Genomic DNA, 144,179 nt, shown 5'->3' with positions numbered 1-144,179 from the left:
TGATGTATATTTAGTAGTCCTACTTTAGAATAAACGGCAAACAAATTGTGACTTTCTGTGTTACAGAAGAAATCCACAATGTAGTGGATTCCATCACTCTCTTTCAAAATGTGCTGATTCCTTTCGTTGGTAAATAGACTAAGGCATCTTAAAACAGTTCATGAAGTTTTAGCATTTCTTCAACTGCTTCAACACATGGGTTCTCAGATGAAATGTATGGAATAATAATGGAATAATTAAAGGTTATTGTGACATCTTTGCTTGTGCTTTTTCTAAATTAAACTTCCATTTGAGATGATCATAGATGCATTTGTAGATGCGAGAAATCATGCAGAGATACCCCATATATCTAGTTCCAAGTTTTCCCAAAACGAACATTTTGCAAAAGCAATAGGACAATGTCACAACTGGACACTGTCATTGAAACAGGCCGGATACAAAACAGCTCTACCACAAACTACCCTCCATTGCCAATCACTTTGTTTTAGTTATTTTAGCTTCTTTCTGTACAGATTTCTGGACAGCCTTGTCTATGTCTACAAAAACCAATGCTGCTGAGATTTTTTTAAAGGAATTGTATTAAACCTATATATATCGATTTCATGAGAACTGTCATAATCATTATATTGAGTCTTCTAACCCATGAAGATGATATAGCTTTTCAATATTTAGATCATTTTATGATTTCTTTTGTCAGTATTTTATAATTTTGAGCATACAAATCTTATGTATTTTTCTGAAATTGAGACCTAAGTATTTCTTTCTCTTTGAGACAATTATGAATAGTATTAAGGTTTTTTATTATGGCTACAATATTTTCATTGTTAGCATACAGAAATATGATGGAGTGGCATGTATCCTGCAACCTTACTGGTTTTGCTAATTAGTTCCATGAGGGTTAATTTCTTTGTAGATTTCTTGGGACTTTCTGTGTAGACAACAATGTCATCTTTATGTAATATGAGTGGTATATCTTTCATTTTACTTGGAATCTTTTTTCTTGCCATTGTCTTGTTCTTGACTACTTCAGTGTCTAAATCTTCCAGGACTACAGTGCATCTTATGAGAAAGTGAATATTACGGGCTGAATTGTGCACCGCAAAATTCACATGTTGAATTTCTAATGCCTGGTACCTCAAAATTTGACAGTACTTGAAAATTGGCTTTTTAAAATAATTAGAGTAGACATACAATGTACAATAGTATATTAGTTTCAGGTGTGCAGCATAGCGAGCCATTCAACGTTTTTAAGCCTTAAGAAGTCATCACACCAATAAGACCAGCAACTGTTTGTCACTGGACATGGTTTTATGGTATTATTTGACTCTATATCCTTTGCTGCACATTACCAGCCTGACTGATTTAATAACTGGAAGTGTGTATGTCTTAGTCTCCTTTCCTGTTTCCCCACCCGACCAGCCCCCTTTTCTCTGGCAATCACGAGTGTGTCTCTGTATATATCACTTTATTTCTATTTCATTTTGGTTGTTGGTTGGTTTTGTTTTTTAGCTTCCAAATATAGGTGAGATCATATGGTGTTTGTCTTTCACTGTCAGACATATTTCACTTAAAATAATACTTTCTATGCTCACCCATGTTGTTGCAAGTGACAAAATTACAGTATTTTATGACAAATGTTCTATTGTCTATAACGTACCATGCCATTTTAAAGTATTCATCTACTGATGTACAGCCAGGTTGCTTCTCTATCTTAGCTAATGCTGGAATGAACATAGATGAGTATATATCTTTTTGAATGGTACTTTTCATTTTCTACAATAAACACCCAGGAGTGGAACTGCTGAGTTTTATGGTAGTTCTTTTTAAATTTTTTTTGAGGAATTTCCACCCTGTTTTCAATAGATGCTGTACTAATTTATAACCTCAGTAACTCTCCACAAGGGTTTCCTTTGTCCACTTCCTTACCAGCACATTTTATCAATCATTTCTTCCAACCTCTGCATTTATTATTTTTCTTTTTAAAATCTACTGGTGTGGCTCAATGGATTGAGTGCTGGTCTGTGAACCAAAGGGTCTCTGGTTTGATTCCCAGTCAGGGCACATGCCTGGGTTGTGGGCCAGGTCCCCAGTAGGGGGCCCATGAGAGGCAACTGCACATTAATGTTTCTGTCCCACTCTTTTTCCCTTCATTCCCCTCTCTAAAAAGAAACAAATTAAAAAATTTAAGTAAAATTAAAAAATCTTCGGGCCATGATGGAGGCAAAGGTAGACACCCTGTGCCTCCTCGCACAACCAAAAGGACAATGACAAATTTAAAAACAACAAAACAACCACAAGTAACAAAAAATCAAATTATGGAAGTCCAAAAACCAAGGAGTTAAAGAAGAAACACTCACCCAGACCAGTAGGAGGGGCAGAGACAGGGAGCCAGGGGTAGAGGACTCCCAGCAAGGTGGCGGCTGGTGGAGTGGGTGGTCCCACATCTGTGTGCAGATAAACTGGGAAGAACAACTGGAGAGTGTGACAGACCATGCAACCCAGGGCAGGTAAGTTAAGCCTAAAACCTCTGACTGAAAAAACCTGTGGGGGTTGAGGCAGTGGGAGAAACTCCCAGCCTCACAGAAGAGTTCATTGGAGAGACCCACAGGATTCTACAATGTACACAAACCCACTCACCTGGGAATCAGCACCAGAAGGGCCCAATTTGCTTGTGGGGATTGGGGAAAGTGAAAGCGGTAAGAACTGAACAAGCGACACTGTTCCCTCTTGGACCCCTCCCCCACATACAACGTCACCATGCAGTGACCTGGATTGCTCCACCCTGGCCAATATGTAAGGCTTTAACTCTTACTATGTAATAGGTGTGCTAAGACCAAAAAAAAATGGCCCAAATGAAAGAACAGATCAAAGCTCCAGAAAAAAATATAACCAAGTGATGAAGAGATAGCCAACATATCAGATGCACAGTTCAAAACACTGGTAATTAGGGTGCTCACAGAATTGTTGAGTATGGTTGCAAAATAGAAGAAAAAGTAAAGGCTATGCAAAGTGAAATAAAGAAAAATATGCAGGGATCCAACAGTAAAGGGAAGGAAACAGGGACTCAAATGATTGATTTGGAGCAGAAGAAAGAAATAAATAGTCAACCAGAACAGAAAGAAGAAACAAGAATTCAAAAGTATGAGGCGAGGCTTAGGTACCTCCAGGACAACCTCAAACATTCCAACATCTGAATCATGGGAGTGCCAGAAGGAGAAGAGGAAGAGCAAGAAATGAAAGACTTATTTGAAAACGTAATGAAAGAGAACTTCCCCAATATGGCAAAGGAGATAGACTTCCAGGAAGTCCAGGAAGCTCAGAGAGTTCCAAAAAAGTTGAACCCAAGGAAGCACACTCCAAAGCACAGCATAATTACATTACCCAAGATTAAAGATACAAAGATAATCTTAAAAGCAGCAAGAGAGAAGGAGACAGTTACCTACAAAGGAGTTCTCATCAGACTGTCAGCTTATTTCTCAAAAGAGACCTTGCAGGCAAGAAGGGGCTAGAAAGTATTCAAAGTGATGAAAGGCAAGGATCTACATCCAAGATGACTGTATCAGCAAAGGATCATTTAAAATGGAAGGGTAGATCAAGTGCTTCCCAGATAAGGTCAAATTAAGGGAGTTCATCATCACCAAGCCCTTATTATATAAAATGTTAAAGAAATTTATCTAAGAAAAAGAAGATAAAAAATATGAACAGCAAAATGACAACAAACTCACAACTATCAACCACTGAACCTAAAAACAAAAACAAACTAAGCAAACAACTACAACAGGAACAGAATCACAAAAATGGAGATTTCATGGAGGGTTTGCAGCAGGGAGGGGGAATGGGGGGAAGGTACAGAGAACAAGTATCATAAATGGTAGGTAGAAAATAGGGGGAGGTTAACCATAGTATGGGAAGTGGAGAAGTCAAAGAACTTATATATATGACCCATGGACAGGAACTAAGGGTAGGCAGGCAGGTGAGATGGGGTGTACTGGGTGGGGGGAATAAAGGGGGGAAATGGGACAACTGTAATAGCATAATCAATAAAATATATTTAAAACAATATAAAGATATTAAAATTATTTTATCATTATTCTATTATAGTTGTCTCAATTTTCCCCCTTTGACTTCCTCCACCACACTTCTTTTTTTAAAAATTTTATTTATTTATCTTTAGAGGGGAAGGGAAGGGGAGAGGGAGAGAAATATCAGTATATGGTTGCCTCTCCTGTGTTCCCTGCTGGGACCTGGCCTGCAACCCAGGCTGGGCCCTGCATGTGCCCTGACTGGGAATCGAACCGTGATCCTCTGGTTCGCAGGCCTGCACTCAATCCACTGAGCTATGCCAGCCAGGGCTCCACCACACTTCTTACTTATTTTTTGTAACAGTCATTCTGAAAAGTATGAGGTGACATCTCATCGTGGTTTTCATTTGCATTTCCCTGTTGATAAGTGGTTTTGAGCATCTTTCCATGTTTGTTGGCCATCTCTATGTGCTCTTTGGAGAAATCTCTATTCAAGATCTCTGCACATAGTTCAATTGGATTATTTGTTTGTTTGTTTTATGTCCAATTCTATGAGTTCTTTATTTATTTTAGATATTAACCCTGATTATACGTGTCATTGGAGAATATCTTCTCTCATCCCATAGGTTGTCTTTTCAACTTGTCAGTGATTTTCTTCACTGTATAAAACCTTTTAGGTTCTATGTAGTCTCATTTATCTTTGCTTTTGCTGAGTTTGCACAAAGAAATATATCCCAAAATTATTGCTGATGTAACCCTCTAAAAAGTTTACTATGCTCTGTCCTAGAAGTTTTATGGTTTTAGGTCTTATATTCAAGTCTTTATCACATTTTTAGTTTATTATTGTATATAGTGTAAGAAAGTGGTCTGGTTTTTCTGTATCTAGCTGTCCAATTTTTCCAAAGTCATTTATTGAAGAGAAAGTTTCATTCTTATTGTACGTTATTGTCCACTCTTGTTCATAGATTAATTGACCATATAAGGATATGCTTAGCTCTGGGCTCTCTATTCTCTTCCACTGCTCTCTGTGTCTGTTTTTGTGCCAGTACCATACTATTTTGATCACTAACGCCCTGTAGTATAGTTTGAAATAAGGGCGCTTGGTACCTTCACCTTTGCTCTTGCCTCTCTCTCTCTTTCCTGCTATCTAAATTTATATCTGTATATGTATGTATATATGTATATGTATGTATATATGTATATGTATGTATGTATGTATATATATATATATGTATGTATAAGTATTTGTGGTCCCATACACATTTTAGGATTATTTCTTCTAGATATGTGAAGCATGTGTTTGGTATTTTGAAAGATTGCATTGAATCCACAGATTTCTTTGAGCAGTATGGACATTTTAACAATAGTAATTTCTTATCCTCTGTGAGCATGGTATATCTTTCCATTTTTGTGTGTGTTTGTTCAATTTATTTCAGCAACACTGTATTCTTTTTAGAGTACAGGTGTTTTTGCACTTGATTAAATTTATTCCTAGGTATGTTATTCACGTTTATGAAATTCTAAAACAAGTTGTTTTCTTAATTTTTCTCTCTGATAGTTCATTATCTGTGTATAGAAACACAACATACTTCTGTTTCTTATTTATTTTAAGTGAATGTATTGGGGTGACACTGGTTAACAATATTATATAGGTTTCAGGTGAACAATTCCACAGCACATCCTCTGTACACTGTACTGCATGCTCAGTCTCCCAGGTCAATCTCCTTTCATCACCATCGATCTCCCCCCATACCATTTGCCCATCAACCCACCCACCCATTTACCAGCACTCATCACACTGTTGTCCATGTCCGTGAGTCCTTTTCCCTTTTTGCTCAATTCCTCCACCCACAAACCCTCTTTCAGCTGTCATCCTGCTCTGCATCTATGAGTCTGTCCTCATGTTCCTTGTTAGCTCAGTTTGTTCATTAGATTCTACATATGAGTGAGATCATATGGTACTTGTCTTCCTCTGACTGGCTTCTGTCACTCAGCATAATGTGCTGCAGGTCCATGTATGCTGTTGAGAAGGGTAATATTTCCTTCTTATTACAGCCAAGTAGGATTCCATTGTGTAAATATACCACAAAGTTTCGATCCACTCATCTACTGAAGACACTTGGGCTGCTTCCAAATCTTGGTGATTATAAATGATGCTGCAATGAATATAAGGGTGCATTTACTTTTTTAATTGCTGTTTCAGGATTCTTAGTGGAAAGAGAACGCATACCCTGTTAGTGGGAATGTAAATTGCTCCAACCACTATGGGAAACAATATGGAGGTTCCTCAAAAATTAAAAAAATATATCTACCACATGATTCAACAATTCCACTAGTGCATGTCTACCCAAAGCAAATGAAAACAATATTTCAAAAAGATATCTGCACTCCTATGTCTATCGCAGCATTATTCACAATAGCCAAGAAATGGAAAAAACCTAAATGCCCACAATGGATGAATGAATTTAAAAGAATATAGTACATCTGAGGGGGAACCATCCAAAAAATGGAATCTATTTATAAAATACTGTGTATCTTTTTTTTTTCATGTTTAAACTTTGGTCACCTTCAAAGTACTCTCCATTTGATGCAAGACACCTATTGAGACATTTTCTACTGCTCAGATCAATGTTTGAACTGGTCAATTTTGATGCCTTTTAGTGCTTCTCCTGTTTTTTTGTTCCCCCTTTTCCACATTGGCAAAATGTTTCCCTTTGAGGACTATTTTCATCTGGGTAAATGAAAAATTGCTGGGTGTGAGATCAGGTGAATAGGCACAGTGGGGCACAGGGTGGGGCACACTGTGTTTGGTCAAAAACTGCTGAACACTCAGCACAGTGTGGGCAGGAGCACTCATAAGTCACCCATCATGAAATGGGATAATGCATTGAGTCTTACCAAAAAAATTCACTGATGCTGAATGCAGCCTCTCACAACAACACCAGCTGGCACACTGCTGCAATGAGTTCTAGAATACTCACCTAGCAGGGGAAGCCTGTCATATCAGGGGCCTGCTCTCCAGAAGATAATTCTGGTGTTTTGGGGGCCCTTCTCATGTACACAACAGAATAATATTCAGCTATGAGAATGGATGATTTCTTGCTATTGGGAACAGCATGGATAGACCTTGAGCACATTATACTAAGTGAGATTAGGCAAACAAAGAAAGACAAGTACTGTATGATAGCACTCATACATGACATCTAAAAAGTCAAACTCATAAAAAAACAGAGAGTAAAATTGTGGTTACCAGGGATGAGTGGTGGGGAGAGGAAATTGACGATGTTTAACAGCACAAACTTATAATAAGTGATAAATATGCCATAGAGATGTAATGTACAGTATAATAAACATAGATAATGATTTTGCACTATAATTATATATGGTGATAATACTGCTACAAAGGCAATCATATTTTAATATATAAATGTATCAAACTAACACTTTTTGTACCTTAAATCTCCTCAATGTTATATGTCAACTATATTCAATAATGTATAAACACAAAAGCTAAGCCCTGAGTTGTGTAACTCCAGGGATTGAGCACCAGCCTGTGAATCAAGGGGTCACCAATTCTATTCCCAGTCAGGGCACATGCCTGGGTTGGGGGCTGGATCTCCAGTTGGGGGCACAAGAGAGGCAACCACACATTGATGTTTCTTTCTCCTTCCCTTCCTCTCTCTTTAAAATTAACTAAAGAAAATATCTTAAAAAATTTAAAAACACAAAAGCTAGAAAAGATTAAAAAAATAAGTAATGTTGGAGAATAAGGACCATACTGAATATACCTGGCTACTCAAGATTTAGTACCAACAACAAGAATAATAATAATGCTAAAAAACATCAACAGCACTAAAATACAGTAACAAATAATTTTTTCTTGCTTGCTATATACCAGATATTATTTTAATCACTTGGTGCATATTAACTCAATTCTCAAAACAGTATTATTGTCATTATTTCAAAGATGAGCGAAGGCGCACAAAAGTTAATTTTTTTGAAGCTATGTAACTCATTAGTCACAGAGGTAGGCATTCTGGATTGATGCTTTGTCTGTTTCTAGACTATGCTACAACGTGTGCTATGAAGTGCATAAGGTATAGGAGAAAACACAGCTTCCCTTAGCTGTTTTTTAATGTTATATTGCATAAAGCCAAAAATAGGGCCCCCTGAGCATTCTGCTTCAAAGTTTAGTATTCACATTGACATTCATAGTTGTATCGAACAAAATAATGACTGAACGATAACTTGATCTATTGTGATAATCTAAGCAATGGTAGTTAATAATGTTTTCTGCTAAATTAAACTATATACAGGGTGTTTTAACCTATAGTGTGAAAAGTAGAAATTTCCAAGTTATTTAGAAAAATATTATTCACTCACTCTTTTCACCTATGACATCTAATTCTCCATTCATTCTTTTAATATATATCACCCAATTCACTCATTAAAAGAGAGAATTCTTCATTCGCTCTTTCAATGTATAACATCATAGACCTAATAAATAGATGTCTGTATGGTCTGGGCAGTTGCAAGAGAATATTAATAAGGTCTGGAATTCCATTCTGTCAGGGAATAAACATTTAAGTCTGGGAATGGTGGTTTGAGGCATGTACACACTTTTCAAGCTCAGGCATCTCTAAAGTAAAATCTCTTTCTGTGAAATTAAAGAACTGCTTTCACATTTCATGAAGGCTTTATCAATTTTAGGATCCAACTTCCTAGCTCCCTCAAGTAATTTCTGTGAAGTGTACAGTGAAGATCTGTTTCAGGGAGTAAATACATTGAGGGAGAAGAAAGTCTATTTGAGAGCGTATTAAAACGCACAGCGGGAACAGGAAATCATGATGTTTGCTCACTGGCTGAATGACTGTGGCTGTGTTGACTGGCGCACAGAGAACTGCATAGTCTAGCTGCAGGGCCAGGGGCAGGGAGTGGAGCTCTAAAATATTGGTTATTCCTATTGCCACGATTGCACAGATAATAAGAGTAGTGTGCCAGTGAGCTAGAGGGAAACTTTACAGAATGACTCAGATACAATGTATACAGAGAAAGTCCAACATGCCATGTGGAAAAGTAAAAATATGCAAACCATGGATCATAAAAAGGTACATCTGAAATTATATAATCTTATTAACCAATGTCACCCCGATAATTTAATTTTATAAAGAGTAAAAAATCTATTTTATTTATTTTTCTCATTAACCCTTGTTTTTTTCCCACATTACTGGATACTACCCTTATAAACCCCTCCCCTCACCAATCGCCACACTGTTGTTTGTGTCCACAAGTCCCTTTTCCTTTTTGCTCAGTCCTTCCACCCCCTCGCCACCCCCCCACTAGCTGTCAATCTGTTCTCCATCCATGAGTCTGTCTCTAGGGTGCTTGTTAGTTCAGTTTGTTCACTATATTCCACATATGAGTGAAATCATATGGTATTTGTCTTTCTCTGATTGGCTTATTGCACTTAGCATAATGTTCTCCAGGTCCATCCATACTATTGCAAAGAGTAACATTTTATTTTATATGGCTGAGTAGTATTCCATTGTGTAAAAGTGCCACAGCTATTTTATCTACTCACCTACTGATGGGCACTTGAGCTGCTTCCCTATCTTGGCTATTGTAAACTATGCTGCAACGAACAAGGGGTGCTTATGTTCTTTCGGATTAGCATTTTGGGTGCCTTTTGATATATAACCAAAAATGGGATCCTTCAGTCAAAAGGCAGTTCCATTTTTAATTTTTTGAGGTAACTTGACACTGTTTTCCACAGCGACTGCACCAGTCTGAGTTCCCACCAACAGTGCTAATGGGTTCCCCTTTCTCCACATCCTCACCAGCACTTGTCGTTTGTTGATTTATTGATTATAGCTGTTCTATCAGGTGTGAGGTGGTATCTCATTGTGGTTTTAATTAGCATTTCTCTGATTATTACTGACATTGAGCATCTTTTCATATGTCTGTTGGCCATCTGTATGTCCTCTTTGGAGAAGTGTGTATTCATGTCCTTTGCCTATTTTTTAATTAGATTGTTTATGTTTTGGTGTTATGTGGGTTATTTATAAATTTTGGATATTTTAAAATTGATTTTTATTTTCCCTTTTGTTTATCATAATGAAATTGATTGATTCACATATGGTAGAAAATTCAGGTAGTGGCTATAAGGTTAATGTCAATAAGAAATTTACTTTAATTAGAAATCTATAAAAAGATATAGAATTAAATATTTATAGAAGAGTATTGAAGCCAAATTGTTTGGAAGTTATTTTCACAATGAACATTAATTTCTCCTAAGTTTCTTGTCCATTACATAATTGGAAACTTAGTCAATTTTCACACAATTAAATGGTACAAGTCAAATGATCATTAAAAGGTGAGCAAATGTACTAAGTGCATTTTTTCGACATTTATCTGTAAACAAGGTCATTTTCTTGGACTTAAAAGTAACAAATAAAATTTTACTTCCATGTTTCTGATATATAAATTTTCAAAGTATAGTATTGTCTGCGTATTTTACATTATATCTTTAACTTATGATAGTTATAATATCCTTACATACCCATTCTAATACATAGTCTCCATCCTTACCTGCCAACAAGCACATTTTCCAGCAATGCCCATGTCGTTTGCATGGAAACTGAAGGATATAATTCCTTTATTCAAATAGGTTGTGGCATTCAATTTCCTGAAGGATTGATTTTAGTATTATTTCTACTTCTCCATTATTTCCCTATAGGACTCAATTATATGCATTTTATTCTCAGGAGTGAATTATGGTTAGCTGGTCTTGGGAATGGTGTAAACAAATCTATGAAAATAGTTTTTACAGGAATTTACTTTCATTTGTAAATACTAAATACATTCATACATTCAATATATGACTACATGTTATTTCTATATGCTGTTAAATACCTTGATCTCCATGGTATTTTCTACTTCTCACTAACATACCATTACTTAAAAATGATTTGAAACAAATTTGTTATTATTATGATTATTTTATATGTTAGTGGCTGTAACTGAAATTTATTGTAGAAAATTAGCTCTGCATTGAGAATGTATCACAAATACATTTCAAAATATGATTTCTGGAAGTTTGAGTCTCTATATTTCACAAATTTTCAGTAAAAATATAGCAATTCTCACTTGTTAAAGCACAATATTTTATGCATTCCAAAGATATCATCAAGGAAGGAAAGTAGTCTGATGTTTTCAGAAATGTTTGCATATAGCTATATGAGCAGGAAATCCACTTCTGACATATGTGACCATTTGATATGCCATGCACATCTCAATTAGTTTCAAAAAGTTAAAATTTTAAATGTTCGTGTATATTGGATATTTCTAGGAAGTGATAAGTACAAGCAATTGCTTCCAGTTTAAAATGGCAAGGTAAATGGTTATGACAAGATAACATGCCTCAAAAAGCTTTCATTTATTCATTGAAAGACACAAATTACACATGTGAAGCAATTTAACTGTAGACATGAGAAATACTGTAACCATATACTGCAAACATAATAGTTTTGCCACGTCTAACCCATGACCTAGTTATAATCAAATTGGGGACAACAATCCTATCTTTTGAGGCAGCCAAACTATTTCTTCATCTACTGTATTGTGTGACTTGTTCCAATCCTCTGTGTCCCCATCCCCAAAAGGTGCACACCAGCGCTGATCTCAAAAGGTTATGTTGAACACTAAATGATATAATGTTTGAAAACAAGCTTAGCACAATGGTTGGTATGTAAGTATTTCCTCTTTCCTTCCTTTACAATTCAAAGACAATGTCTGTTAAATTAATTGAGAAAAACAAAGGAAAAAAAGAAAAAAATACATTATTTTAAAAACAAAATGAAAAGTAGCCTCTGAGGTATAATTACAAAATCTCTCCTGATGCTAAATAGTTTGGCCTCTTAGCAAAACCATATTTCCAGCTCTAGATCTATCCTTAGGGAATATGAAAAACCAAAAAAAAAGTAGGGGAAGACTCCAGATTTATTCACTTGGGTGAAGAGAAGGATGTAGTAGAAATTTTAACAACAAGGACAAAGACCTTTGGTTTCCAAGCTCCCTTAATGGGAGAAAAAGTATACATCTTCAGATGAAAGTGGAGGGATCTCACAGATGTTATTCAATAATAAAACAGGGGGAATAAGGAAATACTATTAAAGTATAATTTCAAAAGAGGTAAAAAATGAATCTCTTACAAATATGCCATGAACATATATTAGATATTTTATTTAACCCAGTGATTGATTGAACAACCAGTATAAGGTTAAAAACATTTCAAAGAGTAGTTGAAAAGTTAAAAATTTATAAGTAATATTAGGGTAAGATTTTTTGGTTATATAAAAATTGATTAATGGAAGCGGGTAGCAGGGGAAAGAAGGGAAAGGGGAAAGCAAAGGAACATGGATAGAGGATTCATAAGCACAGACAATGGGGGATGCACTATGGGTGTGGGGAGTGGGGGGGTCAGGGGAGAGCAATGGGGGAAAAGGCCGGACAACTGTAACTGAACAATAAAAAAATATAAACTATTCTTGGACACTTGATTTTTCCATATAAACTCTTATATATTGTAAGCACTTTTCCTCAGAAGCAATAAAATAGGAATGCTGCTAAATTTATATGAAATTTAGATTTAGTAACATTGCATTTTAATGAAATTGTGTTGATATCCTGTTATTTATGTAGACCCTGTTCCATAAACTTCAATAAAATCTTTTCTTTATGACTCGAAAAAATTATTAATTTCCAAGAGGCCATAGAATAGAATGTTTTTCATCATATAGAAATGATTTCTATGAAACAAAAAATCGATGTTAACATATAACTTTACTGATTCCAAACACTTTAATCAATAGTAAACTAGGAATGCAACTAAGAATATTCCCAGAGGGAATTATAGCCAGCCCATGCCTCTATATGTCATTAAATGGTTATTTTGTCAAGGTTTTTCTTCTGTGCCTCAAGTTTTGAAAGATTGTTTTAATGGTATTGAAATAATAATTACTCACAGAAAAATATGAAGTTGTCATTGTAGTCTTAATTTTAAAATGTTTTATTCTTTAGCTTTTTAAAATACTTATTTAATGTGACTTGGAGAGATAAACATTTTATTTAGAATCATTGTTTTAGTTTTATTATTACTCTTAGTCTAGAAAAGGCATTATGCATTAATTCAGGAAAGAGGCAACTGGATACAGCACCAATAAATACAATACAATTAGTTACACTATTAATAATGGCAATGGCATAGCTCAGTGGTATCAGCTGGGTCAATATGTTTCTTAGACATAAACAGAGATGTGTTCTCAAAATAAAAATACTCAAGACAAAAGACCATGAATTATGTCACCAATGACACACAAAAGAACAATAATATCCTGTTACGAAAACCAACATCTATTGAACAAATAATATATATATACCAGTCACTATTGGGCACAAATTTGAATAATGAAATTATCATAATAATTCTTCAAAATACAAATTATTATGTGTAATTAAAACATAATTAATGCTACTTGGAAACTGTCAACAAAATTCTCTGCCACCAACCCAATGCCAGCAGGAGTGCCCTATCTGAGGCACACACAAAGGAGAAACTAGGTGCAAAGTTTGTGAAGCAGGAAAACTCAGCTTCTGGTTGAAACCCAAAGTGCTCTCCCTGGAGGCAAAATGTTTTTATAGAAAGTTCACACCCTGGTTCAGTATGGTTCGCTTTTATGCAAATGAGGAATCCAAATTTGCACAGTTTGATTGGTCTAAATTATGCTATCCCCATTATTTGGAATTGCATATGCCAATTGGTTGTTATGGGGCTGTTCTGATTGGTCAGTAAAGATGTAAGTGAGGTGATAGCTGTGTGTTCTGATTGATCAAGGACCATCTCAACCCATTAGTTGAAAGCCTATTCCAGAAACTTCTTTATAAGGGTCAACTCAGAAGGCAGAAGCACAATTCAACAGACTAAAAATTCAGTGTGTAACTTTTCCTTGAAATGTGAGGCTGCTGTGCTCTGGTTATGAATTTGAGCCCAACTAACCAAAAGGAGTCCTTCTTGGCAAGTATATTTCTTCAGAGGATCCACAAATTTTACTACCTACTGGAACTATTCTTAATTATTTCCATTTTTAATAAATTCCACTTAGTTTTCGAAAAATACTATGAGGTAGATATTATTACTATTTCTACTTTAAATGCTCAGAAAACAGACTATTAGACTCATTCAAATACCAGATAAGGAAACTGTTAGAACTGAAAAGTGCTGTGAATAAGCCTTATGCTGCTTTCTTTAAACTTTCTTTAAAAATTCAAATAAGTCATAGTATTATCCAAGCTCTACACTTTATTCCTCTATGGACAACCATTCTCAACAATGGTGGCATTTCATTATCAATGGAGCCATAAAACCAGGCAGACAACTTGATCACAACCCAAACTGAATAAATCAAAATCTCTATGGTTGGAATTTTGCAACTGTGTTCTTTCAAATTAAATTTATCAGGGTAGTACTGGTCAATAACATATAACTTTCAGGCATAAAACTTTATGATACATCATCTGTATATCGCATTCTGTACTCACCACTCAAAGTCTAGTTTCCCTTTGTCACCACATATGGCAACTGTATTTTTAAAAACTCTGAGCATTAATCTGGTTTTAGATTTTTCCAGATGAGTAGCATTGAGTAAGAAAGAGTCAAGGTAATGAAGACAGATTTGGTGCAAACTATGCATATCCAGGTTGAGAAATCTTTAACACTTATATGCATTTGTAATTATTAATACTGGCTGCATAGTATAACCACCTGTGGAACTGTAAAATCTAGCAAATGCCAGGGTCTAACCCTAGCCCAATTAAATCAGAACTGGACAATCATCCCACAGAAGATTCAGAAGTGCAGCCAGGATTGGCAATCACTGCCTTCCAGCTTCTTTCCAACACTCATGCTCGAAAGCCTTCATTGCCTTCCCCAATGACACAACTTCAGTTAACTTTTGGGAGAGGCAGCAAGTTTTTGGCTGCCTGTGCATCTGTGCTCCATCTCCCATGTTGTTCAAGGGTCAACTGTGCTTTTACACACTTAAACCTGAAAGTTCCCACACCATAGGCACTCCGCTTTCAAGTCAGATTGACTTGAAATTGACTCCACCCCAAATGTACCTTTAAAATCTCAGTAACATGGCTTGTGCTGTTTACTCCCCTAGTTGGTGAGACTCTATTCATCCTCCAAAGCTCTTCTCAGGAAGTCTTATCTACAGGGTCTGGCAGAGTAAGGCCTGCCTCAGTGTTGTTGGTAGGGCAATAATATGGGTGTAATAATTTACAGTTTTAATATGAGCAGTTCCTCTAAAATGTCATATGGTGTTCTTGAGTGTGGTATTGCTATGTTACAGAATTCCATGCTTACAATTTTATAATAAAAAAGGGGGTACTACTGGTGCCAGACTCTGTATTTTGAACCAGATAGAATCTGTCTTTCCCTGAACTATGACAGACCATTTTTATACACACTTATATGCTTACTGTAGGCTACCATTTGTGTAATAATCGCATATGCTCTTGACTTTGTTTTCCCTTTGCTATAGGAGAAAATGTCCTCCTTGAGGTATAAGAATCTGTGTGTATTTGTGTTCCAAAAGCACAGTTTGAAAACACATGTACAACTTTAGAATTTTATATATATAATGTAAAATACGTTTTCTTTTGTGTCCCTTGCTCTAGGGGACAGATCAGTGAAAACTTTGCTGCGTGAAATATCTGAGATTTTCCTGCCTATCTTCTCCACTAGGACTTATATAGTGTCATGACTTCTATTTAAATCCTTTATCCACCTTGAATTTATTTTTGTGTATGGTGTAAGCTGGTGGTCGAGTTTCATGTTTTTGCATGTAGCTGTACAGATCTCCGAACACCATTTGTTGAAGAGGCTGTTTTACTCCATTTTATGCTTCTGCCCCCTTTGTCAAATATTAATTGACCGTAGAGATTTGGGTTTATTTCTGGGCTCTCTATTCTGTTCCATTGGTCCATGTCTGTTCTTATGCCAGTACCAGACTGTTTTGATTACAGGGGCCTTGTAATATAGTTTGATATCAGGTACTATGATCCCTCCTAATTTGTTCTTCTTTTTCAAAATTGCTGAGGCTGTTCTGGTCATTTATGGTTCCATATAAATTTTTGAAATGTTTGTTCTATACCTGTGAAATATGTCATTGATATTTTGATAGGGATTGCATTAAATCTTTAAATTGCTTTGGAAAATTTGGATATTTTGATGATGTTAAGTCTTCCAATCCATGAACACAGTACATGTTTCCATTTATTTGTGTCTTCCTTAAATTTATTTCCTCAATGTTGTGTAGTTTTCTGAGTGCAGGTCTCAGTTAGGTTTATTCCTAACCAAGGTATTTTATTTTTCTTGTTGCTATAGCAAATGGGACTTTTTTTCCTGATTTCTGTTTTTGATACTTCACTGAGTTGATCAAAAAAACTATGGTACATTTACACAATGGAATTCTATGCAGCAGAAAGAAAGAAGGAGCTCCTACCTTTTGTGACAGCATGGATGGAACTGGAGAGCATTATGCTAAGTGAAATAATCCAGGTGGTAAAAGACAAATGCCATATGATCTCACCGTTAACTGGAACCTAATCAACAAAAACAAACAAGCCAGCAAAATATAACCTAAGACATTGAAGTAAAGAACAAAGTGACAGTAGGGGGGGGTGGATAATAGGGAAAGAAGGAGAAGGGTCATCAAGGAATGTATATATGAGATAAAGCCAATGGAGGGATAGGATCGAGGGTATGAGGGGCAGGGGAGAGTGGTGGGGGCAAAATAGATACAACTACACATGAAAAATAATAAAAAATTTACATATAAAATATAAAATACCTGCTGAAACAAGTCAGAAGCTTCTCAAATGTTTCTGGCGCATAAAAATAAACATGCTTTTAAGCAAAATAAAAAGGACGGTGATGTGTTTAATCTCATTGTTAATCTAGGTCCCTCAGTCATCCTGGATCAATGCTGGCTTGTGGCTGGCCTTTTCTGCAGGATGTGCCCGGTGTGAGCCCTTTTATGTGGCATTAAAAAGAGGAAAAACAAGAGGAAGGCAGACACAGGGAAAGAGCTAAGCTTGAGAAAAGCATGATTTGATTTTTTTTTAATGCCAGAATGATTAAAGTAAATCTTTCACTGTCCCAAGTGGAGTCCTGTTTAGTTTGTTGAAGAATTAAGGCTAACAGGTTTCCAGAGGCTGATGTGTCCCAGAGGTAGGAGATGTGTGTCTCATAGCCAACTTCATACAAAATCCGATTAACTTCCTGGGGCCCAGCCCTGATTCTGTAGGAGTGTGTCCTTCTACATTTCTATTTATAAAGACAAAAAGGTGTCAAGGCTCAATAAATTCACTCCATCAAAGCACACAATCATGAATTTGTGATTAATTGTATTTCAGAGTGGATCTCACAAAGCTCTTTCAAAATGAATAGATTATTCTATTATAATAATTCACTTCTGGTTTTCTCTGTAGAAGGGCAGGGGAACTGAACAAGTAGTGGACAATGAGGAAATAATTCAATTAGTATTAACAATGCACTATTATATTTTCAAATTATCCCAGGAAAAGCACATTCGTTTTTGTTTCAAAGATTTGGTATTCCATAAGAAAGAGCTCTGATCAAATCCGTAAAACTGTAGAGTACGTATTGTATAATATAGTAATTATTGTGGAGTACACCTTTGATGGTTAATTCTCTACCTTGTAAACTTATCAGTAGGAATAATAATAACAAAGTATAAACATTGATTCGAATTTTAATTATATTAACTAAAAGACATACTAAACCTAAAAAAAACATTTTTGTCTATAAGGGTACTACTTTTGTGAGAGGAAGTGCCTTTATATTTTCTCTTTATTGCAGTCTAATGAATCCTATTTTATTTTCATTGTGTTTTTAATTTTTTATTGCCATTCCATTACAGTTGTCCCAATTTCCCCCCTCTGCCCTCCTCCATTCAGTCCCGCCCCCTGCTCCCACAGTCCAACCCCACACTGTGGTCCACGTCTGTGGGTCATTCAGACATATTCTTTGTCTAGTCCCTTCCCCTTCTTCCACCATTATCTCCTTCCCCTCTGCCCTCTGGTCACTGTCAGTCTATTCCATGTTTCCATATCTGTGGTTCTGTTTTTGTTAGTTTATTATGTTCATTATATTCCTCTTATAAGTGATATTATGTGATATTTGTCTTTCATTACCTGGCTTATTTCACTCAGCATAATGCTCTCCAGTTCCATCCATGCTGTCGCAAAGGGTAGGAACTCCTTCTTTCTTTCTGCTGCATAGAATTCCACTGTGTAAATGGACCACAGTTTTTTGATCCACTCATTCACTGATGGGCACTTAGGTTGCTTCCAATACTTGGCTATTGTAAATGGTGCTGCTGTGAACATTGAGGGGCATAGGTTCTTTCAGATTGGTGTTTCAGGATTCTTAGGGTATATAATCCTAGCAGCGGAATTCCTGGGTCAAAAGGCAGTTCCATCTTTAGTTATTTGAGGAAATTCCAAATGGTGTTAGGAGAACTAGAATGGTACATGCCCCCCCCAAATGAAACTAGATTGCTAACTTACACCATACACCAGAAAAAACTCAAAATGGATAAAAGAGTTAAATATAAGTTGTGATAGCAGAAAAGCCCTAGAGGAGAACATAGGCAGTAACATTTCAGATACCTCTGCAGCAATGTTGTCACCAATATATCTCCTAGGGCAAAAGATATAAATGAAAAAGCAAACAAATAGGATGATATGAAATTAAAAAGCTTCTGCACGGCATAAGGAACCATCATTAAAATGAAAAGGGAACCGGCCATATGGGAAAACATATTTGCCAATGATACTTGTGATGTTTTAAACAATAGGGGCAACAAGTGAAAACCACCATAAACTCATTAGAAATTAGCTCAGAACTGCAGGTTACTGATGGGTAAGGACAGCTAAGATTGTACCAGTGCAACTAGCTACTGGAATCAATGTTTTAAATAGCATTTATGTTGAAACACTCTAAAAGTTTCAGACTGAAGAAAGTACAGTATATCAAAACCAAGTAGAATTTATTTCCTATCTGTTGTGAGGACAAAATAAACAACCTGAGGTGACTAAAAGAAAAAGTCCTGTGCAATTTCATTAACTGAAAAAATAGTGTTTCATTACTTTAGGTCGGGATTTATAACCTCATATTTCAAAAAATCTAGTGTAGAATCTAATTATCCCTAAGTTTGAATAGACTGACCTTGAAGGAGTAACACTTACAAAATAAGCTATTCAATTTGCAACACATTTATATTTTATAATTATAGCAGTCATGGAATTCCTCTCAGTGTGTCTCATGAAAACATACAGTGAAAACTGGCCCCGCACCCCTTGTGATTTAAAGTGGTTATATCAGTAAATGATGGCACTCAGGCTCACGTAGATGATAGTTATCTGCTATACAAGCCAGTGAATTTTGACAGAAAGCCTGTTTACTTTGATACCTTTTTATCCCTAAGGTATTATTTCTCTCTAGAAATAAGTCAAACTGAGGCATGTTTATGTGTAAGCTGTGTTGTAAGCTGTGCTTTATGTATCATCATGGAGATTTTTTTTCATATTTCTCATTGAACAACTCATTCTGTCATTTCTTTGTTTCAACAGTTATCCTTTGAAATCAACAAAGTCCGAAGCAGAAACCAAAAACATGCGAGTTTGATAAATTATCCCCACGAACTCTAAAGGGATGATTCTAATTTCAAAATTTAGACAGAAAGAGCTACATACAATATCCCCCAGGATCAACAATTGCACATCTATCTGTCAACCAAAGCAGCTCTGATGGAGCTCTGGAATCTAGTCCGGTAATGTCAGAAGTACAGTGGAACAAACGAACTTGAGAATAATTGCACAAAAAGGGAAGGGAGGACAGCTTCATTTTGCCTCCTGAGCATGCATCAGTGGCCAACAAGAGGAAAGTCCCGAGCCAAAACATCTTTCTCTCACTGCAACACCGTGAGTAGGGGCATCTACATAGAATTCACCCCATCCAGAAACATGCAAAGCTGAGAAATATAGAGATGGCCAGAAAATGAGGAAGAGAAGTGGGGTCAATCGGTATCAGCCACTTTTGGGGGGTGACCACATTTCCTAGTCACTTACTTTTCCAACAACATTGGCAGCTTCACTGCAGAAAATGACTGTCACCAGCTCAGTTGCTGCGCACATCCCACAGATCTTATGTTTCTTTCCCACGGGCATTTGCATTTGCTGGTGCAAGATATCTGACACACTCTCTGCTGCCTCTACATGCCTGCAGACAAGTCTAGGACCTGAACCTGTAGCCAGCCCTGTTCTCTGCAGCTAAGCAAGTAAGTGCAAGACTCCAGGCCAGATCCCTGTACTTCTCTCCCATCTGTGGTCTCTCAGTGCTAACTGCCCTCCCCCAGTTTGCCCTGCATGCCACTGGCCTGACTCCCAACACCAAACTCCACAGCTCACCCATGCCGAGATCTTTCAGCCAAAAAAAGTGTATGCCAATAGTCAAGGTTCCCACTAGTACTTGTGGGCCTGAATTAGGACCTATCACTGGCTTCCACCAATGGGTTTACATGCTACTAACCACGCTCCTGCCAAGCTGTCCATCTGCATACCTCCAATCCGTTCCCCATCACGGGTCCTCACTGCTGTGAACACACCTGTGGGGAGATGAGCCACGAGAGTGCATGCAAACACCCAGGGCCCATGCAGCCCCTGTGAGTCTGAGCCCAGCCCTTCCTTAGGTTTATGGTCTGCATCACTGGGCTCCCTGGCAGCTAGTCCCTTCAGCTTCTCACTTGCACACTTGCACAATCCTGGCCTGAACCCATACACTGGCCACCCCTGATGTATGCACATGGCAAAAACCAGTAGCCATCACGGTCAAGGTCAAAATCCAGGGCCCTGCAACTGCTAGTTCACCCACAGCTGACCCAGGCCAGTGTTGCCTACTCCAGCCCGCTCTGCTCTTTGTGTGTTCGCAACTGACCCCTGCCTTGACACAGGCATTCACAGCTGGCCCTCCCAGCCAGGTGGGTGGGCATCACCAGCTGCAGACAACACTGCTGGCTGCCCTCATCCCTGCCCAAATATCACCATTTTATTTCTCATTTCGTATTTGTCTTTCACAAAGAAACCATTTAATCTTCCCATAGAATCCTTGCTTCCCCTCCCTTTTGCCTATTTAGTTATATGAAGCACTACCTCCAAGTACTGATCAAGACACTTCTTTTGTGGACAACTCTGTGTGTATATTGAATTTCTTCTTTTCTCTTATTTTGCTATGTTTTGACAGTTTAACACACAGGCCCACTGTGACTGATCATTAGAGGGTAGAAGAGACATCTTCTTTGTCTCCACTTTGGAAGTCCCCCTGTGTTTGTTTCTATGCATTACATAGAGTTGCTACATCTTCCAGTGTTGGCAGAGTGCCCTAAAGTTGTAGGTGTCCTGTAGGCCCCAGTGGCACAATGTCTTTGGTCATCCAAGCTGGGTACTCCACATGCGTCCCTGTGTGGGCTGTGTGCACCCTCTTGTTGCAGGTAAGATGTCATTGCTGTTGGCACATCCGCAGGAGGGATGTACTCCCAGGCTGGTGTGCTTAGAAGACTGGCTGCAACTTCAGTGGAGAAGTTGTTGTGCAGGGGCCAACCCCACAGAGCAATTCAGCAGAGCTCTGGTGCTCAGTGGGTCTGCCATTTGAGTGTACTGTTGGTGGAGGTCATTGGGTGATGCTCCCATGTAGTGTGAAGCTGGTTACCTGGCACTCTGGCTCTGTAGCCTCCCAAAAGGTGCTGGCCAAGATCAGCTCAGAATGTTCCCTGCCTGGGGCCACTGGGCATGAGCTACAGTGTGATCTGCAGATGGCTTCTACTTGTGCTGGGCTTGAAGGTGACCAGGAGAGATTAATCTGAAAAGGAAGGCCAGCTGCGCCACTAGTGTGGGGCCTGGGGCCACTTAGCAAGAGGTACAGGGTGTGCTGAGGCCAGATGCTGCTTGTTTGAGAGATTTTAGGGCAGCCTGAAGCATGAGCCAACAAAGGGCATTTGTATGAAAAGCCACTGGAAACAGCTTGGATGGGCCCACAAGTTGAGTGGGACAGGGGTCTCAAAATCACCAGGGTGGGACAAAGAGTGATAGCCAGGTCAGCAGAGACTCAGTTGTGGTGTCCATCTGCTGGCTCTGTTGGGGGCGGCAAGGTTCAGTGAAGGAACAATGGCATCTGCCAACATTTCTGTCTGGGAGAAAGCTGCTCCTCCAACCCTGACCCCTATATCAGACAATTAAGTTCATCATTAATATGTAGATTGCGTAATGATTTCTCATCCTTTAACTTTTTAAAATTTATTAGTCCTTTTATTAGTTTTTGTGGAAACTTTTCTACATATAATATTATTATATTTGTGAACAGATATAATTTTACTTCTTCCTTACCAATTTCAGTGCCTTTTTGTTGCTTAATTTCTCTGCCTAGGACTTTCAGAACAATGTTGAACAGAAAGCATATTCAGTAATTCCTGTACAAAATAAATATTATATTTAACCTCATGATTTAACTTTCTTGTAGAATTTAACTGAAGAGAATATGTATTCAAATAATTATCAAAAAGACAAAATTTTATATATTTTTATATTGTACACTAACATTGATTGTTAGAAGGTATAAACGTTGTACCAAAATATTAAATACAGAAGTTTAACTGTACCCTTATGATACTTTCCAGATATATGAGAAAAACTAATCCTTAATGTGTTTCCTGGCCCTTTTAAATATGTTTTTTGACTTTTGCTTTCTGGATGGAAAAATTCTCTCTTCAAACTCTGTGCTTTTAGGTGTTTCTCTTAAAACAGGCTTGTGATATATAATGGGTGTACCACATTTAACGTCACTTAATGGCTTGCATTTGAAAGCCTGTACTATTTGTTGCTAATGTACTTATTTGGTAAATCCTCTATGATGAAGGTCATAATGTGCTTTATAAAGGAAAATTAAAAAGGAGATATTATCCTGACAACACATTTCCGTTACCATAGCTCCCTTGTTGATGTGTTTCTTTAAAGTAGAGAACTTTTTAGAGGTTATTTTATGAGGAGTCATGGAAACTGATGGGCAGCACCAATGTCTACAAGTTAATTTGCAAATTATCCAGCTTAGCAATTTTCCACCAGAGCATAATAGGATAGCTATATGTATGCCATAGTATAATCTGTTGGGGAGATGATGTCTTGTTATAGTCTGCAGCTAAGCACAAACCAGCCAATACCCTGATACATTTTTTAATCAAATGCACAAAGGGAAAAGGCACTTTGGGGAGATGACCAGCAATAGTGAGTATAAGACAGGGCTGTTCTTTGCTTTGTGTTCACTAACCTAACTGAATTTGTGTAACTTTCTTTTTTAGATTATTCCTATTTTTGTGGAATATTACTTTTAAAGGAGATAAATTATTTCCCAAAGCATGTTTCTACCCATGCTAAGATAAAAGAAAATGCTTACATAATAGGAATATAAATATTTAAATAATAATGCTTATACTCTATGGATGTTTGACTTAAATATTTTCTTTTAATCCAAGATAACTTATTTATTTTTAGAGAGAGGGGAAGGGAAGGAGAAAGAGAGGGAGACAAACATCAATGTGTGGTTGCTTCTCGTGTGACCCCTACTGGGGACCTGGCACACAGCCCAGGCATGTGCCCCTACTGGGAAGCAAACCAGCAAACCTTTTGTTCTCAGGCCAGTGCTCAATCCACTGAGCCACACCAACCGGGGCATGACTTTTGTTTTTCATAAAGATGATCAGCATAATTGCTAACTGTGTCTCTTCAGTGGTGCTATCTATTTTTTAAATGACTGAAATGATTCTTTTATTTTTTTGTTTGTATAAAATCCCAAACAAATTGTAAAATAATGTCTGGGACCATGGCACAGGAAAAGAAAATGTATAAAATATACTTATAGTCAATTTACTTATCAAACTGTATACATAGCACTACTTTCAAATAAACCACCCACTTCTAGTCTTTTAGGTATGGTTATAGGAAGTGGTTTTGTACCGACCTTCTATTCATTCTCCTCTTGAGTCCCTGACTCTGTGGGGTTCACTTGTCATCTTCTCTTTCCCAATACATTCCAAGTTGCAAAATGTTAAAATAAGCATGACTTTGCATAAGGACTTTTATATTAATCACAGAATATTTTCAAAATTTCTGTCTACAATCGCTTCATGTTCAGAATGTACTACAAAATTGTCACCAATTGTATTTTGACCTATGTTATATTCAAATAGAAAACAAGACAAAAGAAACTTAAGGTTAATTGGCTATTAAATACTGTCTGTGCAGGAAGTGCTTAGGTAGGTAGTTATGAAACACTCTGTAAAGAAGAGGACTAAGGCATTTTTCTAAACACTGTATTTGAAGGGCAAGCGAACTGTTTCTATTGAGATTCTTTAGTCAGAAGATCTATGGAGGGGTTACTAGAATTATGCAGAGAGCTCCCCAAGCCAGTCTTTGAAAATGCTAGGGAATAAGAGATACAGTGAGGAACCCCTATTTATTACCAAGATAAGAATACTACATTAAAAGGAGCACCAGATTTGTCACTCTAATGCAGCTGTCTATTTGAGATGTGACCTAGGTTAAATCAATGACCCCTGTGATATTCAACTTGTGTGCTGCAAGAATTTTTAAGCCATGCAATACCTGCCTATTTAGTCCGGGGCACTGAACTCTCCTCTCTTCAATTGCCAAATAAAAATATGAGAACAGCCAGTACAACAGTTATCCACTGTGGGTGAATCAAAATGACAGCCTCTTTTGGTCAGATTGGCAAATAATATATGTTTTTGTGTGCCACGGAATTTTAGAGATTAGTTTATGTGTGCCATGAGACGAAAAAAGGTTGAAAGTTGCTAAATTAACCTACTCCTTAGTTTGCCAAATCTGTAAAACTGATGTACGAGCCATTGCCTATTTTACAACTTTATCATCAAATGATATATACCTGACAAATTGGTAATTGAAATTTGTCTATATAAATGTAAGTACTTTAATTAATTAGGCCAGAGTGGGACATTACTTTTTTTTTAATAGTAATGCTTTTTCCAACATTTTAGTTTGACATCCTAGTTTTTGTTTTTATTCTTTTACAAATCTATCATTTCCTTAGATCGAGACTGATTTTTTAAATTTTATTTAGTTATTTTTCAAGTACAGTTTTTTGTCTATTTTTCCCATCCCAGCCTCCCTCTGCCCTGTCTCCCCACCTCCCTCCCTTTTCTACCCCCCTTAGTTCTCGTTCCCTGTGTCCTTCCTATTTGTTCCTCCAAATCGCTCCCCCTTTTTCCCCTTAAATTCCCTTCCTTCTCCCCTCTGGTCACTATCCCCTTGTTCTCTATTTCAGTGTCTTTGTTTTTTTTTTTCTGCTTGCTTGTTTGTTTTGTTGTTTAGCTTCCTGTTAAAGGTGGGATCATATGGTATTTGTCTTTCAACACCTGTCCTATTTCACTCAGCATAATGCTTTCCAGTTCCATCCATGTTGTTGCAAAAGGTAGTAGCTCCTTCTTTCTCTCTGCAGCATAGAATTCCATTGTGTATATGTACCACAATTTTTTGATCCATTCATTTACTGATGGGCACCTAGGTTGCTTCCAACTCTTGGCTATTGTAAATTGTGGTGCTATGAACATTGTGGTGCATAGGTTCTTTGATATTGATGTTTTAGGATTCTTAGGATATAATCCTAGCAGTGGAATTGCTGGGTCAAAAGGCAGGTGGATTTTTATTTTTCTGAGAAAATTCCATACTGTTTTCCATAATGATGTATCAGTCTGCAATCCCACCAACAGTGAACTAAGGACCCCTTTTCCCCAAAACCTCTCCAACATTTGTTGTTTGTTGTTTTGTTTATGATAGCCATCCTGACTGGTGTAAAGTGGTATCTCATTGTGGTTTTAATTTGCATCTCTCTGATAGCTAACGATATTGAGCATCTCTTCATGTGTCTCTGAATGTTCTGTATGACCTCCTTGGAGAAGTGTTTGTTCAAGTCCCTTTCCCATTTTTTAATTGGGTTGGGTGCCTTCTTAGAGTGGAGTCTTGTAAGTTCTTTGTATATTTTGGAGATTAAACCTTTGTCTGAGGTATCATTGGCAAATATGTTTTCCCATACAGTTGGTTGTCTTGCTAATTTAACACTGTTTTCTTTAGCCATGCAGAAGCTTTTTATTTTGATGAGATCCCAGTTGTTTATTCTTTCCTTTACATTCCTTACTCTAGGGGACATATCAGTAAAGAAGTTGCTGCGTGAAATATCTGAGATTTTCTTGCCAATGTTCTCCTCTAGGACTTTAATGGTGTCACGACTTATATTTAACTCTTTTATCCACCTTGAATTTATTTTGGTGTATGGTGTAAGTCTGTGCTCAAGTTTCATTTTTTTGCACGTAGCTGTCCAGTTCTCCCAACACCATTTGTTGAAGAGGCTATCTTTACTCCATTTTATGTTACTGCCCCCCTTTTGTCAAATATTAATTGACTGTAGAGAGTTGGGTTGATTTCTGGGCTCTCTGTTCTGTTCCATTGGTCTATGTGCCTGTTTTTATGCCAGTACCAGGCTGTTTTGATTACAGTGGCCTTGTAATACAGTTTGATATCAGGTATTGTGATCCCTCCTACTTTGTTCTTCTTTCTCAAAAGAGCAGCTGCTATTCAGGCTTGTTTATGGTTCCATATAAATTTTCGAAGTGTTTGTTCTATGTCTGTGAAATATGCCATTGGTACTTTAATAGGTATTGCATTGAATCTGTATATTGCTTTGGGTAGTATGGACATTTTGATGATGTTAATTCTTCCAATCCATGAACAAAGTATATGTTTCCATTTGTTTGTGTCTTCCTTGATTTCATTCTTAAGGGCTGTGTAGTTTTCTGCATACAGGTTTTTTACCTCCTTAGTTAGGTTTATTCCCAGATGTTTTATTTTTCTTTTTTTTTCTTTTTCTTTTTGCTATATCGAATGGGATTTATTTCTTGATTCCTGCTTCTCCTGATTCACTGTTGGTATACAAAAATGCCTTTGATTTCTGGATATTGACTTTGTATCCAGCTGTTTTGCCAAACTCATTAATTAGTTTGAGCAGTTTTCGGGTAGAGTCTATAGGATTTTCCATGTACACTATCATGTCATCTGCAAACAGTGACAGTTATGCTTCCTCCTTTCCTATTTGGATGCCTTTTATTTCCTTTTCTTTCCTGATCGCTGTGGCTAAAACTTCCAATACTATATTGAATAGAAGTGGTGAAAGTGGACAACCTTGTCTTGTGCCTGATCTTAGTGGAAAAGCTTTTAGTTTTTGCCCATTGAGTATGATATTGGCTGTAGGTCTCTCATATATGGCCTTTATTATATTGAGAAATGCTCCCTGTATTCTCACTTTGCTGAGTGTTTTTATCATAAATGGGTGTTGTACCTTATTGAAAGCTTTTTCCGCATCTATTGATATGATCATGTGATTTTTGTCTTTGCTTTGGTTTATGTGATGTATTACATTTACTGCTTTGCGAATATTGAACCATCCTTGCATCCCTGAGATGAATCCCACTTGATCATGGTGTATGATCTTTTTGATATATTGTTGGATGCGATTTGCCAATATTTTGTTGAGGATTTTAGCATCTATGCTCATCAGCGATATTGGCCTGAAGTTTTCTTTCTTTGTTATGTCTCTATCTGGTTTTGGAATTAAGATGATGCCGGCTACATAAAAAGAATTTGGGAGTTTTCCATCCTTCTGGATTTTTTGAAATAGTCTGTGGAGAATAGGGGTTAGCTCTTCCTTCAATGCTTTGTAGAATTCTCCTGTGAAACCATCTGGTCCAGGGCTTTTGTGTGATGGGAGTTTTTTGATTACTGCTTCAATTTCTTTTGCTGTTATTGGTGTATTTAGATTTTCTGCTTCTTTTTCACTGAGTTTTGGAAGATTGTATTTTTCTAGAAATGTGTCCATTTCCCCTAGGTTTTCAAATTTCTTGGCATGCAGTTCTTCATAGTAATTTCTTACAATCTCTTCTATTTCTGTGGTATCAGGTGTAATCTCTCCTTTTCCATTTCTGATTGTGTTTATTTGTGTCCTCTCTCTTCTTTTCTTGAGGAGCCTACTTAAAGGCTTGTCTATTTTGTTTATCTTCTCAAAGAACCAACTCCTGGATTCATCGATCCTTAAAATTGTGCTTTTAGTTTCTATGTCATTTAATTCTGCTCTAATCTTGGTTATTTCCTTCCTTCTGCTTGCTCTGGGCTGTCTTTGTTGTTGTTCCTCGAGTTCTTGCAGGCGTAGGGTTAGGTTGTTTTTTTGAAATGTTTCTATTTTCTTTAGGTAGGCCTGTATTGCTATAAACTTCCCTCTCAGGACTGCCTTCCCTGTGTCCCATAAATTTTGGGTTGTTGTGAGATTATTTTCATTTGTTTCCAGAAACGTTTTGATTTCTTCCCTAATTTCATTCTTGACACATTCGTTGTTTAATAACATACCATTCAGTCTCCATGTTTTTGGGTGCTTTGGGTTTTTTTCTTTGGGGTCGGTTTCTAATTTTAGTCTCTTGTGGTCAGAGAAGATGCTTGGTATGATTTCAATTTTCTTGATTTTTTTGAGGCTCGTTTTGTGTCCTGTCATGTGGTGTATCTTTGAAAATGTTCCATGTGCATTTGAAAAGAATGTGTATTTAGCTTCTTTGGCATGAAGGGCTCTATATATATATCAGTTAAGTCCATTTCATCTAGGGTGTTGTTTAATGCCACAATATCTTTGTTGATAATTTGTTTGGAGGAACTGTCCATTTTTGATAGTGGGGTGTTCAAATCCCCTACTATAATTGTGTTGCTGTCAATATCTTTCTTGAAATCCTCTAAGATTTTCTTGATATATTTGGGTGCCCCTATGTTGGGTGCATATATGTTTACAATGTTAATGTCTTCTTGGTGGATTCTTCCCTTGAGTATAATGAAGTGACCTTCTGGGTCTCTCTTTATAGCCTTTTTTTTGAAGTCTATTTTGTCCTATATGAGAATTGCTACCCCAGCTTTTTTTTCTTGTCCGTTTGCTTGGAAAACTTGTTTCCAGCCTTTCACTTTTAGTCTGTGATTGTCTTTTATCCTGAGGTGGGTCTCTTGTAGGCAGCATATGTGTGGGTCATGCTTTCTTATCCATGCAGCTGTTCTCTGTCTTTTGATTGGAGCATTTAATCCATTTACGTTTAAGGTTATTATTGATAGGTACTTATTCATTGCCATTTTTGTACCTGTGTTCCTCTCTGTCTCCCTCTTATCCTTCCTTCCCTTAAAGCAGTCCTTTTAGTATTTCTTGTAGAGCTGGTTTGGTGGAGGCATATTCTTTTAGACTTCTTTTGTCTTGGAAGCTCTTTATTTGGCCTTCTATCTTGATTGAGAGCCTTTCTGGGTAAAGTAGCCTTGGTTGTAGGCCTCTGGTTCTCATTACTTGAAATATTTCTTGCGATTCTCTTCTTGCTTGAAGTGTTTCCATTGAGAAGTCAGTAGCTAATCTTATTGGGGCTCCCTTGTATGTTATTTCTTTTTTCTCCCTTGCTGCCTTTAAGATTCTCTCTTTGTCTTGGAATTTTGCCATTTTGATGATGATGTGTCTTGAAGTGGGTCTCCTTGGGTTCCTCTTGATTGGGACTCTCTGTGATTCCTGGATTTTTGAGACTTTTTCTCTTATCAAATTAGGAAAATTTTCTCTCATTACTCGTTCAAATACATTTTCTATCCCTTGTTCTTCTCCTTCTGGTATTTTTATTATTCGGATATTATTACGTTTCATATTGTCTTGCATTTCTCTTAATCCCTCTTCATTTTTTCTGAGCCTCTTTTCATTTTCTTGCTCTTTCTGTGAGATGCTTTCTACCTTGTCCTCCAAGTCACTAATCCTATCCTCTGCTTCATCTATCCTACTTTGGAAACTTTCTACTGTGTACTTCAATTCGGAAATTGTGTTCTTCATTTCCTCTTGTCTCTTGCTGATAGTTTCCATTTCCTTTTTGATGTTGCTGTAGTTTGCAGAGAGATCATTATAGTTCCCCTGTAGTTTCTGGTAGTTCACTGTGAGCTCTTTGAACTTCGTAATAACCAGTGCTTTGAATTCGCTGTCTGATAGTTGATCAGCCTCTATTTCATCTAACATTCTTTCTGAACTTTCTGCTTTTTCTTTCATTTGGGGATTGTTTCTTTGTCTTCCCATTGTTTGAGACTCTTCTTGTTAGTTTCTGCTTCTAAAATTGATTTGTTCTAAAACCCTGGTTTTATGGTGTAAACTTCTGTGGTATGATCCTTGTGCAGACTCCTTGAAGTTTCTTGATGTTCTTCGTCTCCACCTACACTCACGCTGGTCCTCGCGCTGGTCCCTGCGTTGGTCGCCTACCACTGCTGAATGTCCCGGCTCTAGTAGCCGCCTCCTCAAGCACCCAGACCCGTTACTACGGCAGCGGCACAGAGGCTGGGAATGTCTCGGCTCCCATATCTGGCTCTCTCTGCCACCCAGGGCTGTCACAGGGGTTTGTAGTGTCCTGATTTCCGTACCTGACTCCCCAGCTCCCAGGCCAGTTGCTCTGGCGGCAGCACAGGGGCCGCGTGAGACCCAGCTCCAGTAGCTGACTCTGCCGCTGTCTGGTGTTTCAGCGTCGGTCACAATCTCTGGTCTTTTAATTTCATAAATGCTGGGTAACTGATGGTTTATTGTGCTGTTTCTGTATAGATCTGCCAGGATTTTCACCCATGAGTACAGGAGCTAGTATCAGCTCCATCTTACTCCGTCGCCATCTTCCCAGCATCCCCGGGACATTACTTTGAAAAAGCTACAGAAACAGATTTATTTTTTATATTACTAGATCGCCTAAAATCACAAAATTAAATTTAACTATTTGCTTGAGCCTGTGCAGATTTTATCTTGTAATGTGGCCATAGATTCCTTCCTCACACCATGGGGTTTTGCATCTTTGTTGTTAGAATAGAACAAAACATCCCACAATAGTTTCAAGACATCTTCAGATATAACCCTGACTGGTGTGGCTCTGTGGGTTGAGCACTGCGTGCAAACCACAGGGTCACCGGTTCGATTCCCAGTCAACGCACATGCCTGGATTGTGGGCCAGGTCACTAGTAGAGGGTGCACAAGAGGCAACCACACACTGATGTTTCTCTCCCTCTCTTTCTCCCTTCCTTCCCGTCTCTAAAAATAAATAAATAGAATCTTTAAAAAGAGACATTTCACATATATTATTTTGCCATTGTCTACATTTAGTGAAGATGATTTCAGTACAACTTTTTATCCATCTCTTATCTGTAATTCCCTTCTTTATCTTACTTGTGATAAACATAGTTGCTAGGATGGAAAGGAGGTGGTGGGAAGGTGGGTAATTTCAATGACAGGTAAACCAACCCTGAGAGAGAAAAGTCCCTCTTCCTGAATATTCTGTAATTATATATACTCATTGTTGGAGCATTAGAAAATGGTAAAATTAAATATAGATTTTTCTAAAGACAGATCTTTTGCAAATATTATTGTCACATTTAGTGAATAATAATAGAGGGTGCTTTAAATCTCAGATAATCAAAAGCATTTCAGTCTAAGTGTATCTAAAATAGTTCATTAAGTGTACTCATGACTAAAAACTTATTTATTATTTATCAGGAGTAAAATTGTAATCCTCTGGCCTATGTTTAATCTGGCATCCCTACCTACATTGGTCAAGTAAAGAATTTTTCAGAAGGAGGCAGTGTTAAAAAACCAGAATCAAGCCTCACTGGGTCTAGCATATGCCAAAAATATTTATTGACCAACGAGAATATGGTTAGATCAGTAAATGTGCTGAAGAGGCCATTCCTTGTAGGCTGGTGGCAGTTGAAAGAGGATTCCATCATTTGGCAAGAGAAGGAGAGGGGAAATATTATAATCTACAGGTTAAACTGAGATATAATCCTTCCTATCTTGACAGCAATAGATGATACTAGGTGAATGAATTGATATTTAAGGAAGAGGTGAGGCAATTATTTACCACTTGCTTACAATAAATTCTAATAGAACAAGGAAAGAAAATGGCAGGAATGAGATTAAGTCACTGAAGAGATTGATGGGACATAAAGCTTTTATTGACTATGGGGGTGGGACAGGGAAGGAGAGAGCAACAGGAAAAAGGTGGGACTACTGTAAATATAGAAATAAAAACAAAAGAAAAAATAAAGAGGGTTAAAGCAATGCACATAAATCCCTTATGTGGGGTTTGTAGTCTAGGCAGGAGTCTTAGAACCAAATTAACAAACAAAATTCACCTGAGCCCTGAAGAACAGGAAAAGACAGATGGAAATATCTGAAAAGAATTTTCTGGAAATGAGACCTCGGAGGTGAGAAGATGCGTTATAAATAAAATTTAAATTTTGCAATGCATAAAAACTTACTGTTTTTGATAATGGTATCTAGCATGAAAATTTTAAATAAAGATGCCCTGAATTTTTAACTTGATTTTGACTTTTTTCACCTTTTGGGAAATCATTTCCCTGTGGCTTAATTTTCATGGGGAAATAAATTTCTCTATGGTCTCTTAAAAAACTTACTCTGAACAATATTAGCCTTTGAAATTTCATAAAGTTTCCTCTAAGGGTAATTTTTAAAACTGCCTGTAACAATTCCTGCAAAAAAATTGAGAATTCTGTGAAAAAATTACTTTGCCCATCCCTGAATTTTTCTGTATATAGTATGATATTGCTATACTAAAACATTCTAGGTCAAGATACAGAATTCTTACAAATATTTTAAAATGTGGTAGTTATAAATAGGCTCGAGTGAAATACATGCCTTTACATTTTTGTATATTGTTCTTCTAAATGTAGAAATTAAATACATTCTAAACTCGATATAAGATGAAGCATATTCATGAGTTAAATTGTAAACTTCATAATAGTTTGTCTAAAGATTTCCTCAAAATCAGTTCAAAGTACTTATAGTCAAAACTAATTCCCAAATGCAAATGTAAGGTTCTGCTCCTTGATTGTGACACTCTACTTGGTAAAGCTTTTTTTTCTGTTAGGTGTTGTGGTTTGTTTGGTCTGTCTTGAATGGTATCTATAAAATATATTTTGACCAGAAGCTATTTATAATGCATGTGATTTCTCCTGAGGCATTATATTCTATACTATAAGAAGTGGAAGTGCCAGCAATTGCTAAATTTTTTATGTGGTTGATGAAGAGAAGTGCTAGAGAGTAGAATTTAAAACAAACGTAGCTGCTTTGCAGACATCACAGTGTGAAGAAAACTTTCACCACTGTTTTTGACTACACAATGTGAGAAACTTACCAACAAAAGTGAAATATTTTCTCTTCTATTTTAGTAAGTCTTGCTAAGCAAATCTTTCTAGTTAGAAAACGTGTACTTTTCCATTTTTATGACATATATTTAGAAGTTGTAGGAGATTTAAGAAATTGAGAGATATTTTATGGTTCTGTATTTTTAAAAGATTTTACTTATTTATTTTTAGAGAGGGGGAAAGGAAGGGAGAAAGAGTAGAGAAACATCAACGTGTGGTTACCTTTTGCACACCCCCTACTGGAGGCCTGGCCTGCAACACAAGCAACTGTGCTGACTGGGGATCCAAGGGGAGGCATTTCGGTTTGCAGGTCAGCGCTCAATCCACTAAGTTATACCAGCCAGGGCGATTCCTAAGACAGATTTTCTGTATTCCTCTGTTAGCATTAGAGTATCACTAGCATGAACCTCTAAATGAACCCACTTAATGCTAAAACTGGACATTTAACAAGTAGGTGAAAAGAAAGCATTCCTTTTCTGATTGAAAAAAAGGACCCATAAACTAGGGACCTAAATATATTTTTCCTCTCCCATTGGCCATGGCACCTGAGATTACAAGCATTAGAGTGCTACCTTTCATTTGTATTAAAAGAATAATATTTTATAAGACCCAAGATAAGAGCAGATGAACTATATCATATCAAATGTTACAGAACAGCCGAAAAAGAGAAAAGTATATAAAAATGTCAAGGTATATAAATATTATTTGGGGATGATCGTATAGCTATTGGCAGAAAATAAAAGTAACCCTAACTACACACTATTTACACAATCAGTGCAGGTGAATTAAAGACAATTTTAAAAACCATATAAAGATTTTAAAGAAATAAAGATCATCATTTGTACAATCTTTAGATACAGAAGGCCTCCTTGAGCAGTACAAGACTCTCAAAAGACATAAATTTAAAAAAGCAATGATTTGATAAATATTTCTGTATAGCCAAAAAAAATCATTGAAATCAAAAGCCAAGTCTGAAACATTATTGCAACAGAAAAAAGTATTTTCATTATAAACATTTGTCACAATAAATAAACAAAAGGCACCTATAAAATCTATAAATAAACCAACCAATCAGATATAAAATGGGAAATATAAGTATACAGTTCATAGTGGAGTGGATAAACATAATAAACATACCTAAAATGCTAAATGGCTCCAGTAATAAGAGGCAAAAAATTAAAGCAGCAATAAATGGACATTTTTCTTCATCAGACTGGTAAAAATGTTAAATGGCTGAATAAAAGAGGATATACATTAGCAGAATTTCATGGGCTTAAATAATAATCCAATCCCTTGCTGGCTGTAAAATTCCATGCCAGTTAACAAGCTTATCTCTAGTTCAGTTTCTTTATCTATAAAAGTGAAGGCAATAATGGTTCCCATATTGTATAACCATTTGGTATTGATTATGCCCTTACAACATTTTAAAAATGTAATCCATCAGTATTTTTTAAAATTATGAATTCACATCCTTTTGAGTCCCATATGAAGAATTTATCTAAATAAACTTTATCTTTATGAAAGAGATATGGACAAAGTATTTCCATGTTATTTGTTGCAATGTAGAACTTTAAGTGCCTTTAAAATCTATGAATAAGGAAATGAGGTGATAAAATAGGGCATAGTGGCAATGGAATATGATTGAGCTACTAAAAAACATAAGGTAAGCCCTGGCTGGCATAGTTCAGTGGATTGAGCACGGGCCTGCGAACCAAAGGATCATGGTTCGATTCCCAGTTAGGGCACACGCCTGGGTTACAGGCCAGTTTTCAGCAGGGGACGTATGAGAGGCAACCATACATTGATATTTCTCTCCCTCTCTCCTTCCCTTCCCCTCTAAAGATAAATAAAAAAATAAATATTTTTTAAAAAGAATTGCCCAATTCTCATTCTTGTGTTAATAAAATCAATCAAAAAATTTTAAACCATAAGGTATATTTGCGTGTAGATACTTGAAGGAATATTCACGACGTTTTTGCTAAGTGAATGAAATCAGCACACAAGTATAATAACAGGTACAGTACAAAACAAAAGCCAGCATCTACATGTATATATATGTTCGTGTAAGAAAAACAAACACATGAAAACAGAGGCATCGAGTTTCAGACAATTATTATTTTTGTGGATGGGATGATAGCATGAAAGGGAGCCTGTTGATTTCACTGTGGGCCCCACCAGATCCACCAACGCAGGGTCTTATCCTTTTAGAGCGCTTATGTCCCTGTATTTGGCCCCTTAGGGCCCTCATTTCCTTATTCACAAAAAGACTATGTCCAGTCTTTTTGTATGCATGCTTCCACTTGGGCCTATACAAATTTTGTCTTCTACCCCACTTTATAAAAGGACGAACTGAACTTCTGAGAAGTATTTTGCTCAAAGCCTCAGAGGTAATAGCTATTCTGGAAAGTACTCCCAAAAGTATAAGTTGCAAAGTTATCAATGAAACTCCTCACCCACATTGTCTCCTCACGAGTTCTAGAAGTGGTCTGTGGTTTGCAATGCCATATATCTTAACAGTGCTTTTTTCACCTTCTCCTCTCTTCAATCAAACCAATGTGCCTCTAATATAATATAACAATTTAAATATTTGAAGTGAGTTGGCATGATATGGCGTGGTGCATATTTTATACTTATCATTCACAGATAACATATATAAAATACAACTTTCAATCATAGAAGATACTGTAATATCAAATTGTTCCACTCACAGTTTTACACAGTGTAACCACATTTAATGAAATTCACAGTACAGGGTCCAGCAGAAGTAAGGCCTGCCTGAGTGTGGTTGGCAGGATAGTAACATGGGCATGATAATTTATAGTTTTAATTTAAACATTTCACCTAAAATGTCATGTAGTATGCTTGAGTGTGATATTGTTATGTTACAGAATGACATGCTTATGATTTTGTAATAAAAGAATTTGTAATAAAAAGAGGGAGTTATTTGTGCCAGACCCCTGTATATTTTCATTAAAGGCCTGTTTTCTATATTACATACCAAATTCTATGAGACATATACTTTGTGATATGTGTGTATGTATATATATGTGTGTGTATATATATGTATATGTGTGTGTGTGTGTATATATATATATATATATATATATATATATATATATATATAGGCTGTAGCCATTCACATAGTCCAAATGGCAAATCAGGCACCTCCATTTATGCACCTTCTTGAAGAAAGCCAAAAATAACAATAGTCTCTATATGCTGGGATTCCCATACATTGTCACCTTTTCTTTTGTATAGGTTACCATAGGTTACCATTTATGCCTATTAATAAGTTTTGCCTTTCCTGTTTTAGACAAATAGAAGTCTGAAAGAAGCTTCTTTTCTTTACTTAATGGCAATATTGTAATACCTGAATAGCGCACATAGCAACTGGACACCAACTTCCAGTCTCTCATAAGCCCCATTCCCAACCAAATCTACCTTCTTTTTCAGGATGATGACTCCCCACAGCATGGAGAAGCAATGTGTTTTAATGAATATTCATAAATACTTAAAAGTTGGCATCTAAATTGAAAACCACTATATAGGTCCTGGAAACACACACATAGGTGTAGACAGAGGGGAATTGAGAATTATATTTCACTATAAGGGTGGAATTTAGTGTTTTTGAAATGAAAAATGTTACCATTATAATTCATTTTAGAACAAAGAAAAGAAGAAGAATAGTGTGATTAACTGAAAAAATAAATGGTAATATTGCCATGGCTAGGACTAATAGTTGAGCTATATTGGTCACAATAAATAATATTTTATTTTTTTAATATTTAATTTATTTATCTTTAGAAGGGAAGGGGGGAAGGGGAGAGGGAGAGGAACATCAATGTATGGTTGCCTTTCGTGCGTCCCCTGCTGGGAACTGGCCTGCAGGGAACCAGCCTGCAACCCAAGCATGTGCCCTGACTGGGAATCAAACTGCGATCGTGTGGTTCGCAGGCCTGTGCTCAATCCACTGAGCTACACCAGCCAGGGCCTTATTTTTTAATTTTTAAAAATATTTTATTTATTTTTAGAGAGAGGGAAAGGGAGGGAGAAAGAGAGGGAGGGAAACATCAGTGTGTGGTTCCCTCTCATGTGTCCCCCACTGGGGACTCGGCCTGCAACCCAGGTATGTGCCCTGACTGGGAATCAAACTGGTGACCCTTTGCTTCATAGGCCCATGCTCAATCCACTGAGCTACACCAGCCAGGGCGAAATAATATTTTCAGACATTAAAATGCTTTCCTCTCACACAAATTATCCAACAGTTACATACAGAATTAGATATTCAGGTAGTCCTTACTGATCTATGAGCACCAAGTGATATGAGGCTCATGGAAACTTCATTATTTGATTTTCTTGTTCAATGCCTTTCATTTCAGCAAGTGTAGCATTCTATTTTTGGAGTTGACTTTATCAGAAACTAACATTTTAGCCTGATGAATGAAGCAATGTAGAACAATGTTAAGATTGATTAGGAAAAGTCTGAAAAGCTTTAAAACTCTTCAAAATACAAGTTTGAAAATAACCACTGAGACTCTTAATAACTTCTGTTTAAGTGGTTGGGATTTTTTTCAGAGCATATTTTAAGTAGGAATATATAGTTTCAACATCTTCATTTATTTTTTTAAGATTTTACTTATTTATTTTTAGACACAGGGGAAGGGAGGGAGAGAAACATCAGTGTGTGGTTGCCTCTCATGCACCTCCTACTGGGTACCTGGCCTGCAACTCAGGTGTGTGCCCTGACTGGGAATTGAACCCTTTGGTTCACAGGTAGGCACTCAATCCACTGAGCCACACCAGCCAGGGCCAGTTTCAACATCTTTAAATGGTAGTGTGTGTGTGTGTGTGTGTGTGTGTGTGTGTGTGTGTGTAAAAGTCTATTGGGGTAAAGATGATAATGCTTATTCAGTTGTCTGTCTTACTCTGTTAGGCACCAAGGAAATATATGTGTGTTTCCAGGAGAGTTGGAGAACTCTGATAAACTCAACTATCTGAAACCCTGAAGGGCTGTATTCCCACTAGACATTTATATCCAGATCTTATTTCCTGTTTGCCTCTCGACCCCATTCCATTATCATCTTGATATCTATATTTCTGGCGTCATTATGGCAACCTGACTTTCATTAGTGCTATTGCTCTCACAATTAAGTTTGGTGGTTTGGTCTGAGGCAATTTCACTAGAGCAATTAAATAGGCCAAATTGTTCAGTTGTGAGGATCTAAGAGTTTTCTGTTATGTTCTAGGTATTAGATTATTTCACATAACCTATTTTTATCCTAAGATTTTAAACAATACTATTTTGCATGTAGTTTGCATCCATGCCCATGGGAAGCAGATTAATATGGTGAAATGAGACTGAGACAGTGTATCCTCTGAACACAGGGTTAAGTCATGCTTCAGTCTTCTGAAACACTATGTGACTTTGGACAATAGTTACCTACTTGAGGGTCTAACAGAAATAATCATAGCATTCCACTGGAGGCAGTACAGCATATCTATTAATACTATTGACCCCAAAGTCGGACTGCCTCACTTAAAATCCCAGCTCGACCACTTACATGAGATGTAATATTAGAAAACATTACTTCTGTGGCCTTCAGTTTCCTCACTTGTATTGTACAAGGGAGCTGTTAGTACAGCATAGGGGGCCTGGCCTGCTATGTCCAAACCCACTGCTTTTTCCATCACACCCTACTGAGATAACTGATGTGAAAACTCACCATGATGGACAAAGTAATCATTATAAACACCTGCAGCCTGAGAATAAATGCAGTCATCAAAAGAAAGAATAAATAAAAACAAAGCAGCGTTACAAAATACTCATCTTGCCACCTCATTGAGGTAAGCCAGCTATTTCAAGAGATCTTTTTTTAAACATGTCTCAAAACAAAAAACAAAAGTGAATATCTGTCAAACCATAACAGGCAGGAAATGCCAAAGATGTTGACCTTCCCCTGGAAACATGTGACTTCCGTTGTTGGCAGTGGAAACCTGGGAACTTCTGTAGGAAGGACTGGAGCTTATCTTAGTTATCATGTCACCCCGCAAGTATCCAGGTTTAAATCATGTGAGCCTTCATGGATTACAGTCAGAACTGCAGAGAAAAGTAAATTAAGTTAAAGAGAGTAAACTTCTGTTTCAAGTAACACTTGATCTACTCACCTACTGAAGCCTAGCTTCTGAGGGAGGTCTAAGCTCAAATAAACAGCAAAATCTACATGTTCATGTAACTGTAGGACATTACAACCACCAACTGATTTAGTAAATTAAGTGTTTATTTAAAAAATTTTGAAACAGAACAAAAGTAAATGAAAGCTGCTTATTTACATTGAATTGATGAAACCAGTTAAGGGAAGCTTTCCTCGGTTTCCTTTTGTTTTTGCTTTGTTTCTATGTTTTCTTAACATTGTTTTCTTATTTGATGGAATCCATCAGTGGTTTTCACTGCTAAGAAACCCAACGCAAGTTAATGGCTTCATTTCCTTAGTTTCAAATATCTGTAGGGCCACCCCTTGTCTAGATGTTTTTTTTCCATTGCATTTAGCATAAAATCTAAATTCTTATCTGTCATTCCTGTTTCTTTTTAAATTCATATGGCAATTCAATCCATTTACTTGCAAAGGAGATGAACATACTTTCCTCCAAGTGCTCTTTTTAGCTATAAAAACGAGCATGGTTTTCATGTGCAGTTGCCTGCTTAACCTATCTAGTTCGATGACCCATAGGCATCTCAAATTTGTCCAAAAAGGTACCTAGTTTCTGTCCTATCCCAGCCCTTCTTTCTCATTACAGTAAATGGGAACACTGTCCACACTACTGATTGACACAGAAACTTGTAAGGGTTCCTTGATCCCTTTGATTCCTTCACTCTGCGGCCCACAACTAATTCATCACTAATTTTTGTGTGTTTCACCTTGAAACATGTATCTTACTTAACTCTGGCCACAAGTTTTCATCTCTATCACCACCAACATAGGTCAAGCCACTGCCATCTCTCGCCTGAGCTAACCCACCCATCTCTACATGATCTCCCTGCTTACATGCTTCCACCTGTAAGCTTCTCTGACCCATTCTCTAAATAGAGGGTTTTTTAAAAAGATTTTATTTATTTATCTTTAGAGGGGAAGGGAAGGAGAGAGGGAGAGAAACATCAATGTATGGTTGCCTTTCGTGCGTCCCCTGCTGGGAACTGGCCTGCAGGGAACCTGCCTGCAACCCTGGCATGTGCCCTGACTGGGAATCGAACCGCAATTGTCTGGTTCGCAGGCCCGTGCTCAATCCACTGAGCTACAACAGCCAGGGCCGAGGTTTTTTTTAAACTATAAAGAAGAACCAGTTACTTCCTTCTCTCAATGGGTTTTTTTCCATTGCAATTAGTATAAAATTCGAACTCCCTGTCGTTCCTGTTTCTTTTTAAATTCATATTGCAACTCAATCCATTTACTCGGGGAAGGAGATGAAGATACTTTCCTCCAAGTGCTTTTTTTAGCTGTAATAATGCTTCCTCAGACTACAAGCACATCCCAGGACCTAGTAAGCACTAAAAGTAACAATGAGGAAAGAACTGGAGATGTTTGTATTTTTGTAAAACGGAAATGAAAAGATTAAAAGTACTTTAGGTGCACAGATCCAGACAACAGAGCAGAGGAGATGGGGGTCTGGGTAAAAAAGCTGAAGGGACTGAGAACTACAGACTAGTAGTTACATTATAGTAACCGGGATACAAAATGTAGCATAGGGAATACAGTCAGTAATACCGTAATAACTATGTGTGGTGCCAGGTGGGTACTGGAAATATCAGGGGGAGCACTTTGTAAAGTATGTGATTGTCTAACCATTGTGCTATACACCTGAAACTAATACAAAATAATATTAAATGGAAGCAATAATTTAAAGAATAAAAAATAAATTAAAGAAAGAGTAACTGAGGCAACTGGGAATATACGTGCAAAAGAATCAGTTGAAATGTGTAGATCATGCTTCCGTTGCCAATTTGGGAACCGAGCAACCACATAATATGTGGTTTTAAGGGAAATGTACTTGGCCACAAAAACATAAACAGTCGGACTTCTGCCAAGATGGAGGCATAGGTGGAGACCCCGTGCTTTCTCACACAACCAAGTTTAGAGACAATTAAATATTAGCAGCAGAAAACACATCCAGAACACGGAAAATTGAACTTTTCGGAAGTCTGATAACAACAAATTCTTCGGTCTGACCGGTAAGAGGGGCGAAACCAGCAGCTGGCGGAGCAGGGTTGCATAGGAAAACTCCGTCAGACGGACTCAGGCCCGCGGAATCCAGGCGCAGGGTTGGACCTAGTGAGCGACACAGTGAGTGACCTCGGAGAAACAGCGAGGGAGCAGGGCTGCGGGTTGACTGTGGTCGCGCATTCATGCTCGGATAGACAAGCCAGGGAGTGGGCCATTTGACAGGACTCAGCAGGTCCCCAGCGGCAGCAGAGAACGCTGCCACTTCCCCACTCTGACCCCACCTCCACATACAGCATCATAACCCAGCGACTCTAAGTGGCCTGGCCCTGGTGAACCACATAAGGCCTGCTCCTCACCCAGCAGCACGACACAGCAGAGGGGACCGCCATTTCCCCGCTCTTACCATGCCCCCACATACAACGTCATAGCCCAGTGACCTGGGAGTCCAAGGCTCCACTCCTCATACTTAACGGGCGTGAACAGACCAAAAATGGCTCAAGAAGATCTCAAAGCCCCAGAGCCTATAAATCTAAGCAGTGAAGAAATAGCAAACCTCTCAGATGCACAGTTTAAAACACTGGTCATCAGGATCCTCACAGAACTGGTTGATTATAGCCACAAATTAGAGAAACATATGAAAGCGAAACTAACTGAAATAAATGGAATTGCACAGGAAACCAATAGCAATGAAAAGAAAACTGGGACTCAAATCAATGGAGTGGACCAGAAGAAAGCAAATAATGGCCAAACAGAAAAGAGTCAAGAAGCAAGAATTCAAAAAAAGGAGGACAGTCTTAGGAACCTCCAGGACATCTTTAAACGCTCCGACATCTGAATTATAGGGGTACCAGAAGGGGAAGAGAGAGAGCAAGTGGAAAACTTATTTGAACAAATAATAAAGGAGAATTTCCTCAATCTGGCAAAGGAAATAGACTTCCAGGAAATCCAGGAAGCTCAGAGAGTCCCAAAGAAGATGGACCCAAGAAGGAACACACCAAGGCACATCATCATTACATTAGCCAAGATTAAAATGAAAGAGAGAATCCTAGAAGCAGCAAGAGCTAAGGGGACAGTCACCTACATAGGAGTTCCCATCAGACTGTCAGCGGATTTCTCAAAAGAGACCTTACAGGCAAGAAGGGGCTGGAAAGAGGTATTCCAAGTCATGAAATCCAAAGACCTACAACCAAGATTGCTCTATCCAGCAAAACTTTCATTCAGAATGAAAGGACAGATAAAGTGCTTCTCAGATAAATCAAATTGAAGGAGTTCATCATCACCAAGCCCTTATTATATGAAATGCTAAAGGGACTTATCTAAGAAAAAGAAGATAAAAAAGATGAACAGTGAAGGGACAGCAAATGCACAGTTATCAACAACCACACCTAAAACAAAAGCAAACTAAAAGGACAGCTAGATCAGGAGTAGAAAAATAGAAAGAAGATCTCAAGGAGGGTTAGCAACAGGGGAGTGGGAGGAGGAGAAGAGGGGAGAAGGTACAGAAAATAAGTAGCATAGATAGTAGATAAAAAAATATGGGAGGGCAAGAATAGTATGGGACATATAGAATCTAAAGAACTTGAGACACATGGTCATAAACTAAAGGGGGGGTAATGGTGGGCATGGGGGGGTAGGGTGGAGGGGAATGAAGGGGGGAATAGAACAACTGTAATGGCATAATCAATAAAAAAAGCTACTGAAAAAAACATAAACAGTTGATATATTTATGCAAGTTCTGAATGCGCTCTTCATTAAATTTGGGGGAAACGGTAGGTCTGACCCCACCCCAACCTCCAAGATAATTCCCAAGTTTTCTTCTTAGTGACCACCCGTTTAGTGTTTTGAAGGCGAGACCCAATGTTATATATTGCCCATATTTTCAAAAAGTGCTCCCCAAAACACACCTGTAAGCACTAACACACTGACGTACATACACACACAAATAGAAGATATTCAAACGACTTGATAAATACTAGATGAATCAGTGAAGGTATCTAGCAACAGAGCAGGATACGCTGTGGCAAAGTGGTTCAGAACATGTATTTAACATAAAAAAAAATCTATTCTGAACACCAGATCTCTGATTTTATTAATGTAACCTTGGAAATATTTCTTAATACCCCCTTGCCTCATTTTCTTCATCTGTTCAGGAATAATAAAAATGCTACCTATTTTAGGATTTCTATGTAGCCAAAATTAGATAATAACAGTAGTTTTCTCAACACCTTGCACATTCTCAGTAGTCAATAAATAGCATTGCAATAATACAGGGATCTCATCAATTCATTCATTCATGTACTTGTTAATTCAAGAAGCATTACTGAGTGCCAATCTATCAGGAATTGTTCCAAATTTTGGAGATATAAAATTCCAGTCCTTGTCCTGAAGGAATCCACAGTGTTGTAGAGGAGAAAGAGAAAGAAACAATAGCTACGCTGTGCATCGGAGGTAACAATAGTACAGAGGCAGGGAGCTCATACTGGGATGATTTCACAGACCAGCGACCAGTGACGTTGGGCTGTTTTGGGAAGCAAATGATATCGAGTTGGATGACAGCAGCAACTGGAAGATAAGAGAAAAGTCAGGGCAATCAGCATTTAATGTCTGATTTTTTGTACTGGTCTCCTCATTGATATTCCTGATTTATATTCCCTCCTATACTTTTACAAACTTCTTTAATATTTTATTGTTATTATACTATGGTTGCACCAATTTTGCCCATTGCCCTCCTCTACCGAGCCCACCCCTGTGCCCACAGTTTCACTCTTAAATCATGAAGTTACAGTGGATCCCTCCTGCATGTCTGCTCATGTCTCCATTGTTCCTTTTCTGTACACTTTATTTGGGTTTACCATGTTGCTCTTTTTCTGACTTCTTAAGATGAGCATTTTGCACTGGAATTTTAAGCATTTATTTTTTTAAATATTTTTAAGGCCACAAGTTTTTCTCAAACCAAATTTGCTGCATTTCACAAGATGTTATAAATGATATTTTAGTAGTATTCCCTTCCAAGGGTTTTTTTGCTTTGTTTTCATTATGATTGTGTTCCTCATAAGTTTTTCTAGCAGCATATAGTCTTTTAAAAATAATCAGATGGTGAGACTGTTGTAAACTTTATATTTTTTACTAATTTCTAACCTAATTATCTTGTGGTCAAGAATTAATATTTCTAATACCTCTTCTCTAATGTTTGTTGTAAGGCCATAACTTTCCTTATGGCCTAGTAAGTGATCAGTTTTTGTTAATATTCCATGGGTGCTTGAAGGAAAGTCTATCCAAAAATTGTGGGTGGCATGAGTCTATATATGTGTCCATAAATTACACTTTCGTCTGTTTAACGCATCAATGATTAATAAAGACATGTTGAATTTTTCCTGAAAACAGTGGATTTATAACTTTAAGGCTATTTTTCTTAGGTGCATGCATGATTTATGGTTCATTTCTCACTATTCAGTAAGCCTTTGGATCCACAATAATACCTTTGTCTTTAAGTCTATTTTTTCCTATATTAATTGTGATATTTTAGCTTTGCTTTGGCTAGTGATTATCTGATAGGTTTTTTTTAAAAGATTTTATTTATTTACCTGGCTGGCGTAGCTCAGTGGATTGAGCGCGGGCCTGCGAACCAGAGTATCGCAGTTCGATTCCCAGTCAGGGCACATGCCTGGGTTGCAGGCCAGTTCCCAGTGGGGGACTCGCGAGAGGCAACCACACATTGATGTTTCTCTCCCACTCTTTCTCCTTCTCTTCCCCTCTCTCTAAAAATAAATAAATAAATAAATAAACAATTTTATTTATTTAATTTTAGAGAGTGGGGAAAGAGGAGAAAGAGAGGGAGAAAAACATCAATGTGTGGTTGCTTCTTGCACACCCCATACTGGGGGCCTGGCCTGCAACCCAGGCATGTGCCCTGACTGGGAATCGAACTGGTGACCCTTTGGTTTGCAGCCGATGCTCAATCCACTGAGCTACATCAGCCAGGGCTGATAGGTTTTTAATTACCTTTTAAAATGTAGGTGTTAACATACATTTATGTTAAAATACGTTGTTTTCCTTTATTTGTACACTGTACCTTCTTGCATATCAACAACATGTGAAATTCAAACTTCTTACCCAAGGCCTTCTCTAGTTGTACCCTAGGCTCCAAATTTACTAATCTTATGTCCTTTCTTTACTTTTTAAAACTTATCCCATAGCTTACCTTACTTTGCTCCTTTATCTCTGAGCATAATGCACTTGCTTCAGTCTTTGGTTGTATAATTTCCTCCTTCATACCTTCTGTGCTAAATACTCCTTAGCATTTAGGTGAAACATTCACTAAATTTACTATAACCATATCTGATCGCTCCATTTCATTCTGATTAGTCTCTTAATATTAATCTGCAAATGTATTTAATACCACATTTCTATATTTATTTAAAATTCCTCTAATTTCCTTTTCTATTGATTTCTTATGCTAAAAAATAATTTTTTATTGGGATGTTTCATTTCAAAGCTTAGACCATGTAATTATTCTGTGATATGTTGAACCCATCTGTGGAGTTCCTTCAAATATGCTAGGTAGAAATATTTTGAATGATACCAGTTGTAGAAAATATTTAGAGGAAACATTATCTATTAATAAATAAAACTATTTACTAATAAGCCATGTCATTGTTATGACATGAGTCATAAAAATTGAAGTCTCTAAAAAATTCTATTTTTAGCTGTAATGATGATTGTGTGACTGATGCAATTTTAACGTGTCATTAGAGAATGTTTCCAAGGCCAAAATTTTCATGATTTGGGGGCACATTGTCTCATTACTATAAAGTATGATGTAGTTTCAGTGATCATATTATTTACCATGGGATGCAGGCTAAATGTGGGATATTTAAGTTCACAATACATAGAGATAGTGCCACTATGTAATGCAAAGGAGTCCAAAGATCAACCAGCTGTTACATACTAAGTAGCTCTAGGTGTAAGGAAGTTGGTGCTGTGGGAGACAGAAAGAAACAGACATACATCACTTATGACCTAGCTGAAACGATGAGAAGAATAAACTTGCAAAGGAAACTAGCAGTGAAAGAGACCTCAAATGCGCTCAACAAAATCTTTAAGACACTAGTTCTTGACCATTTTAGTTCATTCACATCAGTAAAAATCGGATAAAAGCTATGGACTGCCTTACTAATAAGAATGTCAACAACATTTTAGCTGATTCAAGAACCTAATGAAACCCATTTATGAAACCTCTTGAGAGTAAGAAATTAAGATATAAGAAGGGTAAATGAATCTGGAGCAGGTAAGATGTGGTGTGAGCCTCAACAGATAATATTCAAATGGATTTGAATAATCAGAGAAAAAGAAGTGGTCATTCTTAGCGCAGAGAAGATATGAACAAAAGCATAATGAATAAACTTATATTTCAGCAAATACGGTTAAAATAGAGGGTCTCAGCTGGCATGTTTTGGAAAAATATGTAGGTGGATCAGTAAAGTCACAGTATAGATGGCCTTATACACCAGGGAGGGAAGTAACCAAAATGACCTTCACCTCTCTTCATAGACAGTCTGCTCAAGCCCTTCTGCCACCAATTGTGCTAGAACCATCACTCCTCTTATTGGTCATGGCCACTTTGGAAGCACAGCTAGTGTCATAAACTTTAGGATCAGAAGCAGTACTGTTGCAACTGGGTTCTACTTTTATTACAAACAAAACTTTTTGTCCACTTTTTCAACTTAGTTCAGGTCTAGCTTTTTAAGAGTAGGGCCAGAGGCATTATGCTTCTGTGTACAGAGTGCTGCAAAAGACACATGTGATAATAGACAGGACATTGACATAAATTACTGTTTCAAAGGCACAGCAAATTACCCATAGCTCTTACTCATATCAGAATGTCTCTCTTGATTAACTCTGTTTTGGATTGGTTCTGGTGATTCATATTTTAGGGTGTTTGCAAATGTTTGTTCTCTGGCAGAAATGAGAGCTATAAATGGGCTCAGTCACTCTAACATCCAGAAATTAGAGTAATACCTATTACACTGCATCAAAAAATTATAGCAGAACTAAATCACAATTTTCTATATTAATGGAGAAGGAGAGGTAAGGGAAAAACACAAACTAGATAATTTCTGAAATCACTTTCATTTTGCTTGGGCTACAGTCAGAAAGACAGGCACATTTTTATGGAATCTCTCTCGTCCTCTGCCCCAAACATGCCGGGTGGGTGGGGGTGAGAGGATTTGACAGCTTAGATGAGCCAGTCTTTGAGTCGTGTCTACTCCTCTCCAGACAGATATGTCTTTCCTGCTCCTGATTCATGCCACACAGCCTCAGGCTTTTCACAGCCCTCAGGCAACATGAAGAGCACAGACATCCCAATACCTATTCTTCCTAATGCTATCAGAGACCACATGATTACATCTGCCTCCTGGACACCACTTGTATACCTTACAGACACCACAAACTCATTTTTTAATTTTTTTAAAAAAATATTTATTTATTTTTAGACAGAGGGGAAAGGAGGGAGAAAAAGAGGGAGAGAAACATCAATGTGTGGTTGCCTCTCACGTGCCCCCTACTGGGGACCTGGCCCACAACCCAGGCATGTGCCCTGACTGGGAATGGAACCCATGACCCTTTGGTTCTCAGGCAGCCCTCAATCCGCTGAGCCACACCAGCCAGGACACAACTGATTTTTTTCATCCAACCCTTTGTTTCTCTTGTGACCCCAACTTGAAAGCAGCCAAGTTAGCCAGGGCAGGATTCTCCATCAGATTTGGCATCTCCTCTTTCTCATCTCTCATATCAGTTTAACATCTCAATGATGCTATTTCAGCTATGTGGCACCCATATGTCTTCACTTTTCTATTGTTGGTACTGCCACTACCTTGGTTCAGGCTCATGTAATTTCATATGTCATCACATAAAACCTTTGTCATTTCTTAAGGCCTAGTTCAAATGCTTTATTTTCCAAGATTACTCTGTTTCTATTTTTATTAACAGTGATTTGAAAGACCTTATACAACTTTGTACTTCTCATATTCTGTTTCACATTATAGCTTGGTGTGCTTCCCTTTGATTAAGCTACATTTAGATTATAGGATTGTCAAGGAGACAAGGACAAGATCCTATATATATATATTTAGGAAAATAAATTAAGTTTTACTTATTTTTGTCATGTAAACTTCTAATCTTATACTATACTGATTTGTACATGTGATTTCTCTCCCCAATACATTATAAATTATACAAGATGATAAAAGGAGATGAAACTTTGGGTCATGACCACATACTAGAGCATTATAGAGTTGTACACCTGAAATTTATATAATGTTACTAACCAATGGCACATCAATAAATTTAATGTAAAAATATTCAAATGAATTTGAAATATATATCATGAACACCATGCTAATGGGTATGGTCAGTAATGGCAGAGGTAGTAGAAATTTATTGCAGGTTTTAGAGGAAGATGATGCATAATTTGTTCTGTGTTTTAGGAAGGTAGATCTGATGATAGGTTGAAGGATGCAATGAAATAACAAAGACTCTGGAAAATGAAATTTATTTGAAAGTGTGATTTAGTAGTCCAGGTTAGGGATGTAGCATACATAAAGAGATTATAAATGCTATGATTTTTTAAAAGATTTTATTTATATATCTTTAGAGGGGAAGGGAAGGAGAGAGGGAGAGAAACATCGATGTATGGTTGCCTTTTGTGTGTCCCCTGCTGGGAACTGGCCTGCAGGGTACACGCCTGCAACCCAGGCATGTGTCCTGACTGGGAATCCAACCACGATCCTGTGGTTTGCAGGCCCGCACTCAATCCATTGAGCTACACCAGCCAGGGCTGATATTTTTTATAATGGGAAGAATTGGTAACCTTATTATACTGAAGAAAAAAAAATTTTAAGTTGTCCTCATTTTATTTCCATGTATTATGAAACCACACACCATGCCATATAGATTAGTTGATTAGAGGAATATTTAGTAAGAATCACATATATGTAAAAGGTACATTCATGTTTCCAATTGGATGAAAAGAAATAAGTAAGACTCAACTATAACATGAGGGCTTAAATTAAGCGAAGATTACTGCCTACTAATATTATTGAATTCTACATTATGTCAGCCTTGAAGTTTTTAAAATAATCCTGGAGTCTTCTTTAAAGACACATTTTTTCATACTGTTATGGGTTAATTACAAGAGCAGCTTTCCCTGTTAGAATATCTATGTGTGTGAAAATTTTAATAGTACCTGGAAGACTCCCCTCACATATGCACATACCTACACATTTGCCCAACAGACCCTCCTTTAATCATTCATTTTATTTCAATATCATCCTCTATTCAGATGCAAATACATTTGGAGTAGTAACAACTAGCTGAAGATAAGTTACTGTATTTTTCAGACTATAAGGTACACCCCCTCCCCCCAAGTTGGGGGGAATAATAGTTGTTAATGCTGCTGTTGAGTTCTGTTTACATTTACATTGGGGAAATATTATGTTATTTATGTTATTAAATATTTTACTATGGTATTTTTGCTTCAAAATTTCTTGCCTATTTTCCTCCTCTAAAACCTAGGTGTGTCTTATGGTCTGAAGAATATGGTAATATAGGAAGTGAAGGGAAAAAGACAGGTTTTCAGCGTAGTACACAGTATATGTTAGGGTACAATGTAAAATTAAGGCAAACATTTTGTTAATGACAGTGAATATACATTCATACGTCAACTAGTTGTCACAACTTAGAATTTCTGGCAGACTCTCTGTAATGTCTGGTTATATATGTATTAATCTTCTTTCTCTCAACCTTCTAATTCACTGACCTATAATATTTTCAACTCTATTTTCCTGTTGTTTGCTCACACTTGCATTACTGGTATCATATTCTTTTTTAATTTTTATTTATTGATTTGAGGGAGAGACATCCATTTGTTGTTGCACTTATATGAATTCATTGGTTGATTCATGTATGTGCCCTGACTGGATATCAAACCCATAACTTCAGCATATTGGCACGATGCTATAACCAAACCAAGTGAGCTACCCAGCTAGGGTGGTATCATTTTCAAGCCGCCATTTTATTTTGCAGAAAACACACGTGCATGCACACAGTCAAGTCTCATCATTCACAATTAATTGTGTTCTACAAAGTCACCTTGAACAGTGAATTAGTGAAAATGGAAATGTAGCGTTTTTGTAAAATTTAGAACTAAGTTCTGTCAAGCCTCTGGTAGCATTGACATCAACTTATCAATACATAATGTCATTTTAAGATGCTATTGTTGAATCATGAGTATTGAATTCATGGTCAACAGTGCTGCAACTCATGTGTAAAATAAGCTCATCCAAAAGCTTCTATTTTCCTAATGTGCGCCACAGCCCTCTGATGCCGGGTAAAACCAGACAACCATTCAGCTGACGCTTGGGGGCCATTTTAAACAGCAAAATCGCCAATAAAAAGCACAAACATGCAAGAAAGATGGCACTAAATAGACTGAAAGAGAGAGCCTCATTTATAGTAAAACAGCCAAAGCAAGAAGGCAGAGCTTTGCTTGCCTGTGACCTTGGCTGGAAACATGCACTCTCAGAGAGTGACTCAAACCTCTGCAGCTCTGCACAACTTGTCACAGAACCATGAAGACATTGTGAATGTTGGCTTTAGGGTTACAAACCCATTTTAGCAAGTAGGTCAATACAGAGCTCACAAAAAATGATGATTGCCGGCATATAGGTCAAATGACATATATAGCGTTGATACTTATTATATACATACATATATGTATACATACACATAAAATTATATATGATTCTATATATGCTTTAATCCATATACATACATACATGCATATACATACAACCCTTATATACATATAATATGTATACAATGATATGCATTACATTTAATATTATTGTATGTATTTGTGAACATATTTTTACCACAAAAGATATTAACATGCTGGAATAATGTTAACAGAAATACCAGATCAAAGTGCCTAGACACTGTCATTATTTTCTGGTCTTATTTGTATGAAAGGCAGAAAATTTTAAAACACCACTTTCTGGTCTGAAACAAATTCATTTTCTCATAAGCATCAATTTCCCTGTTGGATATGTAGGTTAATTGTTAATGTTCACCACTTTATCAATGTAAAAGAAATAATTTTATTTTATTTATTTATTTTATTTTATCTATTTATTTTTAGAAAGAGGGGAAGGGAAGGAGAAAGAGTGGGAGAGAAGCATCCATGTGTGGTTGTCTCTCATGTGCCCCCCCACTTGGGGTCCTGGCCTGCAACCCAGGCATGTGCCTTGACTGAAAATTGAACTGGCAACTCTGTTTTGTGGGCCCGTGCTCATTCCACTGAGCTACACCAGCCAGGGCTAAAAGAAATAATTTTAGTAACATGTAACATGCCTTTGATAAATATTCTGTCAGATAACACCACTGAAGTCAAAGAATCTTTCTGTAAATAAAGTAGCTTCATTGTCCATTTCACACATACGAGAATCTGAGCTGTACACAGTCTTCACACCACTCAGAACCAATTTCCATTTGTAGCCGTCGATGCAGAGGTGACAATTTAGTGTGACTACAGTCTCTGGGAGGGGAAACGGGACAGGGAATGATGGATGAAAAGGTAGAAATAGACTTGGTTCACTTGCTAACTTGTGAATATCTGGTGGGAAATAGCATGTTAGCATATGTGGACATTCAGGACAGACACTGTGATTATAAGACTTCTGCAAAGAGGATGAGTTGCTCAAAGCTCAAGAGACTGTAGTTGAAATCTCTCAAGATAACACAGAGCAGAGCTCAGAGGGCTGAGGTGGGGAGCACACAGGGCAGGAACAGCCCCGTTTAAACCATAGCTCTAAAACTGCAATTTCTCTAATTCTAAAAACACCCACGAAAGCTGGAAATGTTCAACATTTAGATGTCTCCCACTGTTTCATTTTTATTTAACCTGCAAGTGCTTTTGATTGTCATAATTTTCAGACGGTCTTAAAAAGGCATTTTAATATTGTGTTTATGAAGAAGTAAATGGTTTTTGAAAAGAACAAACACCAGAAACAAAAAGCTTTTATGAGCCTTTTCATTTTAGCAAACATCACCAAGAACCCTGGTGACTTATGCCATAGCTAAATTAATCTTAATAAAGTTTAATTGAAAGTAGGCTTTGTTTCTGGTTTCAAATTTAAATGAATATACGAAGCGTTCAAATTGCTAAGAACTGTAATGCTTTTACATGTGTATTCAGGCTTACCAAATTTGATTTGATTTTTTTTGAGTAAATTTCAACTTTTATTTTTTAATTACAATTTAATTTCAGTATTACTTTGTATTGGTTTCAAGTGTTCAACATAGAAGTTACAGTCATATATTTTCATAGTGGCTCCCCCAATATTTCTAGTACCTACCTGACACCATACATGGGTATTACAATATTACTTACTATATTACCTATGCTTCAATTTACATCCTCTTCACTGTTCTGTAACCACCTATCTATATGTCTTAATCCCTTCACCTTTTTTCATCCAGTCCCCCAACCCCCTTCCCTCTGGCAACCATCAGTCTGTTCTCTGTGCTTATGAGTCTGTTTCTATTTTATTTTTTCATTTGCTTTGTTCTTCAGATGCCACCCATAAGTGAAATCACATGGTATTTGTCTTCAGTCAAATTTGATTTCAAAGCATTATCTAGCTAAGGGATTTTTAAATGTGTTGACAAGTTTAAAGACTGGCTTGTAGTTTTATTGATTTTCTGTTATTTTCTAGTACCCTCTCATTAAATTATGTTTTAATTTTGGGGATATTTTTTCCTTCTGTTGGGTTTCAAGTTGCTTTTCTTCTTTTTCCAGTGTCTTCAGTTAGAAGTTTGGATTATTGTTTGAAGGCTGTCCTCTGTCTGAACATAAGCATTTATAGCTCTACATTTAAACATTGCTTTAGCTTCATTCCATGTGTTTGTATGTTCTGTCTTTTTCATTTATCTCGATGTGTTTCTAAATTTCTTTTTTTATTTTTTTAAGATTTTATTTATTTATCTTTAGAGGGGAAGGGGGAAGGAGAGAGGGAGAGAAACATCAACGTATGGTTGCCTTTCGTGGATCCCCTGCTGAGAACTTGCCTGCAGGGAACTGGCCTGCAACCCAGGCATGTGCCCTGACTGGGAATCGAACCTCGATCGTGTGGTTTGCAGGCCCGCATTCAATCCACTGAGCTACACCAGCCAGTCTAAGTTTCTTTTTTTAATTTCTCTTGGTTACTTATTCATGTATTATTTCCACGTGTTTATGAGTTTCCCAATTTCTCTTTTTTGCTGTTGATATCTTATTGCATTCCATTGTCTTTGAAGAACATATTAATGTTATTTAAATTATGGAGTTTGCAAGTGTACCATTCTATGATACATCATCAATATATTGCATTGTGTTTACCAACCATTAGAAAATACTGAAAGCCAAAACAGACTGGGCATTTTACATGGATGACAAGAAGAGAATAAGGGGTATAAAATAAAAATTGTAACAAATTCAGCTACTTCCCTTTTAATGAAAGCTAGGGTTGATTTTTTTATATCTATTCTCAATCTGTTAAGGAAAGAGTAAAATATTTCTTTAATAATGACATGAAAATAAGAAACAAACAAAGGAACATAGTTTTAAAAATGGCAATAAATGTAACTATTAATAATCACTTTAAATGTAAATAATTCAAATGTTCCAACTAAAAGACATAGGGTAAATGAATGAATAAGAAAACAGGACACATATATAAGCTGTCTGCAAGAGACCCATCTCAGAACAAAAGATACACACAGACTAAAAGTAAAGAAGTAGAAAAAGATATTTCATGCAAATGGAAAAGTAGAAAATGCAGGGGTATCAATACCTCTGACAGAATAGACTTTAAAACTAAGGCTATAGTAAGAGACAAAGAAGGACACTAAATAATGATAAAGGGAGCAATTCAAAAAGAGGATATAACCCTTATAAACATGCATGCACCAAACATACGAGAATCTATACATATAAAGCAACTCCTTATGGGCTAAATGGAGAGATTGACAGTGATACAGTCATAGTAGTGGATTTCAATATCCCATGGACATCAATGGATACATATTCTACACAGAAAAATTGAGGAGACAATAACCTTAAATGACACACCAGATCTGATGGATTTAATTGATATCTTCAGAGCATTTCACCCTCCCAAAAGCAGAATATACACTCTCTAGAAGTGTCATGAAACATTTTCTAGGAAAGACCTATGTTAAGACAGAAAATAAGTTTCAATAAATTTAAGAGGATTTAAATCATATCAAGCATCTTTTCTGACCCCAGTGGTGTGGCATGAGAAATCATACACAAGGGGAAAACTGAAAAACACACAAAGGCATGGAAACTAAATAACACATTACTAAACAGTGAATGGGTCAACAATGAGATCAAGGGAAAAAAGTCAAAAGACACCTTGAAACACATGAAAATGAGAACACAGCAACCCCAAACCTATGGCACACAGCAAGGAGAGTCCTAAGATGGAAACTCATAGTATTACAGGCTTATACCTCAAGAACCAATAAAAATTTCAAATAAAACATCTTAGTTTACCCTCAAAGGAAGTAGAAAAAAGAACAACAAACAAAACTCAAAGTAAGCAGAATAAAGGAAATAATAAAAGTCAGAACAGAAATAAATGAAATAGAATATAAAAACAATACAAAAAGATCAGTGAAACCATGAGCTGGTTCTTTGTAAAGATAAACAGGACTGAAATACCTTTAACTACACTCATTATGAAATAAGCATAGGGACCCAAACAAATAAAATCAGAAAGGAAAACAGAGAAGTAACAACTGACAACAAAAAATGCCAAAAGATTGTGTGAAATTATTATAAACAACTATATGCCAACAAATTGGACAACCTGGAAAAGCGGATACATTTCTAGAGACATAAAAATCTTCCAGAACTGAATCAGAAAAAATAAAAAATCTGAATTGACAGACTACAACTAATGAAATTGAATCAATAACAGAAAAACTCCCAAAACACAAAAGTGCTGGACCAGATGGCTTGCCAAACATTCAACAAACAACTAACATCTATCCTTCTCAAACTATTCCAAAAAATCCAAGAAGAGGAAAGACTCTCCTAAGATCATTTTATGAGGTCAGCATTATCCTAATTCCAAAACCAGATAAAGACACTGCAAAGAAAGAAAATTATGTATCAATATCACCAAGGAACATGAGTGCTAAAATCATCAAAAGACCCTTGGCAAACCTGATCCAATAATACATTAAAAAATCATATATCATTATCAAGTGCAATTTATTCTGGGGATGTAAGGTTGGTACAGTATCTGAAAAATCAGTAAATGTGATACACATTAGTAACATTAGTACAAAAATCACATGATCATATTAATAGATACAGAAAAAAACATTTCTTAAAATCCAGCACCCATTTATAATATCAACTCTCTGCAGACTGGGAATAGAGGGAACATTATTCAACATAATAAAGGCCATATATGACAAATCCACACCTACAATCATACTGAAGGGCAAAAACTAAAAACTTTTTCCTTAAGATCAGGAATAATCCAAAGATGTCTGTTGTTGTCACTTTTATTCAACAGAGTACTTGAAGTCCTAGCCACAGGAATCAGACAAGAAGAAGTAAAAGATGGCATATAGAAAAGAAGAAGTAAAACTGTCATTATTTGCAGATGACATGACACTGTCCATACAAAACCCTAAAGAGCTCACCAAAAACCTACTAGAACTGATAAATTGTGGTGGACTCTGGCCAGCAGAGTCTAGGAGTAAGGTAATTTAGTAAGGTAACAAGATGTGAAATAAATATCCAGAAACCAGTGCATTTTTAAACACTAATAATAAAGTATCAGAAAAACAATCTCATTCACAATTTCTTTAAAAAGAATAAAATACCTAGGAATAAATTTAAACCAAGGATGTAAAAACTTTTACTCAGAAAATTATGACACCTGAATCAAGAAACTGAAGAAGAGAAATATATACCACCATGTTCATGGATAGGATGAATTAACAGCATTAAATTGTCCATAATACCCAAAGCAATCTACAGATTCAATGCAAGTCTTATCAAGACACCAATGGCGTATGGCAAAGAAATAGAACAAATATTACCAAAATGTATATGGAACCACAAACCACCCTAAATAACCACAACAATCTTGGAAGGAAGAATAAAGTTGGAGGAATCATGATACCTGCTATCAAACTATACTACAAAACCAGAGTAACATGGTAATGGCATAAAAACAGACATATAGATCAATGAAACAGAACAGAAAACCCAGAAATAAACCCACTACTTTATGGTCAATTAGTATCTGATGAAGGAGGCTAAAACATTTGCTCATGGTTACAGCACTACTACCAAGTAGCAGAACCTACTTGTTCTCTGTTCATCACTCCACTACCCACTGCAGGGCATAGAGAATAACATGAAATACGTAAGTTCTGTCTCCACAATTACCTACCCAGGGCAAAATCCATTCTAGTTATGTGCTGGGAAAATTGCCACGTGTATATTCCTCTAGATGTGTAGATACTGTTATTTATAGATGACAGCCTAATTACTGTTGCTTCTGTAACTCAGCTGTAAGTGGTTTTAGCTTCCAGTACATAATATTAAAAAGGTAGAATATTTGTACATCATTTGATATACTATCTTCGGATAGAAAATTGAGTCTCCAAATAAATACAAAAACATTTCAATTTTATGAGTTGGTCTGTTGAGCACAGGTAATACATGGAGGATTATTAAAGCACAAGTCTATTTTTACCTCCCACTCTTCCTTTGAACATTAGCTAATGAGGAAAATTGTGTCTGCCTTCAATTCCGCCTGAGTCCCTTAAATCAGTCCTTCTTCAATTGTGTTCTGTGGGCTACTTGAAAAGGGAATCACCTACAGTTGATTGTTGAAATGGCAGATTTCTGGGCCTTACCTCAAAACTGCTGAATGACAATCTAAAGTTTTACTAAGTAGGGGACTTCTGCCAAGATGGAGGCATAGGTGGATGTGCGGTGCCTTCTCACACAACCAAGTTTAGAGACAACTAAATATTAGCAACAGAAAACATAGCCAGAACACGGAAAATTGAACTTTTTGGAAGTCCGTTAACAACAAATTCTTCAGCCTGACCGGTAAGGGGCGAAACCAGCGGCTGGTGAAGCGGGATTGCACAGGAGGACTCGGTCAGACGGACTCAGGCAGCATGGAATCCAGGTGTGGGATTGGACCTAGTGAGCGACCAAGCGAGCAACCAGGCGAGCGGACCAGGCGAGCGACCACGGAGGAGACAGCGGGGAGCGGGGCTGTGTGTTGACTGTGGTCGAGCATTTGTGCGCAGGTGGACAGGCGAGGGAGTGGGTCGTTGGACCGGGGAGGCGGGTCCCCGCGGCGAGCAGCAGCAGAAGGCGCCGCCATTTCCCTGCTCTGACCCCACCTCCACATACAGCGTTATAACCCAGCGACTCTGAGTGGCCCGGTCCAGGTGAACCACCTAAAGTGCTCCTCCTCACCCAACTGGTGGCGTGAAACAGCAGAGGGGGCTGCCATCTCCCCGCTTGGACCACGCCCCCACATACAGAGTCACAACCCAGTGACCTGGGAGTCTAAGGTGCCCCTTCTCACACTTAAAGGGCCAGAACAGACCAAAAATGGCTCAAGAAGAGCTCAAAGCCCCAGAACCTATAGATCTAAGTGATGAAGAAATAGCAAAACTCTCAGACGCACAGTTTAAAACACTGGTCATCAGGATCCTCACAGAACTGGTTGATTATAGCCACAAATTAGACAAATATATGAAGGCGAAACTAATTGAAATGAATGGAATTGCACAGAACACCAATAGCAATGAAAAGAAAACTGGGACTCAAATCAATGGAGTGGACCAGAAGAAAGCAAATAATGGCCGAACAGAAAAGAGTCAAGAAGCAAGAATTCAAAGAAATGAGAATCTTAGGAACCTCCAGGACATCTTTAAACGCTCCGACATCCAAATTATAGGGGTACTAGAAGGGGGAAAGGAACAGCCACCAGTGGAAAACTTATTTGAACAAATAATAAAGGAGAATTTCCCCAATCTGGCAAAGGAAATAGACTTCCAGGAAATCCAGGAAGCTCAGAGAGTCCCAAAGAAGTTGGACTCAAGAAGGAACACACCAAGGCACATCATAATTGCATTAGCCAAGATTAAAATGAAGGAGGGAATCCTAGAAGCAGCAAAAGCTAAGGGGACAGTCACCTACAAAGGAGTCCCCATCAGACTGTCAGTGGATTTCTCAAAAGAGACCTTACAGGCAAGAAGGGGCTGGAAAGAGGTATTCCAAGTCATGAAATCCAAAGATCTACAACCAAGATTGCTCTATCCAGCAAAACTTTCATTTAGAATGGAAGGACAGATAAGGTGCTTCTCAGATAAGATCAAATTCAAGGAGTACATCATCACCAAGCCCTTATTATATGAAATGTTAAAGGGACTTATCGAAGAAAAAGAAGTTAAAGAAACATGAACAGTGAAAGGACAGCAAACTCACAGTTATTAACAACCACAACTAAAATGAAAGCAAACTAAAAGGACAGCTAGATCAGGAGTGGAAACATAGAAATGAAGATCTCAAGGAGGGTTAGCAACAGGGGAGTGGGAGGAGGAGAAGGGGGGAAAAGGTACAGAAAATAAGTAGCATAGACAGTAGATAGAAAATAGATGGGGGGCAAGAATAGCATGGGAAATATAGAATCTAAAAGACTTGAGACACATGGTCATAAACTAAAGGGGGGTTAATGGTGGGAATGGGGGGTAGGGTGGAGAGGAATGAAGGGGGGAATAGAACAACTGTAACAGCATAATCAATAAAAAATTTTAAAAAATAAAGTTTTACTAAGTAGCACATGAGGATAGTTTCATTAGAAGGAAGAGTTTGAATACCGAGACAGGTACAGCAATCAAATTTCGAGGGAAATAAGAGGGACACAAATGGAGAGGATTTGTAGACCATCCTTAATGAATTTACCTGTAAAGTGGAATGAAAAGGGAATTTAAATTAAGGGATGATATGTCAAAATTGAATTAGCTGACAGCAGTAGTCTTCAAACATATTTGCTCCACATATCCCCTACAAAAAGACTGAAAATCAATGTACAGATTGATACGAAGCTCACATGTAAACTATCACAAATATAAACAGTTGCAAAAGATGCAAGCTCCAACATATTTGTCAATCTTGGTAGTTCAAAATAAATCTTTAAGATCATTCTTTCAAATATATTTAATGAATTGGAAATACTGTGGTAATTTGATAACTGTCATTTATTTAGTAATACATAAAAAACTCTTAACAGCAGCAAATTTTAAATAGCTCATTTCTCTTTGAAACTATATTTTCATTCCAATTTCCTAATGTACTATATTTTTTACTTAAATATTTTTTACTTAAAATATTTTGATTGCTTGACCATAATTGCTACAAAATACCTATATACTTGAGTTTTATTTTTTAAGTTTCTTTTGACTTAGTGAAATTTTTCAATGAGTGATCTTTATGATTATTAGTATATTAATTAAACAAAATAACAGTTGCATTTTGTATTTATAGAGAATATTAGACAAATACTAAAATTGTATTGAGAATGCATTACTAGTAGAGACATATGGGTCTGTTTTGGTACTCAATTCATGTATTAACAATGAATATTACTTTTTGATGGAATGAGACAAGAGTTAGAATCATTTATTTTTCTCCATTTGTTTTTGCAGATGTGACCAATAGAAAGAAAAATCTGTTTATCTAAATAAATGGATATAAAAGGAAGAAGTTTGGTTACAGCAATGTCATTCAATTATCTGATCTCCTGTTGCAGGAACCAGAAAACTACTGGTGCAAGGAGTCAATCTTCATGGTTTAAAAATTTTTTTTTGTTTATTTATATTTAGACAGAAGTGAAGGTTGGGAGAAAGAGAGGGAGAGGGACATCAATGTATGGTTGCCTCTTGAGCGCCCCCTACTGGGAAATCTGGCCCACAACCCAGGCATGTGTCCTCACTGGACATCAAACCTGAAACCCTTTGGTTTGTAGGCCTGCACTCAATTCGTTGAGCCACACCAGCCAGGGATTAAAGTTCATTTTTTTAATCTCCTTCGTTTTGTAGTGATTTGGGGTGTAGTTACTTAAGACAGGGTTGGTTTAAAATAATCAGTCTGGCAGTCCCCCTCACAAAAAATCTAAATAAGATACAGGCATGGGGGGTGGGCTGGGATGGGAGTAAAAGACAGAAAACTGTACTTGAACAACAATTTTTAAAAAGGGGGAAAAGATACAGGCACGCCATGTTTATTACACTTTGCTTAATTGTGCTTCACAGATAGTGTGGATTTTACAAATTGAAGGTTTGTGGCAACCCTGCATTGAACAAGGCTACTTGCTGCATTTTTCTAACAGTTTTTGCTCACTTTGCGTCTCTATGTCATGTGTTGATAAATGTCACCATTTTGGAACTTTTTCATTATTATTATACTTGTCAAGATTATCTGTGATTAGTGATCTTTGATGTTGCTATTGTACTTGTTTCTGGCTGCCAAGAACCTTATAACAGTGGACTTAATCCATAAATGCTATGTGTGTTCTCACTGCTCCACTAACAGGCCATTCACCCATCTCCCTCACTCTTCTAGGGCCTCCTTATTCCCTGGGATAAAACAATATTGAAATTAGGCCAATGAATAACCTTACAATGGCCTCTAAGTATTCAATTAAAAGAAAGAGTTGCATGTATCTGAATTGAAATTAAAAGCTAAAAATAATTTAGTGAGGAAGGCTAAATGATTAAGTCAGAAGTTGAGAAAGGCCAAAATCTAGGCTTCTTGTGCCAATCAGTTAACCAAGTTGTGAATGCAGAGGGGAGTTTTTGAATGAAATTAAAAGCACACACAAATGATAAGAAAGCAAAACGGCCTTATTGCTGTTAGGGTGAAAGTTTTACTGTTCTGGATAAACCTGCTACAACCTTCCATTAAGCCGAAGCCTAATCTGGGGGCAGGCACTTACTGTGAAATTGAGAGGGGTGAGGAAGCCACAGAAGGCAAGTTGCAAGCTAGAACTGATGGGTTCATGATGTTTTAGCAAAGAAGCTGCCTTTATAACAACATAAAAGTGCAAAGTGAGGCACCAAGTGCCGACAGAGAAGCTACCTCATGGTATTGAGAAGAATCAAATAGGTGCTCTCTCTGAGATGCACCTGTACTGCTTTTTTTTTTATGTTATAATGCTGCTCAATGTAGCTTGTATCCACTGAAGTCCTACCTCAGGAACCTGATAAGTTGTTGATGTGTGGTTTTTAATATACAGATGTCTATGATTACATCCTTTTTCTGCAAGTCATGTAATCAGATAATTATAGGGAAAAAAGCATTGCTACGTAACATTACATTCTGAGGTGTCCTAGTAACTGAGCATTTTCATTTTGTGGTGAAGATTTTACTCAGAATACAACATCGAAAGAGCACATGGTTGCTCAGTTGCCAGGATTTTTGCAACTGGTTTAGAGGTTTGCTCCCCACCCATATAACCATTCATATTTAGGAGGGTATTTCAGCCCATAACCATTTTGCAGTTTGATTTTAAAGTAGAAATAGACTCATAGGTACAGAGAACTAATGGTTGCCAGATGATAAGGAGATCAGAGGATGGGTGAAAATGTAAAGAGGAATAAAATGTTCAAAATTTCAGTTATTAGTCACAGGAATGCAATGCACAGCATAGGAAACATAGTCAATTATATCATAAGACTCTGTATTTACCTATAAAGGTGACAAATGGTTGGTTACTGCACTTCTTGTGGTGATAACATAGTAAGGGATATAAACATCAAATCATTATATTGTACACTTAAAACTAATATTGTATGTCAACTATACTTAAGTAAAAAATAGCTCTGGCTGGTGTAGCTCAGTGGATTGAGCACGGGCCTGTGAAGCAAAGAGTCACTGGTTGGATTCCCAGTCAGGGCACAAGCCTGGGTTGCAGGCCAGTTCCCAGGAGGGGACTCATGAGAGGCAACCACACAGTGATATTTCCCTCCCTCTCTCCTTCCCTTCCCCTCTAAAGATAAATAAATAAAATCTTTGAAAAAAATAGATAAATGTGAGAAAATATACTAGCAGTTAATGGGACAATTAATTCATGTGATAAATTCATTTAGAATTTGTTTTTCATTAATTCTATACATATTAAAAGGTTATTTGATTTCAAGTAGATAATAAGGCACTAGGAAAGAAAAGATAAATAAGATATTGCTCCTATCTTCACTGACTTCTTGTGGGGGAAACCTCTCCTCGGGGGTGCCCCCAGTTCCACGGACATGCGTGAATGAATATTTATGGCTGAGAGATGATGAGATCTGTTTCGGATGGAGGAGTGGGCTGTGGCCGGTTTCTCTGAGGAGAAAAAGGCCCCGAGCCTCTTTCTCCATAGCCTTTTATTGGGTTGTAATACACAGGAATACAAGGCGACAAGGATCAAACAGTAGATAACATTACAAAGAGATCTGAGTCAGTGTCTGTCAGGAAGAGAGTTGCAGAAATTTTGGGAGACATACTCATTTCCTCTGGGACCCTTATCATGTGAATGAAAGCCCTCTTAGCAGAGCAGATTTCACAGGTTAATCAGCAAGTCTTTGTGATGCCAAATTTTTCCCCAGGACATGCTCTAGGGAGGCAAGGAGCTGCACCTCTCCCCAAAAGGTATTCAGGCTTAAAGGGATTAGAGCCAGGAAGCATTTCTCCCAGAGAACATGGGGACTGGGCTTTGACAAAGCCAGGGGGCAAGAGCCCATTGCTCTTTGTTGCAGTCCCCTGAATCCTTCCAGGAAGGCCTCCCAGGTGATCGAGTCTGGCTTAGGTTGCCCCCCGCTGTGAGGGGTCTTACCCATCTTTGACTTCTGACCAAGCTTTGGGGGCAGGAAGAGGAACTGAGGCAGCATTTGCTACCAGAGACAGGCTTTGTCTCCTGCGGCTGGCATTCCAAAGGTCGTCTCTTGCCCTTAGCCACAGGGGTAGAGATACAATTCCTAAAATCAGGCAGAGCGGTCTACAACAACTTCTTCATTATTTCTGTTTGCCTATGTTTGCATCTTTCTTTTATAGTCAGAAACATAAGAGTTTCATACGCTTCATAAAATATTATTACCTTCAGTTTTCTAGATCTCTATTCTTTCTTAATCATTTGGCAATTCTGTGTTCAACATCCAGAAAAATTGTCCATAGTCTGCAAACTTTGAAAAAGCACATTCTGAGTAAAATCACACAGACTGTTTTCCCAGTTTTGCTCCCTGGCAAACACTGGGGGCTTCTCGGCTCTGGGGACCCTCTGCCCCGGGCTGTCATTGCTCTGCCATTGTGTTCAGCCCTCCGTCTCAGTTTCCCTATTCCTCTTGCCTAGGAACTTTCCTAGCCTCCCACTACCCTGACTCATGACTGCTATTAACATTATGCTTGCTCAATGTCCAACATTGTGTTTGGAGCAGAGTGCAGAACAAGGGTCTAAAACACACATCCTGACTTCAAGAAGTTTACTTGGGATGTTACCTACCCAGATAACAGAAAGTCAATTCCAGCTTTGTTGCCAGTACTTAATGATCTGCCTGGGGCTCATCAGGAGAACTATTTGAGATCTCCAATTGTGTACATGCTAAGTATTAGAAATGGAAAATACACTTGCAGAGAAGAGATGATAATTGATGCTAACATGGAGGATTAAGAAGCTTGTTGGAGAATGGCTTGAAAAGCTGGAGATGAAAATAACTTGTTTGCAACTGGTATAAAAATCAACTATATATCTATCAGTGTGCATGTATTAATTTTTTAGTATCAGGAAAAAACCTAGTGTATCAGTCACGGTTGTCCATAGGGCATATGATCCAATAGAGAGAGAGCAACAAGAGGAAGTGAAATTGTTTTAGGGTAAGGAATTGGATCACAAGATTCAGAAGGCTGACAAGTCCCAAGCTGCACTGTCAGAAAGTAGGAAATCTCGAAGAGTAGATGGTATAGATTCAACCCCAAGGCCAGCAGGCCAGAGACCCAGGAAGAGCCATTATATCTATTTCAGTGCGAAGCCAGAAAAAAAATGATTTCCTAGATCAGGGGTGTCAAACTCATTCTCACCAAGGGGCCATATCAGCCTTGCAGTTGCCTTCCAAGAGCTGAATGTAACTTTACGACTGTGTAAATGTAACTGCTCCTTAACTAAGGGCAAGGAGCTCAGTGCTGCCGCTGAGTAGAAACAAGGTGCTGGACCCAATAAAACAAGGTGGGGGGCCTTGTGTTTGCCACCTGTGTCCTAGATTGAAGGCAGCCAGACTGGAGGAATGCTCTTATACTGAGGGAAGTGCCAGCCTTCTGTTTCCTGAGACCTTCAGTTGGTGGATGAGACCCACTCACATTAGGGGAGACTGTCTATTTGACTCAGTCTATCAACTAAAAAGTTCAACTTATCCAAAAACTGTCTCTCAGGAACGTCCAAAGTAATGTTTGACCAAATATCTACATACCTCATAGTCCAGTCATGTTGAGATATTAATTATCCATTGCACCTACAAAGAAAGAAGGTGTATAAGGGAAAAGTATAATTCAATTTATAGAAAGCTGCATGCAAAACATCTACCAAAATTAAGGAAAAGTATCCATTTCCTTCTCTGTTTCCAAGTTTTTTAAATGCATTGCACGTGGAAATTTTGGAAATCTGTTCAGCCTCTCGATATCATGTATGAAGAAATTGTGATTCACAGAAATGACTTGTCCATGATCATATATCTCCTTAATCCTAAAGCCAGAATTCAAGCCAAAACCTTAGTTTTAGTATTCTTTCTAATGGTACACTGATACGATGGCCCCCTTGTCACCTGTGTGCATGATATAGAAGCTGGATGAAGTTCAAAGTTTTGAGAATGCATCGGTAGATGCATTCGTGATTCATGAATGTTGTGGGCACATTTACATCTGTGCTGGTACTGCTTCTCACTGAGATCCCCAAGCACTTTGTGCAAAGTGACTGAGCTATGTGTCGTTTGGAGTTAATTAAAAAACATATCGTTCTGCATCCCCTCATATGAAATTCTGAACAAAACAAAAATAGACCTTTGACACTGCCTGTCAAAGTATAGAGTGTGATAAGATGTGTGTACAGGCATGGGGCCAGAATGGACTATTCATTTTCAAGTTTTGGTCACTGAGACGTCTCTTCTAGGCTACTGAGCTTGGAAAAGCATTGATTTCTTCCTTCATCTGCAGATGTCAAATACCTTTGCTACATCCCCTAGTGTGTTTGTGGAGGTGCAGTCTTGGGTTATCAATACTTTCTCATATTTCTAGAACTGTTGAAGAATTCAAGCAAATATTTATATGAAGACATTCACATTTTCAGATGTTTTGTAAAAGTAATACCAAACCTGCTTGAAGGAACTGGTGGCAAGATGCTTTCTTTGCCTTAATGAAACACCTTCAAAATTTCCACAAGTCCCCTAAAATAGATCATAATGAATTCGTTGTTACAAATTCTCTCAGGACAGTGTGGCACAGTTTTACAAGTGAGCTACTGGAAAAAGAATCTGGCAGGGGGTGGGGGGAGAGCAGGGAGTCTGGAAGGAAGTGAGTTTAAACACTGCTTCTGCTGGCACGCTCCGTGTTTAAGGCTCAGCTTCTGTACCAGGGAAGGAAGAATCGGGGTTAGATATTTGCAAGTCCAGGAGGGAAGGCCGCAAGCCCGTCTAGCAGCTGGAGCGTGTTGTGGTAGCTGCTTTCCTGTGTAAGCTGATTTACTTGTTTAAGGTCTGACCTCATCATCCTGTCGGTATGGGTTCCCACCTACACTGTTCGCTGCAGCTTTACAGCTAGAAAGCTGGAAGTATTTATTCACTGTGGAGCACGGGCAGCAGGCGGCGGGGGAGGGAGGGAAACAAGAAAGGCTGCTCTAACGCCCCTGTGCTTTTGTTAGTTCAACAGAAGAGGCAGAGCAACAAGAGATAACAAAGGCTCCGTTTCCTTTCTGTGAGAGAAGGCTTTTGTCTTTCCTCCCGCAACGATGTCAATGTCTGGCAAGAAAGAGTTTGATGTGAAACAGATCCTACGGCTGCGCTGGAGGTGGTTTAGTCATCCTTCTCCGGGCTCTCCCAACACTGGAAACTGCCTTCAGCAGGAAGGATATGAGCATAGACGGACCCCGGTTCAGGGCAGGTTGAAGAACCACTCTCGGGACAGGAACGGACTGAAGAAAAGCAACAGTCCGGTCCACAACAACTCACTGGCACCCGTGCCAGGACCGGCCCCTGCCCACCAGAGCCCTCTTCAGAATTGGCATCCACAGAACCTGCTAGAACATCTTGGAGCCAATGAAGATACTCCTAAAGCTGCTCCAGAGGAGAATTTTTTCCAAAGGGCTTGTGAGAAACCCTCACAAGATTTGGACATGATGGCTGATGACAGTCCAGAAGATTCCCCAGCAAGGTAGGAATTTTCCTTGGCGTAACTCAAAGTCGCAGTCTAGGTTAGCTCATGCTGGAAAACTCTCATTTAGTGCTTCGACAAAAGAGTTCTTCTAATCTGTATGCAGCCAATCAGGGGCTCCACAAAACCCCCTCCTCTAAGTCCATAAAGAAAACAGTGATACTACATTTACATAATTAATGGGCAATATGTTTTAGGGTTGTAGTTTTACTTTTCCTATTGCCTTCTGATTCCGTGAAGAATCCTGCTTCAGTTCTAAGAGACATTTGTTAGAAATATAACTTTTTTGAAAATATCCTCTGTAGGCTGTATATCCAAATAGTTGTGATTCTTTCCCCAAGTGTGATGAATCACATGGAACTCTTTATACTTTGTGAGTTATACCAACTCTGACAAAAATAAAAGTTCTGCTTGCTCAGCACATCCTTATCGATTCCCGTAGCACATCTTTGTTGCATTGACGATTGATAAATGCTATTTTCCTGTGAGAACATGCAACAGCCTCCTTTGACATTTCACATTCATCTCAAGTTGCATTAGTTTCAGAGCTAGTTTGCAATCCTAAAAATATCTTACATAAAACAGGTAATAAATAATGTGCTGTTCACAGCAGAGAGATCTGAAAGCAGGAAAGAGAATATTCAGCTATTTCAGGACATTGAATGGAACAAGAAATAATTTGAAAAAGTACAATTTCAGTATAGTTTACAAAATATTTGACTTTTTCTTTATTGTTTGGGTGACAGAAATTTATGTTCCCTCCTCTAATATAGTCCAATATAACTTAACCTAGGATACCTTCATTTTTAAAGTGTTTTATTGTAAGATTTTGTTTCCTTAACATGTTATAGACCCAAGAAATGATTTTGGCAACATAGTTAAATGGTAAAAGAGCTTTAGTATGTTTGAAATTGTATAACAGTTTGGCATGAAGCTATGTTTATTTGGAAATCTGAGTGTTTGATCATTGTGTCTCTGCAGAAGTTCAGAGGAAAAGAGCTGGCACATCTGCTTCTACATCTAAGTTTTCCCAATATATCTTCCTGACAGTACCTTTCTTTCATAAATCCAGAATATAATACCAGTAGAAAAAACATGACAACCTTATAGCAAAAGACAAACGAACTGTGCAAAAGGATGGCTTTATAGGACCTCAGTCTTCTTGTTGAAATGTAAAGATGCAAAAGAGTTTGCGAAATGAGAAAGTGTGCATGCATGGATCTTCCTAAATATTTTTGTGTTTACTGAAAAATACTATAGAACTGTTGGGATTGCAGGTTGTTTATTTAGTACCACTAATTGGACTTTCAAAGCAATATATAATCCACACTTTCAGATTTAACAGGCCTTCGAATGATCTCTTCTCACCATGAACCTCAATTTTTAAAACTGCCAAATTTGGAGGTTGAGATTAAACACATTTGACTCTCTTGTAGAGAAATGAGAATTACACACTCTGACCTCTCAATAAAAGTCTTTGAAGGTCTCCAATTTGATTTTGCAGCACGAGAACATATTTATAACAAATTAGTTGCTAACATTAAATGCTGGCTAAAATGTCAAATATAAAATGTTACCAAATAATACTTATTTTTTTTTGATTTCTGATACTTTTCCTGTTCTAAAGAAATGTTCTGTTAATTATCCTATGGCTAAAGTGGAAAGTTGACATTTTTTAAAATAAAAATGAAGTGGTTTTATAGTGTGCCAAGGATATTTTAGGCAGAAGAGAGGGGGTGAGTTAAGGATCATATTAATTGAAATAGGATGACATTCCTTCATCATTGGCCATTTGGAATGCTACCTTGGTTAAGGAGAGTTCAAGAAACAGCCTTCTAATGCCCAGCTTCTCTGCCGCCTCTCTTCTTCAACAAGATACGGGCACAGGAGGAAAGAATCCTGATGCCTTGGCAGCAGCCTTCCATCCCCTCAATAGAAATCTTGTAGTTAAAACCAAGCAGACAAAAATGGCGGTCAAAGCAAAGGGGTGATCTTTAAGCCACTGTGGTTTCTAGAAATAGTGCACGAAATGAATATAGAAGGGACTAAATTACCAACATTCAATATAACTGAATAGCCTGCAGTTATTTCTAAAATAGATAGTGAAGACAAGTTATTAAAGTTACATTAATATATCAGTTTGGGGATTTACAAACCCAAATGCATTCTTCAGTCACTTAATGTAAGTATATGTACTTCATGTAAGAACATGTCTGTATTATGACCCCACATTGTGGGTATGCTTTTATCAGTATGCCTGTCATCAGGGACGTGGGCTCCTGATAATTTTCTTTGTGCCTTTTTCATCTACTCAACTCTGCATCTTTACTTCCCTATAACTCCCCCTTGTTCAGTGTCCTTTTGTTTCTTTATTTCAGCCCTAGCATTCCAAAAACCAGAACAAAGATTTTAACAATGTATTATGGTCATGCTTCTTGTATGACAGAACATTTAAGTATGATATTTTATATATAAATTACTTTTTAACTGCTCATAAAGAAATGATTACATAAGTACCCAGGAGCATACCAAACTGTTACACTGCGTGTGTTAAGGCAAATGTAATTATCTCCTTATTGTGCTTGAGAACATTATATAGAATGCTGATAAGCTATGTGTGGGCTGAGGCAACGTGCTCCAGGACAAAGCTGGTTCTTTGGGCTTTTAGTTTTAAGAAGTTGATAGGATTAGAGGTCAAACCTTCATCCTACTTGTTGGGGCTTCAAGTTTCTGCATAACCTACCAATTGTACAATATGCAAGTTTGCATATCTTTGCCAGTGTTGCGCTGTCAGGTAATAATTTAAATTCCCTCTCCACTTAAGTTTTTTTCCTGTTTTCAAGTGAGGCTTGCCCAGAAAAAAATAGGGTAGCTATCATTATATATTTTGATATGCCAAAGAAGGAGGAAATGGATGAATAAAATTCAGGATTTATTAATAATTCATTTCACAAACATTGAACACCAGTTGTGTGTCAAGAAGACTTCTAGATGCTGGGAATAAAATGAAGTCAAAACAGAATATGCTTTCATGGAGGAGGAGGCATGAAAAATAAAGCAGCCCCAGCCAGATAGCTCAATTAGTTAGAGCATGGTCCCAGTATGTCAAGGTTGTAGGTTCGATCCCTGGTCAGGCACATACAAGAATCAACCAATGAATGCATAACTAAGTAGGGCAGCAAATTGGTGTTTCTCGCTCTCTCTCAAATGAGTAAAAATTTGAGTTAATAAATAAACCAAACATTACAGTTAAGTAGTTATAAGTAGCAATATTAAGGAAAAAAACAAAAGGAAGTTAAGGAGGGACACTCCTTCAGACAGCAAAGATTTTTCAAACAAGGTAACATTTGAGCAGAGATCTAAGTGAAGTGAGGGAAAAAGCCCTGAGCAGGTCTGATTCAAGAATTGGAAACAAGTGAGAAGTCATTACTGCCATCGGTCTTTTTCTTTTCAAATCAGTGTCACATGACCCCACAGAATTCGTTGATTGATGTTCAAAACCTCCTTAAATGGTGAACTCAAAAATGCACCTTGACCTGTTCACTACAGTGATTTCAAGGTTACATGTCTGTTCTAGGGATGCAGAAATGACCTTGCAGCCATTCAGTAACCAACATGCCATTGTGTCCTAGGAGGACCTGGCTCTTCAGCGAACAGACCATTGGCCTCAGGTACAGAGGCCCGAGCACTTGGGTGTCTTTGCTTTTTTAGCAAAACTATCTACATAGGGCCACATGTATTGTACCTCTTCATCCTCCACACAAATCTATCTGTGATGTGGAATATTCTTCGGAAATATTTATCCATAAGGGAAATTCTAGATCTTAAACAGTGACACTTATTGTAAACAATCTTCCTCACAGAGTAGGAAGTAAGCTGTGTGTGTATTTACTGGGAGAGCTTTCCAGAAAGAGTCCTAGATGGGAGTGTGTTACATGTTCAATACAAAGACGCCAGTGCTGCGGGAGTAGAGTCCTCAGTGAGGGGAAAGTGGTAGGAGATGGTTTTAGAAAAGCAACAACAGTAAAACAATAGTCATACAACATTAAAAATGATAAGTTCCTTTTGTAGACACTTACTATGTGCTTCCTAAGCACCTTAACTATATTTGGGGGGGTTTTGCAAAGAAAATACTTGAATATGAATATTGTACCCTCATCTGCAAATGAAATTACTCTGGATATTACATTGTAAGATATGTGTTGTTCCTTATCTTCTTAGAGTACCGAAATAATGTGCTTTTCTGAAGTTCATTGCTAAACCAACTTTATTCAGTTTTACACAGCATTATTAAGTAAAAACTATCAGTTCAAGGGAAGAAAAAAGGAAGAATCTACAATTTTACTGTTGTCTGTAGCAGTTTAACATTAAATCCCTTCATCTGGTTTAAGAGATACCATACAAAAATACACAATTCAACTGCTTTACTAAATTTAGAGCATTTTAACAAATAATTTAAATATTATGCAATCATTTCTAACTTTTCAAATTTTTTTCTATTTCACATGTTTTTACTGAATATATTGGGGTGACATTCATTAACAAAATTATGTAGGTTTTGGGTATACAATTTATGACACATCATCTGTATCTTGAATTGTGTGTTCACAACCCAAAACATGTACCCTTCTTAAGAGGGTACCATCTTCTACCTTTCCCCACCCCATTTTCCCTCTGGTAATCACCCTACAGTTGTCTGTGTCTGAGGCTTTCTTTTCACTTTTTGCTTAATGCCAGCACCTTTTTTCCCCCAATCTCCCACCATTTGCCATCTGAGAGCTGTCAGTCTGTTCTCTGTATCTATGCGTCTGTTTCTGTTTTGTTCATCAGCTTATCTTGCTCATTAGATTTCACATATCAGTGAAATCTTATGGTACTTGTCTGTCTTTGTTTGACTGGCTTATTTCATTACCATAATGTTCTCCAGTTCCATCCATGCTGTCACTAGGGTTAAGAGTTCCTTTTTTTTTTTTTTTACTGCCACTTAGTATTCCATTGTGTGAATGTACCACTGTGTTTTTTATCCACTCTTCTACTGATGGGCACGTAGGTTGCTTCCTGCACTTGGCTATTGTAAATAGCACTGCTATGAATAATAAATATAGTCTTCTGATTGGTGTCTCAGGGTTATCAGGCTATATTCCCACAAATGGAATTGCTGGGTCAAAAGACAGTTCCATCTTTAGTTTTTTTGAGGAAACTCCATATTATTTTTCACAGTGGTTGCAGAGGCATGGACACATGGAACATACTGACAGCTGTCATAGGAAAGGGGTTGGGGGGATGAAAGAGATCAGCAAAAGAACATATATGCATATATGCAAAGCCCATGGACACAGACAATGAGGTAAAGGCAGGGGGCGGGGCTGGTTGGATGGGGCAAAGGGGGGAAAATGGAGGACATCTGTAATAATGTCAACAATTTAAAAATTAATGAAATCTGAATATTCACCTATTTATGTATACAGTGGAACCTTGGTTCTCAAACTTAATTCATTCTGGAAGGTTGTTTGAAAACTAAACTATTTAAGATGGGAGACTTTGAGAATGGAGGTTTGACTGTATTTTCAAAATAAAATGTTTGATAAACAAACAGAAAACACCCAAAACACTGATTATATTCTGGCACACTGCCCACTGACCTATCTTTCCCCTTCAGTTCCCTTATATAACTTTATAAATTACTTTATCCTTTCTGGGTTTTTATTTGTTTGTTTTCTGTTTTGGTACTTCAGAGTTGCTCTTTTCAACATATGTCTTCTTTGCTCTCTGCATGGGGTAACACATCACACATATATAACTCTACAAGTATAACCCCAAACTAAAAGAATAAAGAAATAGCTTATTGTTGTTTTTAAGCAAGACAGAATAGGAGAAGAAAAGTTAAACATTTCTCTATAAATGAGGAATCTGATTATGATATTTAATTTAATATTTAAGTAATCACCTTTTAGGAGCAATTGACTGCTCTCAATGACTTACTTAATGAAGTAAGTTTGGGAGTAATTGGCATACATGTTGTGCCTGCTCAAGACTATTTTTATGTCTACACAAAGCATTATGCATACACTTGAACTTGCCACAGATGATCAGAGCAATACTTATATGCTATAATTATTTTCATATCTACTGTATATCTGAAGAAAAAAGGAACTTTTTGCTCTAAGTTTTTTCATCCTTATTACTTTGATTAAATTGCATCTTAGGATTTTCATTAGAAAGTACTTTTAAACAACTGCACAACTGTAGAAACTGAAGCCTAAAATGTGGAATGATTACAGCTTATGGCAAAACTGAGGCTATAAATCAGATTTTCTAACTGCTAGACTTTCAACCACACTGATCTCCCAGCAGCACATTCAGCTCCTTCCTTTTGATAAATTATGAGTGTCCAATCATCATTACAGCTGATGTTTAAAAGTGCTTAGATGAGGCTGACTACAAATGGAATATTTGAAAGAATCGTGACATTGTCAGTCAGAGAACTGTCATGTCAGGGATATAAATTAGGACACTTTACAAACTCCTGTATCATAGAAATAGTTAAATCACCTTGTTCATTTCACTGTTTTCAGAAAATGCCTCAAACATCCAGTGAATTCAGGAGTAATTGTTATTCTGTGTACATTGTCTAAGAGCACTCTGGGGCTTCCCCATACACTCACCCGTTCAAAAACAAAGCAAGTGCGGTCTCTAGATAAGGAATTACCTGCTCCTCTGGCCTTCACCGTTACTAGTATGTACAATCAGCAACTGAGTTCATATCTATGCTGTTATTCTTGAGCAGATCCATTTTACAACTTTATTCAAGAAATAAGGTGGTTGCTCAAATACTATTTACAGTTTCTCTGAGACCTAACCAACAAATACATTAAAACAATTCAGGCCCTATTTGCTTATTCTTTTCTAAAGAATATAGAACTGATGATAAATATATCTATGTAAAACCTCTAAGGTAACTTTTAAAGTGATGCAATTTTCTCTTCTTCAGGCCGAATTTCCAAAAGTACCGTAATTTTGTTAGTTTTCTGTTGCCAGCAAGGGCCTAGCACAGACTTTTTTATTTTGTGTTGAAAGTGGCTGGCAAAAATAAGTTAATACAAAATTTGGCTTTTGCTCAAAGCCCTATGTCATTAAAGGAGAGGAAAATACTGGCAAAATCATAAAAATTTATGAAACACCTGGTGTTGCTTCCAGTCAAGCTCAAATAATAGGTGTTTCCCCTTGCATAAAATTATTTTCTTTTATCCTTTCAGCATAGCAGAAGTTTTCACAGGTGCAGGATAATTTTAGTCATTATTTAGCTAAAACATCAATCTGTCAAAAGTAGAGATGATCCTGGTTGGTAATATATACTTGGCAAAACTAATACATAACATGAGATTGTCTTCTCATTTTTGAATGAATAAAATATAATAACACTCCTCCTAAGGACATATCCAAACAAAACTCATTGTGTTTGTTAGCCATCACATACTTTAAAAAAATTCATCATCTTTAGTTCTTTAATATTGCAGGTCAAAATATTTCATTGTCTTTATTTTTAATTACAGTTATTGGGGTGGCATTGGTTATTAGGATCATACAGGTTTCAAGAGCACATTTCAATGGTACATGATCTGTATATTGTATGGTGTGCCCACCACCCAAATTGAAATCATCATTTGTCACCATAGATTTGGCCCTTTTACCCTTTGTCCTTTCCCTCTGGTCACCACCACACTGTTGTCTGTGTCTATGAGCTTTAAAACATAATATACAAGTGTTTGTTAAAGTTAGAATTTAAATATGTATGTCTATTTTTAAACATTACAATAAATCAAAATATTAATTTATTAGTAAAGCAAAGGAGTAGAATTACTCTTGCTTGTTGAATAATGACTGCTTAATTCTGAGTGTATCTAAGAGGCACTTGTAAGCTAGTGGACTATTATGTTTGTTAATGATTAATAGTAGTGAGAATGGGGTACATTGTGACATCAGAACACACTCAATTTGTTTTATTCAAACCTGTTATTTAGTGTATTTCATCTGTAAAATATATTTATGTTGAAAACTGTCTTCATCACTCATCTTCATGACCACTGTATTACAGTGCTATCATGCAGGAAGCATGCTTTTGACAACTGTGTGTGATTAAAAAAAATAAAACAATATAATCAAGGGAATGTATGGCTAAAATGGCAAAAACAGATATCTAGATATTTTCCTAACCTTTCTATTTTGGTGGATATATGGAAACTGATACATCATTCACTTGAAGTAACTTGTCTTTTTAAAACACACACACAAAAAAATAAAAATAAAACACATATTTTTGACTACATCAAAGAGACATAAGATGCAAGATGATTTTTGCTAATGATATTAATTAGGATTCTAAAAAATGTTTTATTCTCATGATTTTCTAGCTTTTTAACTTTTTTCCTCAATCCCTCCACTAGCTTTTCAACTTTAAGAAAATTAAAGGTATGACTATATGATTTTCAACTTGAAGGTCTCATAATGATGTATACCTACATATACATACTTTCTAGATAAGAAAAGGTCAAGTTTTCAAAAGTCATGCCCTCTTATGTAAGTATAATTTTCTTAGTGATGGAAAACTTAAATAAAACGTAACTAACTTTAATATCATGCATATCCTTCAGATTCACTTAATATTTTAAAAAATTGTGGGGGGAAGGGGATAATGGGGGAAAGAAGGGGAAGGGTCGAGTCAAGGGACATGTATATAGGACCCATGGACACGGACAATGGGAGGGGTGGGGTGGGGAGGGCAGGGAAAGTAATAGGGGAAAAATGAGGACAACTGTAATTGAACAATAATTTTAATTTTTTAATTATTCAAATTTTAATTACTTTTATCAATAACTATACTATCATTCTTGTCATTTAATGAAAACTAAGAAAGAGTACATGGCCATAAAGGGGGTGAAATGGGGAAACCTCATACTGATTTGGTTCTTGTAATCGGTGTCATGGATTCTAAGGACTGAATGGAGATCATCCCACATCAGTTATTTGATATTTCATTAGGAAATGTTCATTGGGGAATGCACTTCACTGTAGGTGCATCGCCGTGCTAGAAAGTCAGAGTCCTGGGCTTGACACCAAAAATAATGAAGGAAGTAAAAGGTACAGAGTTTCGCTTCAGTTCTTCATTCTATGCCAGGTACAGGCAACATCTAAACTCCTGTGATTTTCTAATGTCTGAACTTTCTTCTTTATTCCATTTCTGCCTTTTTTCCCTTTCATTACCATTTGGATTCTCTTCCTAAGATCGGATGAACAGAAGTAGGGATAGATTGTAGGGTGAGGAATCAGCAGCATTTTTGCTTCAAAGAAGCGATTCCAGGGTGCTCTGGAAGTCACTGTGAATAACATAAGATTCTTTTTTAAAAAGATTTTATTTATTTATTGTTTTTAGAGAGGGGAAGGGAGGGAGAAAGAGAGGGGGAGAAACAGTAATGTGTGGTGGCCTCTCACAAACCCCCTACTGGGGACCTGGCCCACACCCCAGGCATGTGCCTTGACTGGGAAATCAAACCAGCCAACTTTTGATTCACAGGCTGGCACTCGATCACTGATCTACACCAGCAAGGTGTAGATTCTAATCTCAGTCCCAAACGTGTACTGGTTGACTATACTATAAGGTTAGACTTGCGTTAGAAACCCACTATGTCATGAAGATTATGCCTATATTACTAGCTATGAATTATGAGGATTACTGATATTCATTTCTGGAAATACTGTATTTAGTGCACTAACTTTGCTAGGTAATGGTGACTTAATTATAAAAAACTTAAGCTAAGGTGACAATTCCCCTGGACAAAGGTGGCAACTGATATTTTTTTGGAGAACTATTACTATAGTTACAGAATAGAACCAATTAAAAGAGAAAATGGTTTTTAGAACTTTCTACATAGTAAATTCAACACACACTCATCAGCTTGGAAGTCAAACTTGGAACTCACATAAGTTTTTAAAGAAGTTTATTTTGTGAAGCTTTGCTGGAAACTCATGATAAAAATGTAAGGGAAAGCCCCATATTCTGCCATAATATATCACTCATGGGTTTTTTCATTCCTTTTATTGAATTTATTGGAGTGACACTGGTTAAAAAAATTATACAGGTTTCAAGTACATAGTTCCACAGCACATCATCTGTACACTGTACTGTGTGCTCACCACCCCAAGTCAAGTCTCCATCACCATATAGCCCTTTACCCACTTTCCCTCTTCCCATTCCAGAATCCACCAACATAATGAGAACACAACGCACTGCATAGGAAAACATATTCACCAATGATTCATCTAATGAGGGGTTAATGTCCAACATTTATAAAGAATTTCTAAAACTCAACAACCAACAAATATCAATTATAAAATGGGCAAAAGGACTTGAATAGACAATTTTCCAAAGATGACACACAGATGGCGAACAGACACATGAAAAGATGTTCAACATCACTAATTCTCAGAGATGCAAATTAAAACCACAATGAGGTATTACCTCATAGTGGTCAGAATGGCCATCAACAATAAATCAACAAATGAGTGCTGGTGAGGGGGTGGTGAACAGAAAACCCTCGTTCACTGTGCATGGGAATGCAGTCTGGTGCAACCACTGTGGAAAGCAGTACAGAGTTACCTCCGAAAACTAAAAATGGAACTGCCTTATCACTCATGTTTTTTTGTTTGTTTGTGTGTTTTTTTAGTATACACATAAAGAAATGCTACCCAACCATAAAAAAGAGGAAAATCTTACCTTTTGTGACAGCATGGGTGGATCTGAAAATTAATATGTTGTTTGTATTTCAGTTGGCTTTTGTTTTGATTTGTCAGTTTGTTTGTTTTATATTACACATGTGAGTGAAATCATACAATTTTCATCATTTTCCATCTGACTTGTTTCACTTAGCATAATACCCTCAGCATGCATGCATGTTGTCACAAATGGCAATGTTTTATATGGCTGAGTACTATTCCATTCTGTGTATAAATATGTACACATACCACTTCTTCTTTATCCATCCATCAATTGGTGGACACTTAAATTGTTTCCATAACTGCATGTATTTGATTCTTCCCAGCTTTTTTATGGTTGGTACTTAGCTTTATACTGTTGTGGGAGGAACAAATGCTTGATATGATTTCAAACTTCTTAAAATTTTTAAAATGTATTTTGTGCTCCAGAACATGGTCTGGTCCACCCTTGAGAATGTTCTGTGTGCACTTGACAGTGATATGTATTCTGTCACTTGGCTGGAAAGCTCTGCAAATATCTGTTAAGTCCATCTGCTCTAATGAGTAATTCGAGGCCAATGTTTTCTTTTTTTGGCTCTCTATCTGGAAGATCTATCCATTGATTCAAGCAGGCTATCAAAGTCTCCTACTATGATTGTTTTATTTTCTATTTATGCTTTTAGGATTATTTATCATTGCTTTACATATATTGGTGCTCTTGAACTGGGTGCAAATATATTAATAAATGTTATGTCTTCATCATGGATTATCTCCTTTATAATCATAAAATGTCCAACTTTGTCTCTTGTTACAATTTTGTTTTGCAGTCTATCTTGTTTGATATTAAGTATGGCTACACACACTTTATCTGGATAGCATTTACTTGGAGTAGCATCTTCCATCCCTTCACTCTGAGACTATGTTTGTCTTTGTAGCTGAGATGAATCTCCTGAAGGCAGCATATAGTACATATTGTTTTTGATCCACTCAGCTACACTGTGCCTTTTTCTCTAGGAATTAACTCCATTTACATATAGAATTATAACTGGTGTTTGAATATTTTACTAGTGCCATTTTCTCTTTTGTTTTCTGGTTGCTCTGTATATCCAATGTTTCTTTTCATTTGTTTTTCTCCTGGGATACTTACTGTCCTTATGTTGCTCTTTCTAGTTAAGTCAGACAGTTCTCAACATGTTCTTTTCTTTTTTAAAAAATCTGGCCCTGGCTGGTGTGGCTCAGTGGATTGAGCTCAGGCCTATGAACCAAAGAGTCACTGGTTCAATTCCCAGTCAGGACACATTCCTGGGTTGTGGGCCAAGTCCCTGGGGGGAGGGTGCCAAAGGCAAGCACACATTGATGTTTCTCTCCTATTCTTTCTCCCTTCCTTTCCCTCCCTCCTCTCTAAAAATAAATAAATAAAAATCTTTTTAAAAATATCATTTTCCTGTTATTCCACTTGAATTATTTCTAGATTTCTATCACAAAGTTTACTAATTCTCTCACATATTGTCTACTCTTTATTCAATGCTTTCTAATGCATTCTTCACCTCATTCATTGAATTGCTCAGTTCTAAAATTTGTTTTTTTATAATTTCCATATCTTAGGTAAAGTATTCCTTCCATTCATTAACTTTCCTCTTGAGCTCATTGAAATGCTTTTCACAGTTCTCTTTTATTTTATTGAGTTTCTTCATAATTTGTACATTGAATTCCTTGCTACTCAGGTCACAACCTTCCATTGTTTTGAGTTTGGTTTCAAGAGAATTGTTATTTGCCAATGTGTTTCCCATTACTTTGGCTGTTCATGGTGCTAGACTGGTGACATTTCTGGCAATTAGAAGTGAAGAACACCTTTTTTATTTTGGTACCATTTTGATGGTAAAATTTTAGCAGGTTGATAAATAGAGGTCTTTTGTTTTCTGGTATACAGTGCTATAGCACAAACTTTTGTTTTCTCTTATCTGCACTAATTATGTCTCCAGGGTTACGGCAGGGAAGCATCACTTTGGTTGTTCAAGTCGCCACCTGGTTGACTAGGGTGGTGAGTGCTCCATCTGTGTCTGAGTCACCTGGGTTGGGGCACAGCCACTGTGGTGAGGGAATATGACAGTTTGGGGAGAGAGCTGTTTGGAAGCTTGTATCACCGCTACTTGTTTTTCTATGGGAGACCATAGATGTGTCTCTGTTGTTGTTACGAGGCTTCACAGCGATTGAAGGAGAAAGCCAGATCCTCCAATTACCATGGTGTGGGGCCACACTCCAACTCCTCCACTGCTAATGGATTTTCTGGGGCTGCAGGCTCAGCTATAGTATCTGGGGAACCACGTCTGTGTGTATCATTCTTGTTCTTCACCCTACGCTGCATCCCCCTCATGTTTCAGGATGTCCACCTTCATTGGCATTGATGCTCAGATCTCTCAGCCATCCTAGGGTGTTGAGCCGAGGAACCTTTGTTGGGTTATAGATGTCCAAGTAGATTTGATTAACAGGGAAGTACAATGGTGAAATATAAAGGAGCCACCTCACTCCATCATGGTGTGCAATAGGTCTTTTTCTCTAGTTTTTAAAATGAGGAAAGTGTGTGCACCTATATCTCATATGGTTGTGTGGAAGGTTAGTTGTAGCAATAAATATTTGGACAGTGTCACATGTACATGTTCAATAAATGTTAACAATTATGAACAATTTTCATCATAACTTCATCATTTGGGATAGCATACTAGAGTTTCATAGAGGTAGATAATACAACTGCCTCCTAATTAGCTATTGCTTAATCATTGAGTTAATTATTTTGTAATAGGTATGTCATTGGTATTTTACCAATTCATTCATTTAGTTTCTCATCTGAGGAGATTTTCACATATCTTCATAATCTAGTTAATTACAAACATCCTTCCTTCATTAGCTAAAGTGGATACCTAAAATGGTAATGTTACGTAGGTACCATTTTCTAGTAATTCAAGAAGGGAATTTAATATAAGATATTTTGATGACCCATTTTAATACATCATTCTGTTATTTGGATGTGGTAAAATCAAACTAAGAAAATATAGCAGCTAAGATAATAAAAACTTTTAGGTCCTTGTTGGATGCTCTACAAGCACATTGTGGGACATAAATGCAATGAATGGTTTAGAACAGGGGTAGGTTTATCTCTTCTTTAAAAGAAGAGAGAGTAAATATTTTGGGCTTTTCAGGCTATCCAGTCTCTGTAGCAACTAATCACCTCTGACTTCAGTGCAAAGGCAGCCATAGATAATATGGAAATGAATGAGTGTTTCAGTATTCCAATAAGACCATGTTCATGGACATCGATTTGGGGAATTTCAGATAATGTTGCTCTTGCATTTTGATTGTGTTAGGCATTTAAAAATGCAAAATACACTTCGAGGTCATGAACCATACAAACAGCTGGCTGGATTTGGCCCAGGGGCTGTAGCCTCTCAAACCTTGTCTTAGAAGTACTTTGTGAGGCATGAAGGGAATAGTTTCTCCAACAGACAACTATAAAAATTCTGTCACGTTGACAGCCTTAGCTGAGATGCTTTGAGCTTTTGACCTTCCCACTAGCTGAAGCTTGCTCATTTTTCAAAGGTGCTTTGATTTGACAGTCAATTTAAAATCAATTTTGCACATCAAAATGATCTCATTACTCTTAAAGTAGGTAAAATAATTCAGATTGCATGTGTTTTACACTGACTGCAATAGTGAATGAAAATCAAGAAAATGCATTACTGTAGATTTTCACATCTGGAAAACAAAAATCACATGAAAGTAAAAATCCCCTCAAAACTACCCCTTCAGTCATACATTCAATAAACATTTAGAATGCCTAATATATCCAAAGTAGCTTTACAGAGAGAATGCTATATAAAACAACTGCTTCCCCATTGCTTACACTGTAGTATAGGAATTAAAATATGTATATGAATAACTATAGTGCAAGATAGAATGTGATAAGTGGTATAATAGTAGTATATGAAATAAGCCTTAAATAATGTATTTTGTGAATTAAAGAAAATTGTTTACAAAAACTGTACCCTTCATATTAAAAAAAAAAAAAAAAAACTGCACCCTAAGTCCTAGTATGTCTACTACTGATATATTTATTTGTGTGTGTGGAACAAGTTTTTTACTTTGGACAATAATTATGTGCCTCTTAGTTTTATAAAAAGCTAGCTGTTCTCTATACCAGGGTGATAATTTATGTTAAAGTAAATTTCATAAACCTAAAGCAAGTATTGCCGGCCAGCATTTGCTCTTAGAGCCTAGTGACAATATTATTTCATTCTTGTTTCTAGACTTTTCATAGGAGCCTCTAAAAGTATGAAAGGATAATTTGAAGAATACTAGAAAAACACCTCATGGCCCAGATATCCCATCCTATCCATCTAGCTAATTTCCACATTTGTTTTTGGAAATCACTTCTTTGTCCTCTGTTAAACTGTAAATACTCCTAGCTTTCAGGCTTTTGGTTTCAATAAGGATGATGTTTATTTGCAGGCCTCTGAGTCTATTGTTACATGTTGTTATATTAATTTTACCATAATGCAAATCAAGTTATGATGTATCAAAATAGATTCTTAAAATTATCATATTCCATCTACTGCCTAAATCACTAGAATATCTTACCAAATTTATTTAGTTGTAATTTGTAGACTACCAAATTACACAGAAATGACTATGCATAATTTTGTAGGACTTTTCTTTTTTTTTAATTCTTTTTTTTTAAGATTTTATTTATTTATCTTTAGAGGGGAAGGGACAGAGAGAGGGAGAGAAACATCAATGTATGGTTGCCTTTTGTGCATCCCCTGCTGGGAACTGGCCTGCAGGGAACCAGCCTGCAACCCAGGCATGTGCCCTGACTGGGAATGTAGGACTTTTCTAATGGAAGTTTACTTATGGTGACATCATCAAAGCAAGGCCACTTGGGTTTCTGATCAAAACCCACGTAAATATGCCCTGACTGGCGTGGCTCAGTGGACTGAGTGTTGGTCTCTGAACCAAAGGGTCACTGGTTCGACTCCCAGACAGGGCACATGCCCATGTTGCCAGCTAGGTCCCTAGGAGGAGATATGTGAGAAGCAACCACACATTGATGTTTCTCTACCTCTCTTTCTTCCTCCCTGCCCCCCTCCCCGGTCTAAAAATAAATAAATAAAATCTGTTTTTATTATTTTTTATTTTTTTAAAGATTTTATTTATTTATCTTTAGAGGGGAAGGGAAGGAGAGAGGGAGAGAAACATCAATGTATGGTTGCCTTTCATGCGTCCCCTGCTGGGAACTGGCCTGCAAGGAACTGGTTGCAACCCAGGCATGTGCCCTGACTGGGAATCGAACTGCGATTGTCTGGTTCGCAGGCCCACACTCAATCCACTGAGCTACACCAGTCAGGGCTTAAAATCTGTTTTTAAAAAGCCATGTAAATCTTGTACTCCTGTTAATGTAGTTTTACTTGTTTAAAGAAAGCCCTTATTTACATTAAAAAGGTAAGGAAAAAGAAAAAACCAATCAACAAAATGAAAACACAACCTATAAAATGGGAAAAATATTTGTAAACCATTTAGCTAATGAGAGGTTAATATAAAAATATATGAAAAGTATAACTCAATAGCAAAAAAGAATAACCAGAGGAAAAATGGGCAGAAGACTTAGACATTTTTCTAAAGAAAACATCCAAATGGCTGACAAGTACAAAAAAAGATACTCAGCATCACTAATGATCAGGGAAATAAAAACAACATAATGATGACATATGACCTCACACTTGTTAGAATAGCTATTATAAAAAATACAAGAGTTATCAAGTGTTGGCAAGGGGGTTGAGAAATGGGAACCCTTGTGCAATGCTGGTAGGAATGTAAAATTATGCAACTGCTGTGGAGTTCGGTTTGGAACTTCCTCCAATATATATAACTACCATATCATTAAATTAAATATATAACTACCATATCATCTAGCAATCCCCCCTTTGGGTATATATACTAAGAGATTGAAGTTAGTATCTTGAAGAGCTATCTGCACTCCCGTGTTCATTGTGACATTATTCACAGCAGCCAAAGCATGGTAACAACCTCAATGTTCGTTGATAGATGAACAGTTCAAGAAAATGTAATATATATGCACACACATATAATGGAATGTTGTTTAGCCATAAAAAAGAAAGAAACCTGCCACATGCAAACATTAGTGAACCTGGAGGGCACTATGCTGAGTGAAATAAGTCAGACAAAGTGAAATACTATAAGATCTCATTTAAATGTGGAATCTAAAGGTCAAACTCATAGATTCAGATTGGTTGATTAATGGTTGTTGTTGCATCAGGTGGAAATAATGGGGAGATGTTGGTCAAAGGGTACAAATTTCCCCTTATAAATTGAATAAGTTCAGGAGATCTAACGTACACCATAGTGACCATAATTAACAACATTGGCCGTGGTTGGTGAAGTTCAGTGGATTGAGTGTGGGCCCGCGAACCAAAGGGTTGATGGGCACATGCCTGGGTTGAGGGCCAAGAGCCCAGTGGGGGGCACACAAGAGGTAACCACACACTAATATTTCTCTCCCTCTCTCTTTCCCTTTCCCTCTGTCTAAAAATAAATACATAAAACCTTCAAAAAAATAACACTGCATCATGTACTTGAAAGTAACTAAAAGATCTTACTTGTTCTCATTACAAAAAATAAATTATATTGAAGTGATAGAAGTGTTAACTAACTGTATTGTGGAAATCACTTTATAATATATACATGTATCAAACCATCATGTTGTACACCTTAAACCTACACAATGTTCTATGTCAGTTATATCTAAACATAGCTGGAAAAAATGCAACATGGAAGAAAATATAAAAATATAAGGTAGAATTAGGAGGGAAGTTTTAAAATGAAGCAAGGCATGAGACTATTTTCTGAAAGTAGCTGGAGTTACTGAGTTTACTGTTTACAGGAAAAGAAATTTAGACAGAAGGTTGAAAAGTGGTTTCCAAGGTCTAGAGCATGAGGGAGAAAGGGAAATATTAGTAAAAGGTACAAATTTTCAGTTAAAAGATGAATATGTTCTAAGGATGCAATTTAAAATGGTGAATATACTGGAACACATTGTTTATGTAAACGAAATTTAGTCAGAGAGTAGAATTTATTATCACCCACATTAATTCATTAATATTGGAGTGATGGATATGCTAATTAACTAGATGGGGGACTCTTCACAATTTATATGTATATCAAATCATCACATTGGGCACTTTACATAATCTGGCGATTTTATTTTTGCAATTATTCTTCAGTAAGGGTGAACCAAGAATGCTAAGTATATGCAATATTTTAGCAAAAGCTATACATCTTACCATGTGAGCATACACCTACCTGTAGGTGGCACTCTAATGCAGCATAGTGTGTTCGGTCCCTAGAGTGTAACTTGGTAACAGTATTTCAAAATGGGAAGTGTCCTAATTAAGGAGACGGCATTGAAAAAGCGTTCAATTTCTCACAAGGATTCAGTCAAAAATATACTTAAGGGCTAGCTATCGTTTTCTCAAGAACTGGATTCATTATTTTGTTATTTTGAAAAAAACATTTGCAAATTAAATTGTTGTTTTAAATTGCAGTGTCAAACTAATCGGTGTCTACATATTGGGGAGAAAGAGACAATCTGCATAGAAAATATTTACCTCTCAAGAGGTCCTGAATTTGATCACCATGGCAGTCTATCACAATTCTCATGATTTTGTCACAGAACCCCGCCAGTGCCATTCTGTACCAGCTGTGGGTCCCATTGCCTGCCACCAAGAAGTGTGACTCCTAGTGTAAGAGTTTGGTGAAAAGGGAAAGGGGTTATCTATTTAAAGGTTATACAGATTTAGAATAATGGTAGATTTCTGCCATTATGTCCCACGCCCTTTAAAAATCACCCCAAAACACATAGTCTGACCTCTCTCTGCCAAACCAGGCCAGTTTCAGAATTCATCAGTCAGAGGTATCCTCTTTCAGAAAAGCAGAAGTCCGCAGCTCAGCATTCCCTCATCGCAGTTTAGCCCCAAGCACCTCTCACAAACCCAGGTGGCTGGGCAGGTCCCCCACCCCACTCCCACCAGCTCTGGTGACTCATTAGGCATCTGGTTTTAGACCTCCTCCCTCACTAATTCCAGACCTGTTGGTTCTCTTTCAGACCTCCCACATGGACCTCCTCTTACTCCAGAGCATGTGGCTTCCCCCTCTTCTCTTTTAATTTATTTAAATGTTCAGCCTGGAACTTCCTGTGACCTCCTATCTGACCCATCCTATGGTGTGTTATCATCTGCCATCTTTGCCAGTCCCTCCCTACCTTTTACCTTCTTCAGCTGCCCTCCTTTGTCAGGGAAAGAGTTCCCAGCCATGCAGGGACATCCAGGGTGGGCATCCACCCCTGCCTCTTGTGAGATCCTCTGGCTAAGTCTGGAATCCTTTAACGTTCTCAGACTCACGTACACAATTCACTCTGGGTCAAAGCAGTCTTCCCCACAGGAAGGCAGGGCTATTAACTTGGCTTTGTTATGCAATACACCTTAAACTCTACCATCCACTTCCTCCTTCCCCCACTCAAGGATTGTGGGGGGTTGGTCTCATTTCAGGGGACCCTTCACTATGTACCCCATTACAATTTTATGATAGATGATATCCATGTCACAAAAAGTAGTTTTATGCTCTTTAAAACTACAACCAAGACAACAATTTAGAAATGAAATAACTCCCCATAAATCAGTTTATTTTATTTTGAATATTATATTAAAAGTAAAGTGAAATGCATTTGTCACTGATGTTATTTGTCTATTTAAAAAAAACTTACCTAGGACTTCCGCCAAGACGGAGGCATAGCTGGATGTGCCGTGCCTTCTCACACAACCAAGTTTAGAGACAACTAAATATTAGCAACAGAAATCACAGCCAGAACACGGAAAATTGAACTTTTCGGAAGTCCGTTAACAACAAATTCTTCAGCCTGACCGGTAAGGGGAGAAACCTGCCGCTGGTGAAGCGGGGTTGCACAGGAGGGCTCGGTCAGACGGACTCAGGCGCGCGGAATCCAGGCGCAGGGTTGGACCTAGTGAGCGACTGAGCGAGCCACCAGGCGAGCGACCGTGGAGGAGACAGCGGGGGAAGCGGTGCTGCGTGTTGACTGTGGTCGCCCATTTGTGCGCGAGTGGACAGGCGAGGGAGTGGGCAGTTGGACTGGGCCCGGCGGGTCCCCGCTGCAAGTGGCAGTACAAGGCGCCGCCATTTCCCCGCTTTGACCACGCCCCCACATACAGCGTCACAACCCAGCGACCTGGGAGTCTAAGGCACCGCTTCTCACACTTAAAGGGCCAGAACAGACCAAAAAATGGCACAAGATCTCAAAGCCCCACAGCCCATAGATCTAAGCTATGAAGAAATAGCAAAACTCTCAGACGCACAGTTTAAAACACTGGTCATCAGGATCCTCACAGAACTGGTTGATTATAGCCACAAATTAGACAAATATATGAAGGCAAAACTAATTGAAACAAATGGAATTGCACAGGACACCAATAACAATGAAAAGGAAACTGGGACTCAAATCAATGGAGTGGACCAGAAGAAAGCAAATAATGGCCAAACAGAAAAGAGTCAGGAAGCAAGAATTCAAAGAAATGAGGAGAGTCTTAGGAACCTCCAGGACATCTTGAAACGCTCCAACATCCGAATTAAAGGGGTACCAGAAGGGGGAAAGGCACAGCCACCAGGGGAAAAATTATTTGAACAAATAATAAAGGAGAATTTCCCCAATATGGCAAAGGAAATAGACTTCCAGGAAATCCAGGAAGCTCAGAGAGTCCCAAAGAAGTTGGACCCAAGAAGGAACACACCAAGGCACATCATCATTACATTAGCCAAAATTAAAATGAAGAAGAGAATCCTAGAAGCAGCAAGAGCTAAGGGGACAGTCACCTACAAAGGAGTCCCCATCAGACTGTCAGCAGATTTCTCAAAAGAGACCTTACAGCCGAGAAGGGGCTGGAAAGAGGTATTCCAAGTCATGAAATCCAAAGACCTACAACCAAGATTGCTCTATCCAGCAAAACTTTCATTTAGAATGGAAGGACAGATAAAGTGCTTCTCAGATAAGATCAAATTCAAGGAGTTCATCATCACCAAGCCCTTATTATATGAAATGTTAAAGGGACTTATCGAAGAAAAAGAAGTTAAAGAAACATGAACAGTGAAAGGACAGCAAACTCACAGTTATTAACAACCACACCTAAAATGAAAGCAAATTAAAAGGACAGCTAGATCAGGAGTGGAAGCATAGAAATGAAGATCTCAAGGAGGGTTAGCAACAGGGGAGTGGGAGGAGGAGATGGGGGAGAAGGTACAGAAAATAAGTAGCATGGACAGTAGATAGAAAATAGAAGGGGGGCAAGAATAGCATGGGAAATATAGAATCTAAAGGACTTGAGACACATGGTCATAAACTAAAGGGGGGGTAATAGTGGGGATGGGGGGTAGGGTGGAGGGGAATGAAAGGGGGAATAGAACAACTGTAACAGCATAATCAATAAAAAATTTAAAAAAACTTACCTAGCATTCAACATGTTTTGTTTTCTTCTCTTTTATTTAAGATATAGATACACAAAACATTTCTTTACAGTTTTCACTTCTTACCTCAAATCTCCAAAATTCCACCAAGGAACACCATACAGTCTCCTCTCTATGCTCTCAGGGGTAAAAGTGTGCCAGTGATCAACTTCATCGTAGAGGTTACCTTCCAGTTGTCGCTGTTTCTATGGAAAATAAAAGGTTCCATTTAGTTCCCAATATCACAGAATTACAGAAATGTCACTTAAAAGGTAGACTGTGATGTTGATCATTATGACATATATTTTCTTCCAGCTTTATTAATGAATGTTTCTGTGTTCAGACAATGAATACTCCTCCTGCAGCTGAAGCCTGCCTAGTATGGTTCCACTCCAGATGTAAATACTAACCATGACACTTGACTTCAGTGGGGCATTAAGCAGCCATCACAGGGAAATATTGAGAATGAGAAGGTATTTCTTTCCAAAGTAAATGTGCCTAAATTTCAATTGCTAAACCATGTTCTCACTCCTATCCCCCTTTCAGATTACGTAAACAGCATCCTGAAGAAATGAATGTTAGCATCTGCGAAGAGCACTTCCAGGCTGCCAACCATGCAGAGCAAACTCTTCATAAAATGGAGAACTACCTGAAAGAGAAACAGCTGTGTGATGTGCTCCTCATTGCTGGACACCTCCGAATCCCAGCTCATCGGTAAGTGGCCTTAGGCAAACAGAACATTGGGAAAGGGTAGCAAGTGTGAATGAGAAAGAATCAGTCCAGTGATTAGAAATTGGAATGTGAAGTGGAACCTAACCAACAAAACAAACAAGCCAGCAAAACAGAACCAGAGACACTGAAATAAAGAACAAACTGATAGTAACCAGAGCGGAGGGGGAAGAGGAATAAAGGGGGAAAGAGGGAGGGTCAAGTCAAAGAACATGTATAAAGGACCCATGGGCAAAACCAAAGGAGAGAAGGATTGAAAGTAGGAGGTGGGGCGAGCAGGGAGGGAGGGAGTGGTGGGGGGAAAATGGAGACAACTGTACTTGAACAAAAATAAATTCTTAAAAAAATTTTACAAAAAGAAATTGGAATATTGAGAATAGATTTTTATCATCCTGTATTAAAAAGCATCACCATGTATGATTCACTTCCCTGTAGGATATTTAGAAGATACAAACTTTTGAGAAATCAATGAAGAAAACCAGCACAAATCCTCTAAAATAAAAGCTATCTATTATTTGCCTTTTGATTTAACTATACTTCACTAAACTGTGAAAGTTTGATTCAAACAACAGTCTCACCAGTGTTACAAAATGATTGACCGCATTTCAGCTTTTCAATAAAATTGGGGGCTGATTTAAGCTTCTGTGAAACGTGTTTATTTCTAGGTTGGTTCTCAGTGCAGTGTCTGACTATTTTGCTGCAATGTTTACTAATGACGTGCTTGAAGCCAAACAAGAAGAGGTCAAAATGGAAGGAGTTGACCCCAATGCACTTAATTCCTTGGTGCAGTATGCTTACACAGGTAACTGCTTGGTATATATTAACTCACTGAATCCTCACAATAATCCTGTATCATATAACCCACATTATTATCATCATTCATTCCTATTCTATAAGTAGAAAAAAAATGAGATTATACCAGTTAAGGAATTTTCCTAAAGTGATAAGGAGCAGAATCAGGATTTCAAATCAATACTATAAAAGATCAAGAGGTAAATAGTATGCCATAAAAATTATAACCCTGAGACAACAGAGCTATTTGAACACAAGTATATATGAATATGTCTCTCTGTTTCTCTTGAACAATGTGGGTAAATTCTCATTTATAAAAATGAAACTAGAAATGGGATACTTTAACTCAACATTAAAAATTTAGTTTGTCTCGTTCTTTGAAATATTTGTCACATTTACTGAAATTGTAAAACAAAGATAACAGGATGAGTTTGGGGGGCAAGTAGTATGTATGTGTGTGTGTTTGTGTAGATGTACATATTATGTATTCATTCATTCTAACTTATTGAGGAATAACTGACAAACATAATTGTATGCATTTAAAGTATATAGTGTGAGGATCATATATATATATATATATATATATATATATACACACACACACATATATATATGTATATATATAGTAGAATGATGATGCAGGTCAAGATAATTAAAGCATATATCATCTCAAATAGTTAACTCTTCTGTGTGTGGTGAGAACACCTAAGATCTACTCTCAATAACCCCAAAGTGCACAGTACTGCATTATTCATAGTCACCATGCTGAACACCCCAGGTGTAACTTTCTATTACTGAAAGTTTGTGCCATTTAACCTGCATTATTATTTCCACCTCCTGGGCCATGACAACCATCAATTTACTTGCTGTTCATATGAACTCAGGATTAGTTTTTGATTCCACATAAAAGTGATGCTATACACTATACTTTCTGTGTCTGACTTATTTCAGTAATGACCTCCAGGTTCATCCATGTTGTCACAAATGGCAAGATTTCCATCTTTCTTATGGTTAAATAATATTCCATTATATATATAAATGTGTGTGTATATATTTCTCCCCATTTACATATGCTTTCTTCATGATTCCAATTGCATTTCCTGTAGATATTTCCCCAGGAGTGGGAGTTCTGGATCATACTGTAGTTCTATTTTTCAAAAATTTTCAAAGCTTCATACTGTTTTCTATAATAGCTGTATCAGTTTACATTCTCACCAACAGTGCACAAGGGTTCCCTTTTATGTAAAGCCTCACCTACGTTGCTTACCCCTTCTCTTTTTAATATAGCCATTCCAACAGGTGTAAGGTGGTATCTCATTGTAGTTTTGATTTCACTTCCCTGATGATTAGTGCTGTTGAGCATCTTCTTGTGTACCTGTTTTCGTTTGTGTGTCTTTTTTGGAAAAATGTCAATTCATGCCCTTTGCCCATTTATTAAATTGGATTGATTTTTGCATTATTGAGTTGTATAAGTCCTTTATATATTTTGGATATTAACCCCTGATAATGTATATGGTTTGCAAATACTGTATCTCCTTCTGTTGATTCCTCTTTCAGTTTATGTTTGTTTTCTTTGCTGTGCAGAAGCTCTTTAGTTTATTTTAGTTTTTGTTTCTTATGCTTTGGTATCTTATGCAAGGAATCATTTCCAAGGCCAATGTCAAAGAGCATTTTGGTTATGTTTTCTTCTAGAAGTTTCATTTATTTAGAGATTAATGTTCTTCTTAATAACCAGGCCAAATTTCAATGTCTGTAGCAAGTGAATCTTTATATCTGAATCTGAGAATAGTTCATACTTCTCTGGGTCTCATAAGATATAAGCAGGACTCTTCTTCAAAATTCAGGACATGAAAGACTTGGCCCCTTTGGACTGGACCCCTTTGCAACATATTTTAGAGAGTAAACTAAATATAGAACATCTCACAGTATGTATTACTCTTTTCTTTATGTTCCTTCAACATATTGAATCCGTAGTAAGGTATTTTACAAGGCCAGATAACATAATTTATAAAATCCATATGCAATATCATTATTCATAACTTACCTATAGTTTGGCTTATATAAAAAAGTCACTATAACTGCCCTGGCTGGTGTGGCTAAGTAGATTGACTGCGGACCTGCGCACCAAAGGATCGCAGTTCCATTCCCAGTCAGAGCACATGCCTGGGTTGCAGGCCAGTTCCCAGTGGGGGAAACACGAGAGGCAACCATACATTGATATTTCTCTCCTCTCCCCTTCCCTTCCCTTCTAAAGATAAATAAATTTTTAAAAAGTCACAATAACTTATCAAAATGACATAACATTTGCAATAAATAGTCAATAGCATCTGTTCTAAATAATACAAATATTGCAATATAGAGGAAACAGTTTAATTGCCCTGATCTCATTTAAAAAAAGTTTTTACAGATATTTTCTAAACCAAGCCAGATTTTATACCTAACAAAATAATCATATAAGCAATTTTCTCTTTGAAGACTCTTGGCAACAATTTCTTTCTTTTGAGATAGTGTCAAGCATCAATTCTAGCCACAACATTTGGGCAAAGTTATCCTTCTCAGCTAATAAATGCAGATGACAAAATAAACATAGAAGCTCAATGTTCTTACTCAGCGAGATATTTTTTTTATTTTTATTTTTTTAAATTGATTATGCTGTTACAGTTGTTCTATTCCCCCCTTCATTCCCCTCCACCCTGCCCTCCCTCCCCTCCATTATCCCCCTTTAGTTTATGTCCATGTGTCTCAAGTCCTTTAGGTTCTATATTTCCCATGCTATTCTTACCCCCCCATCTATTTTCTATCTACTGTCTATGCTACTTATTTTCTGTACCTTCTCCCCCATCTCCTCCTCCCACTCCCCTGTTGCTAACCCTCCTTGAGATCTTCATTTCTATGTTTCCACTCCTGATCTAGCTGTCCTTTTAGTTTGCTTTTGTTTTAGGTGTGGTTGTTAATAACTGTGAGTTTGCTGTCCTTTCACTGTTCATGTTTCTTTAACTTCTTTTTCTTCGATAAGTCCCTTTAACATTTTATATAATAAGGGCTTGGTGATGATGAACTCCTTGAATTTGATCTTATCTGAGAAGCACATTATCTGTCCTTCCATTCTAAATGAAAGTTTTGCTGGATAGAGCAATTTTGGTTGTAGGTCTTTAGATTTCATGACTTGGAATATTTCTTTCCAGCCCCTTCTTGCCTGTAAGGTCTCTTTTGAGAAATCCGCTGACATTCTGATGGGGACTCCTTTGTAGGTGACTGTCCCCTTAGCTCTTGCTACTTCTAGGATTCTCTCCTTCATTTTAATTTTGGCTAATGTAATTATGATATGCCTTGGTGTGTTTCTTCTTCAGTCCAACTTTTTTGGTACTCTCTGAGCTTCTTGGATTTCTTGGAAGTCTATTTCCTTTGCCAGATTGGGGAAATTTTCTTTTATTATTTGTTCAAATAATTTTTCCCCTGGTGGTTGTGTCTTTCCTCCTTCTGGTACCCCTATAATTCGGATATTGGAGCGTTTAAAGATGTCCTGGAGGTTCCTAAGACTCTCCTCATTTCTTTGAATTCTTGCTCCTTGACTCTTTTCTGTTTGGCCATTATTTGCTTTCTTCTGGTCCACTCTATTGATTTGAGTCCCAGTTTCCTTTTCATCGCTATGGGTTTCCTGTGGAATTCCATTCATTTCCCTTAGTTTAGCCTTCATATGTTTCTCTAATTTGTGGCTATAATCAACCAGTTCTGTGAGGATCCTGATGACCAGTGTTTTAAACTGTGCGTCTGAGAGTTTTGCTATTTCTTCGTCGCTTAGATTTATCTCTGGGGCTTTGAGGTCTTCCTGCGACATTTTTGGTCTGTTCTGGCCCTTTAAATGTGAGAAGCGGCGCCTTGGACTCCCAGGTCGTTGGGTTGTGACGCTGTATGTGGGGGCGTGGTCAGAGCAGGGAAAGGCGACGCCCTCTACTGCCGCTTGCCACGGGGACCGCCGGGCCCCGGTCCAACTGCCCACTCCCTCGCCTGTCCGCTCACCCGCAAATAGGCAACCACAGTCAACACGCAGCACCGCCTCCCCACTGTCTCCTCAGCAGTCGCTCACCCGGTGGGTTGCTCGGTCGCTCACTAGGTCCAATCCTGCGTTTGGAACCCGTGCATCTGGATTCGCGCGTCTGGATTCTGCGCCTGGGTCCGTCCGACCGGAGTCCTCCTGTGCAACCCCTCACGAGACGCCGGTTTCGCCCCTTACCGGTCGGGCTGAAGAATTTGTTGTTAACAGACTTCTGAAAAGTTCAATTTTCCGTGTTCTGGTTGTGTTTTCTGATGCTAATATTTAGTTGTCCCTAAACTTGGTTGTGTGAGAAGGCACGGCACATCCACCTATACCTCCATCTTGGCGGAAGTCCTCTCAGCGAGATATTTTTCCACACAAATGGCAGGTACCTGTATGGCTGATTACATTAGTCTTACACAACATCGCATAATATTCTTGAACCATAATGTGGATAATTTTTGATACAAGATTTAGATGCAAGTCTAAGGTGATAAATAAGAAGTTGCTCTTTTTGCAATGACAGTACTCAATGTTCATTTGACAGAGTCATTTTTGATAGTCTAGTCTCACTGTCACCAGCCATCTTACTAGCATTTATACAGACTCTCTCACATATGTTGTCTTTGAATGGCCATTACTGTACCCAAGAAAACACAGGTTCACTAATGACAGAAACTGTACATTTCAACTAACTAGCATATCTGTGTCTTACTTTATGGACATGTAATAATTCTCTACTTTTCCAAACCATCTAGGTGTCCTCCAACTGAAGGAAGATACAATTGAAAATTTGCTGGCTGCAGCCTGTCTCCTGCAGCTGACTCAAGTCATTGAAGTCTGCTCCAATTTTCTCATAAAGCAGCTCCATCCTTCAAACTGCTTAGGGATCCGATCATTCGGAGATGCCCAGGGTTGCACAGAGCTCCTAAGTGTGGCACATAAGTACACAATGGTAAAAGCAACTGATTCTAATCGATTTGCAATAATAGCATATGAACCCAATATCTAACTTACTGATTTGTTCTACTTATATGTGTGTATATATGTTTCTGTATGTGTGTATAAGCCTACATGTATATGTGCATGTATATATAAAATTTTTCCAAGTAAATATTAGAGCATTGGGATAAAATTTAAAAGCAATATATACTAACAAATTATGGGGCTTCTGGATGATACTGTAGTTCTATTTTTTAAATGTTTAGAATATCAATTAACAAATGACATGCACATAATAGACATTGGATTAAAACATTTGAGTGAGCTGTACCCAAGCAAGTTTCTCATTTTTGAAACTAAAAAGTTTTTTTTAATATCTTTAAACATCTTATCTATTTATTTTTAGAGAGAGGAGAGAGGAGGGAGGGAGAGAGGGAGAGAAGCATAAATGTGTGGTTGCCTCTTGTGCACCCCCTACTGGGGATCTGGCCTGCTAGCAAGCCAGAAACCTGACCTGACTGGGAATCTGACCATCGACCCTTTGGTTCACAGGCCAGCACTCAATCCACTGAGACATACCAGCCAGGGCTCATATGTGTTCTTTGTAAGTTGTATGGAATAGAACTGTTTAGTCAGACAAGTAACAGTGACGTGAACCATAGATCATCTGTAGTGAGGCAAGAAAAAGTAGAAAAAGGATATTAAATATAGCCTTATCATCAATGCTAATGAATTCCAGATGCAAAGAACAAAATCCACTTTTGAACCCCTAAAGCAGTTAACAGTTCAAAAGATGGATCTTTCTGTGAAACCCAATCAAAAGATAAATATTTCAAGCTTAGAAAATCGCTATAGTTATTTAAGATTCAATATTAAAATGCAAGTATGATATATAAAAGTGAACAGCAGAGAAAAACATGCTTCAAAATACCAAAATTAACATTAAAATTTTATATTTGAGATGTATATAAATAAAGATTATTTTTCTAGAGTTTTGTACATAGCTTAAAATTTCTGAGATTTCAATATTTGAATTCTCTAAAAATTTATTGTAAAAGTTCTTCCCTCTTCTTTCCATCCTTGGTCCCTGTTGAAAATTTGAAGTTTTGAACATATTCCTGAAACAATGCCATTATGTGGAGAATCACATTATAATGGATTGGAATTTTAACGTGTGCCATTTAATTATGCTATTTATATTACTATACCCTAAGCAAAATGCCATAGAATCTGTAACAGCAGCAGTTACATGGTTTAAACATTAATTCTACCATGAAAACTTCCTGTTAAATTACTTAAATTCTTGAACTAAGTATTAACAGTTTCCTCTCTGGTATCTTACTTTTGCAGACAAAACACATGCTGATAAACAGCCTGAATGTTTTTGTGGTTGTTGTTGCTCAAAATCAACTTCTCTTCCTTTTCCTATGATGTGACTGAAACTCAGTTTTAAAGCAGGATGTGCATCCCTCTTCTTTAGTTATTTTAGTATTTGTTATACATACAGTAAAATAGGTAAAGTTCTTGATCTAATGATGCTTTTGTAATACTGTATCGATAGTATAAAATACAGATCATCTTAGCAAGTTAATTATAGTTGTTTGAATTATAGATTATACAAAACAGACTACTTTCCTGTGGCAGATTCTGGCCTGCAGTATCCGTGTGTGTTGTGGCTGCTGGAGAACAAATTCACACAGGAGTCCTGTGGAGAAAAAGGGACGGCATGGCTACTCTCTGAGACAGAGAGACTGAGAGGGCCAGGGAGAGCCCAGTCCCTGCCTGGACAAGCTTTTATTGCTTCTCTGGGTACATTACATGGAGGGTAGTCCTCATTTACTATTCACAGGTTCACTGCAGGGGATTGCCTTTTACAGATAACAAAGAAAAGAATGTTGCTAAATTACTTCAAAGAGAAGGATGTTGCAGATCAAGGGGAAAAGTGGTTGAACTGGTTACACTCCATACTTGGGAGATTTAGCACAGACTTTAAGAAGTTGCAGTAAGCACTCCCTGCCTCAATTCAGGGTGAGGAAGTTTTAGCAAAAGCAAGTCTCATAGCAGTCTAGGTACAATGCAGGCCCGATTCCCCAGTGGAGAACCGATCTGTGGGCATGCTACTCACTCCCCACTGGTTTTCCACATGGAGGCTGAGCTACAATTCCATGCCATGTGAAGCAGTTCCCTCCACTCTCTGTAATGTGTGTGGACCTCACACAGAAATACCCTCACAGACACATCCACAGAATGTTTTGCCAAAAGTCAAGACATTCCCTAACTCAGTCAAGCTGATATATAACATTAACCACCATAATCATATAAGTAGTAGTCTGCATTGATAAAAAATTCAGCAAGTATGATACATTTATTTGATAAGTTTTACAACAATGTAAGCATAGATTTTTAAAAAAGCATACCAAAGGAAAGGTACAAAAAATACTCTTGAGCAGGTTCATGAAAGAAATTGTTTACCTTGAAATTAGGAAGAAAATAATTGTGAAGTAAAACAATTTAAAATTAAGCTGAAAGCTTAAGTAAATATTTCTGTATAATACTGGATATTGCAATGCCTTATTCTAGATAATTTTTCCCACTACATTTTTTATTTACATGAATTTACTAATTTTCAATAGTCTCATCAAGGAGCCTATAAGAAAGTCTATTGAAAATTCTAATTTCTGGCTATATTTAAATATGACCATTTCTTAACCTTCTCAAATGCATACTACAATTTGATTGGCTGTATGGGACTCACGTGAGCCACTGAGTAGGTTTCCACATGGGCTGATTCATGGGAAGAAATCAAAATATCAAATTCGTACCTGCTTCTTATGCATGAGAAAGAAAGGGATTTCCTGACACAGAATATCCTCTTGATTTAAAAATTAACCTAATTTTAACCATTTCACCTTTAGTGGCCACCACCAGTCAGCAGCCAGTAACATTGAGGCAAAACATACCATATTTTTAACAAGCACATTTTGCCCAAATTTTTCAGGGAAAAATAAGGATATGTATTATACATGGGTAAATTCTTTGATATACTCATGTTGTTAAGAAATTTCTAAAGTAACCAGGTTTCAGCAGATGACGTTTCTTTTCTAGGAACACTTCATCGAGGTAATAAAGAACCAAGAATTCCTCCTGCTTCCAGCTAATGAAATCTCCAAACTTCTGTGCAGTGACGATATTAATGTGCCTGATGAAGAAACCATTTTCCATGCTCTGATGCAGTGGGTGGGGCACGATGTCCAGGCTAGGCAGCAAGACCTCGCCATGCTGCTTTCTTACATCCGATTGCCCTTACTTCCTCCACAGGTATGGAAATTCCCCTGGGACGTGATTATAATTCAAACTATCACAACACATTAATTCATTCCTGAGTTTTCTCCATTTCTTTTATTCAGAGGATTTCTGGTAACTGAAGTGTACAGGATTTGTTTTGCAGAAGAATATATGCATCCTTCAATTAGCAATATTAATGATGGAGAGAGAGGAAACAGATGAAAAAACTGCAGATAGTCCCCAAGGGCAGCACATTCATTAGTTTCGGTTTCCTCTCACCAAACATCACATGTAACAAGTAGGAAAAATGAGTATGCTAACTTTGTCTTTCCCTGCCCCTTTCGTAGGCAAGGCAATAATAATCGGTGAAAGAGGAGACTCTAGAAGGGAGTTAGATTCTGGATAATAGCTACTAAGCTGGGTAATTAGCTATTGTGATTGAAAGAATACTATAATAGTTTTAGATGTACTAAAGCAGGGGTGCTCAACCTTTTAGTGTCTTTGGACCACACTGGAAGAAGAGCTTTCTTGGGCCACACAGTAAATACATTGTGACACGTCATCACAAAAACAGCTCATCATGTTCTAAGTCAATTTATGATTTTGTGTTGGGCCACATTTGGTCACCCCTGCCTACTAAAGCACCATTTCAATGGCATCCCCATCACAGATGCTGAAGGATTATAGTAAAAATGATTCTGAAAACAAACACCCTTAAATGAAATGCAGGATTGAGCCAACTCAGTGAATGTTACTGTGTAAAATTTAGTGAGGTTAGACTGCAGTCTGTTCAGCAGGGGTGTCCAACCCAAGGGCAAGACAATAGTAACATCAAGAAGAGAAACATTCAAGTCCATTTGTCATTTCAGAGCCAAGCTTCAAAAACTGTAGCAATTTTATGTATTTGTGTGAATGCATGTATACTTGGGAGATGGTCTATTTGATTTATCAGATTCTCTAAGGCAGTGCTGCTCAAGATGTGCTTGGGAACTTGTGAGGAACTCGATCTCTCTCTATCACAAAGCCAACAAGATAATTTCTAGGGGTGACACCAAGGAATCTCTGTTTCAGCAAGTTCTCCAGATGATTATAAGATATGCAAAATTTTAAGATGCACTGTTAGAAAAGATCAGGTACCTTTAACTTTGCAATGCCTGAAGTCTATACTGCATTCTTTCAGGAAAATTCTTAGTATGAACTTCTCTGACTTCACTGGAATGAGGGAAAATTTCCAGCCTAAACACACAGCCCACAGTGCTGTGAAGGCCCCTGAGTAGTGGTGGTGATGGCACACAAAATATAAACTTCCAAAACAATTTTAAAAGTGACCTTCAATAAATATTCTAGAAATTAAATATATTTTTAAATGGTCATAAATCTCTGAAGAATCTCTTTTGGGGGAAAACACACAACAACTAAATAATTCAATTTTCAGAAGTGTATGAATTAAGGAAGTGGCTGGGGTCTCACCAGCCAACTCAAAACAGTGATCCCTTGGAGGTGGCAGGTGGAGTGAGAACAGAGCTGGGGTGAACCCTCACAGAGCAAGAACCTCTGGTGAAGTTTCATGGGCCGAGACTAGCGCCTCCATTCTAACCAGTTGCTGGCTCTTTCTCCCTATGACACCGTGGACCCAACACTCAAAGAAATTAATCTAATTGACCTTTGACAAAGTTCCGAAACAAACCCTTAACTTGTCATCTCGTCTCAAGGAAAAGACTTGACCTAGTTTTTTCCCCATTCAATTACGTCTTATTGACTGCCGGGGAGTAATGGTTAGAAAGGATCACTCTTCTATTTATGCTGATATATTGGCATTACTAACACAAGTACTTTACTGATGTGCACAGATACATGCAAAGATGAAAAAAAAAAAAGACCTATTTTCAGAATACTTCCCAGAAGTGATTTGATGCCAAAGATGCAGCCTGTTATGGGTGATATTATTTTATTTTAACTGAGAATGTTGGTCCTATCTCCTCTAAATCACCAAAAACATGACTACTTCTCTAACTACATGCCATAGCTGAACATAAAATGTAACTAATAAGTTACAATATTACATAATAACCTTTCTACACTTCAATTTGCATGAATTTTCTCCAAAGTTATAAAAACGCAAATACATTTTTTCTGATGGTGAGCTCTTTGCTTCATACACTGTGTATCATTACTTTTCAGTTACTGGCAGATCTTGAAAATAGCTCCATGTTTACTGGTGATCTTGAATGTCAGAAGCTCCTGATAGAAGCTATGAAGTATCACCTCTTACCCGAGAGAAGACCCATGATGCAAAGCCCTCGGACCAAGCCCAGAAAATCAACTGTGGGGGCACTTTATGCTGTGGGAGGCATGGATTCTATGAAAGGTAATAGAATATTGGCACCTAACTCACTGCTGTCAACTTCCTGTTAGATGCTCAAATGCCAGTTAAGAAGAACCTTGAATTATTTTTTAAATTTTTTATTGATTATGCTGTTACAGTTGTTCTATTCCCCCCTTCATTCCCCTCCACCCTAACCCCCATCCTCACCATTACTCTCCCTTTAGTTTATGACCATGTGTCTCAAGTCCTTTAGATTCTATATTTCCCATAGTATTCTTGCCCCCCCATCTATTTTCTATCTACTGTCGATGCTACTTATTTTCTGTACCTTCTCCCCCATCTCCTCCTCCCACTCCCCTGTTGCTAACCCTCCTTGAGATCTTCATTTCTATGTTTCCACTCCTGATCTAGCTGTCCTTTTAGTTTGCTTTCGTTTTAGGTGTGGTTGTTAATAACTGTGAGTTTGCTGTCCTTTCACTGTTCATGTTTCTTTAACTTCTTTTTCTTAGATATGTCCCTTTAACATTTCATATAATAAGGGCTTGGTGATGATGAACTCCTTGAATTTGATCTTATCTGAGAAGCACTTTATCTGTCCTTCCATTCTAAATGAAAGTTTTGCTGGATAGAGCAATCTTGGTTGTAGGTCTTTGGATTTCATGACTTGGAATACCTCTTTCCAGCCCCTTCTCAGCTGTAAGGTCTCTTTTGAGAAATCTGCTGACAGTCTGATGGGGACTCCTTTGTAGGTGACTGTCCCCTTAGCTCTTGCTGCTTCTAGGATTCTCTCCTTCATTTTAATTTTGGCTAATGTAATTATGATGTGCCTTGGTGTGTTCCTTCTTGGGTCCAACTTCTTTGGGACTCTCTGAGCTTCCTGGATTTCCTGGAAGTCTATTTCCTTTGCCATATTGGGGAAATTCTCCTTTATTATTTGTTCAAATAAGTTTTCCACTGGTGGCTGTGCCTTTCCCCCTTCTGGTACCCCTTTAATTCGGATGTTGGAGCGTTTCAAGATGTCCTGGAGGTTCCTAAGACTCTCCTCATTTCTTTGAATTCTTGCTTCCTGACTCTTTTCTGTTTGGCCATTATTTGCTTTCTTCTGGTCCACTCCATTGATTTGAGTCCCAGTTTCCTTTTCATTGCTATTGGTGTCCTGTGCAATTCCATTCATTTCAATTAGTTTTGCCTTCATATATTTGTCTAATTTGTGGCTATAATCAACCAGTTCTGTGAGGATCCTGATGACCAGTGTTTTAAACTGTGCGTCTGAGAGTTTTGCTATTTCTTCATAGCTTAGATCTATGGGCTGTGGGGCTTTGAGATCTTGCGCCATTTTTTGGTCTGTTCTGGCCCTTTAAGTGTGAGAAGCGGTGCCTTAGACTCCCAGGTCGCTGGGTTGTGACGCTGTATGTGGGGGCATGGTCAAAGCGGGGAAATGGCGGCGCCTTGTACTGCCACTTGCAGCGGGGACCCGCCGGGCCCAGTCCAACTGCCCACTCCCTCGCCTGTCCACTCGCGCACAAATGGGCGACCACAGTCAACACGCAGCACCGCTTCCCCCGCTGTCTCCTCCACGGTCGCTCGCCTGGTGGCTCGCTCAGTGGCTCACTAGGTCCAACCCTGCGCCTGGATTCCGCGCGCCTGAGTCTGTCTGACCGAGCCCTCCTGTGCAACCCCACTTCACCAGCGGCAGGTTTCTCCCCTTACCGGTCAGGCTGAAGAATTTGTTGTTAACGGACTTCCGAAAAGTTCAATTTTCCGTGTTCTGGCTGTGATTTCTGTTGCTAATATTTAGTTGTCTCTAAACTTGGTTGTGTGAGAAGGCACCGCACATCCACCTATGCCTCCATCTTGGCGGAAGTCTCTCCAGAACCTTGAATTATTAATAACAAGGTCAGAAATGCAAACCTGGAATAAAGTAGTGGTTTTACATAAGAATTTTATCAAATGGAGTGGGGAACAGCTTCTGAAGCCAAAGTATCTACCCTGAACACTTTCTAGAACAAATGTTTCTATAGCTCTACCTTTTTTACACTATTTCTCAGTCTATAGTCCCATGTTGCCAAAACAATGAGGCAAGGAGTTTGTAATTAAGAGTTGACCATGTAGGAAATAAAACCAGTCCACTTTAAATTTGCCAAATTACACATATAAATGTCATTTGACACCAGTAGAGAATGATGCAAGAGTCAAAGTTTTGTTACGAAAACTGAATTTTGGGGGGTTTATACAACTGGAAATTGGAAACTATATAAGATATATGCCAATAATCATAAATCTATAAAACATGAGTTTATAAATGCAGTTATTTCTGAAGTACTAGAGTATCTTCACAGAACTAATGTTCTTCAGAAAATAACAAATGTAGTGAGGTCCTATAATTAATTTCAAGCCTAGAAACTTGATATGTTATTGCATTTTGTTGAACAGAATGAATAATAACAGCCGTTTAACATGTGTCTTATTTCATATTGACATTAGAAAAGGACTCAATATAACATGCAAGCATAGTTATTCTTAGTTTCTGATTTTTTTTTAAAAAAAGCTTAACCTGCAAAGTGAGAAATGGAACATTTTCTCTTTATCTGTTTGGTTTTTATATTTTTTGTTTTTGTTACTTTTACAGGTTCCTGTTTAAGTTAACATTGCATAGGTGAATGTGTTACAAAAATGATAATCAGACAGAAAAAGACAAATACTACATGGTTTCATTTATATGTGGAATGTAGACATAAAAACCAAACAAATGATCAAACAAAATAAAATGCACAGTAAAACAGAGACCGAACGGATAGTTACCAGAGAAGGAGTGGGTAGGGTGATAGGCAAAAAAGATAAAGGAGAATATAGTCTATGTATTATGAGAAGTTTACAGGGTGACAGATGATCACTAGAATTAGTGTGGCAATCACACTGTAAGGGAAAGAAAGGTCTAATCTCTATATCGTACACCTGAAACTAATATAACTAAAGTAATAGAGTATACCAACTATACTTAAATCTAAAACATACAGAGTAGTAAATATCAGCTCCTAGAAATGAGTGAAATGCATGCCTACATTCCTATGGCTCCATTACCATGGTTTGGCACGAAAATAAGTAGGGCTACCATTCTGAGATTGACTATCTAGTACAAAGAGACATAACAGGTCCATTGGAAGTTGCAGACAACTATGATAACAGTAAAAACTGCTGTTTTTGAGTATCTGATTCTTATTGGAATTTTGCAAGCATCATTTCTACTCCTCACAATCAAGTTAAAAGGTAGTTTTTATTACCCCAATTTTTTGGATGAAGACACTAAGGTTCTTTAAGGTTAGACAGCCTACTCAAGGACAAATATATAGAAATACTGGAAATGGAATTCCTACTCAAATTGTATATCCCTTTTTGCTATACTTCCACTATTTTAGAAGAAAGAGGAATGACAACAATAAAATTGTCCCCTCTCCTTACAGGTGTCAGTCTATTTAAAAATCAGGGTCATTAACAAAAAAGAAATAAAGAAAAGAAAAAAAAAACTAAGTATGGCAAAAACATTAAGGGGTTAGCATTTACTTATATTAATCAGTATTACACATTAAAAATGTACCAGTTCACAGTAATTCACAAAACTATAATTTATATTAAATGTCTTTTCGTACAGTGTCTTGTTTATTTATCTTTTTCTAAAGATACTTTCTAAACTTTCACCTTTTATATTTAGGAAATACAATACTTCCTTAGTCTTTAATTTCCTCTCTGACTTACACAATTGACTTAGAATCATTTGTTAAAAATAGATATCACACAAGTGGCTTTGGTTAACTATAACTTCTACAATGAATATTAAAATAATCATCAGAAAGTTGTATAAGTACAGAGTAAAAATTTAAAAATTGCCAAATGGTATATAGTATATAGTACATACAAGGTGTTCAGTAACGATTTGTTCATTAAAAGCAATGACTTCCAAGAGACCATATAACAAGGGACACATTAAAGTCTACTACAGTCCTTTTCAAGTTATTTTAAAAATAGACAGAGGAAAACACTAAATCAGATATATTTACAACTACAGGAACCATCCTGTTCCCAGAAATATTACAAAATTTGGTTGGTTTTGTTCCTTCTTGAATGAGTCATAAATGAGGGTTAGCTAGGAGCTCAGAAATGCATTGAGAAAAAATATTTGTAATGTTTTATGGCAGAAGCAGAATGTACACAGAAAAAATTATAAAACGGGTATTTAGGAGAAAGATTGGTTAAACAAATTTAGTGTTCCATTAAATATAAAGTTGTCATACTAAGCAAGCTACAGAATTTACATTTTGATTACTTGAAGCAATAGTGGAGGTGAGCAAGTAGGCCGAAGAATCTTCAGAATTCAAAATTCAGAATTACTAGTCACATATGCTCACAGATGCAAATAAGGTTTGTGGGGTAAATATATCTGCTATATGTAATCTAATGCCAAGACAAAAATTATCCTGGCACAAAGCAGACTTCTATAACTTCTCAGTTTAAAGCTTCTATATACGATGTCCTGCCTGATTTACCTCACTATTAATCTCGTGTCTATAATCTTAATAATTAGTGCAGCTTAGCCTTTTTTTCTAATTTAAATTGGGTCTTGGGCAATTTCCACAGATGAAAAGTTTGAAATAAAAAGTTAAAATAGGACCCTGGTTGGTGTAGCTCAGTGGATTGAGCACGGGCCTATGAAGCACTGGGTCACCAGTTTGATTCCCAATCAGGGCACATGCCTGGGTTGCAGGCCAGGTCCCCAGTAGGGAACACATAAAAGGCAACCCACACACTGATGTTTCTCCCCTGATCTTTCTCCTTCCTGTCCCCTCTTCTCTAAAAATAAATAAATAAAATATTTTTTAAGTTAAAATAGGAAGGAAAGGATAGGAAGACAGATTTAGGAAGATGAAAATGAGAATGTGGAACAATAGGAAAACACTCAGAGAAAACTGGTTGATAGAGAGAAAGAAGCTGTGAGTTTGTAGTTGTTCTCATGTTAACAGTATAATCTGGTGATATTTAGTGTGAAAAAGATACTCTTCTAGGTGGTGTTTTTGGACTTCTCACTGGTCTGTGTAGTCAACAGAGCAATTGCTGATCTGTAAGTCCGCCAAATATGTGTTATCAGTAAAAGATGCAGGGATTAAAGACAAAGAGCAAATCAGTAACTGTGTATTCATAAATTTTTATGGTAAAAATAAAACTCTTGAGACAGAAATACATAAAGTGCATTATTCATCATAAAATATTTAGAATTAGAGAAAAGAAACAAACCCTGTTTCCACTAGTGCAAAATACACAGAAAACCTCTCAGAAGATAGTATAGATAGAACATATACCCAGTTTATATTTTGTCTTAATATGACCCCATACCATACAATTATAGGCAGTAAATACGCTTCAGAAGGTAACTATATTTTCACTATAACCAATGGGTTGTGTTTTCTCCACAAATCTCCCATTAGAAGAACAAAATCGAAAAGTGTTTTTTTTAATTATTGTGGCTGACTTTGTAAAATTGGGATGAAATTATCTATACCTGTTACACTCTGTCTTAGGTACTCTATACATGTAAATAGTAATTTTTTATTTTCCATCCTAGTTTTTAGATAGAAACTTCCCTGCTGTGCAAAATCAACTTTTCCTAAAGAAGATAGCAGCAGCTACTTGTGAATGACTGGTAAAATGCATTGCCGACAAATGTGACAATGTATTATGAAGTAGTGACAATTTACTATGATAGCAGTGACAATATACTACAGCAGTAAACTTGGTATTCTAGTAATTGAGTAGAAAAGGAATGAAGGAGACACTACCTTTGAATTATATTTTTAATTCTCATAAATAATACATATTCTTAATTATAATCCTTTGTGTTGCCATCACAAAATATTGTGAATGAACAACAAAGGCCCATTTAAAAGCAACTTTTCTTCCTCTTTCTTCAGTCATTTCTATTTTAAGTCAACACCGAGATACACATACACCAAACTGAATAAAATGAAAAGGCATAAATTAATCTATTGAATAGCCATAGGTAATGAAAATCATAATGGATGGGTAGACAGTAATAGCTTTTAAGGGCATTTTCTTGTGTCAGATAGGATGTTTGACACCTGTATTAGTACCTCTAGTAGCCAAAGAAGCCATTATGAATGTATAAACCGTACATATTAAATAAACTATTTCTTTCTGAGTTTTCCGTTTGGATCTGGGAGTGGTAAAATATTACCCTCCCATTGCCTGCCAGGTTGGAGAATCACCTTAATTTTTATACCAATAACAGATTCCATGCTAAATTATAGGTATGCAAATAGGATGTAAATAATGCCAATTAATTTTATGAAATTGGTTTTTACCATTGTTCAATATTCCTCACACAGGTACCACTACGATTGAAAAATACGACCTCAGGACCAATAGCTGGCTACATATTGGCACCATGAGTAGCCGCAGGCTTCAGTTTGGAGTTGCAGTTATTGAAAATAAGCTCTATGTCGTGGGAGGAAGAGATGGTTTAAAAACTTTGAATACTGTAGAATGTTTTAATCCAGTTGGAAAAATCTGGACTGTGATGCCTCCCATGTCAACCCATAGACATGGCTTAGGTAAGAGATTGATGTTATAGGTCAGGGGTGTCAAACTCATTTTCACCGGGGGGACATCAGCCTCATGGTTGCCTTCAAAGGGCTGAATGTAATTTTAGTACTGTGTAAATGTAACTGCTCCTTAACTAGGGGCAAGGAGCTTAGTGCCACTGTGTAGAAACAAAGTGCTGGCCAGATTAAACAAGGTGGAGGGCCGGATTCGGCCTGCAGGCATTGTATTTGTCACCTGTGTTATATGGTATCTGAGAAATGTATAGTTAATAGAGCTATTGAAAAATTAAATTCAGCCCTGGCTGATGTGGCTCAGTGAATTGAGCACTGGCCTACGAACCAAAGGGCCACTGGTTCGATTCCCAGTCAGGGCACATGCCTGGGTTGTGGGCCAGGTCCCCAGTAGGGGGCACATGAGAGGCAACCACCCACTGATGTTTCTCTCTTCCTTCCCCTCTCTTTAAATATAAGTAAATAAAATCTTTTAAAAAATGTATACCAAAGAAACCACTTTGGTTGAGCAGAGCTCTGAGTTACAGTGTAAGGAGGAGGTTCCAAAGAACTTTAAGAAAGATGGGGTATGGAACAGTGGGTAAATTTGATATCTCCTCGATATCTTTCAGGTTACTTCTGTGTTGTTCATGCTATTCTTCATACGTTTTTAATATCATAGTTCTTTAAAACAGAATAATTACCCTATTTTGAGGATTAAGTATTATACTGCTAAAAAGTAACCTATCCAGGTCTGGTATCCTTTGTCTCAAATTATGGGATAAATGATTTATGTGAAGTGGTAAATGGCAGACTATATTAACTATACCTTCAGCTCCCTTGTGTCAGTCATTCCTAGACACAGACTAGAAAGTTATCTCCCAGAGAAATCAGAGCAAGTTTTCAAACAAATTGAAAATTTTTTCAATTTGTTTTTGGCAGAAAGCAAATTAAAAAATTTGTGTTCAAATTGTTTTGGCAGAAAACAAATTTTGTTTTTTGGCAGAAAACAAATTTTTCAATTTGTTTTTGTTTTTCGAGCAAATTGATATTACTAGAGAGGTTGGGTAGGTGATGAGGATATGCCTGAGAGGCTCACCAAGATGCAGAAGAGGGTGGAGGAAAAATTCCATGCATTCCTGGAGCAGATGACAAACAGAAAGGGGATATTTATAGTCTCTAATAGAACAAATGTGTAATGACTCAAAAACCCTGTCTATTTAGTTATCTCATGAGAACCTTTTTTATCATTATAATAAAGAGCAGAGATTAAAAAGGCCTACCACAGTTAGCCGACTAAGATTTATCTAAGAGTCCATGTTGTAGCTCATCTTCCTCTTACATTCAAAAATGCCATTGAAATGACTCCAGAAAAACACTGGCTTCCCTTTTTCTATTACATCCCCTGAAAATCTGTGTTTAACTACCTCCTTTAACTTCAATTTTACAAAAATGATATCCTCCTGTAATAATGGTAACTATACCTGAAAATTTCCTAGGGATAAAAGACTTGTATTTACTTTCATATCAAGATCAGTAAATTATCCATGAGTATACAAAATCATTTAATTAAAAAGAAAGAAAACAGTCCTGGCTGGTGTGGCTCCATGGATTTAGTGCCGGCCTGAGAACCAAAGGGTCACTGGTTCGATTCCCAGTCAGGGCAAATGCCTGGGTTGCAGGCTAGGTCCCCAGTAGGGAGTGCAAGAGAGGCAGCCAAACATTGAAGTTTCTTTCTTTCTCTTGCTCCATCCCTTCCCTTCTCTAAAAATAAATAAAATCTTTTTAAAAAAGCAAAAACCGATTCTTAAGCACTTAGTTGCTTGCATAATGAAAGAATAGCCATTATATGTGTCGTACTATGTGCGCCCTCATGCTGTTTTTTACCATTTAGGTGTAGCCACACTGGAAGGACCAATGTATGCTGTTGGTGGTCATGATGGATGGAGCTACCTAAACACTGTAGAAAGATGGGATCCTGAAGGCCGTCAGTGGAATTATGTAGCCAGTATGTCAACTCCTAGGAGCACAGTGGGTGTTGTTGCATTAAACAACAAGTGAGTAAACCAACACATGTGTGGACTTGGCTCCTAGCTCATGTGCTACAGCACTTAAGTGATGTGACCCATCAATCAGTAAGCATTCCCAGTGACCACAATATCCTCGGTATCAATAAGGCCTTTGTGTGAATCCTCCCTTTGTTATGATGGAAATACTGGCTTGGCCAGAAAGTCTGTTACACTTTTTCTATATGATAGCACTAGTAGTGCTTAGTTGTGTTTAACTTCACTTGAAAATATTTTGTTAGATTGTATTGTGACAGCTATCATATCAGCAGGCATTTAAAAACTTACCAAATTGGTGGATTTTTGTGCAGTCATTTTAATATTGAAGATGGAAGAAGATATGCAACATTTTTGGCATATTATGCTTTACTACTTCAAGAAAGGGAAAAATGCAAGTGAAACCCAGAAAAAGATTTGTGCAGTGTATGAAGATGTGACTGATCAAATGAATCAGAAGTGATTTGCCAAGTTTCATGTTACTATTGACATTTTGGCTAAATACTTCTCTGCTCTGGGGCTGTCTTATGCTTTGTAAAGTGTTTGGCAGCACCCCTGGCCTCTACCCACTAAAAGCCAATAGCAGGAGAGAGCCAACATACGCAAAATATCCAAATCAATAAAGTTATTGGTGAAAATGGAAAATGTGTCTTTTATCTTATGGAAAAAAACACAGATTTTTGGCCAACCCAATACTTATCTGAAATGAACATTGAATTAATTATTCCATAGTCCTGTGCTATTCAGGTGTGGTCCTGCAACTAGGAGCATCAGTATTACCTCAGATCTATATAGAAAAGCTGAATCCTACACCTACTGAATCAGAATGGGCATTTCAACAAGGTCTTCGAGTGATCTGCATGCAGATTAAATTTGAGAAGCACTTCTGGCTTCTAACCACTCTCAGTGTTCCCCTCAAGAAGCTTCCACTTATTACTTACTTAACGTATTCTTTTTTTTTTTTAAATAGTGATTATATTTTATTATTTTATTTTTTAATTTATTTTTTAAAATTGATTATGCTGTTACAGTTGTTCTATTCCCCCCTTCATTCCCCTCCACCCTGCCCTCCCTCCCCTCCATTACCCCCCTTTAGTTTATGTCCATGTGTCTCAAGTCCTTTAGGTTCTATATTTCCCATGCTATTCTTGCCCCCTCCCATCTATTTTCTATCTACTGTCTATGCTACTTATTTTCTGTACCTTCTCCCCCTTCTCCTCCTCCCACTCCCCTGTTGCTAACCCTCCTTGAGATCTTCATTTCTATGTTTCCACTCCTGATCTAGCTGTCCTTTTAGTTTGCTTTCATTTTAGGTGTGGTTGTTAATAACTGTGAGTTTGTTGTTCTTTCACTGTTCATGTTTCTTTAACTTCTTTTTTCTTAGATAAGTCCCTTTAACATTTCATATAATAAGGGCTTGGTGATGATGAACTCCTTGAATTTGATCTTATCTGAGAAGCACCTTATCTGTCCTTCCATTCTAAATGAAAGTTTTGCTGGATAGAGCAATCTTGGTTGTAGGTCTTTAGATTTCATGACTTGGAATATTTCTTTCCAGCCCCTTCTTGCCTGTAAGGTCTCTTTTGAGAAATCTGCTGACAGTCTGATGGGGACTCCTTTGTAGGTGATTGTCCCCTTAGCTCTTGCTGCTTCTAGGATTCTCTCCTTCATTTTAATTTTGGCTAATGTAATTATGATGTGCCTTGGTGTGTTTCTTCTTGAGTCCAACTTTTTTGGTACTCTCTGAGCTTCTTGGATTTCTTGGAAGTCTATTTCCTTTGCCAGATTGGGGAAATTTTCTTTTATTATTTGTTCAAATAAGTTTTCCACTGGTAGCTGTGCCTTTCCCCCTTCTGGTACCCCTATAATTCGGATGTTGGAGCGTTTCAAGATGTCCTGGAGGTTCCTAAGACTCTCCTCATTTCTTTGAATTCTTGCTCCTTGACTCTTTTCTGTTTGGCCATTATTTGCTTTCTTCTGGTCCACTCCATTGATTTGAGTCCCAGTTTCCTTTTCATCGCTATGGGTTTCCTGTGGAATTCCATTCATTTCCATTAGTTTCGCCTTCATGTATTTGTCTAATTTGTTGGTATAATCAACCAGTTCTGTGAGGATCCTGATGACCAGTGTTTTAAACTGTGCATCTGAGAGTTTTGCTATTTCTTTGTCGCTTAGATTTATCTCTGGGGCTTTGAGGTCTTCCTGCGGCATTTTTGGTCTGTTCTGGCCCTTTAAGCGGGAGAAGCGGTGCCTTGGACTCCCAGGTCGCTGGGTTGTGACGCTGTATGTGGAGGCGCAGTCAGAGCGGGGAAATGGCGGCGCCCTCAGCCGCCACGGCCGGTCCAACTGCCCACTCCCTCACCTGTCCGCTCTCCCGCAGATAGGCGACCGAAGTCAACACGCAGCACCGCCTCCCCACCGTCCTCTCTGCAGTCGCTCACCTGGTGGGTTGCTCGGTCACTCACTAGGTCCAATCCTGCTTTTGGAAACTGTGCCTCTGGATTCACGCGTCTGGATTCCACGCCTGGGTCCGTCCGACCGGAGTCCTCCTGTGCAACCCCTCACGAGACGCCGGTTTCGCCCCTTACCGGTCGGGCTGAAGAATTTGTTGTTAACGGACTTCCGAAAAGTTCAATTTTCCGTGTTCTGGTTGTGTTTTCTGATGCTAATATTTAGTTGTCCCTAAACTTGGTTGTGTGAGAAGGCACGGCACATCCACTTATACCTCCATCTTGTCAGAAGTCCTACTTAACTTATTCTTGACTTACCAAAACTTTGGCCTGTCTTTGTAATAGGGTACATTTTAGTTTTGGTTCTTTACCACATACTCTGTTGAGTATTTAGAGTCCCCAACTCAAGGATGATATCTAGTCCCATAATTCTGGATCTTTCCCTCTTCCTGATCACTTCCCTATAAGAGAAAGCTAAGATCTTTTTTTAAATTAATTTTATTTCGTTATTTTTCAAGTACAGTTTTTTTGTCTATTTCTCCCATCCCAGCCTCCCCCGCCCCTTGCTCCCCAACTCCCTCCCATTTTCACCCCCCTTAGTTCTCATCCCTGTGTCCTTCCTATTTGTTCCTCCAAATCCCTCCACCTTTTTTCCCTTAACTTCCATTCCCTCTCCCCTCTGGTCACTGTCCCCTTGTTCTCTATTTCAGTGTCTTTAATTTTTTTTTCTGCTTACTTGTTTGTTTTGTTGTTTAGCTTCCTGTTAAAGGTGAGATCATATGGTATTTGTCTTTCAGCACCTGGCCTATTTCACTCAGCATAATGCTTTCCAGTTCCATCCATGTTGTTGCAAAAGGTAGTAGATCCTTCTTTCTCTCTGCAGCATAGAATTCCATTGTGTGCATGTACCACAATTTTTTGATCCATTCATTTACTGATGGGCACCTAGGTTGCTTCTAACTCTTGGCTATTGTAAATTGTGCTGCTATGAACATTGTGGTGAATAGGTTCTTTGATATTGATGTTTTAGGATTCTTAGGATATAATCCTAGCAGTGGAATTGCTGTGTCAAAAGGCAGGTGGATTTTAATTTTTCTGAGAAAATTCCATACTGTTTTCCATAATGGTTGTACCAGTCTGCAATCCCACCAACAGTGAACTAAGGACCCCTTTTCCCACAACCTCTCCAACATTTGTTGTTTGTTGCTTTGTTTATGATAGCCATCCTGACTGGTGTAAAGTGGTATCTCATTGTGGTTTTAATTTGCGTCTCTCTGATAGCTAACGATATTGAGCATCTCTTCATGTGTCTCTGAATGTTCTGCATGTCCTCCTTGGAGAAGTGTTTGTTCAAGTCCTTTTCCCATTTTTTAATTGGGTTGGGTGTCTTCTTAGAGTGGAGTCATGTGAGTTCTTTGTATATTTTGGAGATTAAACCTTTGTCTGAGGTATCATTGGCAAATATGTTTTTCCATACAGTTGGTTGTCTTGTTAATTTAATAGTGTTTTCTTTAGCCACGCAGAAGCTTTTTATTTTGATGAGATCCCATTTGTTTATTCTTTCCTTTGTATTCCTTGCTCTAGGGGACATATCAGTAAAAAAGTTGCTGCGTGAAATGTCTGAGATTTTCTTGCCGATATTCTCCACTAGGACTTTAATGGTGTCACAGCTTACATTTAAGTCTTTTATCCATCTTGAATTTATTTTTGTGTATGGTGTAAGTTGGTACTCAAGTTTCATTTTTTTGCACGTAGCTGTCAAGTTCTCCCAACACCATTTGTTGAAGAGGCTATCCTTACTCCATTTTATGTTACTGCCCCTTTGTCGAATATTAATTGACTGTAGAGAGTTGGGTTGATTTCTGGGCTCTCTGTTCTGTTCCATTAGTCTATGTGCCTGTTTTTATGCCAGTGCCAGGCTGTTTTGATTACAGTGGCCTTGCAATACAGTTTGATATCAGGTATTGTGATTCCTCCTACTTTGTTCTTCTTTCTCAAAATGCAGCTGCTATCTGGGCTTGTTTATGGTTCCATATAAATTTTTGAAGTGTTTGTTCTATGTCTGTGAAATATGCTATTGGTACTTTAATAGGTAGTGCATTGAATGTGTATATTGCTTTGGGTAGTATGGACATTTTGATGATGTTAATTCTTCTAATCCATGAACAAGGTATATGTTTCCGTTTGTTTGTGTCTTTCTTGATTTCTTTCTTCAGGGCTTAGTAGTTTTCTGCATACAGGTTTTTTACCTCCTTAGTTAGGTTTATTCCCAGATATTTTATTTTTCTTTCTGCTATATTGAATGGGATTTTTTCCCTTGATTTCTGCTTTTGCTGATTCATTGTTTGTATACAAAAATGCCTTTGATTTCTGGATATTGACTTTGTAACCAGCTGGTTTGCCAAATTCATTAATAAGTTCGAGCAGTTTTGGGGTAGTCTATAGGATTTTCCATGTACACTATCATGTCATCTGCAAACAGTGACAATTTTGCTTCCTCCTTTCCTATTTGGATGCCTTTTATTTCCTTTTCTTTCCTGATCGCTGTGGCTAAAACTTCCAATACTATATTGAATAGAAGTGGTGAAAGTGGACATCCTTGTCTTGTTCCTGATCTTAGTGGAAAAGCTTTTAGTTTTTTCCCATTCAGTATGATATTGGCTGTAGGTCTCTCATATATGGCCTTTATTATTTCGAGAAATGCTCCCTGTATTCCCACTTTGCTGAGTGTTTTTATCATAAATGGGTGTTGTACCTTATCCAAAGCTTTTTCCACATCTATTGATATGATCATGTGATTTTTGTCTTTGCTTTTGTTTATATGATGTATTACATTTACTGATTTGCGAATATTGAACCATCCTTGCATACCTGGGATGAATCCCACTTGGTCATGGTGTATGATCTTTTTGATACATTGTTGGATGCGATTTGCCAATATTTTGTTGAGGATTTTAGCATCTATGTTCATTAGTGATATTGGCCTGAAGTTTTCTTTTTTGTGTCTCTATCTGGTTTTGGAATTAAGATGATGCTGGCTTCATAAAAAGAATTTGGGAGTTTTCCATCCTTCTGGATTTTTTTGAAATAGTCTGTGGAGAATAGGGGTTAGCTCTTCCTTAAATGCTTTGTAGAATTCTCCTGTGAAACCATCTGGTCCAGGGCTTTTGTGTGATGGGAGTTTTTTTTTAATCACTGCTTCAATTTCTTTTGCTGTTATTGGTGTATTTAGATTTCTGCTTCTTTTTCATTGAGTTTTGGAAGATTGTATTTTTCTACAAATGCGTCCATTTCCCCTATGTTTTCAAATTTCTTGGCATACAGTTTTCATAGTAATTTTTTACAATCCCTTCTATTTCTGTGGTATCAGTTGTAATCTCTCCTCTTTCATTTCTGACTGTGGTTATTTGAGTCCTCTCTCTTCTTTTATTGATGAGCCTACTTAAAGGCTTGTCTATTTTGTTTATCTTCTCAAAGAACCAACTCCTGGATTCATTGGTCCTTGAAATTGTGCTTTTAGTCTCTATGTCATTTAATTCTGCTGTGATCTTGGTTAGTTCCTTCCTTCTGCTTTCTCTGGGCTGTCTTTGTTGTTGTTCCTCGAGTTCTTGCAGGCATAGGGTTAGGTTGTTTGTTTGAAATGTTTATATCTTCTTTAGGTAGGCCTGTATTGCTATAAACTTTCCTCTCAGGACTGCCTTCCCTGTGTCCCATAAGTTATGGGTTGTTGTGAGATCATTTTCATTTCTTTCCAGAAACGTTTTGATTTCTTCCCTAATTTCATTCTTGACCCATTCATTGTTTGATAGCATACCATTCACTCTCCATGATTTGGGGTGCTTTGCGTTTTTTTCTTTGGGGTTGGTTTCCAATTTCATTCCCTTGTGGTCAGAGAAGATGCTTGGTATGATTTCAATTTTCTTGAATTTGTTGAGTCTCATTTTGTGTCCTGTCATGTGGTCTATCTTTGAAACTGTTCCATGTGCATTTGAAAAGAATGTGTATTTAACTTCTTTGGGATGAAGGGCTCTATATATATTAGTTAAGTCCATTTCATCTGGGGTGTTTTTTAATGCCGCAATATCTTTGTTGATATTTTGTTTGGAAGATCTGTCCAATTTTGATAGTGGGGTGTTCAAATCCCCTACTATAATTGTGTTGCTGTCAATATCTTTCTTGAAGTCCTCTAAGATTTTCTTGATATATTTGGGTGCCCCTATGTTGGGTGCATATATGTTTACAATGTTAATGTCTTCTTGGTGGACTCTTCCCTTGAGTAAAATGAAGTGACCTTCTGAGTCTCTCTTTATGACCCTTTTTTTGAAGTCTATTTTGTCCGATATGAGAATTGCTACCCCAGCTTTTTTTTCTTGTCCGTTTACTTGGAAAACTTGTTCCCAGCCTTTCACTTTTATTCTGTGATGGTCTTTTGTCCTGAGGTGGGTCTCTTGTAGGCAGCATATGTGTGGGTCATGCTTTCTTATCCATTGAGCTATTCTGTGTCTTTTGATCGAAGTATTTAATCTATTTACGTTTAAGGTTATTATTGATAAGTACTTATTCATTGCCATTTTTGTACCTGTGTTCCTCTCTGTCTCCCTCTTATCCTTCCTTCCCTTAAAGCAGTCCTTTTAGTATTTCTTGTAGAGCTGGTTTGATGGAGGCGTATTCTTTTAGGCTTCTTTTGTCTTGGAAGCTCTTTATTTGACCTTCTATCTTGATTGAGAGCCTTGCTGGGTAAAGTAGCCTTGGTTGTAGGCCTCTGTTTCTCATTACTTGGAATATTTCTTACCATTCTCTTCTTGTTTGGAGTGTTTCCATTGAGAAGTCAGTAGCTAACCTTATTGGGGCTCCCTTGTATGTTATTTCTTTTTTCTCCCTTGCTGCCTTTAAGATTTTCTCTTTGTCTTAGAATTTTGCCATTTTAATGATGATGTGTCTTGAAGTGGGCCTCCTTGTGTTCCTCTTGATTGGGACTCTGTGTGATTCCTGGATTTGTGTGACTTTCTCTCTTATCAAATTAGGGAAATTTTCTCTCATTACTTTTTCAAATACGTTTTCTATCCCTTGTTCTTCTTCTTCTCCCTCTGGTATTCCTATTATTCGGATATTATTACGTTTCATATTGTCTTGCATTTCTCTTAATCCCTCTTCATTCTTTCTGAGCCTCTTTTCATTTTTTTGTTCTTTCTGTGAGATGCTTTCTACCTTGTCCTCCAACTCACTAATCCTATTCCCCGGTTCATCTATCCTACTTTTGAAACTTTTTACTATGTTCATCAATTCAGAAATTGTATTCTTCATTTCCTCTTTGTCCCTTGCTGATAGTTTCCATTTCCTTTTTTATGTTGATGTAGTTTGCAGAGAGATCATTGTAGTTCCCCTGTAGTTTCTGGTAGTTCACTGTGAGCTCTTTGAACTTCAGAATAACCAGTGCTTTGACTTTACTATCTGATTGTTTATTAGCCTCTATTTCATCTAACATTCTTTCTGAAGTTTCTGCTTTTTCTCTCATTTGGGGATTGTTTCTTTGTCTTCCCATTGATTGAGACTCTTCTTGTTAGTCTCTGCTAAAATTGATCTGTTCTGAAACCCTAGTTTTATGGTGTGAACTTCTGTGGTATGATCCTTTTGAAGTTCAGTGGTGTAGACTCCTTGAAGTTTCTTGATGTTCTCTGTGTCCACCTACTCTCACGCTGGTCCTCGGGCTGGTCCCTGCGTTGTTCGCCTACCACTGATGAATGTCCCGGCTCTAGTAGCCGCCTCCTCAAGCGCCCAGACCCGTTACTAGGGGAGCAGCACAGGGGCCAAGAATGTCCCGGCTCCCGTAGCTGGCTCCTCTGCCGCCCAGGGCCGTCACAGGGGTTTGGAGTGTCCCGGATTCCGTACCTGACTCCCTGGCGTCCAGTCCTATGTCTATGGCAGTGGTGCAGAGGCTCAGAATATCCCAGATCCCGTAGCTGGCTCCCCGGCACCCAGGCCCGTCTCTGTGGCGGCATCACACGGGCCTCCTGTGTCCCAGCTCCTGCAAGTGACTCTTCTGTTGCCCAGGCCAGTAGCTATGGCATCGGCACAGGGGCCAAGAATGTCCCAGCTCTGGTTCCTGACTCCTCTGTCACCCAGGATCGTCACAGGGGCTTGGAGTGTCCGGCTCCCGTACCTGACTCCCTGGCTCCCAGGCCTGTTGCTCTGGCGGCAGCACAGGGGCCGTGTGTGTCCCAGCTTCAGTAGCTGACTCTGCCGCTGTCTGGTGTTTCAGTGTCGGTCACAGTCTCTGGTCTTTTAATTTCATAAATGCTGGGTAACCAATGGTTTATTGTGCTGTTTCTCTATAGATCTGCCAGGATTTTCACCCATGAGTACAGGAGCTAGCATCAGCTCCCTCCTACTCCGTCGCCATCTTCCCAGCATCCCTTCGAAAGCTAAGATCTTTTTTAAAAGCAAATGAAGTTAGAGGTTATCAAGGACTTGAGTTCTTAACTATATGTGCTTTCTGTCAAGAGACCTCTGGAGACAATGACCAGCATATATGAAGGACTTGAATGATAATAAATTCAGACAGCAGGATGGGTCAGTGGCAGGCAGCAGCCTTGTATGTATGTAGTGACCATGCATCAAGCCAGTGCCTCTGTACATCAATAGGCTCAGATCGATTTTAGCACCTTATGCAAGAAAAGTAGGAAATGTCTACAGTTAAGAGGAGCCCTAGAATTATGGTATCTTAGAGCTTAAAGTACTCTGAAATCTGGTTATCTCTGTCCTCACCTGAAGGTTATCAGGTGACTCAGTAACAATCTGCTACCTATTATCACCATTACGGAACAGGCTGAAATAATCCAATTTGATTATTTTAACTTTATTTTGCTGATTTGCTGTTGTTCACACTGAATATGAATGGCAGCTGTAGACATATGGCTGAGTAAATGTTTATCCTCTTTACTGATGCAGAATTAAATGCAAATTAGGTTAAAATATGGCTCATTAAGAGAATTGACATTTTTAAGTTTATGGGAGAAATGTCACAGCTAATATATATTTCTCAGGAAAAAAATTGGTTGCTAGGTTTGATTCTATTCCCTTAGTCATTTATCAAGTTAACATTTTCCTACTGACAAATATATATTTTTACTAAATAAACTAGCTCATAAAAACAACATCAATTCTAATGCTAGGCAATTAAAAGTAGATACATTGTAAGGTTGCTAGAGTTGGTCCTTGAAAACATCCTACATTTTTTCCTCATTTTCAGCTTTTAATGAGGTATAACTGACAAATATTGCTGATGTTTTCAATGCCTCTTATCTGTATATAATTTTCCATGGGATATCTCCATTTGCCTACCTCCACCCAATCCCCACCCCCTTCCCTCTGGCCCTCACCACACTGCCATCTGTGTCTATGGGTTATGCATGTGTGTTCCCTGGATGATCCCTTCACCTCCTTTCATCCAGTCCCCCCTGTCTCCCACCCATGCCTCCAACAGCTGTCAGTCTGTTCCATGTGCCAGCAGCTCTGTTTGTATTTTGTTTGCACTTTATTTTGTTCATTTGATACTAAATATAAGTAGAATCATATGGTATTTGTCTCTGACTTGCTTATTTTATATAGCATAATAGTCTCTAGATACATTCATAAGGTCGAAAAAAGGTAAGATTTCCTTCTTTTTATGGTTGAGTAGCATCCCATTTATGTAAATATAGCACAGCTTTTTATCCACTCACCTACCGATGGGCACTTGAGCTGTTTCCAGATCTTGGCAATTGTAAATAAAACTGCAATGAACATGGGGGTGCATACATTGCTTGGAATTGGTGTTTCAGGACTCTTAGAATATATTTCCAGAAGTGGGATCGCTGAGTCAAAAGGTAGTAAGTTCTTGTGGGAGCAACTTTCCTCACAAGTCCCCTCGTGTGCCATGGATGAGAGTAAACAAGACTGAGACATGATCTGCTTGGAGAGGAGAGGTGGCCAGTTTCACAGGGGAAATAAGGTGTTGAGCCCCATCCTCCAGGGCCTTTTATTGGGTTGTAATACACAGGAATACAGGGTGGCAAGGATCAAACAGTAGATAACATTTCCAGGAGATCTGAGGGCTTAGTCTGAGTCAGAGTTTGTCAGGAACAGAATTTTAGAGTTTCCTGCTCGAACCCTTAACATATGAATGAAAGCACTCTTAGCAGAACAGATTTCACAAGTTTATCTGAAAGTCTTTGTAATGCCAGATTTTTCCCCAGGACACACTCTAGCAAGGCAAGGAGCTGCACCCCTCCCCATCAGGTATTCAGGCTTAAGGGGATTAGAGTCAGGAAGCACTTCTCCCAAAGATCATGGGGACTCGGGCTTTGTCAAAGCCGCAGGGGCAAGAGTCCATTGCTCTTTGTTGCAGCCTCCCCGAATCCTACAATGGTCTCCCAAGTGGTCATGTCTGGCCTAGGTTGCCCCTCTTCTGAAGGGTCTTACTCGTCAAAGACTTCTAACCATGCTTTGGGGGCAGGGAGGAAACTGAGGTAGCATTTGCTACCAAAGACAAGCTTTGTCTTCTGCGGTTTACATTCCAGAAGTCACTGACTCATCCTTAGCCACAAGGGGTAGAGAGTTACAATTCCTGAAACCAGGAAGAACGGTCCACAAAAAGTTCTATTTTTAATTTTTTGAGGCACATCTGTACTATTTTCCACAGTGGCTGCCCCAGTCTGCTTTCCCACCAACAGTGCACTAGGGTTCCCTTATTTCCACCACCTCGCCAGCACTTGTTTGTTGATTTGTTAATGGTGGCCATTCTGACCAATGTGAAGCAGTATCTCATTGTGGTTTTATTTTATTATTTTTTTAAATTTTAGTATTTTTATTGATTATGCTATTACAGTTTTCCCAATTTTTCCCCCTTTATCCACCCTCCTCCCTGCACACCCTAAGACTCCAGCATTCCCACCCTTAGTTCATGTCCATGGGTTGTACTTATAAGTTCATTGAGTTCTCTATTTCCTATACCATTTTTTTATCTTTCTATTTTTTCTTCAGAAAAACTGGAATTCCGTTTTTTATTTTATGGTAAAATACTTACCATAATTAGTAGGTATTTCATGCCTACTAATTATGCTTCTTCCCTGTACCTTTCCCCACATTCCTCCTTTCCCCCTCTCCACTGAAATCCCTCCATCTGATGTCCATTTCTGTGATTCTGTTCCTATTCTAGTTATTTCCTTAGTTTTTGTTTTCGCTGGTTTTTTTTTTAGGTTCAGTTGTTGATAGTTGTGAGTTTGTTGTCATTTTATTGTTCATAGTTTTTCATCTTCTTCAATTTCTTAGATAAGTCCCTTTAACAACCTTCATATAACAAGGGCTTGGTGATGATGAACTCCTTGAACTTGACCTTATCTGGGAAGCACTTTATCTGCCCTTCCATTCTAAATGAAAGCTTTGCTGGATAGAGTAATCTTGGATGTAGTTTTTAATTTGCATCTTTCTGATTAGTGACATTGCACACCTTTTCATCTGTCTATTGGCCATCAGTATGTGCTCTTTGGAGAAGTGTCTATTCACATGGTTTGCCCATTATTTAATTGGTTGTTTGTCTTTCTTGTGTTGAGTCGCATAAGTTCTTTTTATATTTTGGACAGTAAACCCTTATCAGATGTGTCATTGGCATATATATTCTCCCACACAATAATTGGGTTCCCTTTTCATTTCAGTGATGGTTTCCTTTGCTGTGGAGCTTTTTAATGTAATATGGTCCCATTTGTTTATTTTTTCCTTTGCTTCCCTTGCCCTAGGGCATATAATTTGCAAACATATTGTTGCTCCTGATGTCTGAGATTTTAGTGCCTGTGTTTTCTTCTATGATTTTTATAGTTTTTCAAAAACTTAAGTCTCTTTTCTAAAGATTTTATTCATTTATTTTTAGAGGTGAAGAGAAGGAGAGAGGGAGAGAAACATCAATGTATGGTTGCTTCTGGTGCATCCCCTGCTGGGAACTGGCCCCTGCTGGGAACTGGCCTGCAACCCAAGCATGTGCCCTGATTGGGAATCTAACCATGATTGTCTTCTTTGCAGGACTGCAGACTTAAGTCTTTTATCCATTTTGAGTTGATTCTTGTATATGGTGTAAGATATCAGTCTAGTTTCATATTTTTTCATGTGCCTGTTCAATTGTCCCAAAAGCATTTATTGAAGAGACTGTCTTTGCTCCATTGTATGCTCTTGCTTCCTTTGTCAAATGCTAATGGACCATAAAGGGGAGGGTTTATTTCTGCGCCCCACCCTGTATAGTCAAGAACCAAAAATGCTTTGTACAAGGCTCTCACTTTCATTCTATGCATAAATTGGAAATTGTGTGTGTGTGTGTGTGTGTCTTTTTTCTAGGCTGTATGCTATTGGTGGACGCGATGGAAGTTCCTGTCTCAAATCAATGGAATACTTTGACCCGCACACTAACAAGTGGAGTCTATGTGCTCCAATGTCCAAAAGACGTGGAGGTGTGGGAGTTGCAACGTACAATGGATTCTTATATGTTATCGGTGGTCATGATGCCCCTGCTTCTAACCATTGCTCCAGGCTTTCTGACTGTGTGGAACGGTAAAAGAGATTTTGTTTTATTTATGTATGTATTTATTTGGTTATTTATTTCAGAAATGAGAAATATGTTTAGACTGCCAAAAGTAGTTTTCCAAATAAGTTTTAATCCTTTCAGAGAATCAATCCTTTGTAAAAATTGCACATTTACCTTTAGTCTCAAAATATTCTAAAGAAATCCTCCTCCTTATGTGTTTCATATCCATCAAAAGAAACATATGAGAAAGAATGTGCTGTTTTATTGTTTGATAGTCACCTTATGAAATAATAAAACAGCCCTGGCTGGTGTGGCTCAGTGGATTGAGTACTGGCTTGCAAACTGAGGGATCACTGGTTCAATACCCGGCCAGGGCACATGCCTGGGTTGAAGGCCAGGCCCCCAGTAGGGAGCACATGAGAGGCAACCACACATCAATGTTTCCCTCTCTTTCTCCTTCCCTTCCCCTCTCACTATAAATAAATAAGTAAAATCTTTCAAAAATAATAAGACAAAGGGATATAAGAATAAAGAAATTTTACACCAAGTGATATCTCTCAACCTATTCACCAGCTCAAATCAAAATAATTACTGTGTGAAAGTTCAAATCAATCATCAAAAGATAGACACCACCACATATTACAAAGAACTAATTTCCTAAGGGAGGTGTTAATAATGTTGTGAAAAATGAGTCCATTGCATTATTTAATTTCCCAAAGGTAATTTCTTTTAATGGGAAATATTCACTTAAATGAATAAAGTATGCTAAGTTTGTTAAAAATGTGTCAGTCATATGACTTTGTAGTTATATCATTTACATTCCCCTAAATTTCATTTACATAGAAAATGTGTGTACAAACATAATAGTCAAATAATATTATTGTCAGACCAAATGACAAATTTACAGTCAGTATGATTATTAGGATTCAGAAGATAGCAATCAGCATGTGATGGTGTCTTCAGAAGAGGGACATGGAACAAGTAGAATTTGTAGTTTGTAAACATACAAATAGATGGAGGGGATATCAGGTCTGGGAAAAACACAACATAAATCATTGGTTGTTTAAACATGTGGTTTTTTCTTTCCATATTTTTTAGATATTCTAGTTTTTCCTTCTGCTATTGATTTATAGTTTAATTCCATTTTGAAGAGACATAGCATGTTTTCAACCTTTTTAAATGTATTAAGGACTTGTTTTGGTGTTCAAAATGTGGTCTATCCTTCACTCAAATATAAAATTAATACATCAAAGATTTTATGTGAATCATTCATTAGTGAAATAACCCAAAAGATATTACAACCAGTTCAACAGAGTCTTACAAGAAACAACATGTAGACAATTAGGTAGACTGAAAAATTGTTAATGGTTGCAAAGGTAGTGAACATCCTATTAGGGATATAATGTAATCTCTGAGGGTCATCATTTCTACATGGTAAAGATTAATTCTGTCTCTATAAAGCAAAATTCATTTGTATTTTTATGCAGAAGAATCACAAGAAAACTCAGTTTTCTACAACTTAACTTCTATACCTGTAGAGACGTAAGATACGCTTGTCAGTAGAAAGTCAATCAAAGGTATACACTGTGGAATCATATTGTGGTCCTGCCCAGTAGCTTAGGCATCTCATCCAATTAAGATAACCATTCAAATGAACTGTTTCTTAAATCATTACATAAACCTATCTTGGTTAGGTCAAGGATTACTATATCTAAAATGTGGATGAAAAAACTAAAGCCAAGAAGTCAAGCAAATCATCCTTAATTTCTCTTAGTGGAGAAATAAGTCTATGACTCATTCTTTTACTTCAGGCTCCATTTCAGTTCCACTCTATTATACTTTGGCAAAAGATGTGTGTGTGTGTGTGTGTGTGTGTGTGTGTAAAATCTCCAAAGTAAGGAGAGATAGACAAGCAAAGGAGAAACAAAAAGAGAGAGACATGATGCTATTTTAATTTGAAAGTGACACAGTGCTTAATTTTTTCTTTAATAACTTCTCCTGTATTTCTTTACAGATGGTAACCACATTATAATTTTTTTTCTGTAAAAGACTCAACATTCCCCTCTTTCTAATCAAGCAGTATCAGGATCAAATTAATATTAGTGGTATTTTTGTATTAATTATCATGCCCAAGCATGACAGTCTTGGATTTTGGTTGCAAATCTCCAGGATATCTTTTTATGAGGCCTGGTTCACTATTCAAACATGTGTGTGCTCTTATGCTGACTGTAGCCTCAGAGTACAATGGCAATTATGTTGAAGGTTCAGCTTAGCTAAGCATAGAGCTATGAATTTTCTGGTTCTGGGATTTATTAGAACATCAAAATTTAAGGCTATATATATGCCATGTGACATTCAACAATATGCACTGGATATTGAGGTTATCTTAATTATTGATGATCTCAGACATTGTTAAAAATATTACTGGGTATGAGGCCAAGTTCAAATAGAAGCTGGGATCAGATGATTTAGAATATGATTAAAAAGATTAAAAAGACAAGTAAGAGCCCTGGCTGGCTGGTGTGACTCAGTGGATTGAATGCTGGCCTGTGAACCAAAGCGTCACTGGGTTTGATTCCCAGTCAGGGCACATGCCTGGGCTGCAGGCTAGGTCCCCAGTAGGGGGTGCATGCGAGGCAACCACATACCAATGTTTCTCTCCCTCTCTTTCATCCTCCCTTTCCCTCTCTCTAAAAATAAATAAATAAAATCTTTTAAAAAACATAAATAAGAACTGGAAAGCATTATGCTGAGTGAAATAGGCCAGGTGCTGAAAGACAAATACCATATGATCTCACCTTTAACAGGAAGCTAAACAACAAAACAAACAAGCAAGCAGGAAAAAAAAAAAGACACTGAAATAGAGAACAAGGGGATAGTGACCAGAGGGGAGAAGGAAGGGAAGTTAAGGGGAAAAAGGTGGAGGGATTTGGAGGAACAAATAGGAAGGACACAGGGATGAGAACTAAGGGGGGTGGAAATGGGAGGGAGGTGGGGAGCAAGGGGCGGGGGAGGCTGGGATGGGAAAAATAGACAAAAAACTGTACTTGAAAAATAACTAAATAAAATTTAAAAAATAAAAACATAAATAAGAGAAGTAATAGAAATATAAAGAAATCAGTACAGGCTAATAAATTGATGCCTCTTTTATAAAATCATTCTTTATCACTGGATTTTACAAATAGGTCAATATAAAATGAGAGTATCTCCATGTACAATTATATGACTTATCTTTCATTGTTCACTTCATTTAGATTTTAGTTATGTATTTTTTTTTAAATAGGCTTTAAATTGTAGGACAGAATTCCTGGAGAATATTTTAATTAATATTATTTACTGAATTATCTTTCATTTTGCTTAGAGAAATGTTTAAGTATAAAGAGTTAACTCTAGATTAAAAAAGCAATTATATTGAGATATACTTACAATGTGAGCTCTCATATAAACACAATCAAGCATCTCAATGTATAATGTTGATCTACAGAGAAAAAGAGAAAAGCGTAAGCTCTCCCAAAAGCATAATGAGAGAGGGGGCATTTTTCACATAATGTTAAAATGCTACTAAGTGAAATTTTCTCATAGGGAATCTGAATACTGACCAAACTAATGTATGGTATTTTTGCAAAAAAAAATGCATTTTTGCTATGCTTTGAGTGACCTGTGGTAGCTGAAGACAATTCTGTCATGTACCTGTCTTTTACATTTATTAGTCAGACTACACTTGTTATTTATAAGGCACTTTAATTCTTTATATTAGATATGTATACACATTATAAAAACCTATTATTTTTTATTTTAACACTAATGGATTTCTCCTCTGAACTGTATTCCTAACCCCCCAGGTATGATCCCAAACATGACTCGTGGTCAACTGTGGCTCCTCTGAGTGTTCCGAGAGACGCTGTTGCCGTGTGCGCCCTGGGAGACCAACTCTTTGTGGTTGGAGGATATGACGGGCATTCTTATCTGAATACTGTTGAGTCATACAATGCACAGAAAGATGAATGGAAACAGGTACTCTTCTTAAAAGTATTCAAATTGGAACATTTCTGGTTTAACTAAAATACATTTATCTATGTTTGGAATGAATTCCATTCTCTTCCTCTTTAGGGTCTAACCTTTTCATGAAATTTGTAGTACATGCTTTATTTATGTGATAGAATATCACTAATTGATCTAATTGATCATTAGAAAGATCCATCGTTAACATATATGAACGGGGGAAGAGCAATCCCTTGACTTTGTGTTATCAGTTATGTCACAGAATAGTGAATCAGATTCAGTAACTCAAGAGCTTTTCTTTTTTTTTTAAATTTCTTTTTTTTAGACTTTATTTATTTATATTTAGAGGGGAAGGGAAGGAGAGGAGAGATATATCAATGTATGGTTGCTTGTGGTACATCCCCTGCTGGGAACTGGCCCCTGCTGGGAACTGGCCTGCAACCCAGGCATGTGCCCTGACTGGGAATTGAACCGCGATACTCTGGTTCGCAGGCCCGCGCTCAGTCCACTGAGCTATGCCAGCCAGGGCAAGAGCTTTTCTATCTGGCCAGCATCCTATGTATGTATTAATGACTTGAGAACCAAAGAGCAATATCCATCTGCAATATCTGCCCCTTCTTATAAGCAGGCACCTAAGGAGAGAAATCATTCTATCTTCTCCTTATAGATGTTGTATGAACTTCCATAGTTGTAACTTTTAATCAATCATTCAAGGAATTAAGTGCACAGTTAAGAGATTGGAATTGAATCCTTCCCAGAGTATTGGGCATCTGACAGAAGAAATGATAAGGACAGTATCAGATGGAGCACTGAAAGGACTTCTTCAGGATGTTAAACGCAAAATAGATGCTTTTGATGGGTTTTTCAATGACAGCTGTAGATTTATTGCAAAATATATAATGGTGTTTTTTAATTCAATTATGGGTTAATAAAAATGAAAATACAATTAACTCTTCACCATTTCCATAAAGAGGCAAACTTGGTATTTCATATCTAACTTCTCTTATACTGACTTCATAATGTTCTGTATTCTACATAGTGAGCTGGTTACTATTCTAAATAAATATACATTCATGCAGTTAGAGGTGATAATGGGTTTCTATCTCTTCTTTCCTTCAACAATGTGATTCATTAGAACCCTTGTAATCATTCAAATTCTGCCATATTGGTAGTATCACTGCTTAGGACCAGCTAAAAATGGAAGAAAACATTTTAGCAAACAAGGAGTTAGGTCAAATACATTAATCAAAATGACTGTTAAGCTGGTGCAAATTACTTTTCTGAAAATTGTAGACCAGGACCTATGAATCTTAGATTTTATTCCTGGCTTTTCACTGTTTCATTGTGTGATGTTGGAAAGAGTGAAAATGAGCTATCAAATAATGGAATTATAAATGCTATATGCCAAATTATTTTCATTTATTACCTCTTCACCTTGAACTGAACTCCAACAAAACCTTGAAGGATATCTGTTGTCAGCTGTAATTTTTCAAGTGAAAAAAATTACTGGAGAGATGAAACTTACTTAATATCACATTTTGTAAGAACTATGTTGTTTTTCTACCAAAGTGAAGGTCACACCAGAGTAACCAAAGGCTCGATCAACTCCAATATGCTCTATTATGCTAATCACAGAATTATATCATTTCTCTTTTGTATCTGTTTTTTGTGTTAGGAAGTTCCTGTTAACATCGGAAGAGCTGGTGCTTGTGTTGTAGTGGTGAAGTTACCATAGAGCCATCTCATCAAAGGGAGGAAAACTGGATAACTTTAAGAAATAGAGTAGGAAGAAGATAAAAGGAAAAAACATGTTATTTGCTTCAATTTGTAATCAAACATGAAAATCCTTATGTCATTTTAATGTGTAGTTATGATTGCTCTCATTTGTGAAGGCAAAACAAACTTGAAACATGAATTACATATAGGAAGTTAAGCATACGTGTTGTTATGGCTGGTAGTATACATGGAAATCTACTTCTCTAAGTTTAGCCTCATTACTTAAAAGTATTTAAACAAAATTAACAGTTGCCAAGCTACGAAAGGTTATAAAAGCATTATAAATTTTTAAGTTAAGAGTCTGAGAAACTAAAAATAGTTTCTATTTCAAAAAAACAGGTACTCTATTATCTGGAACATAACTAAAATAAAAGAAAACCTCTAAAGCTTAAAATATAAGGTCTGATTTCATTCTCTTATTCAAACAATATCCCAAGTGGCTTTGTAATACCTCACATCTATTAATAGGAAACCTTTCACTATGTTGGTGAAGGGAAAAAACACATGAAAAACTGCCTGGTATAATTTCTTATACACAGAATGTTAAAAGTGTTTACAGATTTACTCTTTTATAGTTCCATCTTCCAAAGCACCCAGATAAATGTGGTATCCCTTAACATGTTGTCTTGTTAGATGTGTGACAATTAAAATGTGGCTGTACTTTCATCTGCACAGTCTGTACAATAATTTGATGAATATTTATTACATTGATACAAACTGTGACCTCCACTGAGAGTGTCAGGGCCTCAGTTGTATAGAAAGTAATATTCTCTTCATACAGTTCTGTAACCTCTGTCAACACCTATCATTAAGTTTAACATTTCCAAAATCAGTTTTTAACAGTAAAATTGAGAATGTATTCTACAGTATTAACACATGGAGACACAAAAACATTTGACATCCATGGTTATTTCTTCATTTACCTTTTATGTAACAATACATGCTTTTCTGTCATTGTTATAGACATCTAGTAGAAAATACTAAGGATGTGCACAGTACAATAAACATTTTTAAATTAAAAAATAACAAAAAAGGTTAGTTGGATAGCCCTTTACCTTTAAAATTTTATTTGCATTTATTCCATTATAAAAATATCTAAGATAAAATGTTGAAAAAAACTTCTTCATGAAAGTGACTTTTCAAATAAATGTACAATTTCAGAACTTCTGCTATATGTTCTTTTAAATAGTCTCTGTATTGTAGTATGTGAAACCAACAAGAAAAATGCAGAGAGATGCTTATAAAATGTACTATTACATGCTAAGTTTTCAAAAATAGGGCAACATAAGTTGTACAAAAACATTTGTACTTTGACAGATTGAATTTCAATAAAATCTATTTCTTCTGGTTATAAAGTGTGTGGCTTTATATTGTCAAATGCAGCTTGAATTGATTTTTTACATGGATTGTCCCAATAGGTACATACAATACAATATTTAATTTTTTGTTTGGTAATCACTATCATCTTTCTCAGGATCCCCTACTCTGCTCCCCTCGGGCTATGATAATGAGTGGCCCAACAATACCACCATCTACTTTTCCTGTATTTCCATGGAGCATTGAGGAACTTCTAAGTGACTTCCATACCACACAGGAGTCACAGGGGACTCCAGGGGACTCAACTTGCTTCCTCCTTTCACCTACCCATGCTATCCATCAACTCAAAGACTAAATTTAGTCTGTAGATGAGATTATGTGACCTTCCGGTTTTACTGCCTGCCTCTCTATGTCGAAGGAAACTTCCAAAAAGTGTTTATAGCTTTTCTTTCCCACTCTCTTGACAATACTTGTTTTCTAAGGTTATTGCCCACTGCACGTGAGGGTAAAATCCTCTTCTACATGGTAACAGTTTAACATTGACATCTTTTTTGGCACTTCTGTTATGATCCTAACCCTTCCCTTACGCATGCAACAGAGAGAAGACAAACATAGACAGTGGCAGAAATTGGCACATCTAGCAAAACATGAAAACTCTCATACATGAATATATGTTAGAAAATAAAAGTACATTAATATTCTTTAAAAACAATATCCCTATATCATGAACATTTATCAAGAATCTATTTGTGTCTTAGTCCCTAGGGACATTCATAAATCAAAGCTAAATTTATGAAATGTGTACTAAATTCAGATCTATGTAATTTATGTTTCAAGTGACAGAGAATCAGAATCTGATGGTATCTCTTCTACAAAGTACAACTGAATTTGCTAAATGCACATTTCATCTAAGGTCAGAAACCCTCATACAAATAGCCCAGTTGCATGTGCTGAATTCAGTATCTATCCAAGTGGTTAAATACTCTTATCTGGATCATAACTAATCAGAACTTAACAGAACTGGGTCATAAAGAGGTTCTAGCCACCAGAGAACAACTTGTTTTATTTTTAAATAGGCCTGAAAAGACAGCGATAGCTGTTATTAAACTTATTATAGTGACTGTATCACAAGATAATATAAATGTTGATGTTGTACATCTGAACCTAATATGAAAACCAATATAATGTCATATGCCAGCTATACTTTAATAAAAAATAAATGTATTATGTATGCTGCAATTTTGAAGAAGCCAAGATTAGAATATTACAATTAAAGCCCTACAAAAAAAATGTTACATTATCTCCACGGTCAGAAATTTGATAGATTGATCCAGAGGGATTTATTGGGAAAGATCTTCAGGCATCCAAGTAAGGGATACTATTCTATTAATTTTTTTTATTATTATAACTCTGCAGTATGAGTATTCTTTGTGATTTCAGCTAGTGCCAGAATTCCTGGTAAAGAGGAGGTCAGGCATGGGCCAGCTTAATTTCACTACATAATATAAAATTTAAAAATTGTACCACATAGATGCTACAAGGTACTGTGACAAGGAGACAAGCTTTCCACTACAGTACATTTTCTCCCAAGAACATACATCTTGCAAGAGTATCATGTTTTATATTGGTCTAAAAACTGGGGCCAAATTCATATTCCTGAAGAAGATGGCAACTTTCAAATGAGCTATTAGATATAGTGTTTGTTTTTCTATGTTGCTATAGCTAAGGTAGACTTGAAGGTTTACTACTGACCTCCTGAGACAGAAGTGTTGTGATGAAAAGCAGTGACACCCCATTTGAGGCTTTCTAGAGATGGCCTCAGTCTTCTGGTACCATGCTGTGTGATCGCTAGGGCCTTGTTTACTTATCTGGTAAGTCTGTGTTTTTGCACTCTTTATTGTTTAGGGCCAACCTGACTGTCCCTAGTTTGCACAAAGTACCCCATGCCATTCCATGGTCTGCCTGCTTTGACTGTCCCTAGTTTGCATCCTCAGTGTGAGGCACTGTGGCTTCCCAGGCAGCTACCAATGGCTTTGTGAGTGAAACAGCATCCACAATTCCAACGGCACAAACACTGGACCCAGATTAGCTCTGGAAAGAGAATCCCCAGGTATGGAGAAGATGTCCGACATGACGATGTCCAGCCTTTCCCACACTTCCCATGTTTGCATTTCTCTTGTCACTCTTCTAATTAGGTGACTATTTTCACTGTCACTATGCTGGCCTGCAAAGATGAGATTTAGTTCCACTTAAATATTTGTTTAAGCATTGCCTCTATATCATTCATAGAACCAACTACCCTGAGCTGGAATATACCAAACACTGTGGAAGACACACAGTATATTTGATCACATAGACAAAACCACAGATCTACAGCCAAAATGCCTGACAAAGTCTTAAGTTTCTGATGCTGACATAGTAAGCTTATTGCCCAGGCTCCATACACCTTGTCCTACACTACAAATGCCATGAGAGATATTTATACTGAAGTTAGAGTTATCAAATTTATACAGTAAATATATGGAGTGACCAGCTATATTTTCATTGCAGATAAACAACAGATGAGTTTTCAGTGCAAGGGTGATATGTACAGTACTAAGGGCATAATTACACTGAAAATATTTTCATTGCTTATCTGAACTTCAAGTTTAATTGGGTCTCCTATATTTTTGGGCAACTCTGATTCTATCTATCTATTTATTGATTTATCCCCTAGGGGACCCTCTCATATTTTCTGAATACCTAACACTAAGAGAAAATGCAAAAATGAAAGCTCATATTACAGTCAGTCTCCTAGGCCCATTGCCCCTTTCACAGCCATTGTCCGCAGAGAGATTCCAACAGGTTACACAGCTGCCTCAGTTGAAGAAGTTTCTCTCCCAAGGTCTGTTGTACCCAGGAGCAAAGACCTAGCCACAAGGCAAGCTGATGGGCCACCAACCACACTGCAGGAGAGGGGGGAGAAAATGGGATTAAAACCAGAATTAATTCTCTAGGATTAGCGGCTGGGGCAAGGGGGAGAAGACAGAACAATCCCATTGGCTGAATGCCACCAGGATCTAGAAATCTTCGAAACCCATACATATATGTGGCCTTCTGTGCTTTTTGGACTAGAAGAATTACCAACTTGTCAACAAGTATTTCTCTTTATTGAAGACAAACAGAAAGCGTAAATGAAGATACACTAGATGGCTCCCTGGCTACATGTTTATTTAGGCATTTAAAATTTTTCAAGTTTTGAAAAATTTCCATTCTTTTATTGTTGTCATCTCTGGGTCAGATGAGTTGCTGTTGTGTGAGTCTCATTAAATTTTATTGGTCATTATCCTCAGTGATGGATGAAACATAACATTTCATGTTACACAGTTGTATAGTAATAGGTGTCAAAAAGGACTCTCAGGACAAAAAGCTAGTTTTCTTAATGGGGGATTTTGAGATATGCTACAGGGATGAAAGAAAAACAGTTTTTAAAGCCAAAACACTGAAAGTGAAGGGACCAAGAACAAATTGGTAGCTACAAAATAGTAAGAAAAGCACAGGGCAGCCCTCACTGGTGTGGCTCAGTGGACTGAGTGCCAGCCTGTGAACCAAAGGGTTGCCGGTTCAATTCCCAGTCAGGGCATATGCCAGGGTCGCAGGCCGGATCCCCAGTGGGGGGTGGGTGAAAAGCAACTACACATTGATGTTTCTCTCCCCACCTTTCCCCTATCTCTAAAAATAAATAAAAATCTTAAAATAAAAAGAAAAGCACAGGAAATATGGTCAATAATAGTGTGATAACTCTGTGTGGTGCAGGATGGGTGCTGGAAATATCACAGGGAACACTGCACAATCACTGTCTAATCGCTATGCCATACACCCAATACTAATATGTAATAAAAAATAATAATTAATTTGAAAGAGAAAACACTAATGTACCATATAATTAGGAGATAGGGCTTTAAATATCTGGTTTAATAGAGACTAGTTAGTCTACAGAGTTGAAATATTTACAATCCGGCCATCACAGAAAAAGGTTACTGATATCCTGGCTGTGTCTTTGTTATCTTTTTCCCAATTACATTGACATTCAGTATAATTTTGTATTCGTTTCAGGTGTACAGCATAGCATTCTGACAGTCATGTACTTTTAAAGTGGTCCTCCCAATATCGCCTTCTGACCTGACACCATATGAAATATGACTGAGCCATAAACAGGAATGAAATCTAATCATTTGCGACAGCATGAATGAACCTAGAGGGTATTATGCTGAGTGAAATAAGTCAGACATAGAAATACAAATACTATATGGTTTTTGTTATATGTAGAACCTAAACAACAATATATATGGCAAAAACATTACAGATTGGCAGTTACAAAATAGAGGATATAAAGTACAGCATAGGGAATATAGTCCATAATATTGTGTTAATGATGGCTATGTCTTAAAAGACTTTTTTTCTAGATTTCTCTATCCCTCCTTTCACACATGATAGGGTGATGCAAGATTAATCTATTCTTACACGTTTTCTCTACTATAAAAAACACCACTTCTGGGTTTCCGGTTCTGCATGTTTGGAAACATGCTTGAAGTCCCCACTCTATCATAAAAGCAAGTAAACAGTTTAAGAAACTAAAAAAGGAACTTTTAGGATCCATGTGGTGGATAAGGACACAGGAAGAAGAATTGCCACCAAGATTGGAGAGACACAGAGGTGACATAGAGTCACAGCTTATCGGAGCAGAGAATCTAAAACTGATATGGTAAGGAAAGACAAAAACTTGAATCATACAAAAGGCTCAATGAAAACCACAAAATGTAGAAAAATAGTGAAGACAGAACTAGACACAAATAACAAGGGCAATGCAAAAATAGAAACGAATATAGCACATATTCATCCAACTATATCACTAATCATTTTGACTATTAATAGTCTGAATGCAGCCCATTACAAGACAGAGAATTATCAGAGTCTCTGATTACCAGATTATCAGAATGGATCAGAGAGGAAAACTTAACCATATGTTACCCCCCAAAATGTATAGACACATACAATAAAAGTAAGTGAATGGAGAGAAATTGACCATGCTAAAAATAACCAAAGAGAAATAGAAATAGCTATATTAATTTCTCACAAAACTTTTTTCAAAGCAAACAAATTTGTCCGGGATAAATAAAGGCATTACAGAATGATAAAGGAGTGAATTCTCCAAGACATCTTTTAACCTCTACGTAGATACAGTGATGACTGTTTATATACACTACCAAAGGCACAAGGTATGGAAGAAAAAATCGACAAGCTGGACTTCACTAAAATTTAAATATTGTGCCCTGTGAAAGCGAATATCAAGAGAAAGAGAAGACAAGGGAGAGACTGGGAGAAAATATCAAATGAGACATGTGATAAAGAAGTGTTCTACAAAATTTGAAAAGAACACTTACAACTCAATGATAAGAAAACAAATACCCCAACTTAAAAATGAGCCAAACACACCCTCCAAAAAAGATATATGCCAAACAAGCATAAGGAGAAATGCTATAGCTCATATGTCATCAGGGAATGCAAATTATATAAAGCAATCATGAGACACCATTGTACACCTATGGGAACGGTCAGAAGCTGGAATCGTGACAACACAAAATGATGGTAAGGATACGGAGCAATACTTTCTCTTTTTAAAATGTTTTGTTTCTTTAGTTTCAGAGAGAAGTGAAAGGGGAAAGGGAGGGAAAGAAAGATCAATATGTGGTTGCCTCTTGCATGCCCCCTACTGGGGACCTGGCCTGCAACTCAGGCATGTGCCCTGACCTGGAATCAAACCGGCTACCTTGTGGTTCCCAGGTTGACACCCAATCCACTGAGCCACACCAGCCAGGGCTGTGGGGCCTCTTTCAGAGAGACCCTAACCACACTCAGGAAGGATCTACTTTGATGATCTCAGTGGCTCCCACAGGCCTCTTGTCCTTATACCCCCACTTTGGACATTGGGATTTTCAGTGTATGGATATAGGGGTGACAAACGTTTAGACCTTAACAGCAATCTTTAGTTTTCTTTTATCTCCTCTAAGCTTCAGTTTCTTTATCTGTATTCATGACTTTCACAGTAGTATCTACTTCAAAGGTGTCTTACATCCTAACTTCTACCATGTTGAAAAGAAGTCAGCAGAACCACTACTAGTATTACCCACCCAACTTTACTGCTATGACCTCCTCTCACCTTTCCTAACCGGCTTCTCCTCTCCAGTGCATGGCAATCCTGAGACATAAATGGGCACACACACATGTGTACACACAAACAGAGCCTCGCAGTACCATGAGTATACGCTGGGAGCTGGAGAACAAATAGTTACAGTGGACGATTCTTCTAAGGAACTTCATGGTGTAGGTACATCTAGCCTTTGGTTCAGACCACAATTCTATACTACTCCCGACCCAATAAACTTGCCAGATTTCCTCCTCCCACCCACCCACAGCACCAGTCTTAGGTATTTCCCACTTCAGTTCCTGGTTGGAAACAGGTACCAGGCTTCTGGCTCCTAACTTTCAACAGCAGTGACCTCTCCCCCTGCAGACAATTGTTGTGAAATGTCCTCTCTCACTGGGACTTAACAGGATGGCAGGGGAGCCGAAGGGTCTCTCGGATTCCCACCAGCACGTTACTGCGCTACTTCTCCACTCAGTCCATCACTCAAGACGCAACAGTACTGATGCGTGTGAGTTAAATAATGTGCCTTTCGTTTCTCCCAGGTATGAGCTTTGGTTCAGATTGGTGTTTCTCAAAGAGGGTTCCAGGATCACATGCATCGGAATGATTTAGATTTGTTTACTTAAAATGCACGTTCCCGGGCCGCCATCCTGTGCTGTGTCCAGTTACAGTGCATCGAGATGTCCAAGGAGAGTGATCCAGAAATCTGTCTTTCAAACCAGGAATCCTGACGCAGGCAAAAATTGAGGAAACCTAGTTTGGTTACATCTTCTGTAATTTCAGAGTTTCTCACTAGATGGCGCTATCTCACCATTTTTCTCTATCTGTTGGCACCTTAACAGTCTCAAAAGAAGTGGAAAATTCTGTCGCTCCCTACTCTTCTCACTGTTGGATAAATTTCCATTTTCTCAGTCTCACAGATGCTACTTTCTCAAGAGGTACTCAAGATGTATAAATAAAATGGAGATGTTGTCCAAAGCGAAGAGAACAGGTAGCTAGATCAGGAGTTGGCAGACATTTTCTATAAAGGGCTAGATGGCAAATATTTTACGTTAAAGGGGCCATACTTTCACTGCAGCAACTGTACAACTACACTGTTGTGACAGGAAAGCAACCACAGACAACAGGTCAATGGATGTGTGGCTTTGTCCCAATATGATTTTATTTGTGGACACTGACATTTCAATTTCAGCAGTTTTTATATGTCACAAAATTGTATTCTTCTTTCATGTCTTAAAATGTAAAAAAGGACATTCATAGCTCATGGGACATGCAAAAAGAGAGTGAACTGTATTTGGGCTGCTGCTTGCCACCTGTTGGCTGCCAGTCCCACATCTACACACTTGTTCAAGCCAAAGGCACAGCAGTTAAAAGTTTGGGTTCTGATATCAAGCAGTCTGGGTGCAAATGATGGCTTAAATTTTTTCATAGAGTTTCCAAGTGCTAATTTTTTATATATAAAATAGAAATGGTGATAGTGAAAGCCTCTGAACATTACTTTGAAGATTGTAGAAAATGATTGGTGAAAAGAACAAAAGAAGGCACTAACTCCAGTCTTTCCCTGGGCTAGATGTCCTCTGTGCGTGGGTTAGATGTATGTCTTGTGAGTTTCAGTAGCACTCCTTACTTTCTGTTTAACTCTCCCACAGTGGGTACAATAGCCAAGTGCTAGAAACAGCCTAAGTGTCCATCAGTAAGTGAATGGATCAAAAAACTGCTACATTTACATGATGAAATACTACGCAGCAGACAGAAAGAAGGAGCTCCTACCCTTTGCTACAGTACGGATGGAACTGGAGAGCATTATGCTAAGTGAAATAAGTCAGGCTATGAGAGACAAATACCACATGATCTCACCTTTAACTGGAACCTAATCAACAAAATAAATAAGCAAAACAGAACCAGAGACATGGAAATAAAGAACAAATTGACAGTAAGCAGAGGGGAGGGGGGAGGGATAACAGGGGAAAGAAGGGGAAGGGGCAAATCAAGAAACATGTAAAGGACCCAGGGACACGGACAACACAGCAGGGCAAAGGATTGAATGTGGGGGTGGGGGGCAGGCAGGGGAGAGTAATGGGGGAAAAGGGGGACAACTGTAGTTAAACAGCAATAACAAATGTAAAAAAATAAAGAACAAAAAGAAAGCAGGCAGTAAGAGATAACTATTGTAGGCTAAGTCCTACCTCTTGGAGAGGTAAAGGCTTTGTAGCAAGCTTACATAGTCAATGCCAGGACCTGGAGCTGGAATCAAGCCTGGGTCTGTTTCACTCCAGTGCTCGTGCTTTGGCTACTGTGCTGATTTTCCTTCAGTTCATTTGTGTAATGCTATGGATAAAGATTAGAACTCAAGGAAGCCCTTTGTTTCACAGAGCTAAAATTTCTGTCTTAAGGAATTACTCATCAGAGGGAAAGGGCAAGGGAATTGGATAAAAGAAGGTGAAGGGATTAGCCAAAGAGTACAGACACAGCACTGATTCTGGTCTTCTGGAGAAGCACAACACACTTCAGAAAATATCTAGGTATATCTTCATTTGCCTGTGTCGCCAGGGTTTTTGCAACTCCTCTCTCTTGGAGGGAAAACTTAAATGACAACAACAATCATAAGCAAGTTTTCTCTGATTTTGCTTTTTCACTTCTAGCAGAATTTCTCAGCTGGGACCAATTTTGTCTACCCAGGGGTCATTGAATAATGTCTGGAGACATTTCTGTTTGTCACAGCTGATCAGTACAACTAGAAGGTAGGAGGTAGAAATCGGGGATGCTGCTAAAGATCCTACAATTACAGAGTATGTATTCCCATAACAAAAGCCTATACATCCAAAAATGTCATAGTGCTAAAGTTAAAAAAATCTACTGTACAGGAATATAATCCATTTAAAAATCTTCTGCCTTGCCTGGTGTGTCTCAGTGGGTTGAGTGCTGGCCTGTGAACCAAAGGGTTGGTGGTTTGACTCCCAGTCAGGCAGCGCACATGCCTGGGTGTGGACCAGGTCCCCAGTAGTGGGCGTGCAAGAGGCAACCACACATCAATGTTTCTCTCCCTCTCTTCCTCTCTTCCCCTCTCTCCAAGAATTAAAAAAAAAAAACAACCTTAAATTGTCTGGAGTCCCCAGGTGGAAGCAGAGAGGAGCGGTTTTCCACACTAAGTCATCTGCAGCCCTCTGTTTCTTCATGTATCCACTTTGACTTCCTTGTTGCTGCTAGTGCTCAAAGTAGTAACTACACCATCATTTTCCAAGAATTCTTCATCAGCGGTGCTGGTATTCACCGAGGGTAGATGTTCTGTTGTCAATGCCCACTGATACCCAGTACGGGGTGCCAAATGCCTAATATCTTGGGTCCTGGAGTCAGTGTTGAAGACATCATCTCTCATTGCCAAACTTGCTAGAAACTGTGCTGCCAATACTAGGGCTTTTTGGACTGCCAATTTTTCTACTCTTCTCATGTTTAGCTGCCATTTATCACTGCACTCTCCTCTTGAGACTCAAGAAACACCCTGAGGGACACATGTCATACAGTAGTACTCTGAGTTGCTCTTGACTTTGAACTGCCCATTTTCCTAGAACCATGTTAGGTTCCTAATCTGCTCTGTTGTTAGAATGAAATCTTTCCCAATAGCAGCTTAAATCCATTTCTTTAATTCTCAATGGACACCTACCATTACCTCTCTAAACATTGCTAAGATGTACCCCGATCTCAGGATAAGGTGCTTTTTTGCTCAGAAGGGGGCTCCCCATTGCATAGACAACTGATAACTTCACTCAACTCTTACAGACTTATTTGTGGAACACAAGTAATCCATTAAAAATGCATTGAAAGCTAGTATATGCTAGGTAGTATTCTGAGAAATGAGGCAAAGTGAATTCCTTTGCCCCCATGGAGCTACACGCTAGTTGGGAGATAAATGATTTAAAGGAAATAAGCACATTTCAGAAAGCAATAATTACCCTGAAAAACAAACACACACATACAAACTAAAACTGTATAATGTGACTTGTAATAGAGAGAAGATTCTTAGGATTGCTGAGGAAGGTCTCTCTGAGGAGGTAATATTTAAGTTTACAACTGAATGATGGGAAATATCTAAACACAACAAATTTCAAGCAACAGAAATCAGTAGAAACCACTCAGGGAACATGGTGAGCAGGGGAGTGTGGCCCCAAATAAAATCAGTCTGACAGACTCTGGGTCTTGCAGATCCCAGTAAGTTCCAAACACAGTGCAATGTAGTAGGGTAGCTAGGGAAGCAAAATATATTATGGACCTCACGGCATAGTTAAAAAATATACAGTGAATGAAAATTTAACACAAATAAATGTCTAATAGCAAAGTATAAAAAGTGCAATGAAGGAAATCACCTAGTGTTATGAGAGTACATAAGCATGCAGTCTGATCCGATTAAAGTGAAGGCTACCCTAAAAATGATGACCTGAGACCTCAAGATGAGTAGCTGATAAAGAAGAACAGAAAGACTGGAATTGTGTAGACAAAATAAGTTAACTTTTTCACTTTTACCAAGCAGTGAGGCCAAGTTCAGATGGTCTTTTAAAGGGTTAAAGTTAGTTTTCTTCTTTCCTTTGGATACCCAAGTTAAGAAAGTTTAGATGAAGAGAAAACGAGTGTGAGGGTATGAGTACACTTTTGTTAACAATAAAATCTCTAAGCCTCCAAGGTTCTAGTAGCGACTGATTTCTCATTCTACACAGCCATTACAGCATGACTTGGAGCAGAAAGGGACACTTACTCAGACCAGGTAGAGTGCGGCTGCCATCTCCCAGGGAAGCTAGTGGTCATTGGTTGATGGGCAGGCATTTTTGGAGGGGCACAATGTCTTCAACTCTGGACAGTGTTCTCAGTGGTCTGGCATCATGAAAATTTCTACAGAGCAGCCTGTTCTGCTAATTCGGTATTAAGAAAATGTTTTCCATGAAGCAAACAGAAAAGGAACAACGATATTAAATGACAAATCTTCAAATATATAAACCAAAAAATAATTTTATAATACATTTATGTGTGTGTAGGTCAGGAAAATGTCAGTTGCAAGTAATAGAAAAATTGAATAAGTTGCTTAAGTAGGAATTTTCAAAGTATTACATAAAAATAAATCTAAAAATAGCTAACTCCTGAAGTGATCCAGGGGCCAGAGTGAATGACATGGTTGTGATAATATTTAAAATACTTCTTATTCTGAATTTGTAAACACTGTCCAATTTTGTGATATTTGTATTGATGTTTACAAATATGAAAATAAGATGACATTATCATTGCCACCAGTGAACTTTGATTGCTCATATTTTTTCAGAAATGGAACAAGCACTAACCTGTCATCACACAAACCTCAGATCTTGAGAGAAATTCGGAAAAAGTTTGAAAAAACTAAATGGTATTTTCTCTATAGTCGACCAACGAAGTACTTCTACAGTCAGAGGTTGATTGCTCTCAGGTGCGGATGAAAGTCAAAGCAGATGAACACTTTGAAGCTATAAAGGCTGTTTTATGATTTTGGTGATGGTACTTGATTTTCAAAAACTAACACAGTGGACACCAAAAAAATTTTTTTTAAACTTTGATATTATAAACTGAATCTAGACATTACTTACCAGTGGCATGAAGACAACCAAAACAGATTACCATAACAATACAGGCACTGGAATGTAAACAAACTCATTCCAGAGAACCCAACTGAAATGAGAAATATATTGTGTACAGATATAAGGTAGAAAAGTTCTGTGTTTTACAACTTCCATTCAGGAATAGTCAAATTAAGCCTGCAAATAGTAATTCAGTGACTTAAGGGAGTATCCCTTTCAGAAAATATAGTGGGAGGAGAGTTAGGCTATTTTTATTTTTGTATCACTTTTGCATTTGACATGATTTGTGAGACCCTAAAGAGGCTCCTAGAACTTGAAACTTTTCCAAGAGTGGAAACAGGAAGAGTGACAATAACACATTTTACCTAAAAAAAATGTGCACGTAACACTAACTGAGGACAAGGGACTGTGGCAGGCCTTACAGCCATCCACTGAAAAAGTGGTCCTTGTCTGGTTTAGTTTATTCTCAGATGCTTCATTGTAATAATTTTATTATTAATAGGTACATTAAAATTAGCTTGGAGGTTCAGTTAGCCTTCGTTTTGTAGTTGCAACTTCTGCCACTGTCTTGCTTAATAGTGTATGATACATACAAATATGTGTAGTGAGCAAAGTCTCACTTTATCATTTGGGTAAATCTGAAAGGCCTTAATCAGACATAACATTATTAACATTTCCTGTTTAAAATCAACATGAAGAATTTTTAGTGATAAAAGAATGTAAATTGGGACATAAGCGTCTAGGGGCTGCTACTACTTCTGTCCTTAAGGGGTGGTACTCACGCCTGCCACATGTACAAAGCCACCAGGCTCCCAGCTACTTGGAAATGTGAAAAATCAAAGGTTAAATGGGAATGAAATATGTGCCGGCCCAGGAGGAACAGTTTTACCAGAGATCCATTTTCTGTATTCTGGCATAGCCTAGCATTCTTCCTATAGTGGTTTTGATATATGTCTTATAACTATTTATGAACTCTATTGTTTGACAGAACTTATGTTTGTAAAAAGCACATTTGGGAATCAATAAACATTAAAAAGTGTGTGTTTAATGAAAAACAAGTAATATAACTTTATTTCTCAAGAACTTCATGACAAATATGGAACTTGTACAAAATGTATTGTTCATTTAGATAAAATGACTTATTGTAAATTAATTTCTTATATTTGGTTCTAGCCTTTCACATGCATAAACAAAAAGTGAAGTGACAAGTTAATGAGTTGGCTCCATTAACAGAATAAAGTCACAGTTATGAGACGACAAGTTTAGATCAATGACATCAAATGCATCAAATAGCAAATGTTATTTTTGCCATTTGGTACATTTTTTAATGCAATTGATAGAATCAATATAAAGCCTTTAGAAAATTCTTCTGTCAAACATGTGAAATTATTGGGAAAGCTATTTTAAATTCAATGTAAAAGTTTAATCTGGAGATAAAATTATTTTTATAATCATCATATGAATCCAAATATTACTGAAGTAAAGCTTCGTATTAAACATTTTTTATTAAAATAAAAAATCTTTAAAGAATTTTACTTGGGATTATTTGGGCTACACATATAATTCATAATTGCATCCTAAAATGCCTTAATAGTACACCAATAAATGTAGAAACCATAGTTATCAATATTTATATGGACAAAGAATATTGATAGAACAATATTTTTTGTGTAAAATTTGTATTGAAAAAAACTTTTCCCTTCACTTGTAATTATCTGCTTTTTCTTTTTGCTGCCCATCATCAGTTAGACTTTAGAAATGTTTAAGCCTTTGGATAACTATTTTAGAAATTAACCTGTCTTATAATTGTAATTAATTACATTTCACACATGAGTTCTTTAAATTTGGTTGAATTTTATCCAAAGTTTTTGGAACTGTTTAATGTACAATAAATGAAAGACCAAACACATTTAGCTTTTCAAGATTTGAACAAGTGATAAGAACTAAAAACAAAACTTGAAAACAAGAAATAAATATTCAACCAGGACAGAATGGAGAAACAAGAATGCAAAAAAATGAGGAGAAGCTTAGGGACCTCCAGGACCACATTAAACCCTACAACCTCTGAATCATATGGCTTCCAGAAAGAGAAGAGGAAGAGCAAGAAATCGAAAAGTTATTTTTAAAAAAATGAAGGAGAACTTCCCCAAGCTGGCAAAGGAAATAGACTTCCAGGAAGTCCAGTAAACTCAGAGTCCCAAAGAAGGCGGACCCAAGAAGGAACACACCAAGGCACATCATCACTACATTAGCCAAGATTAATGAAGGAGAGAATCCTAGAAGTAGCAAGAGATAAGGAAACAGTTACCTACAAAGGAGTGCTCATAAGACTGTCAGCTGATTCTTCAAAAGAAACCTTTTAGGCAAGAAGGGGCTGGAAAGAAGTGTTCGAAGTCATGAAAGGCAAAAACCTACATCCAAGATTACTCTCTTCATCAAAGCTATCATTTAAAATTTTATTGCTCTTACACTAACAAAAAATTAAAACAAACATATACCTCATGAAATCAGTTCTTCAGCCAATTAGTCTGTCTTCATCTATTTACATGGCCTGGGTATTTCATTCTTTATTTTTCCTTTCTTTTTTTTTTCACCCTTACCAAAGGACATGCTTATTGATTTTAGAGAGACGGGAAGGGAGTGGGAGAGAGAAGGAGAGAACACCTTTGAAGAAACATTGATCAGTTGCCTGTTGTATGTGCTCCAACTGGAGACCAAACTTGCCACCAAGGCATGTGCCCTGATAGGGAATTAAATCCATGACCTTTTGGTTTATGGCATGACACTCCAACCAACTAATCATACCAGGCAGGACTTTTCTTTTTTTTAATAATCTTTTTCCTGTAACATATTATATGTTGATATCCCTTCATCATGACCTTTGTCTTTATGTGGTTTGTATAATTTTCACTTATTCAATTGTAATTATAATTATCA

General features: G+C 37.6%; 1 protein-coding gene across 2 annotated transcripts; it reads left to right on the top strand.

The window, feature by feature from the left end:
- The first annotated feature begins 66,497 nt into the window (after nt 1–66,497).
- KLHL4 (kelch like family member 4) lies at nt 66,498–129,433 on the top strand. Of its 2 annotated transcripts, XM_037148407.2 has the most exons (12): nt 66,498–66,567; nt 66,757–67,265; nt 89,139–89,306; nt 89,987–90,123; nt 94,908–95,104; nt 98,197–98,409; nt 100,558–100,744; nt 107,098–107,322; nt 109,199–109,361; nt 122,180–122,392; nt 126,209–126,380; nt 128,044–129,433. In XM_037148407.2, the coding sequence occupies exons 2-12, from the start codon at nt 66,844–66,846 to the stop codon at nt 128,101–128,103; spliced, it is 2,157 nt and encodes a 718-aa protein (XP_037004302.2). In that variant the 5' UTR covers nt 66,498–66,567; nt 66,757–66,843; the 3' UTR covers nt 128,104–129,433. The 2 variants fall into 2 exon arrangements, with proteins under 2 accessions (XP_037004302.2, XP_037004301.2); XM_037148406.2 differs by lacking the exon at nt 66,498–66,567 and having other exon boundaries at nt 66,719–67,265.
- Nucleotides 129,434–144,179: the final 14,746 nt, after the last annotated feature.

The sequence above is a fragment of the Artibeus jamaicensis genome, unplaced genomic scaffold (assembly GCF_021234435.1).
Source record: "Artibeus jamaicensis isolate MK-2021 breed Jamaican fruit bat unplaced genomic scaffold, CSHL_Jam_final contig_241, whole genome shotgun sequence".
Classification (NCBI taxonomy): Eukaryota; Metazoa; Chordata; class Mammalia; order Chiroptera; family Phyllostomidae; genus Artibeus; species Artibeus jamaicensis.
This window is presented reverse-complemented; position numbering and strand designations above follow the sequence as displayed.

Bases quoted from the DNA above. Each gene is read 5' to 3' on its own strand.
- KLHL4 (XM_037148407.2), top strand. From the start codon at position 66,844: ATGTCAATGTCTGGCAAGAAAGAGTTTGATGTGAAACAGATCCTACGG. The intron at 98,410-100,557 runs GTATGGAAATTC...ATTACTTTTCAG, and splicing joins TGCCCTTACTTCCTCCACAG to TTACTGGCAGATCTTGAAAA. The intron at 107,323-109,198 runs GTAAGAGATTGA...TTTACCATTTAG, and splicing joins AACCCATAGACATGGCTTAG to GTGTAGCCACACTGGAAGGA.